The sequence below is a fragment of the Zootoca vivipara genome, chromosome 2 (assembly GCF_965207765.1).
Source record: "Zootoca vivipara chromosome 2, rZooViv2.hap1.1, whole genome shotgun sequence".
NCBI lineage: Eukaryota > Metazoa > Chordata > Lepidosauria > Squamata > Lacertidae > Zootoca > Zootoca vivipara.
Genome location: NC_142584.1, coordinates 109,953,192 through 110,092,374, shown reverse-complemented (window position 1 = coordinate 110,092,374; position 139,183 = coordinate 109,953,192). Strand labels below are relative to the sequence as shown.

Below are 139,183 nucleotides of genomic sequence, written 5' to 3'. Positions count from 1 at the left end.
CTTGTCCACCCCAACCCATCCCCCTCCCTCCGAGCCCAGGTCAGCCTTGCCCTGGTCTAACCGGCCCTGGGTTTGCTCCTCAGCCCATGGAGATCTTCGTGGATGACGAGACCAAGCTGACGCTGCATGGTCTGCAGCAGTACTATGTCAAACTGAAAGACAACGAGAAGAACCGCAAGCTCTTTGACCTGCTTGATGTGCTGGAGTTCAACCAGGTGCCTTCTGGAAGTAGACCCTGCCCCAGGGTCAGGGTTTCTTGATGTGGGAGGGACCAGAACTTGAAATGTCCAGTCCACCTTTAAAGATAAGAGGGTTGGCATGGTAGAATGTGGGGAGCCTGCTTCTGATCCTTGTTGTGGCGAGATGCTTGATCCGAGTCCCACAGGCTAAAATTAAAGCTTAAAAGTTGGCCCACATGACGACCACAAAGCGACCCGCCTTGGGGATAACCTGATGGTGGAGAAGTTGGGTTCTGCCTTCATGGCTTCATATGAGTGCAGGCTCCATGCCCACTCCGACCATTTTCAAGAGGGGACTTGGCAGGAGGCCTGCGCTAAACATAACGAACCGAGATCCCTTTGCTATCAAGGGGTAGCTGTGAATAGGTGTGGGATTGACGCTTCACTTTCCCATCTAGGTGGTGATCTTCGTGAAGTCCGTGCAGCGCTGCATCGCGTTGGCTCAGCTGCTAGTGGAGCAGAACTTCCCGGCCATCGCCATCCACAGGGGTATGCCCCAGGAAGAGAGGTGAGAAGGACACAGAACGGGGTTGCGGGTTGAGATGCAGGTGGCTCATTTGCTGTGATGAGTTTGCTTCAGACTAGAGTCTCTGACTCTTTCGGTGATGCTTTTCTAAGCTCTGAGCAATGGTCACTATGCTACGTTGCTGAGACATAGATAAAAGTTCTTCCTCTTGTAGTTTGTTTGCAGGAGATGATATTTAACGAGTGGGGTCCGGGACAAGAAAACGCTATTAATGTGAAACATTTTCTTGCGCTTGACATTTTGGAGCTGGGAGACCAATCCTTACAGTTAGCAGGATCCTAGTAGGGGTCAACATGAGCTTAAACGCCTAGTCATGGAAGGGGTTAGGGGGCAACACTTTTCATAGGCTGATTAGGAGCTGAAAGTCTAGTTCAGGGGTCCCCAAACTAAGGCCCGGGGGCCGGATGCGGCTCAATCACCTAAATCCGGCCCGCAGACGGTCCGGGAATCAGCATGTTTTTACATGAGTAGAATGCTTCCTTTTATTTAAAATGCATCTCTGGGTTATTTGTGGGGCCTGCCTGGTGTTTTTACATGAGTAGAATGTGTCCTTTTATTTAAAATGCATCTCTGGGTTATTTGTGGGGCATAGGAATTCATTCATATTTTTTTCAAAATATAGTCCGGCCCCCCACAAGGTCTGAGGGACAGTGGACCGGCCCCCTGCTGAAAAAGTTTGCTGACCCCTGGTCTAGTTCATAACCAGGGAATGTGAGCCTTGTAAGGGCAGTCACGTCTGGTGGGTTAAAACACAAGCTGTGTGGGAGTTGTGTTTTCTGTACAGTGGTTGTCTTACTCCTTGGTTGGCTTCCTCCTCTCAGTCATTCCAGAAGGCAGGACTGTTTACATTCACCAAGCTGCGAGTTCTCTATGAGAGAGCACCCGCCTTCAGTTGTTTGTCCTGCTTGCTCCAGGAGAGAGGTGGAAGCGTAGCTCATGTTTGGCCTAGGCCATTTGTGTCCTTTGTCTTGTTTTTCTGTTTTGCCTCCTATTTGAAAGGGTAGTTTTGTCTGGTAGGGTAGAAACAAAGGGGGGGAGTTGTCTTTCTGGTGTTCTACTAAGACAGGCATCCCCAAACTTCGGCCCTCCAGATGTTTTGGACTACAATTCCCATCAACCCTGACCACTGGTCCTGTTAGCTAGGGATCATGGGAGTTGTAGGCCAAAACATCTGGAGGGCCGCAGTTTGGGGATGCCTGTACTAAGAGGTGGGATTTGGGGGGGGGGCTAGAGATATTAATCACTTATTTTCTTGTCCTTGCAGGTTGTCTCGGTACCAGCAATTCAAAGATTTCCAGCGCCGTATCTTGGTGGCCACCAATCTCTTTGGTCGTGGCATGGACATTGAGCGGGTCAACATTGCTTTCAATTATGACATGCCAGAGGATTCTGACACCTATCTGCACCGGGTGAGTGTGGGGCTAGCGAGAAAGTAGATTCCAAACCTCAGCTTTGAGGCCCAAGTTTAAAAGGATAGGAAAGTCCAAGGTGGCGTTGCGCTGATGAGTTTGCTCAGACTAGAGTCTCTGACTTGTCTTGATGTCTCTTCAAGCCCTGAGCAACACATGTGGCAAAGGTGGGTTTTTACGTGCCCCTTGCTTTCAAGTACTTGACCTTGGAGAGAACAGCCTCCTTTTTGGGAAGTACTGGGAAATACTTCCACAAGCACTTGGGCCCATCTTCTCCTTTGTGGGTTCCGCAGGTGGCTCGTGCTGGGCGCTTTGGCACAAAGGGTCTGGCGATAACTTTTGTGTCGGATGAGAATGATGCGAAGATCCTGAATGAAGTGCAGGACCGCTTTGAAGTGAACATCAGTGAGCTTCCTGATGAGATTGACATCTCTTCCTACAGTAAGTACAGCGTGAGACCTTGGATGGAGCTTGTTATTGGAAACCAAGCAGGAGATTTGGGACCTGAAGGGGAGGTATACGTTGACTGAATATTGGGAAGCTGCGCTATGCCATTGGTCCATTTAGCTTAGTATTGTCCACACCTATTGGCTGCATTTTTTAGGCAGAGGCCATTTCCAGCCATATGAGATATGTTGGTGTACACACTTTTGAGCCTTTGAACCAGATGCTTTTATGTTCTACTGATTCTGAGGGCTGTCCACTTTAATCTAAATTTGAGGAATTGGATGAGCCGTGTGAGAGGGCAAGGAACACTTGGAGGAAAAAATCCCGTATGAACCGAGCTTCTGGAAGCCACTGTGAACAGACTGCTGGCTCAGTGGGAGTTGCTGTTTGCCATGTGGAATTGGGGAGGGAAGTACTTAGTTTGGTAATGGTGGACACTTTTCTACAGAAGACTGAAAGATGCTGGAAAGGTGGTTCAGAAAAATTAGAATTGAATGGGCAGCCTAAGCTTGTTTGCTGTGTTCTGCCTGACGTGTTTTTCGTTTCTTTCAGTTGAACAGACCCGATAAAGGGGGCTTTGCCTCTTTATGTTGCCCTTGGTTTAAATTCCTGGCCTCCTCCACTTCCCTGGAGCTTCACGTTTTTAATTTCATCTGATGGAGAATGAGGTGACCGACAAGTCTGGAACACTCAAACCACACCCCACTCCTGCGGCAGGGATAGAGGAGCATCTATCACTAGGCTATGCGAAGTGGAGTTGGGGCTGACATCAGCAGATATCCTGCACTCCCTCAGGGCAAAAGTCTCATTGCTCAACTTGGCACTCAGATGACAAAGAAGGTTCTGCTGCTGGAGCCTCCATATGAGACTTCATTTCAGATGGACTTCCACTGCCTGCCTGCCTGCCTGCCAACAAGATTTTGGGACTCCACCTATTGCTTTGCCCCCGTCCTTCCATCCTTACATCAATACTACCAGTGATCTGCCTCTGTGATGATGGGAAGTACAAAAGTGGAGTTTAGTTGGGGGTGCTCTGTGATACCTGACATTTAAAAGTACATTTTGTTTTATAGGGAGGGGGAAATTCCTTGGATGGGGAACTAAAAACACAAACATTTTTTTGTACGCCTGTTCATCATTTTTTAAAAGACTTTGTTTTCCGTATATATGTGTGTGTGTGTTATGTATGCCCTATCGCTTTTTAATTTTGTCTGCATGTTAAAATTAATCCCCTGTTAAAAGTTGATATTTCTTGGCAGGTAAACTAGTAGTGAAAGATTGATAATGTTTTAGTTGTGGCTTGTTCTCTCTTCCCCATCCCCCTTTGAGACCCTATTATTTTTTTGGGTAATAAAGGCGCCCAGCTCTTATGGGTGTTGAATTAAACTAGTCTTGTGAGTAACCTTTTGCTGGTGTGGCTTCATTCTTTAGGATAGGAGAATCTCTTGTATGGGGTGTGGTGCTTACTCTATGTGTGTGTGTGTGTGTGTGTGTGTGTGGAGAGAGAGAGCTGTTTTCTTGGAAAGATACACATGCACATTGGAGGTGTGAGAACCAGGCAGAGGGCCTTCTTGGTAGTGGTGCCCACCCTGTGGAATGCCCTCCCACCAAAGGTCAAAGAGAATAACAATTACCAGAAGGCATCTTAAGGCAGCCCTGTTTAGGGAAGCTTTTAATGTTTGACGGATTTCTGTATTTTAATGTTTTGTTGGAAGCCGCCCAGAGTGGCTGGGGGAACCCGGCCAGATGGGCGGGGTATAAATAATATATTATTATTATTATTATTATTAGAAATAATTTATAAAGTTCGCAGGACAGCTCACAGAACAATTCTAAAAATAAATATACCATACGGTAGTTTTCCGTGTATAACACACACACACACGGTGTATAAGACGCCCCTATTTTGGGGGGCTCCAAATTAAGAAAATTGGGGGGTGGAGATTGTTGTTGAGCTTTTTTGGGGGAGATTAGCCCAGAGTTAAACATTTAAAATAACAAACCCTTGTCTTATATATGGAAAAGTACAGCAAATGAAGCAGGACAAAATAGTAGGTTTTGTCTAATCAGTTGCTTAATACTCTGTGCTCTAAGCCCTGTGTGCTGAAAGCAAACTTAATTAGCACTAGATCGATCTTGCATTGTAAGCTCCCAAAAGCTAAGCTGGGCACAGAAGGGACAAAGGGCTTGCCCTCTAGCCCCCCACCCCACCTAGATTGAAATGTCAGTTACTGGTTGCCAGTGTCAACCAGTTTATTAGTGCTTAAATATATTCCCTGTTTTGCTTGCATTCAGGCTACCTGCATCTAATGGATCATAGCTACCTAAGAAAATAGAGACTAAAATGATAAGATTCATGCATTGCAGAGGGTTAAACTGGATGACGCTTGTGGTCGCTTCCAACTCTATAAGTATGCTTTTAAAAGATTGATTTAGTTTTATTTAGGGAAAATATCGTGCTGTTATTAGACGTACCAAATCCGTTTACAGTGGTACCTTGGGTTACAAACCTCGGGTTGTAGTACCTCGGGTTGAGAACTTTGCCCCAGGATGAGAACGGAAATCGCACGTTGGCGGCAGCGGGAGGCGCCGTTAGCAAAAGTGCGCCTCAGGATAAGAACGGTTTCAGCTTAAGTACGGACCTCCAGAACAAATTAAGTTCGTAACCCGAGGTACCACTGTACTGGAATACCTGTATATAGAAGTCTGAGATTGTCAAAAAATTAGTTATGGAAAGATGTATTCATAACTGCCAGCATAAGCCTGAAAGCATAGCATTTCAGCAGGTGTTTCAAGATTGCAACAGAAGACTTTAATTTCTGTTCACCTGCAGTGCTTTATTTTTACTTTCACAAACACTATAGATATGAAGCAAGGCTATTCAAATAGTGTTGCAGGTTGCCTGAAAGAAGAAATCTTAAGAAACTGTCGCCACTTGGGATTACTTTAATCCCCCCCCCCAAAGCTGGGAGCTTTCTAAGCGTGTTGTGTTGGTTTAAGTAACCAGAAGACCCTTCCTCAGCCTTGTTCCCTTCAGATGCTTTGGACTAAAACACTCAGTCCCAGCTAGCACAGCCCCCTGCCAAAAGTATAGCACATCCTTTACCAAGCATCAAGAACTGCCCTTGAGGAAAGACCAATTCTGTTGTTTCTATTGGCATAAGACTTATTTCTGAAACATGCCCTGGCCACAACATATCTTGGACACTTTTTGAGAACTTTCCCCCTTTTGTTTATTCTTTTATTCAAGTCCTCTCGCTCCCATTTTATTTTATTTTTCTTGCCGTTGCTACTTGCACCTAATAACTTGGGGGTACAAAGACTAGTATTACTATCAACCATGTAAATGATCTTGTTCCATTCCTTAAAACATCTGCTGGAAGTAACAGGATGCAACAATTTGTTTGTTTACTTGTTGCGTGTTATCCCAAGAACCTGAAAGCGACTTAACATGGAAATAATAATAATAATAATAATAATACTTTATTATTTATACCCCGCCCATCTGGCCGGGTCTCCCCAGCCACTCTGGGTGGCTTACAACAGAAAAATAAAACACAATCTATTAAACATTAAAAGCCTCCCTGAACAGGGCTGCCTTCAGATCTCTTCTAAAAGTCTTGTAGTTGTTTTCCTTTTTGACATCTGTTGGGAGGGCGTTCCACAGGGCAGGAGCCACCACTGAGAAGGCCCTCTGCCTAGATCCCTGCAACTTTGCTTCTCGCAACGAGGGAACCGCCAGAAGGCCCTCAGTGCTGGACCTCAGTGTCCGGGCAGAATGATGGAGGTGGAGACGCTCCTTCAGGTATACTGGACCGAGGCCATTTAGGGCTTTAAAGGTCAGCACCAACACTTTGAATTGTGCTCAGAAACGTACTGGGAGCCAATGTAGATCTTTCAAGACCGGTCTTATGGGGTCTCGGCGGCCGCTCGCAGTCACCAGTCTAGCTGCCGCATTCTGGATTAGTTGTAGTTTCCGAGTCACCTTCAAAGGTAGCCCCACGTAGAGCGCATTGCAGTAGTCCAAGCAGGAGATAACTAGAGCATGCACTAGAAATTGGGACAGCAGGTGCAATCATACAGTCATGGCTTAATTTTTATTTAATATGTGTTAAGGCTTCACATCCTAAATAAACATACTTAAAAAATTAAACGCTGGAAGGTAAACAATTGGTTAGATTCTCATGTCATTGGCTTAAACCGGGCATCCCCAAACTGCGGGCCTCCAGACGTTTTGGCCTACAACTCCCATGATCCCTAGCTAACAGGACCAGTGGTCGGGGAAGATGGGAATTGTAGTCCAAAACATCTGGAGGGCCGAAGTTTGGGGATGCCTGGCTTAAACGCTTCTACTTGATTCCTTCAGTTTCTAAAAGTTGCTGCAAAATTCCACTGACAACTAGCATCAAAAGGAAAGGGCGAGTATCCCAGATGGGTTTTCCTTCCAACCTCATTGTGTGTTGCTTGAAGTTAGCATATCACTGCTTTTATCCATTCCCCTACTACTGACTTGAGAATAGACGATTCTGCCCCTTTCCAAGCCATTACGGAGCAGACTCCACAGAAACAAATATATTCACCTAACATCTAATCCCCCAAACTGCTTCTTTCACACTTTGCCATTCTTGTTTCCTCCTCCAAGTGAGAACCTGAGGACCACTTTTGGCTATGGTCCTGCACAGTTTGAACAACCCCCATAGGAACTGCAAATCAGGTGTGTTTTTAAAGGGGATATTATTTGCTTGCTGAGCATAAAAGTCCCAGGGAGAATGGCCCCCTCTGGAATTTGCCAGAACTATCCAATGGCCAGTTCAGGCCTGCAGAGAAAGCTGCTAAAGGTTGTAATTATTACAGGGGTTTTTCTTAATTACAGTAACAGCTCTGCTTAGGCTGGGAAAGGCCTCAAGGTAGGCGGTTACCATAGCAACAGAATCACCCCCTCTTCCCTTCCCCAAAAATAGCATGCAGCAGTGACTGCAAGGCCCCCTATTCATTTCAATGCTGACCTAACAAGTGCCTGAAAAAGGCCACTGGGGTTATTAAAACAGCTCTTCGTGAGTTAATACCCTGAAATATCTTACTCGTCCCTTGTGACCCCACCCCCAGTTAAAACTATTTAATATCAAAAGGACACAATAATATGGCATCTCTGATCCCTGAGGGAAGAGAGATGGGATCCTGTAAAAACAATTCTTTGCAGCTCTAGTATCTGTTCATTGGGCTTCTGGGTTAACAGACTGAATTGGTAAAGGATATCCTTTTGATATTCCTACAGAGATGTGCTTTTAAGAATAAAGTCTTTTCTAGAGTCTTTCCCCTCCTTTTTTGCCCATTTGTCATCTTTTATTCAGCTATGTATGGCAACGTCCAATAGGTGGCTACCGAAAACACAAACGTGCGTTTTATTTATTTAAAAGATTTATACCCTGCTTCTCTGCCTCCTTGAAGAAGTTAGCAATCTGACATGCCTTTCTGATAAAATTAATAGACCATAAAGAAGACTCACACTGTAGAAAAGGATTAGCAGCTGCATTAAGGCAGAACTTGCCAGAAGCATGAGGAAATGCTTAAAAGGTACGATAAGAGTTCGTGGGTATTTTCTGGCCGGTTTTAGCAGAACCCAGCAGACGTTTTTATAAAATAAAATGGGTGCCATAAATCCTCAATAGGTGCCTGGGTATTTGTTTCAAAATGACTTCTTTCAAAATAAATAGGCTATTGTAAACGGCGCGTACTCAAAAGTCAATGCCACTATGCTTAGAACTGCAGCCTCCGAGTAATTAATATATGAGCAATTATGGCAGGGACAAGGGAACCCGCAACCCTCCAGATTTACTTCAAATCCCATCAATCTCAGCCAACGGGGCCAGACAATGCATTTTGGTACCTGAGGAGAACCTCAAAATGACACTCCCTCCCCACCAGAGAAGAAGGGGTGGGTGAAGAGCTAAATCAGGAACCAAGGGGGAAATAGTGATCTGCATTGGGATCTGCTGCCCCTGTGGATCCTGATGCCCGAGGCAGTCATCTCACCTTGCCTAATGGGTGGGCCAGGCCTGTCAGCCAGCATGGCTCAGCAACATCTGGAAGGCCAGGGGTTCATAATCTGTGCCTCAAATTGTAAGGTTTTAAGAGACAGAAGCAGCTCTTTTGGCATGGCAACTCTATTATCAGTCCAGCTTCTCCTCCTCCTAGGGGAACACATTACTTTTGGCTCTTAACCTTGCTATTTTTCTGGGGGGATGGACTCTTTTCACGACATAGGAAAAGGTCTGTTGGATCAGGCCAAAGGTTTACCTAGTCTAGCATTGTGTTCTCAAGGTAATCAGATGCCTAAAGGAAGACTGCAAGCTGGAACCAGAAAACAATGTGGGATAACCAGCCTCATACAGCCAACAATGCTTAAGTCTAATTAATGCATGAAGGGGTTAAGACCATAGAGTAAACTGTCCTGTCAGGCTTAGCTAGGTCACTCCCACTTGCCTTGGGAGGAAGGTAATGAAGACTATTGTTCACCTTCAATCTGCCAGGGAAGCTCAAACTCTGAGCATGTCTTAGCTAGTTACTGTGGCTCAGACCGCATGGCTCTTACAAGCCACTATTGAGTTCCTGTACCTCTAATTTAGGAACTTTCACCACTGTAATGTAATAAAAAAATTAAGGTTCATAAATGTACCAAGCAAACACATACAACTAGTCCTGAAACCATTTTGACTCTCCCAAACTGACCAAATGTTTCTCTGAAAGGAGGGAGGAAATGAAAAAACCTCCCCATTGTCCCTGTGCTCACAGATCCTGCCTTAAGGCCACATTTAAGGTGTGAATGGGGTGAGCCTGGGACCTGGGACCTGGATTCCGGAATTGAGTTCCTGGATTCCTGCCAACCTAGCAGTTTGAAAACATGTCAAAATGCAAGTAGATAAATAGGAACCGCTACAGCGGGAAGGTAAACGGTGTTTCCATGTGCTGCTCTGGTTTTCCAGACGTGGCTTTGTCATGCTGGCCACATGATCTGGAAGCTATACGCCGGCTCCCTCGACCAATAATGCGAGATGAGTGCGCAACTCCAGAGTCGGTCACGACTGGACCTAATGGTCAGGGGTCCCTTTACCTTTTTAATAAGAAAAGAGTGGCCAGGCCCCAGATAATGCAAGCAGGTAACCTGCCAGACAGGAGATTTTTTTTTAAAGGAGATAAAAAACACACTCAGGATTCTGTATTAGACGGCACCCTGTGATGTATGTATGATGTTTCTGGGGGTGGTCTGGAGTTTGAGGGTGGGCAATTTGAAAATTCTACATAAGGGCAGGCACACATTGTTCTGGGTCCTCCTCTTTTCTCATGCCTGTGAGGGAGCACCCTGTTGCAACAGTTCAATAAAGATCAGGCTTACTAGCTGCTTTGCTTGCTTCTCAATATTCTCTGGTTGGCCTCTGTTATTTCTCCTACCGATGGAGAACCTACAATTGACTCTATAAGGGTAGATTTTGTTTACAACGGAAACTAATCCAAGCTTTAGTTTTATTGTTTTGTATTTTTATTTTGTATCTGAAGTGCCCCGACATCTACAGATAACGGGTGGTATACCAATTTAAGAAATAATAAAGACTTCTACTGCCATGGTCCTGGCTCTTTCTTAGAACCCAGGAGTCCTGACTCCCACCGGCTCCTTCCTAAAACTTACGAGCTTCCGTTCTTGCTTCCCTCCCCCTCAACCCAGCTGCATTACTACTACCGTACTACAGCCTAATCCCGTGGTTCCACAATGGGGGGCAATTTGATTTTTAAGGGGGGGGCAATTTGAGAACGAGTTATTAACAGTAAACGGCCTTTTAGGCTTCCTCCAAGTGAGCAGGAGTTTGCTTTTTGAATAACAAGAATTATATGTCAAGGGGGGGGGATCAGGATTTTAGAGATGCTTAGGTGGGGCATGGCTAAAAACGGGTTGGGAACCCCAGGCCTAATCCTTTTGAAACCTGAAACTTTTGTTTTTTGGAGGATAACTGTAATTTCAACCCCCCCCCCCCACTTCACACTGTTGCAACCTGCCTCTGGGACTTGATGTTGCATTGACTAAGAAGTGTGCATGCACACGAAAGCTCACACCAATGACAAACTTAGTTGGTCTCTAAGGTGCTACTGGAAGGAATTTTTTTTAGCAATGAATGAAACCGTAATGATCCTCGCGCCCTCGCAGCGCACCCAGGAGTCCGAGCTGCGCCAGCTCCCAGCCCCTTCCGCTCCCTCTGACACCCAGTCCGCCCTTCCAGTTCTCCCACTTCCTCCACCCACCAGGTAGTCCCTCCTTCCCAGTTGCACGATGACCCCTCCCTAGAGGCTCCTCCCGCCTTTGGGGTGGCGCTTCTCCTAATCCAGTCCTACCAGAAAATCCCAAGGAAGAGACTTCCCCCCCCCGTCCCCGCGTCTCCTTCCCCCTCCTTCTCCATCTAGGGCTGGGCTAGTCTCTCCCCTTCCTTCTCTCCCTTTGCTCGACGGGGCAAAAGATCCTCCGGAAAGTCCCTCTTTTGCTGGAGTTTGGACACACACACACACATATATATTAAAGAAACAAGGTAGGCGACATTGAAAAGGAGAGCATTGCTACCTTCTAGGGGAGGTGGAGGAAAGGAATGAAATCAAATCGCCCCACTCTTCCTCCTTGCAAGATAAAAAGCTGAGATCGGAAGGGAAGGAGAAAGAAATCCGTGGGGAGGGGAGGGGGGGAAAGTTGCTCCGGAGGCATCTCTTCTCTGGCTCTCACCCGGTACGTGCTAAACGGAGGGGAGGTGGAGGGGGGGGCGCGTGTTGCAGCGCTGCGGTCTCCGGCAAGCGGGTGGTGGATATTCCTGGAGGAGTTTATTTTTTGGGGGGGGGGTGATCGGGAGAAACTGCCCTAATTAGGATCGTTGGGTGCAGTCGCTTAGGGAGGGGGGGTGTACAAATTCTCGGGGGAGGGAGGAATCTTTGAGCTAAAGGAGCAGCTCTTGCCGGGGGGGTGGTGGTTGCTGTGTGTGTGTGTGTGTGTGTGTGTGTGTGTCTGCATCGACTAGGATTCAGGTGAGGGTTTGCCAGGATTCTTTAATTTAGAAAGGGTGGGTGGGGGGTGGTATTTTGTGCAATAAAGGCCTAAGAAGGTAGTTCCCTCCACCGGGAAGCCTATAAATAGACCAGATGTTGGTTGACAACCCCTAACCCCCGCCCCATACACACGCACCACACACACGCGGTTTGAAACATTGCAGAGTTAAATGTGTTGTGAGAGATATCTTGCTTACTTGACATGCCTTATATAAATCCCAAGTATCCTTATTGCACAACACTGCAGAGGATAGCCCTACACACAGACACACACAGACACACACAGACACACACACACTGATTGTTTTAAGAACTTAAAAGCAGTCGATACAGGGCGCTTCTATAAAGAGGCTATTATGCTATAAATGTACACATGTTGAGGCACCTTTTCCAATTAGTCCCGCAAAAGTCATGCTTGCTGCGCACTCCAGAGCTGCAGAGAGCAAATGACATATAACGCCAGAAATATTCCCCACCATGAGAATCCCGCTCTTAATAACCTACAGCTCCTTAGGCGCAATCCCCCTTAAGCCGAATAAAACATTGCTGGTCGGAATGGGATCTCCCACCCAGAGCATATGGCACCATAATTACACCTAGACCAGACTCCCAGCCCAATCTGAAAGTGGCTCGCGAGGAATCCCAAGTGCATGCTCGCTTCCTGTCTCACACAAATATTACCAGCAGAAGGTGCAGCCTTGCCATTTCATTAACACACAGAGACACATAGAATCATAGAGTTGGAAGAGACCACAAGGGCCATCCAGTCCAACCCCCTGCCAAGCAGGAAACACCATCAAAGCATTCTTGACATATGGCTGTCAAGCCTCTGCTTAAAGACCTCCAAAGGAGGAGACTCCACCACACTCCTTGGCAGCAAATTCCACTGCCGAACAGCTCTTACTGTCAGGAAGTTCTTCCTAATGTTTAGGTGGAATCTTCTTTCTTGAAGTTTGAATCCATTGCTCCGTGTCTGCTTCTCTGGAGCAGCATAAAACAACCTTTCTCCCTCCTCTATATGACATCCTTTTATGGCTATCATATCACCCCTTAACCTTCTCTTCTCCAGGCTAAACATACCCAGCTCCCTAAGCCGTTCCTCATAAGGCATCGTTTCCAGGCCTTTGACCATTTTGGTTGCCCTCTTCTGGACACATTCCAGCTTGTCAGTATCCTTCTTGAACTGTGGTGCCCAGAACTGGACACAGTACTCCAGGTGAGGTCTGACCAGAGCAGAATACAGACCTCACCTGGAGTACATGTTTTGAGATAGGCTGTTTCTGCATATACATGTGGCTGCATGCAAAAGGTTTGATTCGTCAAGCGGTTACTCTTCCCATTGCCTGAAGTATTTGTGGTTGTGGGTGGTTGTGAAGCCATTTGTCGGTTTTATGATTGTTTCATTCATTCTCATTTTCTGCAAAGGGTTGTTGTGTCCCTTGCTAGCCCTATCCGGAGCAGGTCAATTGAAATCGGTGGTCCTACGTTTAGCCACGACCATACATTTCAGTAGTTCTAACTCTTGACTTGGGCTAGAGGGGCCGCAACCCTATTAACATATGTAAAATCAGTGTACGTAATGGCCAACTGAGATAAAAGATGAACGAGCAGAGTCAACAGCCATGATAATAAGCAGAATACAGGAGAAAATCAAGGCTTTCAAAAGTCCTTTTTTGAAGAAAGAAAGCTGCTGTGCTGCATAATCTGACATGGGTGGCTAGAAAATCTGGCTGTGCGTAAAAGTCATGCCCTTTATCTCAACCTCAAGCACGAGTTGTGGTTATTCAGTGGTGAACAGAAAAGCACTCTGAACATGTTCAGAGGCTTTCTCTTTCATTGGTAGCACTTCTGAGGTGCTCTGGGACACTCTTTGTAGTGGCGAACTTTGTGGCCGAGTCTCCCTATTCTCTGGGCGGCTTCCAACAGAAGATTAAAACACAATAATCTACTAAACATTAAAAGTCTCCCTGAACAGGGTGAACCAGTCGGGCTCCCCTAAATCCACCTCTGACCCCTAGTTTCATACAAGCTGTTGGATAATAGGAAACTTAGAGTGGTATATATGTTCTCTCCTTCCCCCTCAAACAGGTAATGCAGGGGTAGCTGATGTGTTTGCCTCTTGATGCTGTTGAACTCCAGCTCCCATCATCCCTTTCTGTGGACCACTCTGCCTGGGGCTGATGGGAGTTGTGGTCCAACTATACCTATCTGGAGGGCCGCCATGTTTGTTTATGCACTAAGGGGGAGCCTTCCCCAGACTGGTTCCTTCCAAGTGTTTTGGACTACAACTCCCATCAGCCCCAGCCAGCGCCAGGTTGGGGAAGTCACTTTCCTGAGAGTTTAAATGAGGTTTTTGTTCGTCTTGAGGGCTCCTCGTTGGCATATTTCCCCCTACAGCAGCAGAAATGCATAGATGATGATAGAAACAGGTTTCGGCTTGGTGTTGCAAAATATCTTATCTATTTACGCCATGCAGGTCTTGTTTTGTGGCTACAGATGGTGGATATCCATCTGCTTATTTTCAGCTAATTGCACATTTTGGGTTCATGCCATACAAAAGAGATTATTGGGGTTGAGGTGGGGGAGAGAGAGAGCAGAGAGAAACTAAGATAGGTCAACTAAGATAGGGGAAATAAAAATTCTGGAGGTATAAAACCCCTTTTCAGAGTTTTGCAATTAAATTCCAAAGCAATCAAGGGATTGGGGGTGACTGATTGAATGCATTTGTATTCTGAGACAGAGAGAGAGATTAGGGTCAGTGTATACAAGCAGCAGATTCAAGTGATGTAAAGGGATTTTCGTTTTGTTTTTTTGGAGCCTACCACTGCAGGAAATTAGGTCTGAGTGCTTCCCCACCAGAAAATCCTCATGTTAGATGGACAAATACAGAGAAGGCGAGCTTGAACTGTTTCCCAACATGCTGCTTTTTTCATGTAGGAACACGCACGCACTGCATTCAGGATCTGTCCCTCCTACATAGCTGTCAAGTTCTCCCTTTTTTAAAGGGAAATTCCCTCATACTGAATAGGCTTCATTGCGAGAAAAGGGAGGCACATGAAGAAGGGCCTCGAATGATGAATGGGGAGAGTCTGGGTTGTTTCATATGGTCCTTGAGGCATTGTGGTTCTGTTTTAAGGTTTTATAGGTCAAAACCAGCACTTGAAATGGGGTCGGTAAAGGTAAAGGTAAAGGGACCCCTGACTGTTAAGTCCAGTCGTGGATGACTCTGGGGTTGCGGCGCTCATCTCGCTTTACTGGCCGAGGGAGCTGGCGTTTTTCTGCAGACCGCTTCTGGGTCATGTGGCCAGCATGACTAAACTGCTTCTGGCGAACCATAGCAGCGCACGGAAATGCCATTTACCTTCCCGCTGGAATGGTACCTATTTATCTACTTGCACTTTGACATGCTTTCGAACTGCTAGGTTGGCAGGAGCAGGGACCACAGGGGAGGTCCTTCTCAGAGTTCCACCACCAAGTAAAGCCTTCTCAGAAGTAGACACCCATATTCAGAATTACCTCCTCTCTAAAGTATGTCTGGTTCTGATACTGCTTGAGATACACTTCTCTGTTGAGGCCTTTGGGAGGTCTTGAGCAGTATGCTGGTCATGCTGTTTTTTATTGCTTGCCGTTGAATTGCATTCTTTTAAAGTCTTAGCTGCTGTTTTATTATTTGTATTCAACACTTTGTTTTGTGATTTGTGTAGCCTGGGACCCTGTGGTAAAACCTGATCAATGAAATAATAATTTTATTATTGGATAAAATCAGTATTGAGAATTGAGAACACGTGATCAGTGGTTTGTTTTTTTCCTCCCAGAGAAACGACCAGGGAACATAGTGTGGTATTCAGCTATGTTTCACTTAGTTTTACTCATCGTAGACCTATTGAAGTGAATGGCTCTAACTTACTCATGTTATTTTCAGTGTCTCTACACTGAGTAAAACTTAGTTGACAATAACTCTCAGCTAATATCAGGACCATTTTTCAAGATAAGAAGTAGGTTCAATCAGAAATATGAAAGTGTTCCTTTTGTAATCTCAGTAGGTACCCGATATGAAAACCCTATTTATTTAAGGGAAGCAAAACAGAATTTAAACATTACCCTTCCAACAATTTCTGCAGCTGTGAGAGCCAGCTCTTTGCCTACAACCTGCCTCCCCTTAACTCCCATCCTGTCCAACTTGCAGTCAGTTCGCGGACTGAAAATGTCTTGCTTTGTTTCATAGGGGAGGCTGTTCTGGAGCGAAAGATCCCATCATTGATTTGAGGCAGCATGATGCGAGACTTTGGAGCCCCTGAACTAATAAGAAGCTGAGATTTTTTTTTATTTTGGGAGGCACAAATACACCCTTTGGGAAACCGGGAACTGAACCCACCATGCTCATTTGGGGAAATGGACCTGCATGCTCCAAGATTTTGCCAGGAGTGTTGAAAAAAATCAGTGTGATGTGGCAGGAAGCTCAACTTCCCCCAGTGTGAACAAACGGTTCTCCAACATACGTATTTCCTTGGACAGAGAAGATTCATGTTCTCGGCAGCGAGCATCTAGGACAGCTCCAAGCCCGGAAGTGCCAAGATTTATGGGTAACCCACAATTGTGGTTTCTTTGAAGACTGAGCCACCAGCCGTGGCATCTGAAGCTGCAGAAACCAAGCAGATGCGAGCAGGAGGAGCAGAACATGCCATGCTAGGCCGTATTCTTTGTGGCAGGGAGTTGATCTTCGAGAGCCTTGGGTCCCAAGTAAACTTTGGTTGCTCTGGGTGTATAGCTCCCACACCTGCCCTTTAGTTATTATATTATAATAATATATCTATATTATTGTGCATCCTCTCCTTGTGCCATGTTCCTCAGCAGAGCCAAGTCATGGCTCCCTGGGCTGCCTTGGCGACGAGGAAAGGCGAAGGACGTGAGAAAGGAAGAGGAAGAATTGCTGGAGGAATGCACGGCGCCCCCGAAACCAAGGTGGTGGAGCGGCCGGCGCCTCTTGGGAGCCATTGGTTGGGGCCAAAGTTCCACTACTGGAGAGCGCTCCCTATTGGCCGGGATACCTCAGTATCTCTCCCCGCCGAAAGCATCTGTGGAATCGCCAGAGCACTTGCAGATCTGCTTCAACTTCGCCCGCCACCTCTTTGACCTGTGCGTGGTGACTTTGCTCTGTGCCTCATCCCCGGCCTTCCGGCTGGTTTTGGATATCCTGGGATTTGGGGGGCCCCTTAAGGTCTGGCTCCACGGCCTTGCCTGCTTCTTAGTCACCGCTTACGGGATGTACTTGGCCCTGTGGCTGGTGCAGGAGTACCTCGTTCAGTTTGCCTGCCTCTACGGCTTCCTGCAGACCCTGGTTTTGTGCGTCAGTATTCAGGCTGGCGGGCCTGAGCCCCCAGAGGAGAAAGAGCCCATCGGCCCCGACCCAGCCGAGGAAGAGGAACTGTCAGCAGCCGGCACAGGCAAGCAGTTGCCGCCGCTATAAGGAGGAAGACTGTGTTGGCCCGCCTCCTGTGGCTGTTCGGGGTAGAAATGGGCGAAGGAAGCCAAAGAGCGCGGCCGATGTGGTCCCCATTTAGGATGGTTGGACAGACATGCACAAAAGGGGGGGGTAGAGAGTGTTGTGCAGCATGTGTATGTTTGCAAGAACATATGTATGTGTGTATGTCGTCCCCCCCCCCTTTGCAGGTGGTTCCAATGCCCATTTGTGAATGGCTTTGGGGGGAGCAAAGGGAGGGAAATACATCACAGCTATTACCACTTAGAGGGGCCTTGGAGAAATTATGGGGCACGAGGGTGGGGAGAGTTGGGTGCACGCCACATCCAAACTAGTCTGGACCTGGTTTTCCTGTCTTGCCTGCCCCCAGTGGATCTTGGGAACTAGATTGGCGGGAAGGTGAGGGGACTCGAGGGTTCATTGACGGGGAACTATTTGACCACTGAAGAATGGACAGGCCTCTGTAGAGCATGTTTGGCTGGCAGTTTTGAAGAAGCGTTGAGGGGGTCCCCGCACATACCCAGTTCCTATAATCTGCAAAGACTGGTGATTTCATCAGTCAGTGGGTCCTCTTTTAACGTTTTAGCAGAGGTGTCCCTAGACCCAGTGTGAGTTGTCTAGAATGGACACTGGGAGCTGTGCTTTGATCTTGGACAGCAAGCAAGTGCGGCGTTCTTCTCTGGTGGCCTAGCAGGTGAGGACGAGGGGCTGCCCTTTGGACAATCACGTTTGGAAGGTGGAAGGGAGAGGGCAGGGGAAATAATCTGGGAACAGCCAGTAGATGCCACATTGCATCTCCTTGCCCCCTTCTCAGGCTGGGGCGAGTGGGTACTAGGGTACAGTGCGATGGAGAACATCCTATCTTAACTGGGACCAAAGAGTGGATTTATCGGAGGATAGGGTGGGGTGGGTTTGAGAACTAAGGGTCAGATCCTATGAGAGAGACCTATTGTACCTGTACAAGAGGATTCAAAGGAGCCAGTGGGAGGACGGGTTTGGCAAGAAGTGTCCTAATTGGTATGACATCTAATCTAGGGGAGGAAGATTCCAGGAAGTCATGAAAGCCTCCCACAACTTAGAGCAGGGGTACCCATCATGCCACCTTCCAGAGATGGTTGGACTACACTTCCCATCATCCCTGGTTATTGGCTGGGCTTTCCAGGGCTGATGGGAGTTTGAGTTCAGGAACTTCTGGAGGGCACTATCAGGAAATATGTAAAACTACTGAGGAGGAATCTGGATGGGGTGGACTACTGAGGACTCCCTGTTAGAAAGGGATTGCCTCTCCCTAGCTTCTTCTGAAGGGGCAGGGTGGCTGTTTAGAAAGTTGACCTTCCCCTCCATCCCAAACCTCAGGGATAAGCAGTTCTGAGCCTAGAATTTCAGCTTAGATCCCACCTGCTCCTCACCAGCATCTAGAACTTTTTCCAGCAGCAGGAGAGTCTAGCTCTTTGCCCTGTTTTCTTGATACTCACCCCAACCAACTTCAGCAATGTTGAGATTTTATGCTACCAGATCAGCTTGCAGTGTGGGCAACATGTTGCCCAAAGGATCTGTTTGTGATTGAGAGAGCATCTCAGCACACCTCTCAGCGGCCCAGGTGTGCTTGAGCCGTGCAGGGATACAAATGTCTACCTTTTACCACACACCTGCACCTGAGGTGTGCCCTATTGCCTCGCAATACAGCCCATTGGGGTCGGACATATAGTGGGTCCATATTGTTGTGTTTTTTTAAATTCAGTCCAGAATGCCACAAGCCAGTCTAAAACGAAACCCACCAGCATAAACATCCTTCCTTAGCACAAAGTCTTACAGAATTCTTCCCCTTGTGCTGTTTGTGCGCCTGGTTGTTGTTAGACTACAACTCCCATCGTCCCTGACTATGTGACCTGGGAATGATAGGAACTGTAGTCCAGCAATATCTGGAGGGCCACAGGTTCCCCATCCTTGTAGGCCAAAGCCATCCTTCCACCCACTGAAATGTCACTAACGGTTATTCCTAGAAGAGAGGCTAGAGAACGGACTTGTGCGGCTGGATCTAGAGAGCTCTCCACACCCCAGAAGCAGGCAGAACAGGTTTTCTGACACTTGTACAAATGATTAGGAACCTATCTTGTTTTTGCTCAAGAAAACATTTTGAAATGACTGAGTCTTATAATGAAGGGCCAAAGGAAGCAAGCACCTTTCTCTCTCCCCTCCCCAATGCTCCAGTTAAAATGAGTTCCAGGTGAGTCCCAAAAACATTTGAAGGCAGAACTCCCATGGCAAACCTATCTTTGAATGTGAATTTGTGGGAACTTTCTTGGGGAAAGGCAGGTAGGAGAAAGGTGGGCATTAACCCTTCTTGTATCTGTTGATTTCCCACTACAATTGCAACCCCCCAAACTTCATTCTTTCCTCAACCAAACTGAGCTCGGGTCAGGGGGGAGTTTGGGGTGATAAGGATTTCGTGAGGGCGTTTTTGAGTACGAGCAACTCGAGGAAGAGTTAAGGCCTTCCACCTGCCTGCCAACCCTCCCCTGAAAGTGTCCTGTCTGTACACGTGCCAAAAGGAATAATTAAAATTTTTTCACATAATGTGACGTTCCACCCTCTTAGTAGTGACTGACTTATTATGTTGGTTTCGATGCAACGCAGTGCTCTTAAAAAAACAAACAAACTCGCCGTCTCGCTTACTGGGATAACCAGAGTGCTTATTTGGGAAACCTAGTAATTCCTCAGCAGATTTATATTGCGTACAAATGGATCTCAAGATGGCAGGTACTGAGGGGTGTGAGTGGCGTCACACATACTAGCCAGTAGCCGCCTGCGATGTTCCTGTACCATCGCATCGCTGGCTGTGCTATTCTGTGTTGGAGGGAGGGAGACGCTAGAATTTTAATAGGCTGCATCCTGAGGCAGCAATGTTATGAAAACTCTGTGAGGAGTTTGCCAGTGAAGGGAAGATCAAGAGAGAAAAAAGAGTAACTGTGTGTGCAGGAAGGTGGGTGCCCCTATGTCTCCCACAAAACGGTACATCTCTGCAACCCCTTGAGAGCCAAAATATACCTCTTCCCTGTCCTGTTTGGTCATGCACCACTCTAGATGTTCCCCGGTGCCTGAGAAACTGTGTTGCTGTTTGTGATTTTGGAAGCATAGTGGTTATTTTCTTCATTGGGGTGGGGTGGGGTGGGGGACCAAATTACCCTGTTTTACTTGGGAACGCATTGGATGTGTATAGAGGGTGGCTGCAGGCAGGAGAGCTGCATAAACTAACCTGTGTATCTATATCCTGACTGCTGTTTTTAACAGTTTAAAACACTGTTGATTTGGATTCGTTTATTTTTCCAACCTGTGTTAATATATCTATATATCTATATATTTAAATAAAAGGGAGACTTCAAAGAACAAGTGGAGGCTCTGCCGTTCTCAGTTGCAACCAGAGTAAGGTTACCAGACGTCCCCGTTTCCTGGGGACTAGTCCCTGGATTTACAAACAAGCCCCCATACAAAATCCATTGAAGTTGAAAAGTGGCCCCAGATTCATTGGGAAAAAAATCTGGTAACCTTAAACCAGAGCGACCTACGGTTGTGCATGTTGCTAGTTCTCATGGCAACTGGATGAAGCCTGGACAGCAAGCAGGCAGTTTTTACTGGATGGGAGGGAAGAAAGGGCTTCATAATTCCTCTGGAGTCTGCCAGTGCCCTTTGGCAAATACCCCCTGCGCTTTGGGTCCCTGCCTTCGCCCCCCCCTCCTGCTTTCAGCTGGGCTTGCTTTCACTTTTCATAGCTCAGCTGGGAGGCAAAATGATGTACAGCAGGGCCCGCAGACTTCATTCATTAACACAGTGTGTGTATGTGTATTTGTGGTGGAACGTGGGAGGCAGCTCGTACATCATGTGAAACATTCATATCGATTTTTAAATTGCATTTTTATTGCTTCTTTTATTTTCCTATTTTGTATTTTATTGTATGGAATTGTATGCAATAAAATACTATAGCAGGGCGGCGGGGGTGAACATATTTTCAGCCAAATTCCTTTGTTGGGAAACTTCCAGGGACCATGCTAGTAGTGGGTGGGGCCAGAGACAAAAAACTGGGAGGCGCAACTGATGTGACTAATCACACAATCATAGAGCTGGAAGGAACCACAAGGATCATCTAGTCCAACCTCCTGCCCTACATGGGGGCTCGAACCCATGACCCTGAGATTAAGTCTCATGCTCTGTCAACTGAGCTATCCTTCACTGTTTGGTGCCGTTTGCTGTATTCCAGCCATACAAAAGTTGGGTTTCTATCCATATACGGTGGTACCTCGGTTTGCGACCGCCTCGGGGAGCGACCACTTCGGTTTCCGACCACTGCGGACCCGGAAGTGTTTACCGAGGTACCACTGTATACACACACACACACACACACACACACACACACACACACACACAAGCACATGTCTCCATACAAGCAAGAGGCATTACCGCAGTTCAGGGACACATTCCAGCCAGGCAAAAGCACTTGAGGAGGTGTGTGTTCTGAGGAGAATCCCAAAGGCCAGACACAGAGACCTGGAAGTCCACTTTTGGCTCAAAGGAATTTTATTCAACACCACAGGACATGTAAAACCACCCGTTCCTCCGGTGAGTGAGGCAAACGAACTTCTGTGTACGGTTAAGTCCTGCCGCAGTGGGTCCAAAGCTGGTGTAAAAACAAGAAAGGAAGGAATGAGGAGGGTTGATACTGGAAGAATCTGAGGTTTCGTATTTCATTGGTTTCGTGAGCAACTGGGGAACTGGATCTGGTAAGTAGAGAATAGAAAGCAAAAATTGCCTCTTGGCGACTCCCGGCGTCTCTTGCGAAATCAGGAGTGCCCTGGAGGTTTGTTATACAATCCTTTTTCTCCTGGGCTTTGTATGCAAATCTCCCCTCCTCTGCCTTTTCCAACCTAACAATGGTACAGCGTTAAACGTGTACAGACACAAATGTTTTGAGGCTCATCTGGTGGCCATCGATTGCTTCATCCTTCACGAATTCATCTCATCCTCTTTTGCAACCACCCCAGTCGCTGCTCATCATCACTACTTCCTGTGGGAGCGAAATGCACCGTTCGTGCAAAAGCCCTCTCTTTTGCCTGAAGCTTGCAAGATTCAGCTTCAGTGGATGAGCCCAGGTTCCGGCAGCATTGAGAGAAGGAGAAGAACCGTTCTGCTCCCGTGCTCTTCATAATTTTCCACACTTCTACAGACTGAGCTCTGGCCCTTTCTCTAAGGCCCTCTTGGTTTCCCCTCCTGCATGAGCTTGAGACTGTGACCCAGAGAACAACACACCCTGGAGAAGAATGCACAATGCAAGCCTGCATTCCAGGGGCAGGCTGATATTGCTGAGCCACAGACGTTTGCCTGCAAGCTGGGGAAGGGCTGTAGCTCAGTGCAGTTGCCCTGCATGCAGAAGGTCCCAGGTTCAACCCCCAGCATCCCCAGGCCAGGGCTAGGATTGTCTCCTGCCTGAAACCTTGGAAAGCCACAGCCAGCCAGTGAGTTAGCTTGGGCGGTTGTCTGACTCCGAATGAGGCAGCTTCCTATTGGGTGGCATTGAACTAAGTTCCACTCAAGAGTAGTGCCAGTAAATAATAATAATAATTTATGATTTATACCCTGCCCATCTGGCTGGGTTTCCCCAGCCACTCTGGGCGGCTTCCAACAGAAATATTAGAATACACTAATTTTTTTAAGAGGACCCAGGTGGCGCTGTGAGTTAAACCACAGTGTCTAGGGCTTGCTGATCAGAAGGTCGGCGGTTCGAATCCCTGCAACGGGGTGAGCTCCTGTTGTCCGGTCCCAGCTCCTGCCCACCCAGCAGTTCGAAAGCACATCAAAGTGCAAGCAGATAAATAGGGACCGCTCCGGCGGGAAGGTAAACGGAGTTTCTGTGTGCTGCTCTGGTTCGCTAGAAGCAGCTTTGTCATGCTGGCCACATGACCCGGAAGCTGTCTGCAGACAAACGCTGGCTCCCTCGGCCGATAGAGCGAGATGAGCGCCGCAACCCCAGAGTCGGACACGACTGGACCCTTTACCTTTACCTAATTTCTTAAAGATTAAAAGCTTCCCTAAACAGGGCTGCCTTCAGATGTCCTCTAAAAGTCTGGTAGTTATTTTTCTTTTTGACATCTGGTGGGAGGGCGTTCCACAGGGCGGGTGCCACTACCAAGAAGGCCCTCTGCCTGGTTCCCTGTAACTTGGCTTCTCACAGTGAGGGAACCGCCAGAAGGCCCTCGGCGCTGAACCTCAGTGTCCGGGCCGAGCGATGGAGGTGAAGACACTCCTTCAGGTGTTCTGGACTGAGGCCGTTTAAGGCTTTAAAGGTCAGCACCAACACCAAATTAACGAACGTGAGCAAACCAGGTCTCCTAATTCCAACGGGTCTATTCTGCGTAAAACATAGTTGAAGACCACGTTTTGTTTTATAGAATTGTAGAACTGGGAGGGACACACCTACCCAGGGTCGTCTAGTCCAGACTTCCTCAAACTCTGCCCTCCAGGTGTTTTGAGGCTACAATTCCCATCATCCCTGACCACTGGTCCTGCTAGCTAGGGATCATGGGAGTTGTAGGCCAAAAACACCTGGAGGGCCAAGTTTGAGGAAGACTGGTCTAGTCCAACCCCCCCCCCCCCGCAATGCAGGAATCTCAGCTGAAGCATCCATGGCAGGGGGCCATCCAACCTCTGTGGAAAAATATGCAAGGAAGGAGAGTCCACAACCTCCTGAGGGAGACTGTTCCACTGCTGAACTATTCTTGCTGTCAAAGGTTTTTCCGTATGTTTAGTCGGAATCTCCTTTCTTGTCACTTGAAGCCATTGGTTCAAGTCCTGCTCTCCAGAGAAGGAGAAAACATGCTTGTTTCCAATGGCTTTCTTTCTGAGGTGCCCTTGGCTGCCTCCAGATTTGATGGGGTCTTGGTCAAAGTGCTCCCTGGGGAGCCCCCTCAGCATGACCAAGTTGTGTACAGTACTGTAACTTGGAGGTGCTCTGAGACGCTGCCATTTTGGTTTCCCACAATGCCCTTGCTGTGTCATTTTGGGGAATTTAAATGGCAGGCAGTCTCAGCTGCTGGTTGCTGCTAGGCAAAGGCCATTTTAAATTCCTCCCCTCCCCAGTAAATGTTTATTCTTTTCTCAGATTTCTTTTATCAACAAACATAGTTTACATTATATACAGCAGGTAGGTAGCCGTGTTGGTCTGACGTAGTCGAAACAAAATAAAAATATAAAAATAAAATGCTGCTGGAAGGATTTTTTAAATGATATACAGCAGAAGGCTTTGTCAAGCTTTGACTCCCCCCTCCCTTAAGCAGGTAATTTATTTCACTTTACTCACGCATTTTACAATGTTTCGATACTAAATGCTAACTCAATACTAAATACTATATCAATACTAAATCAATATTGTAGGATAAGATAAATTCTATTTATAAAGATGGGAAGACTCATCGTTGCCAACAATGGAGGAATGGTCATTGAAATTATCAGACTTAGCTGAGATGGCGAAATTGATACGTTTAATCAGAGTAAAGCCGTCGTTAACATTTACTAAAGATTGGAAACCTCTCACACACTTTTTGTGTGAAAAAGAAATACAGCCGTACCTTGGAAGTCGAACGGACTTCCGGATTGGAACTTCCGGCGTTGGACGTTCAGGTTCCAAAGAATGTTTGCAAACCGGAACACTCACTTCCGGGTTTGCAGCGTTTGGGAGCCAAAACGTTTGAGTAGCAAGGCGTTCAACTTTCGAGGTACGACTGTAATGACATTTGGGTTTGAAGGCCAAAGAGAATGTTGGCTTATAAAAAGTAGATCTGCTGAGTGTTATATTGGAACAGATTAGTTGAATATTCATAGAATCATAGAATCATAGAATCATAGAGTTGGAAGAGACCACAAGGGCCATCCAGTCCAACCCCCTGCCTATTGTTTATAGATAGCTGACAGATGAAGAACCAGAAGTGGTTTAGTTTCTTAACATTATTTATTCATTTTATCTCTCTCTCTCTTGTTTAATCCTTCTCTTTCTCGTTCTTTCTTTCTTTTTCGCTTCTTTTCCTCTGGATCCATATAGTGGTGCCTCGCTAGACGAATTTAATTCATTCCACAGGTCTTTTCTTATAATGAAAAATTCGTCTAGCGAATCCCGTAGGAATGCATTCAATTTTTTAAATTATTTTTTTGCCCATAGAAACACATTAATTGAATTTCAATGCATTCCTATAGGAAACCGTGATTCGCTAGACGAATTTTTCATGAAACGAATTCGTCTAGCGAGGCAACCTCCGCTAGAAAAAACCTTTCGTTAAACGAAAATTTTGTTAAGCAGGGTATTCGTTAAGCGAGGCACCACTGTATTTTAATTTTACCTAGATCAACATATTAGTTTGGCCAAAAAATATATTTGATAATCATCTTTATAAAATCTAATAAAATTTATTCCCCCCCCCAAAAAAAGTGAGCTAGAAGCCAACCCTGATCTATAGGATCAGGGACATTTCTTTACTATTAAGCACCCTAAGGTTTGACTCTTAGCATAGGGAGATTGTGATTTTAGAGTGGTAGGGAAGTTATATATGTATATTTGGGTTGGGGACAGGATGGCTTATCTTACCCAAGGAGTTCGAGGTCAAGATGCTTGGAATTCACAGGCACCTGAAAGAGAGAATGAGAGAAGGCCAATGATTATTATTACACAAACGTTTGCAAAGTTTGTTGTGACTCTGGTCTTTGGAATCCAGAAGTGAATTTTGAGTCTGCAGGGCAGAAAAAGGGATGGGAATGTGAAGTTGTTTTCATAGTCGGGTGTGTCATGGACAAGAAATGTTGCTCAGATGTTGTAGCTGAGCTATAATGTCAAGATACCGCTTTGCTTAGGGCAAGTGTGGGGTAAACAATCTTGATTTTGGGGTCGAAACAAACAAACAAAAAAATTCCTTCCAGTAGCACCTTAGAGACCAACTAAGTTTGTCATAGGTATGAGCTTTCGTGTGCATGCACACTTCATCAGAAACAGCCTCTGTAGAAAGGAGCAGTCACATCTGACTAAGGTTGACTAGGTGCCTTACGTTGCAAAGGACAGTCCTCCATCGGAAGAGCTCTCCAGTCCAAATCCAGCTTGGAGGTGCAGAAGAAAGAAACATGGGGAGGGGACTTTGAAGTTACCCATCGGCTGTTACCACCTGGGCAACAGACTGAGTGGTCTTCCCCACCGTGGTGAGAGACATGTTGTAAAAAGAGGTAAAGAGACCCCTGACCGTTAGGTCCAGTCGTGGACGACTCTGGTATTGCAGCGATCATCTCACTTTACTGGCCGAGGGAGCCAGCGTACAGCTTCCGGGTCATGTGGCCAGCATGACTAAGCCGCTTCTGGTGAACCAGAGCAGCGTATGGAAACGCCGTTTACCTTCCCGCCAGAGCAGTACCTATTTATCTACTTGCACTTTGATGTCCTTTCAAACTGCTAGGTGGGCAGGAGCTGGAACCGAACAACGGGAGCTCACCCCGTCATGGGGATTCGAACCGCTGACCTTCTGATCGGCAAGCCCTAGGCTCAGTGGTTTAACCCACAGTGCCAGTAAAGACATGGTGAGAGACATGTTGTACAGTACTGCTATCTAAATCCTAATAATTATTTCCAAGTTCCTAACAATTATTTCCATATTCAGTGGTACCTTGGTTCTCAAATGCCTTGGTACTCAAACGCCTTGGTTCTCAAACGCCGAAAACCCGGAAGTAAGTGTTCCGGTTTCCGAACATTTTCCAGAAGCCGAACGTCCAATGCGGTTGTTGGCTATTGTTTCCAGGGCGCCTGCACCAATCAGAAGCTGCGCCTTGGTTTTCAAACATTTCGGAAGTCAAACCGACTTCCGGAACGGATTAAGTCTGATGTTTTGTTTTTGCTATTTATTTTGTGTTTTTTTCTTTTTGAGGCTTTTCCGGTTAATTTGTTTTTGCGTCTGTGTGGAGCCCAGTTCAGCTACTGATTGATTCTGTGACTGCGGAAATGGATAAAAGCCCCCCGCCCAAACCATGACTATCAATTAATTTTAATTTTTATCATCTACAATACATTTATTATTGCTTTCATTTTATGGATCAATGCTTTTGTTAGATAGTAAAATTCATGTTAAATTGCTGTTTTTTGGGGGGTTGTTTTTTAAAGCCTGGAACGGATTAATCCATTTTGCATTGCTTTCTATGGGAAAGCATGCCTTGGTTTATGAACGCTATGGTTTTGGAACAGACTTCCAGAACGGATTAAGTTTGAGAACCAAGGTACCACTGTATAAGCGAACCTATCTGTGTTTTCTTTTGTCCTCTTTTTGGGGTGGCCACCCTCCATCTGAGAGATGCTAAAAGCAGAAAAGCTGCAACAACATGTAGAGCACCACCCAGTTCACTAGTAATACCTACCTTGGGTTCTGGGTATAAGCAGGAATTCGTTCATGTCAAGGCAGGAAGCTTTGCCTTTGAAATCAGAAATACAGCCCTCAGCAGGGTGGAGGACTCGGGCTGGGGAGAGAGGACAAGGCCAGCTCAGATGCAAGGACATTTCGATTCCAAGATTTGTTACCCTAACCCAGCCAAGCTCCCCAGTTCAGACATCTATGGATGAAGGACTCACAATACAGAAGAATCCTCTGGTAGTCTCGGTCTGTTTCCTGGACAATGATGGAGTCGGGGCACTTGCCAGAGAACAGCTCTGTTCTCATGTGAGGGCGGCCTGGAGCAGGGGAGTTGGAGAGAAAAAACATGCAAATACCATAAGTCAAGAGAGATGGGAGCTGCAGGCCGAGGCTGCAGGCTGATGCGCATATTTCCATGGTGCAGCGTTCCCAGGACTGTACCCCTTCAGAACGCGGGTGAGAAAAATAAGCCATTTGCTCAAGTTGAGGTACATACCAAACAAATTCAATCAACTGAATGCAGAGGTAAATTGAGGGCTCTCATCAATATCCTGGAAGCCCAACTCACATTGAGATAGTTCACTTTGCAGGGAGGCAGAGCATGCAGACAGTGAAGCAGGACTGGTCAGTCTGGCTGCGCACCGTAGTTCCCTGTGGATAACTGGGGCACATAGCCAAAGGCAGCAGGATTTAATGCCACCCCAGTCCTAGTAGGGCTATACAAATACGGAGAACCTTGGGCTCAGGGTTCAAACATGTTATTGGGCTACACCAGGCACCCCCAAACTTTGGCCCTCCAGATGTTTTGGACTACAATTCCCATCTTCCCCAACCACTGGTCCCGTTAGCTAGGAATCATGGGAGTTGTAGGCCAAAACATCTGGAGGGCCGCAGTTTGGGGATGCCTGGGCTACGCCCAGCGTTCCGAACTCCCATTGTTCTAAGTGCATTTTGTGATGGGGAATTTCATTAGTGCTAGCAGTTTCTGAGCTCTGGGTGCGGTACTTCTTCACCTATTAAAACTGCAGAGTGGAAGGAAAGGAGGACCTTTTCCTGCCTCCCCACTTCCAGCTACTCTCTGAAGACTGGAGAAGAGACCCTCTTAAGAATACAGTGGTGCCTCGACTTACGAATTTAATCCGTTCCGAAGGCACCTTCATAGGTCGAAAAATTTGTAAGTCGAAAAGCACCATTGGAAACGCGATTTCCCATAGGAATGCATTGGAAAAGGGAAAATTCGTAAGTCGAAGCAACCCCATCTAAAAATTTGTAAGTTGAAAAAACCCTATCTAAAACCGCCGCGGTTTCCGTTCGGATGTCGAGAAGTTCGTAAGCATGCGACCATTTGCCCCATTCGTAAGTCGAAAAATTCAGTTGTCGAGTCGTTCGTAAGTTGAAGTACCACTGTATTAGGGGGGTTGGGCAGGGGAAGGACTAGACCATGTGAAAAATGAATAGAATATTTGAGCTGCAGTTCACTCATTTTCAGCTTTGTATTCTTGTTATAAAAAAAGTGTGCCTAGACATTCCGTTGTGGCGCACATAACCTAGGTTTAAGGTGCCGTTTAGTGCCTAGCTTTCATACCTCATTTACTAACACTGGCTATAGGGATGCAGGTGGCGCTGTGGGTTAAACCACTGAACCTAGGGCTTGCCAATCAGAAGGTTGGCGGTTCGAATCCCTGCAACGAGGTGAGCTCCTGTTGCTCGGTCCCAGCTCCTGCCAACCTAGCAGTTCAAAAGCACGTCAAAGTGCAAGTAGATAAATAGGTACCGCTCCGGTGGGAAGGTAAACAGCGTTTCCGTGCACTGCTCTAGTTCGCCAGAAGCGGCTTTGTCGTGCTGGCCACATGACCTGGAAGCTGTATGCCGGCTCCCTCAGCCAATAATGCGAGATGAGCGCCGCAACCCCAGAGTTGGTCACGACTGGACCTAATGGTCAGGGGTCCCTTTACCTTTTTAACAGTAGCTATACCATGATATTTTTCTGAACTAGGGCTGACCCGAGACATTTTGCTGCAGGAGAAGGACAAGATGATTCTCTCCTCCCATTTCCAAACAGAGGAGCCGGCTGGACTTGCAGATTAATCTTAGGTCAACACGGGCAGTGTCTTCAGCTGCTCCTGAGGCATGCAGTAGGCAGGCCACATGACACTCGCAGTCCTGCCCCCTAAACACCTTGCTGCTGCTTCTCCCTGCCCGCAAGGCTCCTCCGTCTGCCTGCTGATAGGGCCAGTCCTGTTCTGAGCTCAGCTTTGAGAGTGGGCTTATCAAAAGAGCCATTAGAAAAGGAAGCTCTGCCTTACCTTCTGTAGCCAGATCAGCACTCTGCTCCTTAAGTAAGTAAATCCATGATCTGGGAACACATTGGCCTGTCTTCCTGAGAGAGAGAGAGAGAGAGAGAGAAAGAAAAAGAAAGAAAGAAAGAAAGAAAGAAAGAAAGAAAGAAAGAAAGAAAGAAAGAAAGAAAGAAAGAAAGAAAGAGAAAAGATGAATGGATGGATGGATGGCTAAACAGCCAAATGTAATGGATTCTTTGAGGTAGGTTTGGTAAGGCAGGGAGGCAGTCAGAGACAACTGAGAGGCCTCGGGGGGACGGGACCTCTTAACATGTTACCTCTTAATTTATTTTTAAATCCTGCATATTTTTCAATATCACTCCAGCTGACATAACAATACACTCAATTAAAAACAAGGATCTCTCATAGCTACTACATGCATCTTTGGCAAAGTACCAATCTAGATTTTTCCTTGAAAAAAAGAGTGATTTGGAGAGCAGAAATCAAATGGGAGATGCATGTCCAGAAAAGACAGGCGATGAGCCAACAACAGCAAGGCCAGGCATCTCCACAGTAGCAGTGGGGCCTTGGCAAATGCCCAATGATGCCAACTCCTGGTGCTGGTTCTGCCATTGTAAGCACCAGTAGATGGACTTGGCATTTGTTGGTGTGACCTCCTCCCAGTATTTTTCTGCAAGGACTGGGGGTGTCTACTGTTATTTAAAAAAAATAGGGTGCACACAAATTGGGGAAACACACTCCACAGAAAACCAATCTGTTGCCCTTCAAAATTTAGGAAATATCCCCTGAGAAAATTACACTTCATTGGAGTTCATTTCAGCCATCCCGAAGCCATTTCCTCTCATCTTGGAAAACCTTTCCCAATATTTTCTTTCACTTGCAGATCCTGCAAATCGGTCTGGCGATTATTTGTTAAAGGCAAAGCAGACCTGTCAAAAGAGAATCTGTTGTGTATCAGTAGGTGTTTACCATTTGGGAGGAATGGCCCTGACTAAGCCAGGAAACAACAGCCAGCAAACATTATCAGGTACCTTGACAGACAGGAGATGAGCTACACACTCAAATTTCTGTAGTAGACCCACCTCTTTCTGTGATGTTTGTGTGACGCTTTTGGGTGGTCTTTGGATAAGGGGTTGGGCAATTTCTAAAGCCTTAAAAAGTTCTTGCACATCTTACCGTTATTCTGGGCCCTTGCCTCTTTTGCAAAATGGGGGGGGATGGGACACTTTTGCAACAGAAAAATAAATATCTTCCTTGCTCAGACTGGTTCCTGCTTCCATCCATTTCTCTCTGACTGATAATGGACTTAGGGGACACTGAATCCTTTATGGAGAGTTGTGAAAACCAACCCCAATTTTTTCTACAACACTACCAGCCTGGGGGATCCTCTCCTACCAAATCTCCGAACTCCCCCTCCCCTGAAGGTACCCACAGAGCAGGTGGGGAGTCCTACGTAGAGAATGCCATTTGGATCTTTTGCCTTGCTGAAACATCCTGAGTCCTGTGCTCTGCACATGCTCGAGAAACACTCTTCTTTGTTATTTCCCCACACCGGCCTTAGAGAGCCTTTGCTCAGTCTTGGTTCCCTGGGAAGGGAGTGTGCTTTGGCCAAAGGAAAAAGGAACTCACAGTCGGATGGCAGCCTCCAGTTGCAACCGCTCTGGGCTGCTGCTTTGTGTCATCTTGAAGAGGCTGCTGTCAGTGCTGGCAAACGTCGCCAGTGAGGAAGGTGATGCCGCAGCGGCTGCGATGAAGAACCACCTGCCGATATACTGCAAAGGGGAGAACTTGAGTCACGCCTGGGGACCAAGCAGGGCTGGCACACCCATGAGGCAAGGCGAGGCAGCCGCCTCAGGCGGCAGGATCCACAGGGGCAGCAGATACAGCCTCCAAGGAATGGGTCACCTGCTTCTTCTGCAGTGACATGACCTTTCATTCTCACTTCAACCATCGGATAAGGTTGATTTGATTCCCACACTTTGTTTTCAGTGTAGATCTTTACTTCCCCCTTGTTCCCAAAGTAGAAATTAATTTATCCCTAGTTCCTGGATGTAGACCTTCTTCCCTGGCTGCGGGTGGGGGCACATTTTGTGGTTCGCCTCGGATGCCAAAATGCAAACTGCATGTTACATGCAAAAAGGGTGTCTTTTAACTTTGGCGGCTCTTTCGCAAGGTGTTCCCAACCTTCTTGGGCCCAGGGCACATTTCGAAACCTGATAATGTATAACGGGCACCACAAAATACCCATTTCACAGAAGGAGAAAATGGTGATGCTAAGAACCCCCACCTACAAAGGGTCATGGCCACGGTTAGTCCTACTCAGAGGAGAGCCATTAAAATAGGGTTGCCATATTTCAAAAAGTGAAAATCTGGACACAAAAGTTGTTGAGCTTCCCTCCAATGACATTTTAAGCTAATTTCTTAACAGGAAATTTGGCAAAAAAAAAAATCAACACTTCTGACATGGGTTGTCATACGCTGGGTTCTTCCTGAACATTTACCGATTTTCGGAAATTCCGTCTGGACAAATCTCAGATATCTGCATGCACACGGAAGCTCATACCAATGACAAACTTACAGGTGAAACTCGGGAAATTAGAATATCGTCGGAAAGTGCATTTATTTCAGTAATGTAACTTAAAAGGTGAAACCAATATATGAGATAGATGCATGACATGCAAAGCAAGATATGTCAAGCCTTTATTTGTTGTAATTGTAATTATTTGTCGTTAGGCGGGTCAGTTATAAATGGAATGTAATTAATGAAATGTAATAGCGATGTTTATTTTTGTATTATTGTAACTATTTGTTTTATTACTGTGGAATTTCCAAAAGAAAGCACCTGTAAAAATTAAAATAATAATAAAAAATAATAAGTTGCATTACTGAAATAAATGCACTTTTCGACAATATTCTAATTTTCCGAGTTTCACCTGTAGTTGGTCTCCAAGGTACTACCGGAAGGATTTTTTTTAATTTAATTTTTTAAATTTTAAATTTTGTTTTGACTACGGCAGACCAACATGGCTACCTACCTGTAATTAAAATTAATGGCTATGCCTAACTTAGGCACATTAATTTCAATGGGTCTACTCTGAGTAATAGTTGGCTATACAGTAAATCATAAATGCAGGAAATACCCACTTTGCAAACAAACCCCCAAAGCCCCCCCCCAAAAAACCTGATTAAAATAATAAAAAAGCAGAAGGACAGGGGGTGGAATTAAACATGACACTCATTGATGTATGTGTGTACAGATGTATGTGTGTACAGAGGTCTGCTTGCACAATGAGACTTTCTCCCCTTTTTCACCTCTTGTGAGATCCCTGAACCCAGTGGCAGGTCTCAACTTTCAGCAGCAATGCCTAAATTCACCACACACACACACACCCTGCCTCTTGCCTTCCATCCTACACAATAGTTGTGTTCCCCTGAGGCTCCACGACACCAGCACGACCAAAGCTGTTGCACTCCCTTAAATCCACCTCTCATTAACCTCCTCTGGGTTTCCCTGAGGGGCAGGAGTTGTGCCCTGCTTGCGTGCTTTCCAGGTGGCACCAATGAGAAACAAGAAAGCACAGACTAGATCAGGGAGCGGGATCCTGCGTGCCTCTCCAGATGTAGCTGGACTACAGCTCCCATCATCCCTCACCATTGGCCTTGCTGGCTGGGGCTGATGGGAGTTGGAAGTCGGAACAGCATCCGGAAGGCCACAGTTTCCCCATCCCTTGACTAGATGTATCTTTTATCTGTTCTAGCGTGCTTTCCCTCAGGTTCTTAATTTTCATTTGTACACTTTGCTTTCATTGTTAAAAAAAAAATGCAATTGCTACAGTGGTACCTTGGTTCTCAAACGTAATCCATTCCAGAAGTCCATTCAACTCCTGAAACATTCGAAAACCAAAGTGCAGCTTCCGATTGGCGTAGGAGCCCCAGAAACAATAGCTGACAGCTGCACCAGACCTTCAGCTTCTGGAAAACGTTTGAAAACCGGAACATTAACACTTCCGGGTTTTCAGCGTTCGGGAACCGAAATGTTCGAGTACCAAGGCATTCGAGAACCAAGATTCCACTGTGATGGAATGTGCATTTTGTCTCCCAACCCCCCAAATGCTTCAAGGATTCTACCCGTCAACCCCAGCTGCCCTCCATCGGCTTCAACTACCTGATCGCGGTTCAGCTCGCTGGCATGCAGCTTCGTGGGACCCTCACACAAGGAGAGAGCGTCCACAAGGACCCCGTAGAGGTAGAAGAGATAGCACCACAGACCCTCCATTGCGGGAATGGCAGGCAACTCACTTGGAGAAATCCACCACTTCTGCGCGGAACATCCTGGGAGGCTCACCTTTGCCCCCTGCCTGTTAAATGTTTAGCTCTCTGGGGTCTAGAGTCCAGCCTGGGCTGCCCTGTGCCTCACAGCAGAGGGAGGGATTGAAATCCAGAAAGACCCTACCAAGCATAACTGGGGGGCCCTGAGAGCAAACAAAGGAAGCAGTGTTTATGATGATGGGGATGTTATTGCGGGAAAACAGAGATAATCATTACCCGATGGAGTGCCTCTTCCCATATCTCCCTTTGTGCGGTCCCAACAGCAGGGTTGGCCTGTTACAGGGTGAAGCAAGAGAAGGTCTTCTTTGTTGCAGCCCCCCATTTGTGGAACTCCCTCTTTTCCTGACTTTTTTTTTTTAGATGGAAGCTTAAGCACATATTTTCACATCGCAGTTTGGGAATAGGTCTGTAAGTGGGCAGGGGAATTCAAACACTCACTGCTGATTTCTTGTCTTGGTTCGACGATGATTAATTCATTGTTTCATTGTTTTATACTCTGTTCACTACTCTGAAGAGTAGTCTATAATTATAAGCAAGTAAGCGCATATTTGATATCAAATAGGGATTTCCTCTAGATTAGTTTGGCCACTCCAGTGACCCTGTTAAATTCCATTGATTTGGAAGGGGGGTTGGTTTTCTGCTGCTGTGTGCGGTTCGATCCACAAATATAGTTACTGTAATATCAGGTGCATTTTTTTAAAAAAGACAATTTATTAAATTTTCCAATTAAACACATTTAAACAAAAACAAAACAAACAACAACAAACACAACATCACATAATAAACATACTAGACACATTTTATTTAATAAACATACTAGACAATTTTATTTGCTCTGCCAAGCTTTGACTTCCCTCCCTCCCCCCAGTCGTTTTTTTTTGTCCATTCCTGTCTTGCAGATTCTTCATTCCTTCTATCTAAAGTCAATTCATAGGATTTATTTCAGTCCTGCAAGTGTCTTTAAACTTCTACAATTCTTCTCCATATAGTCCACAAATTTACTCCAGTGCTTTTGGAACTTTGACTCTCCCTGGTTTCGGATCCTGCTAGTCAGTCTTGCTAATTCCACATAGTCCATCATTTTTGCCTGCCACTCTTCAATCATCGGTAACTCCTGAGTTTTCCATTTTTGGGCTAACAAAGTCCTAGCCGCGGTTGTCGCATACATAAATAATACTTGATCTTCTTTCACTATCTCCTGTCCTATAAGTCCTAATAGAAAAGCTTCAGGTTTTTTTGGGACAGGTGTATTTAAGAATCTTTTTCAAATCGTTATATATCATTTCCCAAAATCTTTAAATTTTTTCGCACGTCCACAACATATGATAAAATTCACCATCCTTCTCTTTACATTTCCAGCATTTTTTACTACTCATCCTAAACCATATCAGGTGCATTTTAGCCTCTTGTCTCCCCCTGCCTGCCTGCTCAGTTTCTGAGCTCATGAATCCTCTGCCTCCCAAGCACCCTTGTCCTTCTGCTCTCTCTTTTTTGCCAGCCGTACAGTATAATATGCCCTGAGGGTTCCTGTGCATTAAGCACAATGAGCGATGAGACCAACAAATGTGAATAATGTAACGGACTCCAAAGAACAAACTTGTAAAAAATGACAATGAACAGTAACACTGCAGAACAACCAGCTATAGATCCTTTTCGACCTTGCATCTTTTTCAAATATGTCCTAGTTAGTCCTAAGTTCCCGAGAAATGTTTTCCAAACAGTCTTCTTTGGGGGATGTGTCCAAATAATTCCTCATGTGCATCGGTGGCTGGTAAGAATTCTAGTTACAGGTAGGTAGCCGTGTTGGTCTGACGTAGTATCTGAAGAAGTGTGCATGCACACGAAAGCTCATACCAATGGCAAACTTAGTTGGTCTCTAAGGTGCTACTGGAAGGATTTTTTTTTATTTGGTAAGAATTCTGTTAGCTAAGCAATTTTCTCTCTGGAAAGTTTAAAAACTCCTCCTGATTGTTAATAATGGGGCAGCCAGGTACACTTCATTAGAAAGGGTATTCCACAAATAGGGAAAGGTCACCATCAACCGGGAATATATATGGTCCTATTGGAGATATATTGTTCTGCAACACAAAGCTTGCCCAAAATATTATGCTGCCTGAGGCAAAGGACAAGACGATGCCTGTCCTTTCATGTACAAAGTAAGAAACATGGCAACATCCTCCACAGCACTTGAGGGTAGCAGACAAGCTTAGCGCAGGCTACGTTACACATACTGTACAGATGTATTGCAACATCCAGCTGCTCCCTGCATCTGCCACCTCAGGGCCTAATGAGTTTCAGGCTGTATACTGAGGGTACATATTGATTCAGTGTATCATGGCATGAGAACAGCTCAGCCAATGGCAAGGGTGGGTGGATTTAAAATGTGATTGACAGGCAACACCCACGCCTTGCTTTGGGAAACAGTGTAGACTGGATGCAAAGGCAAAAACTGTGGCAGTGATTTGGAGAGAATATGGGCTGTGCCCCATAAATTATCAATTCTTGTTAGTTTATCCAAATTGATTTATATAGGTTTCAACCCATGTACCGTACATTTCAAATCTGAGTACACCAAGTGTTGAGGTCAAGCCTTATTAACACCCACACCCACCCACACCATGTTTACAGCCACAAACCTTGCTCCATTTTTCAGTGATTAAGAGTAGAAAGTGGCTAAGAGCTGCCTAATAATAATAATAATAATAATAATAATAATAATTATTCCTGTATTAGTTGCCTAAGGGAGGTAAGTTTCTAGATGACTTAGGAAGTTTATGCAAAACTTTTTTTTAGGCTTCAAGATGTTTCACGTACATTACATTGTAATTCTTACCACAACCCTGTAAGATAGATATTTTTTTTCTGCATATGGCAAATGGGGTGCTTGAGTTAGTGGCAGAGGTGTAATGGAAACTGAGGGGGAAACTGTAAATCAGATCCCATCATTACATGCATACATAATAGACATCCTAATGTAACACAACTGGGAGAAATACCAGTGCAACTTTTCATAGCATTCAAATGCGGAGAACCTCACTTGTTGAAAACAGCTGTTGAAGCATGCATGGGGGAAGGAAGAGATAGGTGTTTTTGCAATATGAATTATTCAAAGAAAGAAAGAAAAAGTAGTTTTTATTTTTAACCAAAAGTCCTATTTAGGGACACTGCCTCAGGCTGGGTGGGGATCCCTATACTTTTAAAAGTTTTATTTATTTAATTAAAACAGTTTTAGTGACGGTGACAACTAAATCAGTTTCAAATTTGCAATACGGCTATTAAAAACAAGACACGCCACAACTAGCCTACTGAAGGCACAGATACTGTCAGAAGATTCACACAAAAGCCTAGGCTAACCAGGTCATCAGCAAACTTTATCCTAGAGGGGAGTTCCAAAACTGGGGCACCACCACCGAGAAGCCCCCCCCCTTGCCTCTGATAAAGATAATGCCTCCAAGAGAGCCTCCCCTAAATACATCCATCTTATCCCAATGAAAAAGGATATTGGTGCTTTCCATTGGTTATGGGATAATATGCAAGGACTGCCTGTGTGTGCGTCCCATATTTTGGACTTCTTGCATTACATTCACACACAAGAGAATTCCAACCATGTCTAGGCAGAAGTACAGGTGAAACTCGGAAAATTAGAATATCGTCGGAAAGTGCATTTATTTCAGTAACGCAACATAAAAGGTGAAACCAATATATGAGATAGATGCATGACATGCAAAGTGAAATAATAGCAAGATGTGTAAAGCCTTTATTTGTTGTAATTGTAATTATTTGTCCTTACACGGGTCAATTATAAATGGAATGTAATTAATGAAGTGTAATAGCGATGTTTATTTTTGTATTATTGTAGCTATTTGTTTTATTACTGTGGAATTTCCAAAAGAAAGCATTTGTAAAAATTAAAAGAAAAATAAATAATAATAAGTTGCATTACTGAAATAAACTGAAATAATAATAAGTTGCATTACTGAAATAAATGCACTTTTCGACGATATTATAATTTTCCGAGTTTCACCTGTAATTCCCAAGTGGATTTAACGAGGCTTGCTCCGAGGTAAATGGGATTTTGTTCAGGTCGGATACTGTTGCTAGGAAACAGGGTAAACAAAAATGGCGGCGACAGGATTGGTTTTCGGGTTACAAGGGGAGCATGCCCTAAACAAACATGGCGGACAACGCAGCTTCCCGTGATTGTAACCAACATGGCGGGAAAACTGGCTTCACCACAGGGTGTTTGTCCTGCGCCAACTTCAAACCGCGCAGCGCGCTTCACTTCCTTTTATTCCTTTCTCGGCCAGGCGCTTGATGAAGCGGAAACTGCGTCACAAGGGTAACGTACTGTGGTCATGAGAACAGGGCGTAGGCGTGAGGTTATTAAGCTCCTCCCACTTCGCTCTTTTAAGCATTTCTTTAGGGGAGCAATAAAGCCTTCGTTCAGATACGGGGAATTGTTTTAAAGCACATCCCGACCCAAATTATGGAATGAGGGAACCAGAACCGTGAAGGCTGTCATGGAGACCACTTGCAAGTAAAGCAGGCACTCTCTATAGTCAGCTATACGCCGGGAACGGAAGAGCAAGACGTAAATAGTCCCGGCGGGCCGCTCGCGCATGCGTTGTAGCGAGTAGCCGGGGAACGCGACGGCGCAGGAAGGAGACACTCCAGGCGCGAAGCCGGCGGCGGTTTCGTTACCAACGGCCGCTTCAGAGCTTTGTAGACCCGGAGGGTGCGGGGGAGGCAGAAAGGAGTTTCGTGAGAAGGAACAAGAAGCGGGAAGATTCCGGTAATCCCGTAGACCCCCCCTCCTTTCCCTTTGGTCGCCGAGGGAAGCGGAAGTGCCGCCATCTTGGGAGAGAGGCAAGTGAGTTGCGTAGAGCTAGAAACATATAGAGCTATATAGAAGCTGCGGCACAAAGCCTTCGCGTAACGGCATTGCTTAGCCACTCGGCATCTCTCTTCTGACGGAGCCTGTATCGTTATCATTTGCGTTGGACGTTAAGAGTGAAAAGCCGGCTCATTAATTTAGAGACGATCGTGGTGGGCGGTCTTCATTCCCCCCATTACTATCTCTATGGTGCGTCAGTGGATCGACTTCTTGACAGTCGTTTGTTTGACCGGAAGTGTCCTTGCATTTGAGCGGAAGTAGGATTTTTGTGCTGGAATTGGCTCCCTCTCGGACGTGAAGCGGAAAGGACGGAGGGCAGGTTTGAAAAATCAATCTGTGGTTCAGCGTATTAAGAGGGGAGCGAGGAGAAGGAGGAGGAAAAAGAAGGGAGGGTGTTTCTGCTTCCTATGGCTGGCAAGCTCTGGGTGGTGGCACGAGGATAATAATAATAATTTATTTATACCCCGCCCATCTGGCTGGGTTTCCTCAGCCACTCTGGGCGGCTTCCAACAGAATATTAAAATACAACAATCTATTCAACATTAAAAGCTTTCCTAAACAGGGATCCCTTCAGATGTCTTCTAAAAGTCTGGTAGTTGTTTTTCTCTTTGACATCTGGTGGGAGGGTGTTCCACAGGGCGGGTGCCACTACTGAGAAGGCCCTCTGCCTGGTTCTGTTTGGCTTCGGCACTGGACCTCAGTGTCCGGGCAGATTGATGTGGGTGGAGACGCTCCTTCAGGTATACTGGACCGAGGCTGTTTAGGGCTTTAAAGGTCAGCACCAGCACTTTGAATTGTGCTCAGAAATGTACTGGGAGCCAATGTAGGTCTTTCAAGACCGGTGTTATGTGGTCTCAGCAGCCGCTCCCAGTCACCAGTCTAGCTGCTGCATTCTGAACTAGTTGTAGTTTCCGGGTCACCTTCAAAGGTAGCCCCACATAGAGCGCATTGCAGTAGTCCAAGCGAGAGATGACTAGGGCATGCACCACTCTGGCGAGACAGTCCGCGGGCAGGTAGGGTCTCAGCCTGCGTACCAGATGGAGCTGATAAACAGCTGCCCTGGGTACAGAATTGACCTGCGCCTCCATGGACAGCTGTGAGTCCAAAATGAGGGGTTCTGCTGCTGTGAGGTTTTCCCAGTAAGTGGCTGGATCACATGCTCTGCTCTTGCTTTCCTTTCCTAATCGTGGTATCAGTCGGTGGCGTTCCAGGTTCCCTTTGTAAAGTGCCTTGTACGTGCCACAGCCCAGCACCTTTTGAAAGAAGGTGGCTAGATAGGGTTTGGCTCCCCAGCTAGTGGTTACAAGAACTCTGTAACTTTTAGGAGCAAAGACTGCCAGGTTTCATGAGCCTGAAAGCAAATAAAAGTTGATGGTAAGCATATAGGGGTGAGCAAGTACCCAATACTTTGTAAGTTAGCAGTTTTGTTATCCATCTTTGGTTTGGGGTGTTGGATAAAATTAAGTTCCTAAATTAAACTTCTACTGTTTATAAAATGCTGTTTTAAGGCATGTTACTTATCTTTAACCCCAGTTACTTAGATTGTGAGCCTATTGACAACAAAAACATCTCTCTTGGAAAGCTTGCTGTAACATGCTCTGAGTTCACATGATAGAATATGCATAAGTCTGATAAATAAAACAGCTCAGGGAGGTAGAGATGAAGTGAGGAAAGGTCATAGTTCTTTTTCCAGGATCTCAGGATAAGTTAACAGACTGCGACTTGCACTATTATTATTACAGTGGTACCTTGGTTTGTATACGTCTTGGTTTGTATACGTTTTGGATTACAAACATGTCAAACCCGGAAGTGCGTGTCCCGGTTTGCAACCTTTTTTTGGATTACAACCCTTTTTTTTTTAAATTATGAACACTTTTTTGGGATTACCTGCCTTTCACCATGAGGTCCCAATTTAAAAAATACGTTAAAACAGTTAATACAGATTACAATCATGAGAATAAGGTCGGTCCTAAAATATTTATCTTAGGTTCACATAAGGCTATGCACATAATACTGTGCAATGATCTTCATGGCTGTTGTTGTTGTTGTTGTTGTTTAGTCGTTTAGTCGTGTCCGACTCTTCGTGACCCCATGGACCATAGCACGCCAGGCACTCCTGTCTTGCACTGCCTCCCGCAGTTGTCAAACTCATGTTCGTAGCTTCGAGAACACTGTCAAACCATCTCGTCCTCTGTCGTCCCCTTCTCCTGGTGCCCTCAATCTTTCCCAACATCAGGGTCGTTTCCAAGGAGTCTTCTCTTCTCATGAGGTGGCCAAAGTATTGGAACCTCAGCTTCATGATCTGTCCTTCCAGTGAGCACTCAGGGCTGATTTCCTTCAGAATTGATAGGTTTGATCTTCTTGCAGTCCATGGGACTCTCAAGAGTCTCCTCCAGCACCATAATTCAAAAGCATCAATTCTTCGACGATCAGCCTTCTTTATGGTCCAGCTTTCACTTCCATACATCACTACTGGGAAAACCATAGCTTTAACTATACGGACCTTTGTAGGCAAGGTGATGTCTCTGCTTTTTAAGATGCTGTCTAGGTTTGTCATTACTTTCCTCCCAAGAAGCAGGCGTCTTTTAATTTCGTGACTGCTGTCACCTTCTGCAGTGATCAAGGAGCCCAAGAAAGTAAAATCTCTCACTGCCTCCATTTCTTCCCCTTCTATTTGCCAGGAGGTGATGGGACCAGTGGCCATGATCTTGGTTTTTTTGATGTTGAGCTTCAGACCATATTTTGCGCTCTCCTCTTTCACCCTCATTAAAAGGTTCTTTAAGGTTGTGTCATCTGCATATCTGAGGTTGTTGATATTTCTTCCGGCAATCTTAATTCTGGCTTGGGATTCATCTAGTCCAGCCTTTCGCATGATGAATTCTGCATATAAGTTAAATAAGCAGGGAGACAATATACAACCTTGTCGTACTCCTTTCCCAATTTTGAACCAATCAGTTGTTCCATATCCAGTTCTAACTGTAGCTTCTTGTCCCACATAGAGATTTCTCAGGAGACAGATGAGGTGATCAGGCACTCCCATTTCTTTAAGAACTTGCCATCGTTTGCTGTGGTTGACACAGTCAAAGGCTTTTGCATAGTCAATGAAGCAGAAGTAGACGTTTTTCTGGAACTCTCTAGCTTTCTCCACAATCCAGCGCATGTTTGCTATTTGGTCTCTGGTTCCTCTGCCCCTTCGAAATCCAGCTTGCACTTCTGGGAGTTCTCGGTCCACATACAGTGGAACCTCAGTTTATGAACACCTCGGTTTATGAACGCTGCAGACCCATCTGGAACGGATTAATTCATTTTCCATTACTTTCAATGGGAAAGTTTGCTTCAGTTTATGAACGCTTCAGTTTATGAACAGACTTCCGGAACCAATTACACCCATGCTTCAGTTTATGAACGCTTCAGTTTAAGTACTCCGCGGACCCGTATGGAACGGATTAATCCACTTTCCATTACTTTCAATGGGAAAGTTTGCTTCAGTTTATGAACGCTTACTCTGCAGACCGTCTGGAACGGATTAATTCACTTTCCATTACTTTCAATGGGAAAGTTCGCTTCAGTTTATGAACGCTTCAGTTTATGAACAGACTTTCGGAACCAATTGTGTTCATAAACCGAGGTACCACTGTACTGCCTAAGCCTGCCTTGTAGAATTTTAAGCATAACCTTGCTAGCGTGTGAAATGAGTGCAATTGTGCGGTAGTTGGAGCATTCTTTGGCACTGCCCTTCTTTGGAATTGGGATGTAGACTGATCTTTTCCAATCCTCTGGCCATTGCTGAGTTTTCCAAACTTGCTGGCATATTGGGTGTAGCACCTTAATAGCATCATCTTTTAAAATTTTAAATAGTTCAGCTGGAATATCATCACTTCCACTGGCCTTGTTATTAGCAGTGCTTTCTAAGGCCCATTTGACCTCACTCTCCAAGATGTCTGGCTCAAGGTCAGCAACCACACTACCTGGGGTGTATGAGACCTCCATATCTTTCTGGTATAATTCCTCTGTGTATTCTTGCCACCTCTTCTTGATGTCTTCTGCTTCTGTTAGGTCCTTACCACTTTTGTCCTTTATTATGGTAATCTTTGTACGAAATGTTCCGTTCATATCTCCATGGCTGAGCAGGGATTTAAACCTAATCGTTCCTGGAAGAGGGATTGTTGCTTGTGAGATGCTTTATAAATGGTACAGAAAGGCTAAAGGAGCCTGAGTGGTCTTTCTGGGACACACACGACATTATCAGTCTTTGGAAACCTAGGGTTAGCACCATGTTAGGCAGAACCAAGGTTGAACACCCCCAATCCTAGTCATGTTAATACAGCAGTAAGGCCATCAATGTACTTCCAAACAAATGTGCTTAGTTGCAGTCTACATTTGCTGTTTTGTTTTTTATCATGGTCTATGGGTTTCTTACGCTTCCTCATAGGAATTCATAACATTTCTTGTTTCTTTGGATGAAGGACGGTATAGAAATTTTATAAATATGTAAAAAGTTAGAATTTCTTCCAGGTCACCAGACAAGGAACCAAATTGATTTGTTCTTTCTTTTAGGTCACAAATGTCTAACATACTCATATGTAGACTGGTGGGTTGTTAAGCATTGTGGACTCCTGTAAAGCTTGTACAGGTGTTAGTGGTATCCCCTGCCTCCTGAAAAGAGAGATGTACTTTCAGCACCGTCTTGTACATGTTAACACAGTGGAACCTAGTGCAGGAGGGTTAGAAACACACTGCAACTTTTGAGGGACATTTCTACCTTTTCAGTCCCAAGGCATGCAATAAAACAGGCTTCCTCAACCTCGGCCTTCCAGATGTTTTCAGACTACAATTCCCATGATCCCTGACCACTGGTCCTGCTAGTTAGGGATCATGGGAGTTGTAGGCAAAAAACATCTGGAGGGCCGAGGTTGAGGAAGCCTGCAATAAAACCTGAGAGTGGTTAATGCTTGTCCAGCTTGGAATTTTGCACTTTATACTTTGTATGTCGTTCCACGTGCTATTGTTGCAAAGAATGCAAGTGATGATAATGTTTTGGTAGACATGGAAACAAAATACTTAGAATGCAGAGTGCACATACCTTTTATTAAGCCAGTCAAGACATATGTATCAGTAATAAGTAAGCCAGTAGGGGTGAGCGGTGTCACAAAAGGAAGGGGAAAGGCAACAGAACATACAGATTCATTGTGGTATAAGCATTAGTGGACTAGAGCCCCGTTAATCAGATGCATGAAGGGTTATCCTTGAAAAGGAGGCATACATGGGTGTATAGCCAGAAGTATTTGGTCTGACATTTTGTGTGTGTGTGTGTGTGTGTGCAAAGTTCAAATGTAGCACAAAGTAGAGCAAGTAGAGCTTTGCTTAGAAATGTCAGAGGCTCTACTTCTTGCAATCTGCCAGTAAAGGGTATGCTATGTATGTGACAAAATGACATTTGTCCATTGGGTCTCAAACTCCCCACCCCATGGGCCACTTGAAAATTGCTGAGGGTCTTGATGGACCGCTTAATGGTTGTAGCAGTTGCAATACACTGCTAGATGCTGAGAGATTTTTAATCATATTTTTATTGCTTCTTTTATTTACATTGTCTTACAATTTGAAATCACTTTAGTTTCCTTTTTTTACATATAAACTATACTACTGCACGTACTTAAAGCTGTACTCTTTAATGTTATATAGCCAGCATTGTTCTGTGTGGATATTTTTGTATATTACATTTAAAAAACACACCCAACAGCTGAAGATCTATTTGAGAAAGCAGACTTAGGGTCTATTTTGTTTCTGATGCCTTCACAATTGTACTTCTTTGGTTACAATTGCCAAGAATCAGATTGGTATATTTCCCCTTCTTGCAGGAGTAGCTAAGGAAGAATTTGAGGCGGCGTCATGTCGGAGCCAGAGAACCTCGAGGTGATGGTTAAAACCTTGGACTCTCAGACAAGGACTTTCACAGTGGAAGAAGAGGTGAGAAGCCCATAGCTGGGGCTGCAGCCAGAAGGTGGGAGGGTAGCGAGGGGTAACTATTAAGGTGCTCTGGTGTAACTGTGGCAGGACATCTGAAGGGCTCATGCCTTGGAGGAACAACTGAGGATCCCTAGGCCCAGTTGCTGACCCAGAAGTGGCAGGAGCTGGTAGGTGGAAAAACACTAGCCGGGAGGCCTCTGGAGAATTAAAAGAGGGGTGTAGGTATTCTGGCATTGTCACAACACATGTAGTGTGGTGAACAATCCTGTCTTGATTCAATCCACAAGCGATGGCATCAAACTTTTTTTAAATTAATTTTTAGCGACCCATTTCACATTGCATTCTTCCTTTCCAGAATGGCCATCTTAAGCTCAGTTCCAGAGTGTCCCGGGTAGTTTTTAATCCTGTGATAGGGCCATATCCAATGCCACAGCACTGCTGGTGCAACTGGTATCCATGAGTACAGCAGAAGTTCTTCTGCTGTCTCCTCCAGCCCCTCGCACATCTTCATAATCAGCTGTGGGGGGCGGGGGTATCCTCTGCAGCAGATTTTTGGGGGGTGTGCATATAGGGGAGAACAAGCACAAGTCCTGTTGCTCCTGTGGAACTCTACTGGTATGGCATTGGATCATTTAGGGTAGTTGGATAGGGTTTTTTTTTTGCCACTGTCACTCATGTAGTGACAGTGTGCTAGTACTGTACAGAAGTTGTATACTCCCTGGAGGGTTTGTTATTTATTTGACTAATATTGACATGGAGCAGAGGCCAAGGACTGATGAGCAGTGGGGGGGGGGAGGGTTGCCCTGCTACATCTTCTCAGTGCGATTGTTTCTGCTTTGTAGATCACAGTGAAAGAGTTTAAGGAGCACATTGCAGGTTCAGTCAGCATCCCCTCGGAAAAGCAGCGCCTCATCTATCAAGGGAGAGTCCTTCAGGATGACAAGAAGTTGAAAGAATACAGTGAGTGGAAATTCCAGTGGGGGTTTGAGGGGGGAGGGGCCTGAGGAGCTCTTGCCTGGGGCGGGGAGGGGGGCATGGATAAAAGGTTAAGTTGTGAGGGACACCGAAAAGTGCTGGTTCCTGCCGTCCCTCCCCAGAAAAGGCCCTTGAGCAAGCTTAGCATTGAATAGGAACATTGTATAATTTCCTTGTTCCATAATTACTTCGGAGGGCTCTCATAATTGCTGGCTGATCTAGTGTGTGCTACTGTTAGTCACGCTGTGTGCAACAGAGCCCCAAAATTTAAAAAGAAACACATGTAAAACTGCCTGAGGAGGCTGTGATTTTTAAACAGCGAAGGAGGTGCTTACCATAGCTGTTTTCTCTCTCAATGCCTGCTCCAGTGCTTTGTTGTTGCTGTTGTTTTGCCCAGCAGGGTTCCATGCATGTTTTAATCTTCGTAAACATGCATCTGAGATCCATTGCGGGCCTGGATGAGGGCAGAACAGTCTGAGAGTAGATAATGTCAAGCAGAAAACGACCGGCGGGGAGAGGGTTAGGCATCCTCTCTGCCACTTCTCTGCTTAAAATACATCCAGTGAAAGTTATTTTCATTTAAAAAAAGGAAACTGTCTGGGCTTTTCCTATGTACATTTTCCCGTAACGTGCATCTTTACCCCTAAAGAGAGCTGCTTCTCAAAGAGTGTAGTACAGTGTGCCCATCAAAGGCCCATGCTGATATCCTTGTCGAAACCCAAGACCCGCTCTTTGACTCCTCAGCTTTGGAAGGTTGCCGGGAGGATAAAAGGTGAGTGCCCTTTTGACGAAACCTTCACGCTTGTCCTCTCTTCCATGCCAGATGTCGGGGGCAAAGTCATCCACCTGGTGGAGCGTGCGCCTCCTCAGACACAGTCGCCCTCCTTGGGGGGCCCTTCTGGAGCCGGCTCATCCTCCGTCCCTCACAACGGATCAGGCCCCCGGGTGACAGGCCCAACTGTGCACGACCGCAATGCCAACAGCTACGTCATGGTGGGAACCTTCAACTTACCAGTAAGCATTATGGACCCGCAGCCACCCACGCAAGTGAGTTTTAGCCAGAGGGTGCTGCACTGCAGGGGAAGGGGGAGTGTCGTGCCTCCCCATAATGCTTTTAGTGCTTTCCACCCCCAAACAATAAAAAGGGGAGGAAATTGCTGGTGTTGGTGCTATGTGGAGAGGGGGGCATTTACGGTGGTAGGGGCTTAGTGGCTGGGTGCTCTTGCATGCAGTCAGTGGCAGAGGGCGCTATTCTGTACCTGAGCTGTCTTTCTTAACCCCAGATACTTCGTGATTCTGCTTGGTCCTCTTGCCCTTTTGCAAGCAGCTGATGAGGGAGGGGGCAAGGGACAGGATCAGCAAGGGAACCGCTTAGAGTAGCCACGGCAGCATTTTCTCCTGCTGCTTGGGAGAGACCTCTAAAGGTCTGGTATTCGGAATGAGAAGCAGCAACCTTACCTATACGTCTCTACAGGGTCTCATCGGGGACAAATTCCTGTCTGGCTTTGCACCTTTCATTGTATTCCCACAGCAGCTGACTTGTTGGGTTGTGTGGGCAGCATGCATGACCTTAGCCGGACTTGCAGGAGCCGTAGGGAGGGTGGTGGTTCTGGGCAATAGTGACAGGATAGTGGCCACCCATGAAGCAAGGCAAGGGCCACTTCTGAAATTACGCATGCTTGTTAATGCACTTCTGACGGTGGTGTGCTGGCCGGCTGGCAAATGAGGTCTTTCAAAATGATTTATTCGCTCCACCACATAACTTGGATCGGTGCCTCATAGCATAGTCCTAAGCTTCAGAAACACTCCCTTTTGAGGCTTACTTCCAGCCCAAGGGCATGCCTGCCCACCTTTGAAAACACACGTGTGTGTGTGTGCGCGCACACACACACACACACAGGGATGAACCAGTTTGGGTCAGGCTTGCATCTGCTTCCCTCTGAACGTCTTTGTGCAGCTTGGGATAATGCTGCAGCTTGCATAACCTGTGAACCCACAAGAGCCCACAGAATGCAGATCATGTGCTTTTGCCCCCAGGCTTCAGCTTCCTAAGAACCCCTGTTTCCTTCTTAACAAAACACACCTTTCTAGCCCTTAGGGCTGTGACAGCTAAGCTTAAAAGTGCCTGATGAGAAGCCAAGGGACAGCTGAATCAGATGGTCAGTTTGCAGGCAGGTTTTTGGTGTGTTCTCCATACCTCAGTGCTGGTTCCCGTGACTAGCAAAGAAAGTCATGATTTCCAATGCCTGCCTTCTGTGGTGCAGAGTCTGGATTGCCTGGGCAGAGCACTTATTTTATCACAAGGAGACTTGGAAGTAATGTTTGAATATGGTTTAACAGTGTGTCTTGACCATGTTTGTCTCGTGAAAAATCAGACTCCAGTCTCAGTGCAGCCAGTACTATGGGACAGTATCTTGCAAGTGCTGTGTAATGTCAGAAGAGACCCTGGGGGGTGGGGTGGAAGCCATGGTTTGATGGTGGTATTGTTTTCTCCTGGATTTCCTTGCCTTTCTTTCTGCTCCATTTTGTTATTTCTCTCTTCTCTTCCATCCTCTTCCCCCCCTCCTCTATTTTTTGTTTGTTTCTTTAATTTCCTCCCCCTCTGTCTTTTCCTTTTCTCTCCCCCAACCCCGCTTCCCAAAGAGCGATGGATCGTCTGTGGATGTTCATATAAATATGGACCAGGCTCCCATACAGGTACAAGTGGGGTGGGAAGACTGGGATTTACTGACTTGAGGTTGTACATATTCTGTCCGGGGTGTGTGTGTGTGTGTGTGTGTGTGTACGTGCGTGTTAGCGTAACAACAATGATTTATTTCAGTAGCATCTTGGTGATGTTTGATTTTTTTAGGGGCGGGGGTAACTTTCCATGAAGGGAACTGCTGGTGATTTAAATTGATCTTTCCATTTTAAAAACTAATTTGGGTGCCTTCCCAAAAATTTTGGGAGTCCTAAATTGTTGTTCAGGTTTACACTTTGACTGTTGGTGTGATAGTTGACAGCCAGCCTCTTATTTCACCGTAGTCAAATATTATGATTTCAAGACTGCCCTTGTGTTAGTGGCGAGCTACCTTTTTATATTATCACATTGTACAGATCTAGACATCGCTGCCCTAGGTGGCCAGGCTGAGGGCAAAGGTGCCAGGCACCAGTCCAGGCTTTGCACAAAGATAGGCTTTGCTGGGGGCACTTGGTTCTAAACTTCTTCTTTTTTTGTGAAGACTTCTTTCCCATTGAAACATTGGAACTCTGGACGTGGTCTGGGGCTTATCCTTAGATGCCAGAATTTTTATGAACAGAGGATGTCACCTCTACTCGGCATCTCACAAGAGCCCAGCAGGACTTCAGAGCTGGTTCCCTTGTGAGCATGACTCCTGCTAAATTCATGTTTGAAATCTGTGGTTCTTACTTCACTAGTCATGTGACAGTCTGGGGCTTCCTCCATCAGGGATATTTTCCTGTGTGAAGGCCATTCAGCTGCCTGGCTCCCACCATCTCTTTTTGGTAGATGTTTCCACTGGTAGCACATCTGAAGAATGGTGTCTGAAATCTGTGGGTTCAGTGTTCTAGGCAGCCCGTTTGCAGTGACTCCCAGGAGAATCGCAAAATGAACCTCCGAGGGTGTTTTAAGTCTTTAAATATTGCTGTTACCAAAACAACAACAACCCCTGCCTAAAATCTGCATAATGCTACTGAAACTATTCGGTGCCTGTCGCTGTCGTTCAGACCATGAAGTTAAAACTGCAACAAAAAGAAACAAAGCAGGAATGGTCATGAATTGCTTCCGTGTTGAAGAAAACACATTTCAGGTGCCTGTTGAAAGAAAAGAAGATAAAGCTCATTTATATGCTTCCTAAAGGGTTGTCAGAAGGAGAAGCTGGTTAGATGTCTCTAGGGGAAGGATTTCAAAGGGTCAGCATCACAACTGAGAAAGCGCTGGCCTTTCCACTTCCCATGACATTGCTAGCAATGTTGCCTATCCTTGAAGTTAGACTTGGCAGTTGCTGGCACAAGAATGAGCTGACAGGTAGAGCATCTCCTTGGCATGCAGAACTTTCCAGTTTCATGGCACCACGTGTTAGAACAGAGCTGGGAAGCTGGTGGCCTTCCAGGTGTTGTTGAACCCCAGCTCCATTAGCCCCAACCTGCCTGTCCAATGGTCAGGGGGTGAGAGGAGCTGTGGTGCAGTAACACTGGAGGGCCAGTGTGAAAGACGCTCTTGCTGACACAAAGGAGATTTGCTGCCGGTTAGACTGGACAATATTGGGCTCGGTTGGGGCCTGGCATAAGACACCTCTCTCTGTGTTCTGTGAAGGGGATCTTTGAGGGTCTGGGGTTCAGGAGGGTGGCAGGTTGGGGAAAACAGGGTGTAGGTTGGGTGAATCCTATCTGAGTACTGGTGGAGGACTGCAAACATTCTGGGTCTTGAACCCTGTTTTGGTCTGGCCCTCTGAGTTCACCCCCCCCTTTTTTGCTTTGAGCAGAAGATGGAAAAGGAGTTGCATGATTTTAGTCTTAAATGAGCCCATTTTCCTTTATGGCATTATCTCTGTAAGGGGGCTGGAGGGGGATTGTGGTTCTGATTCAGAGAAGGGGGAGAAGGGGGACTCTGGCAAGGTGAGCCCCTTTGTTTGATTGGGGTCCCCTCTCCTCTCCTCTCGTTCCAGAGCGAGCCTCGAGTCCGCCTTGTTATGGCTCAGCATATGCTACGGGACGTCCAGGGCATTCTGAACCGACTAGAGGTGAGCCGGCCTTTGAAATTTTTTTTTGGGGGGGAGGGTGTGTGTGCAGACAGGAATATACCAGTGGCCTGTTAAAGCTTGAGGGAAGGGGCAGTTGTTAATCTACTTATGTTATTATTATGCTGTCTGTTGTTATGTTTTTTTATTATTGTGCTCTGTAATGTGTTTTTAATGTTGTACACCTCCCTGGGATCTTTTGACAACGGGCAGTACAGTCATACCTCGGTTTAAGTACGCTTCGATTTGAGTACTTTCAGTTTAAGTACTCCACAGACCCGTCTGGAATGGGTTAATCCACTTTCCATTACTTTCAATGGGAAAGTTCGCTTCTGGTTAAGTACGCTTCAGGTTAAGTACGGACTTCCAGAACCAATTACACTCATACTTCGGGTTAAGTACGCTTCAGGTTGAGTACTCCGTGGACCCGTCTGGAACGGATTAATCCACTTTCAATGGGAAAGTTCACTTCAGGTTAAGTACACTTCAGTTTAAGTACTCCGCGGACCCGTCAGGAACGGATGAATCCACTTTCCATTACTTTCAATGGGAAAGTTCGCTTCAGGTTAAGTTCAGACTTCCGGAACCAATTGTGTACTTAAACCAAGGTACCACTGTATATAAATTGAATTAATAAGAATAGTGGCAACAACTTAGAATTGGGGCAGGGACACCTCCTTCTGGGCTTCAGCCGCCACGTGCTCCTCCTTTCCTTAGGGCCGCACCAACGGCCAAGTTGCATCGGGACCCGAGGAGACTGCATCTGCCAGCCCCACCGAACGGGAGCCCATGGAGGGAGCTGAGTCTGAGCCTCCCAGTGAACCCACACCAGCTGAGGAAACGCCCCCACCAGGGGCCGAGCCGCCCCCTACTGCTGAGGCTGCTGCGCCCAAGTGAGCAGCTGGCATACTGGGCAGGGAGGGCAAATGGGGTCCTGGCTGGCTTCTGTGGCCTGACATTCAAAGGGGGGAACTGCTGTGTGGTGGTGGAGGGGTCACCAAAACAAGAGGGTGGGCTGGTGCAAAGGGGTCACAAAAGGGAGGAGGAGGAGGGTGGAGTGGAGTAGATGGGTGAGCTCAGAAGGGAGGCCTTGTTGTTCTGCCAGATCATCATCATCATCATCGAGGAGGCCTAAGCATCATCTGAGCACCCTTTCTCTCTACCCCACAGCCACCCGTCCCCAGGCGAATACGTGGAGGTCTTAGGGGAGCTCCGCGGGGTGGAGAGCAGGCTCCAGCCTTTCCTCCAGAGATACGAGGAGATCCTTGGAACGGCCAGCACTGCAGACTACAACAATAATGTAAGGGCGAACTCGGAGGTGTGCGTCGTGGCATCCCAGACCAGGGAGCAGTGATCGGAATCTTGTTCTGTTTTCATGTGGGGGGTTGGGTATGTCCTCTCCCCCTCCCAATGTTTTCTTTTCTATGCAGTGTGTTACTCATACGACAAATGCTGGGACTCAAACCTGTCTGGGGATCTGTGTTTGGGAGCTGCTCGTCTTCCAAATCCTGACCGGTGGAGGCTGCTGGTGGTTGCTTGTTGAGAAATGTTAGGGTGTTTTGTATGTTTCTGGGCTTGAACCCAGAGGAAGTTCTGGGGCTGAATTTTGGCAAGTGTTTGGCCCACTCGTCCCCTATCCCGGTGGTTGAGACTGTCTTTCTACTACCTCTTGCGTTTGGCAGACGGAGGGCCGTGAAGAGGACCAGCGCACTATCAACCTGGTGGGGGAGTCTCTGCGCCTCCTGGGGAACACCTTTGTGGCGCTCTCTGACCTGCGCTGCAACCTCTCCTGCAGCGCCCCCCGTCACCTCCACGTGGTGCGGCCCATGTCCCACTACACGGCCCCCATGGTGCTGCAGCAGGCTGCCATTCCAATCCAGGTGAGTGCCCAGCTTGTGGATGGGCTGTTGGTGGTGGTGGCGCTTCTGCCTTCCCTGGTTGAGGCGTCGACTGCAGGCTGGCCAGCTCAGCGAGGCAGAGCGGAAAGGAGCAGCAGGGCCCGCGGCCTGATCTCTCACTCTCTCTTCCAGATCAACGTTGGAACCACAGTCACTATGACAGGCAACGGGGCTCGTGGGGCTCCCGCCGGCTCAGAAGGCTCCTCTGCTTCCCCGGCTGCCCCCGCCACCCAGCCCCGCACTTCCAGCCCCGTCGAGGGCGGGCAGCCATCCGAAGGGCCGCCCCCTTCGTCTTCCCCGGTGGTCACCCCGACTCAGACTCAGGCCTCCCAGACAGGCCACCCCCGCGTGATCCGCATCTCTCACCAGACGGTTGAGCCGGTGGTCATGATGCACATGAACATACAGGGTAAGCACCGCCCAGGTTCCTTCTTGGGGAGCCTACAGGGGAGAGAGAGACCGATTGTAGGGCCCTGGAGCAGGGCGGGGGGCAAAGAGCCTTTATTTTCTGAGGGATGCTGGCTCCCTTCTGGTGTTGGCTTATCAGGTCCTTTGTAGAAGGGTGCCCAGGGCCTTGCAGTGTAGTGGTCTGGCTAGGGGGGGGGGGTTTAGGCCAAGAGGTCTCTGTTTGGCTGAGTTCTGCGTAGGTAGCAAGGAGGGAAAGAACCCAGGAGAAAAGGGGGAGCAGGAGAAGAAAGTGGGGACTCAAGGGGGAGCGATGCTGCAGATCTCTCCTAGCAAAGCCAACACACACAGATAACATAGGTTTGTTCTGAGCAGTTTCTGCATGTAGGATCCTGCGCAGTTCAGTTTCTCTGGGAGGATGCAGGGGAGCCTGTGACACTTGTTGTCATTTTAAGTTCTGCTTGCCTTTCTCGTCCTTCAAGACTCCGGTTCCCCGATGGGTGGGAGTGGCTCAGCTGGAGTGCCACCCACAGGACCTGCCGGACCCGCTGGGCACCCCCAAGGAATGGGTAAGGAGGGAGAATGAAGGCTGGGGTGGGGGGTGGGGAGAGGGGTTTGTATGAGATTGCGCATCTTGACTGTGGGCTGTTGGTTGAGCCTGCCTTGTGTTTTTTGTGTTGTCTCCCTCCCCCTCCCCACCAGGTGGTGCTGCTCACATGCCGCTCCCCAGCCTCCCGCCAGAGTTTATGCAGGCTGTTGCCCATCAGATAACCCAGCAGGCTATGGCAGCAGCCGCATCAGCGGCGACAGGTAACAGCACGGGAGGGCGCTGAAACATAGCAGAGGATACTGTTTTGCGGGTGGGAACGGTTGATGTCTTTCCCTCCCCTTCTGTGGTGTTGCCAGTACGCAGGAAGCTGCCTTAGGCTGAACCAGATCGCTGTTCCATCGAAGCCATTGTTGCCTATACTTGAGTGGCAGCAGCTCTAGGGCCCGGATTTTGAACGGGACGGACTTCTACCTGCCTTTTCCTGTTCCCTAGGCCAGCAGGTCCCTAGTTTCCAGTCGGCTCCGACGCGTGTCGTGATCGCCAGGCCCTCTGCTCCGTCTGTGCGGCCCACACACCCTGGGTCACCCCAGGCACCGGGACAAGGGGTGAGGACTAGGGCGGAGGGAGCATCTTTTCCGAGAGGGGATCGCTGTTCCCCGTCGGCCGTTTTCTACCGAATCTCTTTCTCTCTTGCAGGGTCCTGGCGTTGGGGGGAATGCTTCCTTGGCTCAGATGATCAGCGGGCTGGTGGGGCAGCTCCTCATGCAGCCGGTGATAGTTGGTAGGTGGCGAGAGGCAGAGAGAAGGGGGGGTGGGGAAGTGTGGGTGACGTTTTCGCAGTGTTTGGAATGGAAACGTGGGTGGGTCGTCGTGCAGTGATCACTAAATGGGAGTTGGACCTCATCAGTACATAACTCTTCTTCTGGAATAGTTAATGGCATAGGGGATTGTGTGTGACACAGAGAGAATGAGAGAGAGAGAGAGGGCAGGGTGCTGACTTTGTCCATGCAAACAGTGCTATTTTGTTATTTTCATTGTGCAATCCTATATTAGGATTTCAAACTCTTTCAGACTGTTCATTGGTGGCAACAATAAATACATCTATTCATAAAAAACAACATGCAAACAGTGATTTCAATATGTGCTGGTAATTGCAAATATCCGACCAAAGAGTAATAGCCAAGGAGCTTGTGTTCTTCAGGTTATGAAAATTTTAATTCCAAAACAAGAAAAGCTGAATTCTGCAACCTGTATAAATTCTGCAATTCAGACACTTCCATAATTCTGTTTTGCTGGTAATTGGGAGGAGAGCAAAAAAGAGAACTGTTATCTCAAGGGTGTTGGAAAGGATGAGTGTTTTGCTAGTTAATTTTCCCCACAGGTTTCTGCCCAAATGCCTTTTCCAAAGCCTTACTTGTGGTTTTTTTTTTTTTTTTTTACAAACTGATTAGAAAACAGTGTCTGTAGCAGAAAAATCTGATAGGGAGTGCCCCACCTCCAGTTCACGTAAGCCCTATTCAGCTCCTCTGGTTTCCATGATTAGGCAAGGTTTCCTACACACTTCTAAGCATAGCTTTGCATTCTTCTTTTTTAAGAAAAGGAAATGGGGGTTCTGCAGACGAGTAGACGTTCCCTGCTTGTTCTCTGTTCCTGAAGAATTGTAGCATAAGAGCAGCCTTGGCACTCGTGAATCCTGGCTGTTTCTGCAGTGAGATGGTGTGGCCTCTGTAGGCATACCCACATGGGTTTGGCTTCCCTCCACCCTGTTTTGGAAAACAGATAGAGAACTCCAACTATGGTTGGTCCAGGGAAGCCGGCTGGAAGGAAACCTTTAAAATCAGGAGTTTGTGATGGATCTGTTTTTGTTTGTTTGTTTTTTGAGATGAAGCAGCTGGTCAGGAGACACCCTGTCCCAGGCTCTACTTGGGGGTGGGCACCCAGCAGTGGTCAGTGACTACCTGGGAAGGAATCTCCCTCTTTCTCAAATGTTCCCATGCCCTTGCCTGGTCACTGACGTAGCAGACCTCTTCGTTTTTCCTTCCTAGCTCAGGGCAGCGGGACTTCACCTTCTTCTTCTTCGCCCTCCTCCTCCTCCAACTCTTCCTCTGTCAGCGCCCAAGCCACCTTCAGCACCAGCAATTCTGCCTCCCCTCCCACAGCCTCGGCCAGCGCCGGCACCACCAACACTGCCACCACTGCCGCAGGGGGCAGCTCTGCTGGTGCCCCAGGAGGGCCCATCCCCTCCGGCCAACCCCCGACGGCCGCCGCCACGGAGCTCCAGTTCTCTCAGCTGCTGGGGAACATCCTGGGGGCAGCCGGCTCCAGCATGGCTGGCGTGGCCGGCCTGGGTTCCCCCACCATCACCGTGGCAATGCCTGGCGTCCCGGCTTTCCTGCAAGGCATGACAGACTTCCTCCAGGTAAGCTTGGTTCCAGCCTCACTTCATTCCCCGGAGTGGCGGTTTCAGCAGAGGTTGGTGGCAGCAGATCAGCCCCTCTTCCATCCTTCCTCTCAGGGGAGGAAGGGTCTGCTGGCATACTTTCAGGAGATCCTAGGTTTTGGGTGTTCTGTCTGTTGAATCCATATATCGCTCCCCGCTAGAAGAAGCCTTGAATCAATTCACAACCACAATAAAAGTGTGTGGCATTTTAAAATGGAGCCAAACTCAGTCCTTCTGCACAAAAATCTGCTCCAAGTTACCCCCGACGCCCATTTAAGCTGTGTAATTTAGAGGAGCAAAATCATAGAATTGGAAGGAACCCCACGGTTCATCTAGTCCAACCCCCTGCAGTGCAGGAATCTCAGCTAAAGCATCCAGGACAGATGGCCATCCAACCTCTGCTTAAAAACCTCCAAGGAAGGAGAGCCCACCACTGTTCCAGTGTCGAACAGCTCTTGCTGTCAGAAATTTTCTCCTGATGTTTAGTCGGAATCTCCTTTCTTGTCACTTGAAGCCATTGGTTCGAGTCTTACCCTTCAGAGCAGGAGAAAACAAGCTTGCTCCCTCTTCCATGTGACAGCCCTTGAGATACTTGAAGATGGCTATCGTATCTCCTTTAACGGCTGGCTATCCAAAGCCCTTGCTGATGTGCTTTGGGTCACCCAGAGACCTGCCGTCTTTTGGCCCCAGCCCTGCCTTCACTTTGACCTGCACCTGCTGGCCTGAAAGCCTTTGCATGTGTTCCCCCAGCACCCTTGTGGCCTCACTTCCCCCCCTCTCCTCCTCTCCGCAGGCGACACAGATGGGGGCGGCTCCTCCCCACCCTCCGGAGCAGGCCCCGCCTCCCCCGCAGCCAGAGGCCTCCCCGCCTCCTCCTCCTCCCCCGCCCACGGCTCCCCAGAGTGGCATGGAGCCGCCTTTCGGGGGCGGGAGCAGCAATATCCGTGGTGGCACCTCGGCAGACGCCCTGCCACCCGAATTCTTCACCAGCGTGGTGCAAGGGGTGCTGTCGTCCATGATGGGGTCGCTCAGTGCGCAGCAGGGCAGTACCGAGAGCATCGCGGACTTCATCCAGCGCCTGAGTGGCACCAGCAACATCTTTGAGCCAGGCACAGAAGGGGCCCTGGGTAAGGAAGGTCTTGGATGTGCCCCCCTTGCATGGTTGGGGGGGGGGCCTGCCGGTTAATAATAATAATAATAAATTATTATTTATATCTCACCCATCTGGCTGGGTTTCCCCAGACACTCTGGGCGGCTCCCAACAGAATATTAAAAACACGATAAAACTTCAAACATTAAAAACTTCCCTAAACAGGGCTGCCTTCAGATGTCTTCTAAAAGTCAGATAGTTGTTTATTTCCTTGACATCTGCTGGGAGAGCGTTCCATAGGGCGGGCTCCACTACCGAGAAGGCCCTCTGCCTGGTTCCCTGTAGCTTGGCTTCTCGCAGTGAGGCAACCGCCAGAAGGCCCTCGGCACTGGACCTCAGTGTCCGGACTGAACGATGGGGGTGGAGACGCTCCTTCAGGTATACTGGGCCGAGGCCATTTAGGGCTTTAAAGGTCAGCATCAACACTTTGAATTGTGCTCAGAAACCTTCTGGTTTGGAGAAGGTTGCCTTCTGCCTCCTGACTAATTCAAAGACTCCTCCTGTTTTCTGGGTGCCCCAGTTGGTAGAGGCAGACTAGCCCTTTTTATCTCTCCAGTCACTACCCTCTCTAGAATCCCTTGCAAACCTTGGTCCTCCTTTTTCTTGGATGTCTGTCGCCCACAACTTCCCACAGTCTGGACCAGCGTTTCCCAAACCTGGGTTTCTAACTGTTATTGGACTACAATTCCCATCATCTCCGACCACTGGTCTTGCTCGCTTTGAGCCTTTGAGCCCTGGCTCTGCCACCGTTGCCCTAGGTGGAGGGGGGGATTCCTTTTCCAGCTTCACTTCCTCTCTGTTGCTCTGCATGGCAGCTCCGCTTCATCCTGAGGCAAAGAGATAATTGCTTGCCTTAGGCTGATTGAGAACAAGCTCATGGCTGAAATGGGACAAGCTGAGTTGCAGCTCTGCCTCTTGGCCACTCTTCTGCCTGAGCTCCATGCCAGCAATGTCCCATAGAGGCGTCTTTCGCCTGAGGGACGGCCTCTCTCACCTGACATTGCTCCCTTCCCTCCAGCCAGGCAGAAGTGCCGTGAGGCTCTTTCTCCTTGGGGAAATCCCAGGGCAGGGCAAGGGAGTAGTTGAGACCTGCTTCCGTTCTCTTTCTCCTGGCATTTCTAGCTGTTGCTGCTGCCTCCCTACATCCCTTTTGAGTTGAGCAGAGGGTCAGCTTGCAAGGTTTGTGTCCTTCCCTTCTAGGCTTCTTTGGAGATCTGCTCTCCCTCATCTGCCAGAACTTCTCCATGGTCGACATGGTGATGCTGCTGCACGGGCAGTTCCAGCCGCTCCAGCGGATCCAGCCCCAGCTCAGCCGCTTCTTCCGGGAGGAGTACCTGCATGGCCAGGAGCCCACCGAGCGCAACGTTCGGGTGAGTGGACCCGGCCCTAGTACCAAGCGCAAACTCCCCCTCCCTCCCCCCACTCCATTCCTGTGGTGCTTGCTAACAGTTTCCCCTCTCTTCCGGCTTTTCCAGATGGCCACATACAATTTGATCAACGGCTTGGAGGAGTACATTCGCGAGAGTTTTGTAAGTTCCACTTCCTCCTGTGCAGCGAGGTGTTTGTGGGCTGCGGAGACTTTGGGCAGGATTTAGATGGGCCCAGGCATCTTCCTCTGGCACCTCATTGGTCACTAAAATGGTTGGATGGTTCCCGGGATGGCATTTGTATTTCTCTCATATATATATATGATTTTCAAAAATATAAACGTACAACAAAAAACAATTCAGCATCCAAATATTGAGATTGCTCTGAATCTCCTGGCTTCGCCCCATCCCTTCCATGAGTCCTAATGGTAATATTTCCAACTGCATATCAATACTTATCCAAATTTTTATCCTTCTAAATTATCCATAACTTTCCGTTACATTCCAAGCGTGGTTAAAATTCGGCCAGTGTTTTAACCTGCTTACAATGGTCTCGTAAATAAATTATAAACTTTTCCCATTCTTTTTCAAAAGTTACTGTATTCGTTATTTATGAGCTTCCCAGTTAACTTTGCCATTTCAGCATAGTCCCACCAACTCGGTTTGCCATTCTTCTCTGGTCGGGGCTGTCTCTTCCTTCCATCTCTGGGCTAGTAGTATCCCTGCGGCTGTTGTCGCATAAATGAACAGTATTTTCTGGTCCTTTGGTATCTCGGTACCCATAATTCCTAATAAAAAAGCTGCTGGGTTGTTTTTTTAAAAACAAAAGTTATTTTAAACATTTATTTCATTTCATTATAAATCATCTCCCAGAAATTTGAAATTACTTTACATATCCACCACATACGATAAAAGGTTCCTTCTTTTTCTTTACATTTCCAGCATTTGTATTTCTTACCATCACAGGGCCTTCAAAATTTTGCCTCCTCCTCCATGGGAAGGAGTCATCCTACCCTCCAGATCTTCCCTGCCTCTGATGGGTTAGGTTGGGTCTTCTGTGGGGAAAACCAAACCAAACTTTGCCTCAAGTTTTGCTAGGTATTCCTTGTCTGTCTCTTTGACCATAGTGTTGATTCCTGCTGCTTTTGTGTGGCGTTGCCCCAGACCTGCACCGGGTGGATGGACAAGAGAGGGGATCGTTCCAATTGGCAAGCTGAAATTCTTGCACTGGTGCAGGTTTTCCCAAACTTGGGTCTCCAGCTGTTTTTGGAGTACAACTCCTATCCTCCTTAGCTAGCAGGACCAGTGGTCGGGGATGATGGGAATTGTAGTCCAAAAACAGCTGGAGACCCCCAGTTTGAGAGAGACCCTGCATTAACAGAACGATTGTCAAAGCGGGAGATTGATTTCCTCCCCGAGGTTTTTGTTTTTGGTTAATAGTTTGATCTGAAAATGTCTAGCCTCCACAATGGTAGGCAGCCAACATGTGACAAGAACGTCTCTGTGTGTCTATGGATGCAGGCAAAAATGCTCTTTGAGCTGGCTTCTTGCTGCCCTAAAGCTATATAACCCCGACTTCCCCTGGTGTCTGATGCCTCCTATCCCCCCCCCCCAGGCCTCCGTCCGAGTCCAAGATGGCGTTGACATCACCCGCACCAACCTGGAGTTCCTGCAGGAACAATTCAACCGCATTGCCATGCACATCCTCCACTGCGCTGGTAAGGGAGTGGGATGAGTTCAGGGAGCTTTCCGGAGGGGACTGCCTCTCCTCCTGGTCCCCCCCCCTCCAGCATCCATCTCCTATCTCCTTCCAGATAATACCTTTGGTTATCGGCTGCTGGAGCTGTGCAACCAGGGCCTGTTCGAGTGCCTGGCGCTGAACCTCTACTGCTTGCGCGGGGAGGAGGGAGCCCTGACTGCTGTCATCAACGACCGCATTGTGAGTGATGAGTTGTGCTCTGCTGACGTTCCTCCCCCTTCTTTAGGGGATGTAGGACTGATGCAGGGCAGTGGGGGAGGTACTAGAGCCAACTGAAGAGTTGCGAGAAAAGGAAGCCCAGCGTCGGAATCGCATGGGCAGAGCTGCGTGCTGGAAGTCCCGTTTGGAATTCTGCAAATGTAAATTAATATGGATGTGCCCAGGGGTGAGACGATTGAAATAGGGCGTGGGAAACATTGTCAAGCAACTAGGCTTCCACACTGTGCTCCTGGCGAATGAAGGCCCTATAAAGTCCTTCACTGTTCAAAGTGTGTCTGCTTCACCCTTCTTAACATCTGCCCAATGATAATGATCTCCTTAAAAATGGTGCAGAAAAATTGGAGAACGAAACTGATTGAATGAAGTATGGAAGTCAACCATCCCAATTTATCTTGTGGCCTGGCAGGCAGCTGCTGAACAGTGTCTCCCCAGTATGCTTTGTAACTGAGTGGGGATTATAGGTAACAATCCCAGTCTCCCCAGTCAGAGTCTAGCACACTCTGTTCTGTATTGCACTGGGCCTCAGCTAATGCAGTATCAGAGTTGTGTTGGTCATGAAGCACATTAGGAAAGCAAACGGAAGATCTCAGCTGGTCTCCCACTTTCTTCAGCCCTGAGGACTAGCAACTTAACTCTTTTCGTTGAAACAGATAACTTTGTGAGTCGTATGTTGCCAACTCACTTAACTTGTCCCAAAGGACTTGTTGCCCCGGCTAACTTCGAGGTTGCGTCAGTGAATCGGAAGACACTTTCTCGTTCACTGCTGGCTGCTGCCTTGGAATGGGAGTTTGTGGTCCTGACAGCCTTTGTCTCTTTCTCTTTCTTGGCCCGCCTGGGCGGCAGAGGCGGATGTCAGCAGACATGAACCCCTCCTTGGTGAGCTGGCTCACCACCATGATGAGCATGCGGCTGCAGGTGATCCTGGAGCACATGCCCGTCACAGAGGATCAAATACTACAGTATGTCCGCAGGATGGGCGACCCCCCACAGGTAAAAACTTCTGAAATCGGATAGAGAAGGAGGGGCGGAATCAGGCGCTAAATCCTAGTTTCCTGTGCCTTTTGGGAGGTTCCTCTGTTGTGGAGACGACGCTGGTTCAGGTCTCCGAATGTTGAGCCTTTTGGCCCATAACCCCGTAGTGTCCCGCAATCCACAATTTCAGTTGCAGTGAGGACATTGCAGTTACGGGGCATAATGTCTGGCACAGCCAAGACATTCCATGCAAAACTCAAGGAGAGAGCAGTTGTGGGGTGCTGCTTTCAGTCTCTCTTGCCTTCATGATTCCTTTGGCTAAGATTTGGTAGGGCCACCAGGAGCCAGATCAGGTTGTTTTGTGGACCACATCCTGCTGGGACTTGTTTGTTGGGAGATCAAAGGGGAGGCGTGTGGGGAGACCGTGACTCTATTGTGGGTGCTGGGTAATGCCACCAAGGCCTCTCAATGCTCTCTCTTCTTCCATCCTCTCAGCCTGTACCAGAAGAGCCGATGGAGCTTCAGGCTGCAGAGCAGCCTTCCGAAACCCTGCAGGTACGGAGTAGGAGCCAGGAGCCCCTGGCCTGTGTCTAGCAGGCTTCTTTGAATGTGTCAGGGTGCTGTGGAGCTGGGAGAGGTTATGGTTCTGAAGGTCTTCTGGCGTCCCTCACTGTGAGAAGTGAGGTTACAGGGAGCCAGGCAGAGGGCCTTCTCGGTGGTGGCCCCGCCCTGTGGAACGCCCTCAAGGAGACTTTTAGAAGACATCTGAAGGCAGCCCTGTACAGGGAAGTTCTTAATAGTTTATGTTTTACAGTGGTACCTCTACTTACGAATGTTTCTACTTACGAATGGAGCTCCGTCCGCCACCTTGGATGCGGTTTAGATAGGATTTTTTTCTACTTACGAATTTTTAGATAGGGTTGCTTCGACTTACAAATTTTTTCTCCCAATGCATTCCTATGGGATTCGACTTACAATTTTTTTCTACTTACGAATGTGCGTTCGGAACGCATTAAATTCGTAGGTAGAGGTACCACTGTATTGTGCCTTTACATTTTGCTGCTGCCTAGAGTGGCTGGGGAAAACCAGTTGGATGGGCAGCATATAAATAAAATACAAAGCCCTTAGCATGCGCTGCTGCCAGTGATCCTTGTAAGAACCCTGAGAGGTAGATGAGAAGTGTTCCCATATAGCAGATGGAAGGACTGAGACTGCCTCCCCCTCCCCCAACCTTCTAGGCTCAGCGTGTGTGTCTGAACCAGAGGCTTGTCCCTTCACAACTTGCTGGTATATGGGGGGAAACTTTTATTGATTATGAAGCTGCCCCTACCCAGTGCTGTCCATTGTCTGACTTTGGGACCAAGCCCCTTTTCCGCCTGCAACACCGGGGATATGTGCTTGGCAGACGGCCCCGCTCTCATTCTCTCCTCTTTCCTTGCAGCGAGACAGCACCGCATCTCCGGCCCCGGCCACAACGGCTGAGGAGGCCATGCCCCAGCAGCACGGGGAGCCGGAGCACGAGGAGCCGCAGCAAGGGGAGCCGCCTGCCCCCGACGCAGAGCCCTGGGCAGCTGCCGTGCCCCCTGTGAGTGGTCTGGGGCGGAAGTGGGCGGCGACCAGGGGGAGGGCGGGGAGAAAGAACTCTGGAGTTGCTAATGGGTCCCCCCCAATGCTTTCCTCTTCCCTCCTCCTCGTCTGCAAGGAGTGGGTGCCCATCATCCGGGAGGACATCCAGAGCCAGCGCAAGCTGAAGCAGCAGCCCCCCCTCAGCGACGCCTACCTGAGCGGCATGCCGGCCAAGCGGCGCAAGGTGAGAGGGCCCTTCTGCCCCAGGGAGGATTCGCTTCGCTCTGGTTGCTTCAGCATCTTTTGGAAGCGCAGAATCTTAAACTTGTCCCTACCCTCTCTTGGAAGACTATGCAGGGGGATGGTCCCCAGCTCCTTCTGTCCGAGGCAGTCAACAAAGCGGCCAAAGTAGCAGGCGTGAAACCTCTGACAAGCGCCGAGAGCCTGAGCAGAGACCTGGCAGAGCCAGCGCTGCAGGAAGGCTACCGACAGCAGGTGAGGACGGGGGTGAGGCCTTAGTTTTTGCTTGTTACCCCAATGGGGGCTGTATGGCACCTGTCTTTTCAGGTGATTTGGAGCAGCCGGACTCCTGCCCCTCACTCTCCTTTTTCTTCTCTTTTAGCTGAAATCTGATTTGCAGAAGCGGCTGCAAGCTGATCCCAGCTTCACCCCACAGAGGTTCCCTAACGCCCAGCAAGCCTTTGTGGCTGAGGACTTGTAGTGGTCACTGCCCCCAAACCCTCCTGGATAGGGAGACCCACTCTCTGGGGCTCACCTCTTTGTCCTTTTCTGTGCACGATGCAGACAGCCACTCCCTTCTCAGGCCAAATATTTAAGTTCCTTCCCAACTTACTTCCCCCTTCCCAGCCCCGTCTTCTGGTTGCTGTGACCTTTCTCCCCCAGCGGAGTGTTCGAGTTGCTGCTGAATCAGTAAATAAAGCCACTTGTCCAGGGACTGGTGGTGCTTGTGTGTTTTCAAAATGCTCTTTGGGCTGGTGGGATATTGAGTTGCTTCGTGGCCCGGCGACTGCAGCCAAGTGCATTGATCCGCATTAAAGGATGAATTGATCCAAACCGGCAATTTAAGTTGCTAAGGAAAAGGCCAAATCTTTACCATTGATATCGCTTCCTCAACAGCCGGGTTAATATACAAGTAAAACCAACTAGAGGTTTATATATATATATATATATATATATATATATATATATATATATATATATATATATATATATATATATATATATATATATACATATAAACCCCCACTCTATTTGGTTCTTAACAACCAAACCTTACATCTCATATATGTATTGTGTATATATATTTACATGCTTTCCCTTTAAAAAAAACCAAAAACCCTAGAAAGGGAATCACTTTACAATATTCCCAAATAGATGCTTCCTTGTAACTATCACCTATGGCAGTTTGTAAGGTTCACAAATTGATGGACTTGTATGTGACTCCCCTTGCATTCTCCCATGTAGGAGTCCATACAATTGTCCTTTCTTGTTCTTTCTGCTCCACTTGGCCCAGTGCTACTTACCCTCCCTCAAAAAAAAGCAAAAAAAAATTCTTTTTAGGTGGAATATAAATATTCCTGAGTGAAGTTGTCAGATTGGTTATGATACAGAAAAGCTTTTACACCTCAACACGGATTCAGGTGAAAGATAAAACTTGTAGGGCTTGAACACGTCATGACTAAGGCTGTGGGGCATAATAATAATAATAAATTATTATTTATTATTATTATTAATAATAATATTATTGGTTTCCCCAGCCACTCTGGGCGGCTTCCAACAGAAATATTAGAATACACTAATTTCTTAAGCTTCCCTAAACAGGGCTGCCTTCAGATGTCCTCTAAAAGTCTGGTACAGTGGAACCTTGGTTTATGAACACCTTGGTTTACGAACGCCGCGGACCCATCTGGAACGGATTAATTCACTTTCCATTACTTTCAATGGGAAAGTTAGCTTCAGTTTATGAACAGACTTCCGGAACCAATTACACCCATGTTTCGGGTTAAGTACGCTTCAGGTTGAGTACTCTGCGGACCCGCCTGGAACAGATTAATCCACTTTCCATTACTTTCAATGGGGAAGTTCGCTTCAGTTTATGAACGCTTCAGTTTATGAACAGACTTCCAGAACCAATTGTGGTCATAAACCAAGGTACCACTGTAGTTGTTTTTCTCTTTGACATCTGGTGGGAGGGTGTTCCACACGGCGGGTGCCACTACCAAGAAGGCCCTCTGTCTAGTTCCCTGCAACTTGCCTTCTCGCAATGAGGGAACCGCCAGAAGGCCCTCGGAGCTGGACCTCGGTGTCCGGGCAGAACGATGGAGGTGGAGACGCTCCTTCAGGTATGCTGGACCGAGGCCGTTTAGGGCTTCAAAGGTCAGCACCAACACATTGAATTGTGCTCGGAAACGTACTGGGAGCCAGTGTAGGTCTTTCAAGACCGGTGTTACGTGGTCTCGGCAGCCGCTCCCCGTCACCAGTCTAGCTGCCGCATTCTGGATTAATTGTAGTTTCTGGGTCACCTTCAAAGGTAGCCCCACGTAGAGCGCATTGCAGTAGTCCAAGCGAGGATGACTAGGGCATGCACCACTCTGGCAAGACAGTCTACAGGCAGGTAGAGTCTCAGCCTGCGTACCAGATGGAGCTGGTAGACAGCTGCCCTGGACACAGAATTGACCTGCGCCTCCATAGGCAGCTGTGAGTCCAAAATGACTCCCAGGCTGCACACCTGGTCCTTCAGGGGCAGTTACCCCATTCAGGACCAGGGAGTCCTCCACGCCCGCCCGCCTCCTGTCCCCCACAAACAGTACTTCTGTCTTGTCAGGATTCAACCTCAATCTGTTAGCTGCCATCCAGCCTCCAACCGTATAGCGGTTACTGTGTTGGACTGCGGTAGGAAAGATTAGGGTTCGCATCCCTACTGAGCCACCATGCGTCCCGTTACCGTCTCTCACATACCCTGTCTCAGGGTGAGGAGAGAGCCATGTATGTCACCCTCAGCTCCTTGGGAGAAAGGTGGGATATAAATAAGTAAAATTAGTAAGCTTTGGCATGCTGGCTGCTGCCAGAGGATAATTGTTGCATTTCTATGCTGGGGGTGGGCGGGCACCTCTTCCCTTTGCACCCCACCTGTGCCAAACTTCTGATGATACTGGGGTATATTTTTTAAAAAAAATATTTACAGCAAAGTATTATGTTGAACTTGTTTTTGTGCCTCAGTTTTGTGCGTGGTCTAAACGTGGCAATGAGGAATGGAGGAGAAATTGTAAGAACTCAAGAAGAGCCTGCTGGAATAGGCCCATCTGGTTCAGTTAGAGGTTTTTAAAGAAAAGCCGCCTCCAAGCAGATAATATTAACATGTGTATGAGGGGAAAGTATGGATAAAAGTGGTATATGTGAAAAATAGCACATAAAAAAGGGAAACTTACATGCACACATTTTTGTATTGGAGAAAATGCATACAAGAACGTATTGGGGGGGGGAAATCTGCATAAAAATGCTGCCAAATTTTTATAAAGACCTCTTTTTTTTTTAAAAAAAAGCTAGCAGCGAACTGATGCCGAAATGTGAAAAACAGGCCACAAGACTGGATTTTCTTCAACCAACAATCCCTGCAGTTTCCTTCTCTTTGGGAATAGATTAAATGCTTATTAGATGTTGAATGTTGTTGCCCAGTACAGCCGATTCCACCAACCAATGTAGGCCATCTGTCAATTGGTCACTTATTGCCCATGACCCAAAGGAAGTGTCTTCCTTTAGTAGGCGTGGCTGGAGAATGTGCCTGCAACTGACATTCAGTCCAGCTGCTCCTGTTCTTCCCCTTCTCTGTTGTAGAGGCATGGTCCTGCTGCTTGAAATTTCCTACAGCCGCTGTCAGGCATGGGGAAGTGGGTGGGTGTGGTTTGTCTGAAGAGCCCTGCTCTTCTCTAGTGGCTGGTATTGAGACATTTGGTTGTTGCAATTTCGATTCCCCCCCTGCCACCAGAAGAGATTGGGAGAATGGAAGCGCTCAAGGAGCAGAGCTGCCTTACAAGGGGTGGTAAGCAGTTTCTATATAACCTTTCGTGCCTCTGATAATATGGAAGCAGTCACTACCAGCACTTTGCCAAGACAATATTTTTCACAAAGGGCACCTGTAATTTCTAAAATCACCATGATGCAGAGAACTAATTCTTTCCCCTGACAATGCTTCATTTTCCATGGAGGGAAGTTTTCGCACGCTGAGGAAGTCAGCAGGTAAGATGACAATTCAAAAAACCCACAGTCTGACTTTTTATTTTATTGGTTTTTTTAAACAACTTTTTTGGTTTTATTTATTAAACAAACCAGCTCGACCACCTTTTTAAAAACTCAATGCTTCCTATTTCAAACTCGGAGGAGCAAATAGGAGAGGAGACAGGCTCCCAGTCTCACCTCCCCCCACCCCCATAAATAGAAGAGGGAAGAGGAGAGACCCCCCCGACACGTTCATATTTATATATATTTACACTCCAAACCTCAGAGCTGCTCCCCCCTCAGATCAAAGGGCAACAGAGCCCCCTACCAGAAAAATAAACTCAGGTGAAAACCAAAGGAAATAAGCAAAAATACATTCAGCTGGGAGCCTCCCCAAATCCTGATCCTTGCCCCCCTCCCAAAATACACTCTGAGCACCCACTAAGTGTCTAACACCCCTACTCCAAGGGGCAAATTCCAGTGTCACCCCCCCATACAAACAGAAAAGGAGTTTAAGGAGACTCCCCGTATTCAGGATACACCAAAGAGGGGGGGAGGAGGAACAAACCCCTGCAAACAGCCCTCCCGCGATCTTGGGGAGGAGAGGGGGAAGGAAGTTAACAGAATCAAAAAGGGGCGGGTTCAGCATCCTGGGCTAGTGGTGGCCGGAGAGACTGGGGTCTTGCTTGTCAGTGTGGGAGCGCATGTCTGGCTCAAGGCGGCGGGCTGGCGTTCCGTCGCGAGGTGGAGCGGCTCGCTCCCAAGAGCGGGGATTCCAGCGAAGGACGTCCGACTGGGAAGCCCGAGGGGAAGGAGAACACACACACACAGCAGATGAGAGGAGGAATGTCGCTGCGTTCCTGTAACCCCCACCCTAATAATCCCAGAGTTGCCTTAAAAAGCGGGCTCCGTTTATCAATCCCTATCCCATCTTCTGTTCACACGGCAAGTCCCACAAGGCAGCCTCACCTGCTGGTAGACCTCAAAGCGCTGGGCACGGAAGATACCACCGTAGGCAGAACCAGGGGACTTCAGCCTGGCACCAAAGCCTCCAGAGAAAGGCCTGAGGGGAGAGAAAACGTCTCTGTGATGAGGCAGCCAAAGGTGCTATTTCACTTCTCTCTTGCTGCTCAGGAACCATCTTCCAACACTACTTTTAATGGAAACAATGCTTCTGAGAACTTGCACACACACAAAAAGGCACTAGTAACAGGAAGATGCTTTAGGGCAGGCATCCCCAAACTTCGGCCCTCCAGATGTTTTGGACTACAATTCCCATCTTCCCCGACCACTGGTCCTCTTAGCTAGGGATCATGGGAGTTGTAGGCCAAAACATCTGGAGGGCCGCAGTTTGGGAATGCCTGCTTTAGGGAAAGGCCTTTCTTATGCTTCCTGGCTGACTCAAGGCATTGTGGCCAGCGGGTCCACTCCACCAAATGTGAGATGGGTCCAGTCGTCCTTTTTTTGAGTCTGCTAAATGGCGCCAGCACCCCAGGCAGCATCGGGGTGGGGGAGTCTGAGAACTGGAGACCCTCCAGTCTGTTTCCAGGACATTTCCTCCGTCCCCAAAGCTCGCTCTGCCCCACAAAGAACACTCACCTGCCCCCAGAGGGGGGCCGGGCCCCTGGAGACCCCAGGCCATTGAGTTTCCTGTAATCTTGTAGCGGCTTCATTTCCAGAGCGTGGAGCTGGCGGGGAGGAAAAAAATCCTACATCAGAACCAGTGGGTGGGGAGGCCTTTCACATGGAGCAGAATCCAGCCCGCCAGCCCTCTTCTTTACCTCGCTACGGCCCACTCCGCCGTGAGGAAAGGCTCGCACGGCTGGAGAGACGAGGCGCCCAGCTAGCTGCCCGGGCGGCCGCAGAGCCTGGGTGGCCACGGACACCAGGGGCATGGGGGGAGGCGGCGGCTGTGGAGGGGCAGGGGCAGAAGGTGGCGCTTGCTGCAAGGAGCCAAAGTTCACCACAGGGGGCAGCTGGGGCGGCTCCACCATGGGCAAAAGGACCTGGGGCAGGACAGAGAGAAAGATAGGGGCGGCATTACAATCCTGGGACAGTTTCGGTCCAAGAGCTGGGCTGAAAGAGATGGTGCTTCGCTCACCTGCTGGCCAGGGCCTGGGGCAGTCAGGAAGTTGCTCTGGCTACCTTGCCCCAGGGTGGCTGGGTAGAACTCAGAGGGGGATGCAAGTTCTTGGCGCACCTGCAGGGGAGAAGGAACACGATGATGGCAACTCCCAACACAGTCCATTTCTTGAAGGACCAGAGGAGGCGGCCTGCTTAGATTGCATCAAAGGTTTCTGAACCCAAGATCATCATCAGAGCCCTCCTGGATCAGTTCCAAGAGCCAATGGCTCTAGGAAACCTACAAGCAGGGTGTCAGAGGCTAGCAGGCAGCAAATCACAGAGAGTGATTTTTATTAGAACAACAGGATCTGTTCAGGAGTGCCAGGCCTAGTGAGCACAGCAACTCTCTTCAATAAGTCTTGCTCCTAGAAGGCAGTCATGGAGACTATAGGTCCCTGCCTTCCCACAGCTCCCTAAGTGTCCTCTTTCCCTGGGTCCTTCCCCAAGCAATCTGAAACTACGTCGACACATCTGCTTCTGCTCCTCCCTCTTCATACCACTTCTGATTCTGGGAGACCAAGGGGGAGGGGAGCTTGTTGTAGCAGGATGGGAAGATCCCTCTCTGCCTCTCCTGCTTGGGTTCTAGACCTCTCTGCACCAACGATTCTCTCTGCTCCCTGTTACCTCTTCAACTTCCAACACCTCCTCTTCCCAGTCTTCGCCCTCCGACCACTCATTGTTGTCCCACCACCACTCCCCGAGCTCTGAGCCTTCTTCCTTTGGGGGTCCCCCAGCTGGTGCCTCCCACCATTCCTCTGCGTCCAACCAGTCTGTGACAAAGGACCTAAGGGCAGGAATGTTCTCCTGTTCGTGATCCGCAGCAACCGGTATTTAGAAGCGTGCGGCCCACGATCCTCACTAACTGGCAACACTCCTCACATCTGTGCTCTGGAGCTGAAGAGCAAGGACTCAAGCCAACTGAAAAGAAAGCTTGGCTCCTAGGCACAAAGTTACTTGCCTATGAAGAGTAGCTGCCCACTATTTATAGGCGCAGCATGAGAGAAGAGCTCCTGGCTTCCTAAAACAAGACACCCCCCCCTCCCTCAATTCCCCATTGCCCTGCTCTCTCTCCCAGCTCCCATCCATTTGTGCCACATCATAAACTCTTCCTCTCCAACCTGCCTCCAGAAATCCGGGTTTTCTCTGCACCCCCAATTCCCAGAAGACCTGCCCTTCAGTTAAATCACCCACCACAACGCCTAGTACCTGAAGCAGGGCTTGCTCTGGAGCCAGCTGGCTGCTGCAGAAGGCTGAGCTGTAGATGAAGGAAGGAGGGGGAGCCTGGTACAGCAAGCCTGTGGCTGGCAGCTTGGGAAGCTCCGCCGCCTGCAGGGCCGATATCTCCACGTACTGCCCCTTGAGGGCCACCCCCGAAAGCAAGGCGGAGCTGGGCAAGACAGCGCCCGTGGCCGTCTGACCAGGAGAAGTGGGGGCTGGGCTGGGCTGGAGATACAGGTGCTGGGACCTAGCGAGTGAAGGAAGCAAGTCAGTCAGAATCCAACCCCTGCAACGCAGGATTCGCTGCTAAAGAATCCTTGACAGGTGGCCATCCAACCTCTGCTTAAAAACCTCCAAGGAAGGAGAGTCCACCTCTTGTGGGAGTCTGTTCCACTGTCAAACAACTCCCACTGCCAAAAAGTTCTTCCTGTGATGTTTAGTCGGAATCTCCCTTTCCTGTAACTTGAATCCATTGGTTCGGGTCCCACCCCCTGGAGCAGCAGAAAACGAGCTTGCTTCATGTTGCACGTGGCGGCCCGCACGAAGATGGGTACAATATCACCTTTGTGGACCGGACTCAAGTGCTTCTCACAAAAGGCAGGGCGGGAACACATACCATGCTGCAAAGGCTCTGCAGTGTCTCCCTGCCACAAGGGGAGCTCAGAGCCCCATATGCCCCCCTGCCCTTACCTGTAGGAGTGCAGAGAAGGGGTGCTCGGACGGTAGCTGCTGCCCCCACTCGCGCCATGAAGCTGGGACTCCAGCTGGGCAGTTTGGACCTGCAGAAAGAGGATGCAAGGAACCTTTCAGAGGAGGTGGGATAGCTAAAACCATACCTCCTGAGCTGTGCCAGAGGCCCCACAGCAACACAGGAGGCGCCCCTCCTCTGCCCAATCTGCCAAGGTAGGTACCTGGTTCCCGTAAAACAGCTCCGGGTACAGCCGCTGGCCCTGGCCCCGCTCACCTGCAGGGAGGAAGAAGCACAGTCAACCACTGCTCTGGCTGGGAGCCGCACAATGTGAGCTCTTCCCTGTCCGTTCCAAGTGCCCCTCCATACCTGAGAACACGGAAGTGTCTGCTGGGAGGCTGTGCAGGCAAGATGCTGGGGCTACAGGGAATGGCCGGGCCTCGCAGCCGCGACCAGGAGGCGCCTCGGGGGAAGCTCGGTGGCTGGGAGGTGCCGGCGGAAGCAGCTCCCACTCTCTGGGGGCAGAGGTCAGCTGCGGAGAGGGAGGAGGCAGGGGAGTCATTGGAGGCAACCAAGCTCTAGGCTTCCTTTCTAAACGGACCAAATGTTTCATTCCCTCGTACAGATTTAAACTCTACCTTGCCATGTGCAAAAATATACTAATAGAGAAATCATATTAAAAGTTCAATCCCCTGGACCGCAGAAGCAAACTGAAATGACAATAAATCTGACAAAATATATTCCGTATCACCCAGGTCTAACAGCTGCATTTTAAACCTGCTGAGGTTTTGGGGAAAACTTGCAGACACACACAACAGGTTGCAAAAATCATGCCCCAATATTGCTTGTACATCAGTATCTTTTTCTGATTTTATCTTCCATGGAATATGTGGTTTAAAAAGGTACATGTTGTAACCCGCCCCAACACCTTAGGGGGAGGGGAATATTACTAATATGCAATGGATGGGCAGCAACAGCGAAGGGGAAGAGAGATGTCCCTGCTCTCATCCAGGAATCTGACCAAGACTGGCCTTTCAAAAGAGAAGCCAGTTTTTTTGCATCTTGATCCAAGAGACTACTGAGGGGCAGCCCCTACATGCAGAAACTACAACAGGCCCCACAGATGGAATGCAAGGTCACCCACTGCTCAGTTGGCAAAGCCAAGCTCTTTTGCAGCCCTCCAAGCTGAACTCAAAGGGGGAGGGAGAGAGAAGAGGGAGCCCCAAATCAGCACTGGAACATCCCCCCCACTTACCCCCTCGGCAAGTCCCTGGTGCAGCTCTTCTTTATCTGGCTTCGGCCCTTCATTCACCATGAAGCGAAGGTCAGCATCCTGAAGGGGGCAAAAACCAGGGGGGAGGGGGTTGGAATCCGAGTCTGGGACTTGTACGAGAAGAGACTGCAAAACACATGCGTCTTGCCCCTCTCCTGCTGAGCGCAGGAAGAAAGCCAGGCCTTGGCACTTACCTTATCGCTAGCACCAAACTGGATGGGTGGGCAGGCCCCGGGGGACTCGAGCTGGGGGTTTGGCTCGGACGTCATCGCACCCAGACCCTCTGCACTGTTGTCTTTTGCTTTCTCCACTCGCTGGGAACGCTCTGTGCCAATAGCACCAGGGGGAGGGTGGTCCCGGGGCAGCGGCTCAGGGGAGCTGCTCACCTGTCGCAGGAGGAGGAGGAGGGGTGGTGGTGAAACTCATGGGCCCTTTGAGACCATGGGGATGGCAAACAGTTTAGCCTGAGGGCAGTATCCAGGCTCACTTTCCAGCGATTTCTTGGGGGGGGGGGGTTGAGGGGGAACTGCTGCTATTACTTCACATTTATTTAGCACCAACTGATGCTTGCAGCTGAAGTGAAAGCACTTAAAAAACAAACAAACATATTTATGAGTGCAATGGTATGTAAAGGGGAGAATTTATGCCTGGTAGTATTTTCAAAATCAGTGCAGGATTTCAGGGGGTGGAAGCTTACATTCTTTGCCTGGATTACTGCCATTTCCCCAAGATTAGGAGAAAATGTGAAAATGATTTATGTATAATGGAATTCAATCTGGTGAAGAGCCTGGGCTAATTTTACTTGGATAAAATTTTAAGCGCAGAGACCTGCACGTCCTTCAATTACGCTACCCCCTCCTGAATATGCTTTCAGATAGAGGAATAGAAGTTGCCTGAAAGAATCCCAAAGCAAAAAGAACCTGGGATGCATTGTCCATGTTAGCTACATATGCACCCCACACTAAGATTCCTTGAAACCACCAACATGTGGTTCTAGCAAGAAGAGGGCAGGGGGGAAGCTGTTCTGGAAAAGTGGAGCAGGATGCAGCTGTTGTGGCTGTAAAGGGGCAATGCTTTCTTTGCTGCCAAAAGGATCTTTGGAAGGTTGGAGTCCTCCTAACAGCTTTGCAATTCTCACAGATCCCCATTTGTAATGCCGAACCGAGGCAGAGGACCAAGTCCTAACTGGAGCAAAAATGACAAGAAGAGCTCAAGAGAGAAATGAGGTGGTTGAGTCAGGAGAAGAGGTGATTTCAGAAGCCCAATCAGGATGGCAGAATCAACTGTGGGATTCATGGGAAGGGCAATGGAAGAGCCAAAAGAGGACACGCCATTCAGTGCAACACACACACCAGAAACCTTTGGGAGAGCTGTTTCAGTAAAACAGGGTGGGGTGGAACCAATCCAGTAAAGGAAACCATTAAGGCAGTGGTGGCCAAACCCTGCCCCCCAGATATTTTGGGACTACAATTCCCATCATCCCTGACCACTGGTTCTGTTAGCTAGGGATGATGGGAGTTGCAGTCCCAAAACATCTGGAGCACTGAGTTTGGCCACCACTGCATTAAGGAAACCAATGCAGCTGCATGCGCTATAGCAGTGCTGACTGAAGATGTGGCGACACCCCAGAGTTACTTTTGTACCTTCTTCTCCTTCAGCAGACTGGAGTCTCTGGCTAGCGGGGGCCGCCTCCTCTGCTCTTTTGGCTCTGCTCCCTCCGGTCCGGCTGCAGCGGCAGCGGCATCCTCGGTACTTTTGCCGATGGCTCCGCTGCGCTTGGCCCCAGCATCTGGTGTGGCCTTCAGACCCCCGTCGGGAGAGCTGCGCTGGCTGCAGGTGGCCGAGGAGACCTGTGAGTCGCTGCTGAGGTCCACTCCACTGTCAGACAGGCTCATCTGGGCAAGGGGCAAAGCAGAGTCAGCAAACAGGGTTAGGGGGACAGAAAAGCTCCTTCATCGGCAAAGTCTGGCTCCGCCCTGGAAAGGGATCCTCTGCAGAGCATGCACCGGAACCATCCCATCTCAGCGGACCTCACCTCTGTACTAGCAACCTCTTCAAAGGCATTCAGAGGGTCGATCCAGGGCTCCACAGAGGCAGGGCGGTAGCTCTTTCGGGAGGAGTCTGGTGAAACAAAACACAGGGGCACCTCTGAACCAGCAATGTTTGCTTTCTCGTCCCTGACCCCAAGAGCTGCTCCCTCTCGCTGCCAGTTCCGATTGCCCAGCCTGCCCCAGGAGCATGGCCTTTCCTTCTTCTCCACATGCTTGCAATAACTCACTGGAATTCAGCTGGTTCCAGATCTGTGGGGCGAGCCCCTCAGACACCGGAACGCTCCTGCTGCGAGGTTCGCCGGGGGTCTCCTCTTTGGGGGCCGAGAAGCCAGGGCCACTGGGGAAGGGAATGGGTTCCTGAGAGAGACAGGGGACAGACACATACATGAGACCTTGGGAAGCCGGGAAGCCTTCTGCTTCATGCCACGCGATTACATAAAAAGAGAAAATCGCTCACCTGCTGGAGCAGGTCTTGCTTCCGGGGCCTTTCCCGGCGCTTTGCAGAAAAGCCACCCAATGCACTGGACTCCTTCACTGGGGCACTGCTAGAGAGAAGCAGCTGGTTCTTGTCCAGGAAGCAAGAGTCTGAATTGGGCGGGATGGAAAAAACAGCAAAATGGGATTGCAGTGGGGAAGGAGCAGGCATAAAAAATGAAAAAAAAAATGGGGGCGTCTTAACACGGATACATCTCCCCCCCATTTTCTTTAATCGGAGTCCCCCAAAATAGATGGAAAGATACAGTAAGTGATCGCCAAGAATGAATTTAGTCTCTTCCAAGACAAAGAAATCCAGTTCCCCTGGTTACTAAGCACAGACTCTGCCCATTACCTGCGCTGCCACTGTTCCTACTCTCGAAGCGTCGCAGTGGGAGGGCAGAGGAGTTGCTGCCTCCAGGCCCCAGGAAGGGAGGCTGGGCAGGGCCAGGGGAGGCTGGCTTTGTGTGGCGGCTGCCCAGTTCAGCCAGAGCCTGCTGGATGCCAGCTGGGTCGCTGTGGATGACGCGGTCCAAACGATACACTGTGCTGGTGGTGGGGGCTGGGGGAAGGCTCAGGCCTGGAGAGTGGTCATCGGTGTTCCGGCTAGAGGAGGAGGAGGAAGCAGGAAATATTATGGCAGCAGACTGGGGGTTTCCTTGGCTGGTTCTCCCACCCTCTCCATCAACAAGTCATCTTCAAAATTCCCACTTTTTGACAATGGCCATTTCTCTTACATAATTTATGTAGGATTGCCCTGTCTTCTGTCTGTTCCCAACTTCCCACGGTCAACCTACAGATTCCTTCCTCTGTTTTTTACTCCAGGGCATGTATGTGCACACTAAGGGGGCTGAGGATTCGTTAACTTTTGGGGCCAAATGACAGTGGTGCATAACGTTCCACAAATATGCTTTAAAAGGATACTGCCGGAGAAGGGAAACAAGGGACACAATTCTCACAAGTTTTTGCATGCACAGAATGAGGCCCGCTCACATGTTGGGACACCCCAACCCCTAAATCTGCTCTGGGGGTTTGGAGGGACAGGAAAGTGAGGCAGAGGAACATCACATTGCACAGGTGGACTTTTGTTGGGTGAAATAATACCGTGTTTCCCACATTTTAAGACACCGTCTTATAATGATTTTACTCAAGAAAATAAGCCTATGGCTTATTTTCGGGGGGTGTCTTAGTGGTTCCTGCCTCCTCCTGCCGCGGCCGGCGTTGCTGCTGCTGGGCTGGCAGCACCCTGCGAAGTCAGGAGAAGCCAGCCAGACCGCTGGGGGGTTTAGAAAAAACGTCCGGAGCGCGTCCCAATGGCAGTGCTCCTCCTCACCTAATGGCAGTGCTCCTCATGTGCCGCAAAAGCCACTAAACAACTGGGGGGGGGGGTAGAAAGGCAGCCGGAGCGCAGCCCGATAGCAGCGCTCCTCACGCACCACAAAAAGGACACAGAAAGCTGCCGGACAGGGGGCTAAAAAGCAGTGAAGCAACGGCCACAGCTTTAAATGGCTCGCAACGCCCCCCTTGCCGTCGCTAGGGCTGCCGAGGCTGGATCGTGCCTTTCATCCCGCTCTCTGCAGCTGCCGGTTGCGGTGGCGGGCGGCAGACAAAAAAAAAAAGAGGCCAGGCTGCTGCGCTCCGCCCAGCGCTGCAGGGCGCTCCGAGCGCTTGGCGCTGCGGAGCGCTCCTCTTTGCAGCTGCCGGTTGCGGTGGCGGGCGGCAGACAAAAAAAAAAAAAAAAGAGGCCAGGCTGCTGCGCTCCGCCCAGCGCTGCAGGGCGCTCCGAGCGCTTGGCGCTGCGGAGCGCTCCTCTTTGCAGCTGCCGGTTCCGGTGGCGGGGCGGCAGGCAAAAAAGAAAAAAAAGAGGCCAGGCCGCTGCGCTCCGCCTGGCGCTGCGGAGCGCTCCGCTCTGCAGCCGCCAGTTCCGGTAGCGGGGCGGCAGGCTGCCTCGGGCAGGGAAAAAAAGAGAAGCTAGGCTGCTGGCTCGGGCGCGCGGAGCACCCCGAGCCTCTGAGAGCCAGCAGGACGAGGAGGAGGCTTGCCGGGTCGTCACCCAGCAGCGCGCGCGGAGCGCCCCGAGCCTCCGGCAGCCAGCAGCAGCAACAACAATCCCAGAGGCTCGGGGCGCTCCGCGCGCGCTGCTGGGCGACGACCCGGCAAGCCTCCTCCTCGTTCTGCTGGCTCTCAGAGGCTCGGGGTGCTCCGCGCACACTGCTGGATGCCGACCTGGCAAGCCGCCTCCTGCTCTTGCCGGCTCCCAGAGGCTCGGGGCACTGCACCATGCCTCAGCCCCCACAGCACTGAGCGCGCCTCCTTCGCCTCCTCTTCCCTCAGCGGTCTCGCTCCTCGGAGGTATGGCTTATTTTCGGGGTATGGCTTGTATTTCCTGAACGCTTAAAATCCTGCTATGGCTTATATAATGACTACGTCTTAAAATAGGGGAAACACGGTACCTCACATAGCACTTTGCCAAATGCCACCTGTGTTTCCTTTTCTATCTTATTTCTCTTTACCTCTCCGCCATTCCAGTTTTCCCTACCAATTCTCTGCCCCCCCAATACACACCTTCAGTTTTTTGGGCTTTCTCTTCCGAGTACTTACCTGCGATTCTTGGGAGAGGGCCAGCTCCTCTTGTCCCCTCCACTGCGCCCACCACCACTCCCTCCGCGGCCAGCCTTGCCTCCTCCCCCTGGGCCGGGGTTGGATCGTCGGTTCTGCCGGTCCATGCCAGGCCTCTGGCTGGAGAAGCTGCGTTTGGACATCTCCTTCCTCTGGGCTAAGCTGAGCTCGTTGTTTGAGGGCCGCCCACCGACCGAAGGCGCCCCAGAGCAGCCACCTTTGAGGAAGGCGGTGGGGGGAGGCCCGCCAGGCGCCGGTTCCTTCTCCCCGCCGCCCCGGCGCTCCGTGAAGTCGCTGCTCTCCGAAGCCGTCTCCCACTCCTCATTCGCCTGGTCCGAGTTCTGGTTGGACAAGTCAGGAGATTTTGTGCCAGCCACGCGCCGGGCAGCCGATTCCTCGGGGAGCGGGGCGGCAGGCGCTGGGGAGAAGGGTTGGCCAGCCCTCTGCTCGCCGTTGAGTCGGGCTGCGTTCTCACGCTCCTGCTTCAGCCTCCGGAACCGGGGCGGCTTGTCCTGCTGCTGCGAACGGCCATGGCGCCGGCGCCGTGGTGGCCGGTCAAAGCCACGGTCCGAGCCAGGGCCAAGAGGTGGTGGAGGTGGCTGCTGCTTTAAGGGGGCCTGGAAACCACCGGATTCTTCTGGGGCCATTGTTGCAGGGCCTGACGGCGCCTTCTCTTTGCCCGATGGCTCCAGAACTGCCTCTTGCTGCTTCTCGGGCTTCTTATTGGGCTGGGGCTTGGAAGGAGGGCTCCACCCCCCAGGGGGCGCACGGCCACCACCTCGGCCCCGGCGTGAGGGAACGCCACGAGGGGTGAAGACACGCCCACCACGGGTGCCAAGGTCTGAGAGGCGCGGAGGCAGCTTGTCGGCAAAGCGAGGCAAGCCAGGGTGCTGTGAGGAGGGGGCCATGGCAGAAGTCAGAGGAGGGGCCCGGCTGCGATGGCTGGGGGCTGGCTCCTTGGTCACCTCCTTGTCAGAGTGGGCCACGTCACTGGCGCTCTCGTGTGTCTCGCTGCCTGTCTCAGAGCCCCGCTGGCGCCGCCGCTTCGGTATCTCTTCGTACTCTGAGCCTTCGCTGCGTGTCTCGCTGGCATTGCGTGGGCGGAAGGTGGAGCCTGGCCCAGCTGCTTTGCCCACGCCATCATCCAGCCGGTAGAAGGGTTCGCGGTAGCTGCGGAACTCCCGGCTTCTCCCGCGCCCCCCTCTCCCACGCCCGCTATAGGCACCCCGGAAACCTCGCCCTCGGGCAAAGTACTCTCCTCGGCCCCTGGCCCGCCCCCGGCCGGTGTAGCCGCCACGCTCGTACGGGGGCTCCCGCTGGCGCCGACGGCTTGGCGACAGTGTGCCATGCTGCTGCTCTTTGGGTGGCATCACTGTTCCGCCATTCACCACCGGCTTGGCCTTGTTCTCCTTGCCCGGTTTCGGAGACTCTTTAGGGAGCTCGGGTTTGCTGCCCGCTGTCTCGGCCCCCTCTTTGGCCTTCCCAGCAGAACGCATCTCCTCGCTTTCGTCTTTTGCCTCCTTAGGGGGTGGCGGCGGCTTCTTGATGGGCCCGGCTCGCCGTGGGGCCTTGTCCCCGGAAATCTCCTCAATCCTCCGGCTGCTGCCAGGACGGGGGCCCCAGCGCGTCTCCGTCTTGGACTCACGCCGCGGCTGCTTGTGGAATTCATGCTGCTGCCGCGCCGGCTTCTCCATTCGCCGCAGGACCTCCTCTTTGACCAGAGGCTCCTCCTTGGGCTGTTCTGAGGGAGGCTTCTTAGCCACCACTGGTCGAATGACGGGAGACTCAACCGTCTTGATCTCTTCTGGGGGTTCACGATGCAGCAGCTGGGGCTCCTCCTCGCTCTTGCGGGGCATCTGGACCGGTGGTTCAGGGCGTCCATTTCTGCTCACCTCTGTGGGTGCCGTCAGAGCCATTGTGGCCTGCCAAGGGGGACCTGCTCGTGGTGGCTCATCCACTGGGAAGCGGTGCATTGGGGCAGGGTTGCCGTTTTCGGAAAAACCAGGGTAGTTCCCCATGTAGGGCTGGGGAGTGATGGCCTCACGCAGGCGAACCGGAGGGGTCTCACTCCTAAAGGAAGGAGAGCAAGGATGATTGAAAGATCCTTTATTCTGGGGTCATCCGCTGACGACCCCAAGCAGTGTCAGCTGTCACTCCAAACTGCAACCAAGTGGCAGGAGAGCCTCCACCGCTAGCCTCTTAGGATAGAACACAAGACCATGGGCCCATCCCACTGTCCTTACTGCAGTCAAGAAACTGTAAGGCCCTCAACTCCATGACTTGCTATGTGGTTCCAATAACAAAAAGACCTTCAAAACAAACATGGGACAACCTCAGCCTCCTCCCGCTGGGAGATCTTGCTCCCGCCCAACCCAACAGACTCCCTCCAGACGTTCGCTCACCGTAAGCCCTTCTCTTCCTCTTCCTGCTGCCGAAGGGATGCCGTTTGAGACCTCGAGTCTGCACCGGAAGGGGCATTGGTGAAGACATCTCCGGCCCAGGCCAGCTTGGGATCAACCGGCGGAGTGCCACGCTCTCGGAGGATTGGAGGATGGCGCTCAAACTGCTCTGAACTGGAGCCCCCACTGTCTGATCGCTCACGGGGCAGGAGACCTGAGTGGTGAACAGAAGACACACCCGTTGCAAGTCAGGCCTACTGGGTCCGACAGTCTTCTAAAAGGCTGCCTGCTCAACTGCTTTGACGAGCCTGGACTTCCTTTTCTTCAGATCTACTTACCGGAAGGATGGACCCCAGGGGGGTAGAAGTCTATGGGGGGCCGCCCTTGCATCACACGTGGGTCCATGTAAGGCGGAATCATCATCCAGCGAGGATCAAAGTTCATCTGCGGCATCGGGGGCGGCCTTCCAATGGAGCCGGGGTACATGCCTTTGGGCGGGGCCTGCTGCGCTGGAGGCGGGGCTGGGGGTTGCTGCTGCCCTGCCGGCCCAGGCTGAGCATGGACGTTGCCCGAGGGGCCCATGGCTGCCAGAGGAGCCCCTGTTGCCTGCTGCTGGGAAGAGGAAGCCATCGGGGGCTGGACTTGGCTGTGTTGTTGTTGCTGCTGCTGTTGCTGCTGTTGCTGCTGCTGCTGCCATTGCTGCTGCTGCTTCAGTAACTGCTCCTGAAAAGGGGGTTGGTGGGCAAAGAGGAGAGAGGGCTCTTTCAGTGACCTCAACAGCACCCTAGTGAGATACCCCCCACTTCCTGCGATGCATGTGTCTCTAGATGGAGAAGTTATGAGTTGCTCAGGTAGCTGCGAGGACATCAAGGGGTGTCAGAGACTCTAGTCTAAAGACTCATCACTGCAACGGAACCTCAGCCAAGTTGCTTCCTTATCTCGGTCCCACCCCAACTGACTCCTCCCCTGTTAGGAACAAGTGCCCAGCCCAGGCGCCTGCCTCCACCCCTTGTACCTGCTGCTGCCGTTGGAATCGTGGAGGCAATGACTTCTGGTACTTGGAATAGCTGAGGGTCTGAGCCGGAGGCGGCTGGCGTGCCTGAAGGACCGTCTCAGCTTTGGGCTCCACCTTGGCCGGAGCGGGAGCGGCTGGGAGAGCAGGACCAGGCAAGGTGGGGGGCTCTTCCCGCATTTCGGGGACTTCCTTGGGAGGCGGAGCCACAGCGGGCTCAGCTGTAGTAGACATGCACAAGACACACACAAAAGAAAGGCGGGCTTTGTGAGGCAACAGGTGGACTCTGGGTTCAACCTTGCCAATCTCTGGATCTCCCCATTTCTGGCCTGGCCTATGGTCAGGGATGATGGCAGTTCAGAGTCTAGCATCGCACGAGGGGCCAACAGATTCCCCAAAGGCCTGTATGCATCACCCACCAAATCAGCAGGCAAGACGGCATGCTCCACGGGCCTTATTACCAGGGACATGGTATGCTGCCTTTGGGCCACCAGACTCACTCCCAGCTGAAATCTTGGGAGAGCTGCTGCCAATACAGTCCTGAACTAGGTGGACCCAGTGGTAAGAACTCAGGAGGAAGACGACGACACAGCTTCCTGTGTCCCTATGACTCAAATGACAGCAACATCACCTGACAGCTTGCCATGTGCGTAATGGCTGCTGCAACACACAGCACTGCGCTCCTTCGGGTAACGTAGAAATTCAATAAATAAATAAAATGGGAGATTTGTACCATCGGCCAAGAATCATTTGGCCACGAGAAACACAATGTGGCACGTGGGCAGGCAGGTCAGGCCAAGTATGCCCAGTCCCTACTGCCTTCCTGTTTTCCTTTTGTTGCACGCTTTGGGCTTTCCCCCTGTCATTTCTTGTCGTTTTATTGTACTTTTCAATCAGATGACTTTTCATTTTGGCTGCCAACTACCTTAGACTCTCTCTCTCTCTCTCTATAAATATATATATAAATGTAAAAAGGACATGTGGGTGTGTTTCCACTTTTCACCAAAACCGCTTGACCGATTGAGGTGAAATTTTGACACATCACATCCAAATGTCCGAAGGATATAGGAAAGTTTGCTAAGACAGATGTCACACCTCCGTCAGGTAAACCCCCCCAAAAACCCGTTCCAGAACGCACCACTCAGCCAAAAGTGCATGCTGGGAAAAGAACCAGCGCCCTATAGCAGCGGCTACACTGGTACCGCACCAATAAAACTTCCCTCTCAACAGCACCTTGGCTCCCGTTTACATACTAGGCCTTTACAGACTAGGCCAAATTGAGGTACTGAATTGCCTGGGTGGGGGTTGGGGGAGGAGGAGACAGGATAGGTCGGGATACGGTGGGACGAGTCACAGGGATGAGCCAGGGGGTGGAGGGAGAAGGGGGTGTGATACTTCATGGGTCGGGACAGAGAGGGGGGAATCACAGGGATAAGCTGGGGGGGGGAGGGGGGAAATCACAGGGATAAGCCGGGGGTGGGGATACGTCATGGATTGGCACAAGTGGGGGAAATTACAGGGATGAGCCACAGCAACGCATGGCAGGGCCAGCTAGCGTATCTATATAAGAACACCAAAAATAAAAGTCAAGTTTACCAGGGCCCGGGGAGTGCCAGCTGCTGCTGCTCACGACAGCACTGTGAGGTTGGCTGGCCAGCACAGGCTCCTCTTTCTCCCTCTTCTCCTCGGGGGCGACTGGGGCAGCCGGTGGGTTGGGGGGCACAGGGGTGGGAGCTGGAGGAGGAGGGGGAGGAGGAGGGGGAGCAGCCACAATGACGGGAGGCGGTGGCTCCTTGGGAGGCTCAGGCTTCAAGCGCTTGTCAGGAGCTCCAAACTTCTCATCCAGGCGCTTGAGCTTCTCGGCGCAAGCCGCCCGTCGCTCCTCTTGCATACGCCGCTCCTCCTCTTCCCGCCGGCGTCTGGCCCGCTCCACCGCGGCAGAGATCTCTGAAGAGGACTGCTTCCGCCGTTGGCGCCAAGCTTCATCTTCGTCTTCTGGGGGGAGTGGCCGCAGTGAGCGGTCCTGGATAGCCAAGAGAGAGAGAAGCCCTCGCTCAAAGCTGTTCCACTGAAAGGAAACCTGAGCTGGAAGTTCAACTCCCAAAGACCCTCGAGGAGACAAGAGTTTGTCCCTGCTCACACCCGTGTTCCCTCACTAAGGAGCCCAAAGGCCAAAATTCAAGTATTGAAACATCCGCATGGAAGCTGCTCTGTCCCCTCACTGCTTCACCCCTTCCAATAACTCAGCATGGAAGTTCTAGTTAAAGCTGAGATAGAGTGGGCTAATGCCAAGTGCCACCCAAATGCCTATTTTATTTTAGCCAAAAAGCAGAGAGAGCATAAATCAAAACAACGATGCCAATGTGCGTTGTTCTGGCTAAGGATGTTTTCCATTTTTACAAGGACATTCGTTTCACTGGTTTACCTGGAAACCCAATGCAATCTAATGTGGAGACCTGGGCCTGGGTTCTCCAGACTTTGGCCCACCTGAATAGCAGCTGCCAACCGCAGGTGATCTCAAGCAGGATTTGCAGCCTGCAGAAACTCACCGGGAAGTCGTTGGGTTGCCCCCAGTTGCCCCGGTTGGGGGGTGGTGGTGGCGGAGGCGGCGGTGCTCGGACTGCAGCAGCAGCAGCAGGTGGCGGTGGTGGTTCTTTGCCACCTTCTGGGGGACGTGCGTTTTCGACCCAGGCTGCTTTGACGAGGGGTTGATCCTCTTTTGGAGTTCCAGCCTTCTTGGTGTCTGTGCCCGACGACTGGCTTTCCGGGCCGGAAGCCTCATCATTGCTTGGGGACAGAGGTGAAGAGAGAGGTGTCAAATGGGGCCATTTAGATCCTGCACCCTCTGCTCAGAGCTGGCAGGGGGCAGGGAGCGAGCATGCACAGGTATTCTTGTGATGTAGCTGCAGCCAGGCAAGAATGACTTTTCTGTAAGATGATCCCATGTGGCTCAGGGCTGCAGCTCAGCAACAGGCACCGGGGTGTGTGTGTGTGTGTGTGTGTGTGTGTGTGTGTGTGTGTGTCACCCGTCTCACAAAACCAACATGCTTTGTGCCAGCTGCATGGGATTAGACTTGGTTATTGGCCTTAGCACCGCCTAATCTTACCGGTTCTCAGTGGTTTCTTCATCAGACTCTTTCCCATCCTCTTCATCGCTGAATTTCAGCTTCTCAGTGTAGTCCACTTCTTCATGGGCTCCTGTGGGAGACAAATAGGATGTCTTTCGATTGACAGATCCAATAACAAGAAACCCTTTCAAGAGTCCCGGCTCCTGTGGGTAGCCGAGGTCCAGCTCTGTGGTTAGGCTCTTCCATTACCTGCCCAGCCTTCATCATTCTCCTGGTCCAGCTCATCAAACTCTTTCAGGTCATCCTGCTTGAGGACGGGGGGCCGGCTCACAGGCTCTGACACACGAGCTGCAGGCTGCGAAGGGCGGGGTCCTGGAAGCCGCTGGAACCTGGAGATGACAGGACGATGGAGATCAACAGAAACGTCGCACCTCTGACTTTCCTTGCTGCTGATCTAAATAAGAATGTTGCTCTAACCCCAGCAGTGCAGTGCAGTGCAGCACTCCAAGTGCTGAAGGACCAAAACTCCCATCATTCCTCAACACCAGTCATGCCAGGAAATGCTGGAGAGCTACAGATTCCCTGCCCCTGCACTAAGGGGACCAAAGGATCAAGTACTATGAATAAGTATCTTCCTTCCTTTGTGCCTCCCTCTCTAGGCCATATTTGTATCCCATGCTGCAGAGAAACAGAGACAGTCTTGCATTCTACTGATTCAATGTCAGCTTCTGTTGGTGCGACAGGAAACCTATAGAGGAATTCTCTTCCTTGTGTGAGCATGGTGGGAGCAGAGAAGGGAAAGGTGCCCCTCTATATCCATCACTATCTCACAGATGCCACTTCCTTCTCCCTCCAATTTCTGATTGATCTGCTAGGCCTAAAGAGACTCCAACCACATGCCTTCCCTTCGTTGTCCACCTGTTCAATTACAAGCTTAGTTCTCGAACCTTTTGGCTCACAAATGCTGCAAATCTGGAAGTGAGCGTTCCAGTCTGTGAAATATTTTTGGAAGCTGAACATCTGATGGGGCTTCCGCAGCTTCCTGCAGCCAATCAGAAGCCACGTTTTGGTTTCCGAACATTTTGGAAGTCGAACGGACTTCCGAAATGGATTCTGTTTGACTTCCAAGGTACGACTGTACAAGGAACCCAAAACATCTGGCTCCAGATATGCAGAGTTGACCGCAATCTCCTGCAGTTCCCCATGCTTGCTCCTGTTCCTGGTCCTCTATATACTTTCCCCTTCTGCCACAAAGATCACTTGCCATTATCACGTTTTTTAAAACTAAAAAAACCCTTACCTCTGCGCCTCTGGTGTGGGGTAGCGGTAAGGTCCCTGCGGCCCATATGGAGGCGGGAACGGGAGGTACGGGGGATACATCTGAGATGGGGTAGGGGAGAAATTGGTTACTGGATGGTCTCCTCTCTCTTCAGTTTCCCCTGCCCTCAAACAAGGAAGCAGGTGGCCAAAGTCACTTGGCACCTCCTCTTCTGCAATATACTTACAAATGGCGGCATCATCCCCCGGTAGGGAGGGAACTGAGGCGGGACGTTGGGCTGCAGGCCAACCCCAGCCCGTCCGTCCTCGGGCACCAGCTCCCCGTCAGTGCCCCGCCCACCTCCATCCCGCCAACTGGTAGCGTCTGCAAGAGATTGGGCGGAAGAGGAGTTATGAACATAAGATGTGTCTTGCCGGGGTAGGCCAGTGGCCCATCTGGTCCAGCATCCTGCCCTTACAGAGGCCAACCAGATAATATAACACCCATGGAAATCCTGAAAGCAGAAACTAGGTGCAACACCTCCCCCCCACTAGCAATTCCCAGCAACTGGCATTCAGAGGCACACTGCCTACAACAGAGGAGTCTACATGTAGACATCGTGGCTAGTAGTCTTGACCCCCACCCATTTTAAACTATGTGATACATGAAGAGGGGCTTTGTTTTGTCTGTCCTCCCCCTTCAGCTTCATTAGATGTCCCCAAGCGAAGGAGGAGAAAATCTTCTGGCAATGGTTGATAATGGCAATGCTCTCCCCACCCCAAGCTTGCTCTGGGGCCCAGAAGCAACAGGCACTTGAGCAAAACCACTCACTCTGGGGGCGGAGGTTTGGTCCGGGCCCATACGACGCATCGGTAGTGTCCTTTTCTTTGCCAGCTTTGTCCTGGTCGCCAGCCGCCTGCAGGGTCGGAAATTCCTCGCGAGAGAATCGCGACAGTAGGCTTGATCCCTTTCCACCTTGACATCAGAGAAAGAAAGCCCAGGTGGGTCCTTTACAAGTGTCCCTGACACATCTGGGGCGATGGCAGCACACCAGAGTGTTGAGCACCAGGGGTTGAGCCTTTTTGCTGGTGGCCCCATATCTCTGGAATACCCTTCTCCAGGGAAATACATGTGTGGCTTTCTCTGCTGGTCTTTCCAAGAAGTGTGATGTTGCAATGTTTTAGGAGGGGCAGCAAAAAATATAGATGCCATTATGAATTTTTAATTAATAAAATAAATGGTGATGGGAGCTGAAACATACTGATTCTCATCTCTCCAAAAGTCTCGAGGTCCTAGCTTCACACAAAATTAGCTGGAAGGCAGCTTACCATCTCCTTGCGCTCCATGGGTAACGCTGGCCTGTGCCCAGGACTTTGCCCCGCTTGCTACTGTAGGGGGATTCTGGAATAAGAAGAAGGGTGGGAAGTCAAAATGGACTGACCTTCCTGCCAGCTTCCTTTGGTCAAGCGATCTCCAAAACTGACACAATCTAAAGGTTCACGTTGATTCATTAAGAAAACCCCCCCACAAATCTCACGTTTGAATCAACCCAAGGATGGCTCAAATGCCTTTCGAATAAGGGCAGCCAACACAGGGCCCTCCAGAATGTCTTATCATCCTGAACTATTTACAATGATGGCTAGGGCTGATGGGAACTGGAGCCAAACACCATCTGGGGGCACACTGACTTCTCCTGTTCTAGAAAGTAGCAAGGCTGGGGCAGCCCTGCCCCTTGCTGTGCAGTTGTTCACATGGGTTTTGTTTTGATATAGCACTAGACTATGGTTTAAAGCAGGGTTGGGGAGGCCTCTGGGCTGGATCAGTCCTGTCTGCTCTGACTCAACTGAAGTCTGGTTTCATCTGGCCTGCAGTGATGCAGCCACGCTACAAGAAGAGAAGAGTCTGGCAGGCATGCACACGCACAAGCCCTGAGGCCAAGCCATGTCTCAGTGGCTGGGTCTCTAAGCTGACTAGCAAAAGTGCCTGGTCTCCCTCTCCCCAAGAGAAAGCAGGACAAGGCAGACAGCAATCAGGGAAAGAAGCAGAGTTTCCCAACCCCTGGATTAATGAGCAGGCCTTGGACTCATGTGCAACCTTCTCCTCTTCTATTGTGCCCACAACCGAGGCTAGAAGCTTTAGTTATACACAGTTACCCACTATGCCCAAACCCAGACAAACTCTGGTTAGTCTTAGCAATGTTTTAGGGAAGGCAAGGCAACTTCAAACAGTCTTATGATTCTAGCTTGTTTTCATACGCCTCACTAAGCTTGAACACTCAACTGGAAGCTACCAAGTTCATGAAAGCTGTGCTGGAGGAGGAGAAGGAAGCACATGAGCCAGAGGCTTGGGCATGTAATGCTAATCCATAGCTTAACACAATGTCTGAGACAGTCACAGAGTGAGCAACAATAAAGTCCAACTTTCTGCAAAAGCTTTGATGCCAGAAAAAACAACAAAACAACAACAACAATGCAAAATCTGGACAGTCAGTTAGAACTATAGCGTATCCAGGCCAGAACCTGCAACTGTTTGCTCTGGAAGCAGGAGAAAGGCTGTCTCTAAGAGGAAAGTTGGGAGGTGCCTTTTAGCCAGTCCTGAAAGAGTCCTTCTGATAAGCTCCTGGTAGATGGAGGACTGCACCCATGCATGGACTGAATGGCAATTAAATAGGGAGAGAACTGGCGCTCCTGCTGGGGCCAAACAGAGGGGAGAAGGGACTGGAGCTAGGAAACCTTGGCTCTTTGTAGAAAAAGCATTAGGATCTGTTAGGCTGGAAGCTGATACAGACAACTGTCCAGAAGAGGAGAGCTTCTGATTGGGAGCCTGAAGCACCCCAGTTCTTGCCCTGGATTTACCTCGGGGGCTGTTGGGGGTCGTTTCGGTGGGTTTGAGGCAGACGTCTGTGAAGCCGGCGGCGACTGCGATTCCGGCGGCTGAGCTGGCGAGGCATCGGTACTGGAGACAAAAGGAAGGAAGACGCCCGTTGAAGGAAAGGTTGGTGGAGAATGTGCCTTCTTCCCCACCACCCGGAAAAGCAGTGCCTGTGCCCCTCTGGCTCCCTCTTACCTCTTTGGGTCTGGCTGTTCCTGCTTGCTTGCCCATCCTGTCCCGTCTTTCGGCACTAGTGAGACGTTGGGGTCATTGCCTTTGTTCTCCGCTTTTAAGCTTGGCAGGTTTGCAGGGGGTGGCATGCGCCGGGCAATGGCAACTTTACCGAGACTCTGCAAGCCATGGCGGGGAGTAACTGTAGGGGAAGGAGGAGGCAGGGTTAGGCACAGTCCTTGGGACCCTCTTGAAAGCTCCGCCCTCTCCCACCTCCCCCAGCAAAGCTTCCCTTACCGACCCCACGTACTGCTGCAACTACAAAGAGCTTTCATGCCAAGTCCCAAATTGGTAGTTTCAGATGAACTCAAGGAGGGAGCAGCTGCTCAGGGCGCTGCGAGTGCCATCAAGGGGGCATCAGAGACTAAGCACGTTCATCATGGCAACCGCCTCCTCCTTTGAGAATAGCACTCAGAAGCAAATACTTGCCCTCCCCACCAAACACAGGTCATTTTACCTGTGGGTTTCTGTGTTTCTAAGGATTTGCCCTTGTATGTATCAAACAGGTTGAGCGACGAATACTTTTTTCCATCCTTCCCCTTTGCTGTTTGCCCCAAACGATCTGACATTGCGCTGTAAGGTCATTGAGTACGATGGTTCCTCCTGGCTCCCTGCGAAACGTGCCACTGTTGGGAAGAGGTTTGGGGAGAATGAGAGGGCGGAAGCTCAATAGTCCCAACTCCATCCTTCCCCATCGATCGACAGCCACTTCTTTTAATAGCCAAGTGACAAGCTCTTTCCTGCACAGACCCTACACATTATCCAGAGCAAGCATGGAGAGAGGCACTTCTATTTCAGAGCAGTCCATTCAAGTGGAGTAGAGATATCTCCTATGGCTACAAAGAGGAGCTTCTAGGCTGGACAGAAAAGAGCATCCAGGCTGGACAGAGATCAACTGGGCAGGGTGACCACTCCTCCCCGATCTCTTTTGCACTGTTTTAGATTGGTAGCCTAAAGGCACAGAAAGATTTACTAGTGATCATTGTGAGTCACCTGGGAACCTTTTCCAGGTGAAAAGGAGAGTGGAAGTACTTTAAATAAATACTTCCCTGGGTCAAACATTCCATGAAGCCAGGAATGTCTTCAAGAGGGCAACATCCCACTTTCAACTGCAACACCTGACAGCAAACACAGGATGGGGCTCCATGTTCCCAAGTTTTACAGGAGCTCAGGTAACCCCTCCCCATTTACTTATTTTCAGGTATTTCAAAACTCCCTTTCAAGTCTAGAGTCTCCCGAAGACAACAGACAACAATTTACTACCCCACTTAAAAGGTTTTGTTTTTAAAAAGCCACAGCCCTGCCCTCCACATATCATGTTAAAACAACCAGTTCAAAATACACAGCTACAGAAAAATGTAATTTCAAACGTAACTAAGCCCAGAAAACCTAAGATAAAGACAATGAAAAACCACCAGCAGCATATACAATACCACCTTTGAGTTAAAAACCAGAGAAGAGATACATTTTCAGACATCTGTCTCTTGGGAGGGAATTCTTACAAGGTAGGAGCCACCACTGAGAAGGCCTTCCTCTCTCTAGCACAGGGTCCCCAAACTAAGGCCCGGGGGCCGGATGCGGCCCAATCACCTTCTAAATCCGGCCCCCGGGCGGTCCAGGAATCAGCATGTTTTTACATGAGTAGAATGTGTCTTTTTATTTAAAATGCATCTCTAAGTTATTTGTGGGGTATAGGAATTCATTCATATTTTTTTCCAAAATATAGTCCGGCCCCCCACAAGGTCTAAGGCAGTGTTTCTCAACCTTTTTTGGGCCAAGGCACACTTGTTCCATGAAAAAAATCACGAGGCACACCACCATTAAAAAAGTTAAAAAAATTAACTCTGTGCCGCCCTATATTGACTATATAATTATGACTGTAAGAAACACTTGCCAATTGCTGTGTTGGTTGCAATCTCCTGTAATAAGGCTTCACCAGCCGCTGATTTCTCTGCCAGCACAATCCTTTGCTTAGCAAGTTTCAGGTTGAGCTCATCCAGCCAGCTTCTTTAAGTTTGTCTAAATTTTGCCGCCGGCCGGCTTCCTTTCCGCCAGGCACGTGATGTGCCGCGGAACAGCGGTTGAGAAAACGCTGGTCTAAGGGACAGTGGACCCGGCCCACTGCTGAAAAGGTTTGCTGACCCCTGCTCTAGCACCTGCTAGCTTAAGTCACCCTGGGAGGCAGGCCAATGAGAAGGACCTTCAAAGCTTATTGAAGAACAGCTTGCTCCCTTCTCAAAATCACATTTAAAAGCTAAAGGAACTGTTGCTATCAACTTTGTTTAAATTCACCGAGCTATCCCCTTGGGTTCCAATTAAAAAGCCAAGTACTATTCAACCTCTTGAATACCGACGACACATATTTGCATAACATTGCTGGCGACAAACTAATCACAGTTGTTAAATCTATGTTTCATAACTGTTACGGTAACTAACTTCTTCTTTTTGCAATTGACCCAAGTCTCTTTCCATTACAGTTCATTACAGAAGCGGCTTAGTCATGCTGGCCACATGACCCGGAAGCTGTACGCTGGCTCCCTCGGCCAGTAAAGCGAGATGAGCTCTGCAACCGCAGAGTCGTCCGCGACTGGACCTAACGGTCAGGGGTCCCTTTTACCTTTTAGGACTCTGAACAGGGGTCAGGAGAGAGAACAGTGATTCTATCCTATCACACTTTAGCCTACATAGAATATTTGTAATGTTGCCTCAGAAGTGAAATATTTCGCCTATGCTGTCTCAATGCCCTTATGTTCAGCTTGTGGGCTTCCTAAACACACCTGGTTGGTCACTGAGGCAAACAGGATGCTGGACTAGGGCTGTTCCTATGTTAATGAATGGAGAAACAGGCATTGATTCACTGCTTTTGTTAAGAGGGCCATGTACTGAGTTTAAAAAAACAAACCCAAAAGCCTAAAATTTTAAAAAATGCCATTTTCAGGGTTCTTTTTTTTTAAGCGGCAAACTAGAATCTTTTTAAAAATAACAATACACAGTGCTGTACTTTAAAAACTTATTTTCCCACATCCCCCAAATGGTAACAAATCATTTTAAGCAATACAAGATCAGTAGTTTTCAGTTGCTGGTGGCTTCTTTTAGGAACATGCCCTTAGTTTGCTCTTCGGAGTGAAGTTGAGAGGAATTGACAAATGAACTGCATGCAAGATCTCAGTGACGGGTGCAAGGTTGGGGGGCAAACGAGGACAGGAGCTTGTCTGGGACATTGAAAGGCTTCGACTTTCACCAGGAAGAAGGCAGCAATAAAACCAGTCCCACAACAACTCTTTATGGTGGAACACACACTTTGCAAGGACAACGGAAAAAGGGCAAGGAAGAAGTTGGGAGTAATGAAGCTGCCTGATTTAGTGTCAAACTGTTAATCCAGTTGGCCTAGTACACATACTGTGACCTGCAACAACCTTCCCAGCCTACCTAAGCTGAATCCAGTCTTAACAAGGAATCATAGAATGGAGAGTTCGACCAACGGCCTGCAATGCAGGAATCTCAACTAGATTATACATGGCAGATCACAGCTAACGAATCCCTGACACTCAGCCATCCAACCTCTGATTAAAAACCTCCAAGGAAGGAGAGTCTGCCACCTTCTGAGGGAGTCTGTTCCGCTGACAAGCAGTTTTTACTGTCAGAAAGTTCTTCCTGATGTGTAGTTGGAATCTCCTTGAAGCCACTGTTGGGATCCTACCCTCCAGAGCAGAATAAAACAAGCTTCTACCATCCTCCATGTGACAGCCCTTTAGATATTTGAAGATGGCTATCATATCTCCTCTCAGTCTCCTCTCTTCCAGGCTAAACACACCCAACACCCTCAATCGTTCCTCACAAGGTTCAGTTTCCAGACCTTTAATCATCTTGGTTGCCGTCCTCTGCACGTGCTCCAGCTTGTCAACATCCTTCTTAAAGTGTGGTACCCAGAACTGAACACAGTACTCCAGGTGTGGTTTGATCAAGGCAGAATAGAGCAGAAGCTGCCTTCTACAGTGGGCTTATCCACACTTACCTTTCCCCCGTTCTTTCCAGGCACAGGTCTGTGCTTAAAAACTCTATGTCTGAGCGCTGGGATTTACTGTTATTTTTTTGGCCCGGAGCATTCTACTGTACATAAAAACCTGTTCTTTAGTGCTCAATCAGAGCAAATGTAAATTTGGGTTTTCCATGGATTGCAGTTTGCTCCGATTGAGCTTTAAAGAGCAGGTTTTCGAGGGGGAAAACTCTGGTGGCGAAGTGCTCAGACCTAGAGCTTTAAAGTGCAGACCGTGCCTGAAATTTAAGTGTGGCTAAGTCCAGAGTCAAGCCATTATGGTTCTCCAGCCCTTCATTGTCTACTCTGCCTAACAGCAGGCAGCTCTATCACAGCCCTGAGATGATTTAACGGGAGATGCCAGGCTTGAGCAGGGGACCTTTGGCATGACAGGGAGGGCTGGGGAGACTGAGGGGAAGGAGAATTTGGGATGATACAGAAGCAAGGGCAAGTGAGAGAGGGAGCTGGTGCGAACACAGGGGTGGTGTGTGTGTGTGTGTGTGTGTGTATCCTTTCAGTTCTTTACAACAAATCAACAAGGTTTGAGATGAGTTGTTCCATTAAGCTGCAGCTCCATCTCCTTCGAAAGGCATCAGAAACAAACCACAGGAAGCCATGTTCTTTCAGCCTCTAATGTTTAAATCAGATTTCATAGTTTGCAAGGCCAGAATGTCTACCCTGACAACAGAACAAATAGCTGATCCAATCAAGGTAACCCCTCCAGAGATGACCAAGTTCTTCAATAAGTCCTTGATGGGAAAGATCCCCACATCCTTCATAAGCTGCACAATGACACCATTAGAAAACTATGTCCAAATTTAAATGATTGACTGTGGGGCGGGGGTAAGCAACTGCTAACCCACAAAGCCATTATTCTTCAGTTACTTGAGCTAATCCTGCATTTACAACGGAGTGTGGTCTGGCAGCCTTTTGGAACTGCATGTATTTTTGGCCCACTGCCCTTCCTTTTGCATGACATGCCATCATATGAGCGATGTCGTAGCTGCACCAAGTGGGTGGGGAAATATTCATGACGGATCTGTTCACCCTGAGCTGTTCAAACAAATGGAAATATTGTTGGCAACCAAGTGGCACAATTTACTGTATTGTGCATTGTTGCGTTTGTAGTTTATATGTGTGCGTTTTAGCTACAAAGTGCTGCCCTGATTTTGTGAAGAGAGGTGAAAGATACCTGTAATTGGTCAGTCAGATTTTTCTTGATTAGAGCAAAAGGCCATAACCAGTATAGTATACAGTAGTCAAAATATTATAAAGACACCAAAGGGAGGTGCCCCCTTGATCCACCTTGGCTCTGGCAGGTTTTGGTTTAGCTTACCTTAGGAACCTGTGGATTCCTGTTTCCCTCTGTAAGATCAGGTCAGCGGATGACATTCCAGACCCAATAAATTATGGCCTTTAGAAAGTAATTTGTGGCCTCTAGACTTTGGAATTACTGGTTGACTTCCCTAATTTTTTTTTATTTTTATCTCTCTTCACTGGTTGATACTGCTGTGGCCTTTTAAAAAATAACAATAGTGCTTTGAAACTGGGATGTTGTGCATTTCTAGATCTGTGCTACATGAATCTGCTATTAAATGCCTTGAGGAACACTTAAGGTCAGGATGGTGTGATTTTTTAAATATTTTATTTTTCAACCAAATTGAAAATACATAAAGCTAGCTGGCAACTACCAGCTGCTAGTTTGGGCTTTGCTTACCTTTGCAACTGAACTGCCTGTTAAAGGGAGAGCAAACAAAACCACTCCCAAATAAAAAGCATAATTAATCAACATGGAAGCAGCTGCAGTCAGCGGCTGTAAGTGTAAGGTAGCCTCTGCTTCGCGTTCTGCTAATTCCAAATTTGTGTAATATTTTCTAGTGTGGCATAGGTAACAGGAATCCCATCTATGAACCCTAACCGCCATGATGGCAGAAACACATTAAACAACATTTGCAGGGTCTGCAAGCAAATGCCACATGGGCTTCTGTACCTGGGATTTAAAGGTTCTTATTCCTCCTTCCTGATCTCTAGTTCCAAGCTGCATGAAGCTTTGGGGGCCAAAACAATAAAAAACCTCTCAACTTCTATATAAACAAGTTATTAGATGGCTTGGCAGTTTGAAAGCATCCACTTGGCAGGACTATTTTGCCTTACACAACCCCTAGTCCAGGCTCCCCCAAACTAAGGCCCGTGGGCCGGATGCAGCCCGCGAAGCTCATTTATGTGGCCCCCGCTTTTACCAGTGCGGCAGCCCACTTCTATGTCGCCGGGAGCATTGGAAATAGCTTGTGCGCAAGCGTAATTTCCAGCGCACTTCCGGGCCAGAGGTGACCCATGCGCACAAGCTATTTCTGGTATTTCGGCAACCCGGAAGTGTGCCAGAAATCGCGTGTGCGCACGCGTATGGGCGCGTGCTCCGGCCCGCAGCGCGATCGGTGCTGGCAGCATCGGCCCTCGGCGAGGTAAGTTTGGGGACCCCTGCCCTAGTCCTTTACTCCAAATTCCCCTACAACGTCTATACTACTTGCCATATTGTGGCTGCTACTATTGTAGGAATAACTGCTTTTCACAAGAACTCAAACATCCCAGTAAGTAAACCATGCAAACGAGCGGAAGTCACCAATTTAGAGAAAGAACAATGGCTAATGTTCCACCCCGCTCTTATAACCCCATCACACTGTAGTGTGACCGAGGAACACACTACAGGAAGAATTTCATTGGCTGGGCCACAGAACTCTCCATCCCTCCCCAACAGTGTTAGAAACTAGCCAGGAGTGGGTCTAGCTGTGGCCACGTGGAGATCTCTGGGTCTCCAGTAGGTAACTGAGGAAAGCAAAATGTTGCTTAGAGAAGGATCTGAAATATTTTCCTCGAAGCTTGAATTTGTTTTATTCTGGAATGTTTTGTTTGATGCTGAATGTGTTATAAAACCACTTTGAGATTTGTTCTTTAAATATAAAGCGACATAGAAATGAAATTAATAAAAAAAACCACACAAAAAAGGCACTTAGACACCCCATTATGGTGACTCTAACCTAGATTTAAGGTGCCGTTTTGGCAATTAGCTTATATACCTGAGTGATTTTATTTAGCTTACATATCAAACACACAGAACTGCATGTTTTGAGTGTCAAAAGGTAGGCAGGAAAACAAATGCGCCATTGCAAAGGTTGGCAAAGATTTAAAATGTTGTAAGAAGAGCATTTGCATCTTGAAATGTGAAGTCATGCAAGCTACGGTTAACTCAAAATACAGTTTGTGTTGGGAATAAATTAACTTTTTTTTAAACTCAGCATTTCAACACCACCCTTACCTTGGAATTTTGGTTTGGCTGAAGTTAAGATGGCCTTGCCGGTGACTAGTTACGTATTAGCAATCAAAATCAGGGCTCAATTCTGAAAAGTTACATTTGAAAAGATGCAAAATTGCAATTGTCACAGAGGAAAACACACGACCCTAATCTTAATGTCACACCGCTGCCCATTTAACTCCTTGAAAACCTGGAGTCATGAAACATGCTTTACTGTATTAGAGTTTTGCAAACTTCTAAATGCCCTCCTCCCCAAACCAGCAAAAAACCACCCCATTTTCCCTCAAAAATTAGAAAATGAATTATTTGCTTTACAAATGATGAATTTTCTTAAAGACTAGGTGTTTGTATATTTAGCCCCCCTCCCCCCTACAATTTCTAAAACTGTAACAGGAAGACTTTTATGCAAGCCCATGAACAGTATCAGATTACAGTGGTACCTCTAGTTGTGGACACAATCTGTTCCAGGGTGCTCTTTGCACACTGAAGTCTGTAACCAGAGAGGTGCTTCTGCGCATGTGCAATAGAGCGCTTCTGCGCATGCGCAAACCACGCAGAACCTGGAAGTAAACACCTCCGGGTTTGCTGTGTTCTTAGAAAAAACACAACATGAAGCATTCGCAAGAAGAGGTATCGACTGTAGTGCAATTCCTGTACACTGAGGACAAGCAAGTCCTGAGTTATACACTGAGATTACAACTCTCAAATGCAAGAGCAAGATGCACTTCTGCTCTTGGAGGCCACACCCTTTGTCACAAGAAAAGGAAGGAGGATTCAATGCCCTCTCTGTCTGTGGCCTTCCTCTTGTTGGTGAATCTTCTTGACTAGGCTCCAAAGAACTAGGAATGGGAGGAAGTACAGGGAAATATAACTTTGCTGGCATCCAATTCACGCTGCTCCGCATCTGTTGGATCCATGATCCAAAGTCAGAATTGTTAAGTGAGGATAGCATTGCTCCTGCATTTGCCTCGATTACAAAACAAGCAGCATACTTAGGACTCGCGTGTTGGAAAGGTATTTTCAAACACTGCAGGTATTTGACCAAGGAATGCTGTCCGGGATTCTGCCAAGCATACCTCTTCTGCAACATGGTGGCAAGGTCTTTACACAATCCAACTCCCTTGCTTCTTATCCACTTCAGATTCACCCAACTTCTGCAGCATGTGAAAGAAACTGGTCTATTTTTGGAAGTACTCACACCAAATCAAGAAATAAACTGACATGTGAAAAGGGGAGAAGTTTGTTTCAATCTGGGCAAACCTTCAGTTTCTAGAACTGCACGAGAAATATGATGACAAATATGAAACAACAGAAACTGATAGTGCTAGCTTAGAAAAAGAGAATGATTAAATTTCATGTTGTGTTCATCTGAGTTTTGTTTTGCCTTCCTACTATTCTTATTTCTGCTTGACACTGTGGAAGACTGGAGAAGACATAATTTTCAGATTATTTGTTTTACTATAATGTTGGTTGCTTCGGGGTTTTGTGTGTGTTATGCCTTCTCCTCCCAAATTGGCAAAACCAAAGAGATGCTGGGTTTCTTACTGAACAGCAGCTTACAGCTCCATTTATGACCCCAAAACTTAAAATAAAATGTAATTTGTAATTACAGTGGTACCTTGGTTCTTGAATGGCTTGGCTCCCGAACAAATCGGCTCCCGAACACCGCGAACCAGGAAGTAAGTGTTCTGGTTTGCGAATGTTTTTTGGAAGCCGAACATCCGATGCGGCTTCCGATTTGAGAGCAGGAAGCTCCTGCAGCCAATTGAAAGCCGTGCCTTGGTTTTCGAACAGTTCCAGGAGTTGAACAGTCTCCCAGAACGGATTAAGTTTGACAACCAGGGTACCACTGTATTGTCAGAATGAACTACTTTTAACATACCACACATGATGCCAAACCAGGTTATACAAAATGCATTTTGTCTTCCACACCCAGCTGGCTTACTGTGTGGTCTCGTTCCTGGAGTAAAACGTGACTCTCACTGAGCATGCGAGTCAGGGATTTGATGTGTAGGGTGCAGGGGAGGAGCATGAGGTGATGGGAAGAAAACCAAGCCCTATGAGGAATGGTTAAGGGAGCTGGTTATGTTTAGCTCAGAAGAAGACTGAGAGGCGATAGAACAGGGTTGTTGCATGGGAGGATGGAGCAAGCTTTTCTGCTGCTCCAGAGGACCCAAACCAATGGATTCAAATTACAAGAAAGGAGATTCCAACTAAACATTAGGAAGAACCTTATGATGGTAAGAGCTGTTTGACAGTAGAACAGACTCCCACAGATGGTGGACTCTGCTTTGTTGGAGGTTTTTAAACATAGGTTGGGTGGCTTTTTCTCAGAGATTCTTTAGCTGCAATTCCTGCATTGCAGAGGGTTGGAAGAATGACCCTTAGGGTCCCTATACGGTTCTTTCAATATGTATAGGGTACATAATAAAGAAGCATGACACTTTTTCAATTTGTCCAAAAAATTCCCAGTCCCTTCACCCCAAAAATCTTTTTTTCTATGGTTTCTACATTTATAGAAATTTTACAACTCTAAACATATCAGTGGCTATTTGCAACTAAGATCTGTCCTAGTCTAGTACAGTGGAACCTCAGTTTATGAACACCTCGGTTTATGAATTTTCGGTTTATGAACGCCGTGGACCCATCTGGAACGGATTAATTCACTTTCCATTACTTTTAATGGGAAAGTTCGCTTCAGTTTATGAACGCTTCAGTTTATGAACAGACTTCCGGAACCAATTACACCCATGTTTCAGTTTATGAACGCTTCAGTTTAAGTACTCCGCGGACCCGTCTGGAACGGATTAATCCACTTTCCATTACTTTCAATGGGAAAGTTCGCTTCAGTTTATGAACGGTTCCTCCGCGGACCGTCTGGAACGGATTAATCCACTTTCCATTACTTTCAATGGGAAAGTTCGCTTCAGTTTATGAACACTTCAGTTTATGAACAGACTTCCGGAACCAATTGTGTTCATAAACCGAGGTACCACTGTACTAGGCCTGAAACTGTTCTAACCTGAGATACCACTTAGCTAATGGGGCCTCCTGCTGCCGCCACTGTGTAATTTCTGTTCTCATCCTTAGGTAAAGTTCTTAGCCCAAGGTACTACCTCCAGGTTAGCAGAGTCTGTAACCTGAAGTTTTTGAAACCCGAGGTACCACTGTAATCAGCTCTTTTGGTGAACCCCATTCATTTCCCTTGTTTATGAGAATAAGCTGAGTTGCGCACTTCCTCCTCCTATTACTGCACATGTGAGGGGAGAAGCTTCTAGGCCTCGTTGATGGCAAACCAACACCAAACTATGGTTTGGTGGAATGTCAAAATACAGCTTGCAAACAGAATTACACATGCAATGGCCAATCAAAGGCGCTTTCAAAGTAACCATCTAGGTCTAACTAGCTTTTCCTTCATACAGCAAACAACAGGGTTTGGACCAATTCAGTGTATTACAACCCAAGTAGACACATCAGCTGCTTTTATGGTCTATGAGGAGGTAACTCAGTTTCAGAAAGTTTTAAAAGCCTATCAAAAGCTTGGCATGTAGTCCATGAAGAACCAACTCAACCTCTTTATCATAGAACTTTGTTGTTGTTTAGTCGTGTCCGACTCTTCGTGACCCCATGGACCAGAGCACGCCAGGCACTCCTGTCTTCCACCGCCTCCCGCAGTTTGGTCAGACTCATGTTGGTAGATTCGAGAACACTGTCCAACCATCTTGTCCTCTGTCGGCCCCTTCTCCTTGTGCCCTCAATCTTTCCCAACATCATAGAACTTAGGGGACATATAAGCATAGAATTGTAGAGTTGGAATTCACTGGTGCATTAACCTATGAGCCATCTGCTCTATTAACAATAAGCCTTAATGCTGCTGGGTTTTAATTGTGTTATCATCTTTTTGCCAATCACAGCAAGAAAAAGCTGTTGGCATGGGCACATTACAGCATGAAAGCTGTAATAGCTTATAGAAACCACAAACTGAAGGAACAAATATTTGAACTTCACAACCACATTTCTCAGAGAAAGAGCTAGCTCCCATGAATTTATGGGAAAACTCATGAAGATGTATTGTATGGTAATGCTACTCAAACACACCACCCAAACCATGTGGTATTACACTACACTTAAGGTAAGGGGACCCCTGACCATTAGGTCCAGTCGTGACCGACTCTGGGGTTGCGCGCTCATCTCGCATTATTGGCCGAGGGAGCCGGCGTATAGCTTCCAGGTCATGTGGCCAGCATGACAAAGCTGCTTCTGGCAAACCAGAGCAGCACATGGAAACGCCGTTTACCTTCCCGCTGTAGCGGTTCCTATTTATCTACTTGCATTTTGACGTGCTTTCGAACTGCTAGGTTGGCAGGAGCTGGGACCGAGCAACAGGAGCTCACCCCGGCACAGGGATTCGAACCGCCGACCTTCTGATCAGCAAGCCCTAGGCTCAGTGGTTTAACCACAGCGCCACCTGGGTCCCTACACTACACTTAAGGAGCTCCTAAAGTAAAGGTAAAGGTACCCGTGGCCATTAGGTCCAGTCGCGGACGACTCTGGGGTTGCGGCGCTCATCTCGCTCTATAAGCTGAGGGAGCCGGCGTTTGTCCGCACACAGCTTCCAGGTCATGTGGCCAGCATGACTAAGCCGTTTCTGGCGAACCAGAGCAGCGCACGGAAACGCCGTTTACCTTCCCACCGGAGCGGTACCTATTTATCTACTTGCACTTGACGTGCTTTCAAACTGCTAGGTGGGCAGGAGCTGGGACTGAACAATGGGAGCTCACCCCGTCGCAGGGATTCGAACCGCCGCCCTTCCGATCGGCAAGCCCTAGGCTCAGTGGTTTAGACCACAGTGCCACCCGTGTCCCTGTTAAGCACTCCCTACACCTACCCAATACTGCAGGGTACAAAGGGAAGGGCGAGTGGGTCCAACACACACTCAGCTTCCTGGACACTAGATACCAAAACTACCATCAAAAAGTGAATTCTGCACCTAATGGCACTGACGACCAATGTTTTACCTACACACATCAAAACCACCACCCCACCCCAAATATAACCAAAAAAATACTTTGTAGGACAGCAAACATTATCAAGTCAGTTTGCAAACGAAAATTAACACCAAGACTACTGATGGATTATATCTTTTGACTCATCATTTTTACAGAATGAGTAATATTTGCTATGATGTGCACCTCTTGCTTTTTATGTGTCAATCCTAAAAATGTAACTCAGCTACAGGAAAAGTGGAGGGGGAGTCTTTGACACATTGTGTTAATAGATATACTGAGGAATACATTTAAGATTCCAGTGGCGGTTAATCCATTATCAGGCACATGTCACAGTTAAAGCCTCCTAACATCTAAATCATAATTATACTTAATTACAAGCCCTATCTGTAAAGTATCATCTTGAAAGAATAAAGGCTCGGAAGAGCACTGTACTATCATCAGACTACTGGGGGCACTATCAATAATGACTGCTATACTGGTCACCTATCATATTCATTTACAAACTGACCGTACTGAGAAATCTCCCCTTCCACAATTTAATGTTTTATTTAAAGATGACAAAGTGAATATCAAAGATGCTTCATAAAAAAAACCATCAAAATTTGGGTGTAAAACAAATTGAAAATTTTAATCAAACATCATGCAATGTTTAAAGTCAATTTATGCCAACCGATGCTGTAAAAAGATGTTCTGGCCATAATTCAATTATGTGTACACAGCCTGTCAGGCAATTAGCAATCACACTCCATCAAGAATTCAGGGAAGAGGGAGGCTCTAAAGGTAGCCCTCCTCCAGCTTCATCTGTCAAAACAGCTATTCAGCATTATTGTCCAATACCCAACCATAGTTGGATTAGGCCTGGGACCACTTGCACAGGACCCATATGCAGGTGCCTATTAGATGGATCAGGGCAATTGTGTTTGCAAATGACTTACATATATAAAAATCAAAAATGTATGAATTTGTATGAGCATATTACCAGATAAAGTATCCAATGCTGCACATCTATTAAGAACATTTGGACCACTTCACTTGCCTTATGCTAAAAAGCAGAGGATTCCAACCATAGATAGGATAGGTTACTACTGTTCTGTTATCAGATTTAAGATAATCATGAATTGATGTTATTTTAGTAGGATTTTCTTTTAATGAATTGTTCTGCATTGCTTTTTGAAGAGACATTTAGTATAACACCACCGCCCTCTTTGTACTTTCACTACATAATGCATAGTTAAGATGTCCAATTCCCTCAGCACTGCACAACCAGGTATAATGGCACCTGATCAAAAACAAGCCAATAGCAGTTTTAAAAATAGCACACCCTACTAGTTGCAGCTGATTTATTTATTTATTTTAATTTAATTTATACAGTCTTTCTGGACTCTAGATTGCCAACCCCATTCTGCTAGGATTGCATCCCATCCTTCTGAGCATTGGCCATTCTTTTAATGTAAATACACACGTTTAAAACGAGTTTGTACATCCACACATTTAATAATTCAAGCGATTAAAACCCCAATTTAAGGATTTTTAAAACTGGCAGATGCGAGGAAAAAGGAATAAACACACTCCTCCCCACACGCACAAACCCCCCCCTCAAAGCCACCCAAAAACTGAATCAGCAACCATTAATTATTAATACAGTATATTCAATTTATCTGCAGAATCCCAAAGCTGCATTAGAGAGGAATAGCTTTCGAAAGTCAGAGAAGACACTCCTAGTTTGAAACCATGTTAACAAGAAAAAACACTATGTGCTCAATTAGCAAACATAAATCTGAAATTAGGAGTAATCACCAAGAAAAATAACAACCCCCCCCTGATTCCATCACCAGAACAGGGAAGCGCCAGATGAGACAGTCCTCTTCTAACAACCATTTTATAAAAAGGGTGGTTCTGAATCAAGCAGGGAAACAAATAGGCATCACTTCAGCAACCTCTCCCTTGCATTTAGCACCCCAAAATGAACATGGAAAAACTGGGATCCAAGCCTATGGGAGAACAGAAGGGGCGGGGGGGGGGGAGGACACACTCACTCTTCCTCACAACCAGCACCAGCAACCCTGTAAATCTGCATGAAAGGGCTTAATATTTAGGACACAGTCGAACAGCAAATTTGCTTGTCTTGAAATGCGAAACCTGGCAATTAGATTTCATTTCTAACTCTTTCCTCAGAATCGCCATGCTCTCTTTTTTTGTGCACGGTAAACCTGGCAAGGACCCAGTTAACACTCATCAAAAAGCTGCCTTGGCTTTGGCTACCTAATTTTTTCTTTTTTTGGGGGGGGGTGTTGTACCTTTGAGTGGGAGGGGGGAAAGAGGACCCCCTTCTTGCTGCATAAACACACCCATTATTTTTAAAACCACCCCATTTTGAGACTTGTGGTTCTGAAATGAAAGGGAGCCATATTAGCTCACTTTTTTGTCACCATACACCCTTGCAAATCACTATCACCCCACCCTCTTGCCACAATGCTGGGAAATTTGAACTCCACTTTTAAGCTAAATTAATTCCGGCTGTTCTATTAAAAATACCAAAAAGGGAGGGGGGATATACACTACAAGAAGCCATTAATCTTTCCTAACCACACAAGCCATGGGGACTTCTCCTCCTCCAAATCCACTGTGTTTGAGCATGCTTGAAGAAACACAAGGCTTTAGATGAACAAGCCACTCTCCCTTTTCCCAAAGGCACACCCCTCATCTCAATACAGATAACATTTTCTATTTAAATAACACCCAACTACTGATATTGCCACTGTAGTCCTACCATGTCTAGATTTTCACCGACACCCCAAAACCATCATAAAAGCTGCCTGCTTAACAGGTTTTGTTTTTAAGTGCAGCTGCAATAAAATGGGTTTTATAACTCAAAGGTTTATCTCGCAATTAACATGGCTGTAACTTCACGACTACCTCAATATCACCCTTATTTAGGGTATCTTCTCAATCCCACGGGGTACTAGCGTAGGCAATGAAGACAATGATTTAGCTGCCCTCTTCAAATATTACTGCCGCTGCCTTAAACCATTTTTTTTAAAAAGGCCACACCTCCTGTCCCCTACTCCACCCCTCCCTTCCGACATTTGGATTTTTCCTTGGGGGGGGGGGAATCTTTTAATACATTACAGCAAACCTGAAGGCAGAGGTTGACTTAAATTAATGATATAGCTTATATACAACTGCAAACCTCAAGAGGCTTACAGTATCATGTTCTAAACACACACACACACGTTTCTATCAAACCACATCTCCCTTTCCTCCCCAAAATATTTGGATGCTTCTAATACTTTAAAGAAATTCCTATATATTATATAATTGGATTTCAACCAACTTCACCTCCTCATTCCAATAGTGCCACACATCTCAAATGTTGATACTATACTGTAGGTATGCTGGGGTAGAAAAGTATCCCCCCAACCACCCAGTGGCATTTTAGACCACAAAAAAATCAAATCCCTCCTTCCCAAACAGCAGTTTTATAGAAATACGAAAGATAGAGGGCGAAATGCAAAAGGGATAAAGGAATGGCCGGATTCAGCCTCAAATTTCTGCGTTCTCTCTCTCTCTCACACACAAAAACCAGCCCTTTATCCCTTGAAATATCAATTTAGATTTCATCATAGGTTCTAATGGGGAAATCTTTTAGAGGCATGAGAAAAAATGTGTGTGCTGTTGAGGAGGGAAAGAGGAAACGCCAATCACACTGGCACCCCAACACCCCCAAATACAGCCTCAATCTTTTAGACCACCCTAGAGATGGCTACTAGGTGATTATCTGGGCCTTATAATCCCCCCCGTATTAAAAAAGCCCCACCTGCTCCAGAACCATCTTGGCCCTTTGTATTTCTACACCTCACTCACGGCCCTCTTCAAATTTAAAATAAATCGCCCCCCACCCCACAAAAAACACCAGGTGTGTCGTGTAATGGAGGGGGGGTCACAACTGAACTCCACCTGAAGCCTCAAACCCCCAAAGGCCTGTTAGCGCTCCCTCGCCAATGGCACCCCCAACCCGCAGGTCCATCGTGAGAACAGCCAAGCCCGGGTTGCGGGTGGGTCCAAGGCGAGGGTCTCTCTTCCTGAGAGCACCCTCTTCTCTCTCCCCTTTGTAGGCGGCTCTACCCCGGGGGAGGGCAGCCATTGGAAGCCCGGCTGCCCTCCAGTGGGGCAAATACCCGCCAGGAGCCACAAGGGCAGCGCTTTGGGAAGGGCACGGCTGGCCATGGGGAGCGGTGAGAGAGGCCCGAGGGGCAGATGGAAGCGGATTCAGCTTCGGGGAGAGCGGCCGAGGAGGATGAAGTAAGGGACAAGATGGCGGAGGCCTGAGCGCTCTACCGGCTCGAGCCGACCTATCCTCTTTCCTCGCACCAGCGCCGCCCTGCGAGCGCTCAAGCGGAGGGTTACCGGGGGCGAACCAGGCCGATACCCACCTCGTCTGATCGGGCTCGGTCCGCTCTATCCGGATACGAGCTTCCCGGGGGCGGAAGGGAATTCTAGGCGGAGGATGGAGGCGGATTACGCTGTCCCCCCTCCCCCTTGCTTTGTAATTTGTCCAAGGCCCGATGTGGCAGCCTCGGCGTCTAAGCACCGACTAAACGGCCATCCGGGTCCCAGGCCCCGGCGGCGGCGGCAAAGCCACGCCCCCACACGCTGCGCGTGAGGCGGGGCTAAGGGGGCAAAACCCCGAAGGAAGGGAGTTCGAAAACAGAAAAGCGGGCGGGTGTTCCAGGGAGTTCAACGGGCAGGTGATGCAAAGGGAGGCTGGAGACTCGGCGTAATCCGTGCAATAGGGGGGCAGCTGCTGTTCTGTGGAATTGGCTTCTCTTTCCCTCCTTGCAAAGCAGAAAATGGTTGTATTTATTTAAATACTGTAAGGGCAATTGGAGGTTTGAATTTCAGCAATGTGTTGCAAAAGCAAACCGACTATAGGGGCAGTGATTCTGGATGCAATCTTAAATGGTGCCTAGGAGCTGGTTGAATAAATATGGGTGTGCAGTTTTAAGTGCGCAGAACGTTTCTTTTTTCACCAGGCCTTTGGTTCTTAATTATCTGCGGCCTCCTTGAGTGGGTGAGATGTTTTAATCCTGTTGTTGTTGTTTTTTTAGGATGATATTTCATATTTCCCCTTAGTTTTTTCTTTTACGCTATCTAGAATGTGTGTGTTATATATTGTATGTTGCTTTGAGATACCTTGGTGTTTTAAACAAGTGACCAATCAGTTTAACAAATAAAATATGTAAAAAGGTGAAAGATTTGCATGATCTGAGAAGCCAGAATTATTATTATTTTTTAAAATGTTCCAGGGTTTTCAAGAGCAGTTTTGGAGATGGCACAGGGTGCACGATGGGGGAGGAGAGGTGGGGGATTTAATCAAATTGTGCACTAGTCCCATTATTTATTAGAATCCTTCCAGAGATATGCCTGGGGTGGATAGGAGTTGTCTATTTGGAGGGCACCCAGTTGGCAAAGGCTGGTGCAATTTTCAGCCTAGGGCTATACCCAAGGGTGAGAAAGCTGTTGGCCTTCAGGAAGTCGTTGGGTTGCGGTTCCCATTCTCCCTGATGGGAAATGAAGTCCTACAAAACCTGGGAAAGTGGCACAGGAACCTCAATTGTGCTATGCACACAGTGGGAATAAGCTTCTGAGTAAACATGAACAAGACTACATTGCAAATTGGCATTACGATCAGCAGTCGTAACTGAGGAATTTAGTGTGTATATATATATTTTAATGGAGAGAGTAAAAAGTAGAACAACAAATACGACCTTACAGGGAAAATACCTTCTCCCCCACCCCACTGCGCAATGAGGCAGAGTTCTCCCGTGGGAGCACTCCAGAAATACTATTTCAAACGAACCCCTTATTCTAGGACATGTTCCAAAAGAAAGGCTCTCCTGTTTACGAAGAGCTCCAGTAACAGCTTGGAAGCTGGAGCCAACCATATAGTTAGGAGTATTTTTTAAGGAAGTTCTGCAATTATTTTTTTGGGCGGGGGTCCAGCTGGCTTCTCATCCTTCTCTTTGGCTTTTTCTTCATACATCAGAATTCTGCAGAAATAAGGAAATATGAATTCACAAGAGATGCTCCTTAAATCAGACAAGTGGCCATTTGATGAAATAAAACGAGCTCTGTTGGTCCATATAATCCCCTCCAAAACCCCCACCAGGTGTGTTGTGTAATGGGGGGTGTCACAAGTGAACTCCACCAGAGGATAATAGAATCTGAGGCTGGAAAATTGTTCTACATGGCATCTTCAGGGTCCACACAAGGCTGCTTTTCATATCTAATATGGGATTCTGCATATACAGCCATACCTCTGGTTACGTTCGCTGCGGGTTACGCACATCACGGGATACGAACACGCCGAACCTGGAAGTACCAGAACAGGTTACTTCTGGGTTCGGCGATTTGCGCATGTGCAGAAGAGCCAAATGATGTCACGCGTATGCGCAGAAGCGCTGAATCGTGCTGCGAGCATGTCAGATTCGGCACTTCAGGTTGCGCACTGCTCAGGTTGCGAACGGGCTCCGGTACGGATCCTGTTCGCATCCAGAGGTACCACTGTAAAAGGACTGCTAAAGTGGTCAGGCCAGGTCCTTTAAGTTAACGGCTCAAGCCAACTGTTAACTTTGGGCTTTATTATGTTAACTTTGGGCCAAATTGGGGACCAGAGAGACATAACACCGGTCCTGAAAGACCTACATTGGCTCCCAGTACATTTCCGAGCACAATTCAAAGTGTTGGTGCTGACCTTTAAAGCCCTAAACGGCCTCGGTCCAGTATACCTGAAGGAGCGTCTCCTCCCCCATCGTTGTGCCCGGACACTGAGGTCCAGTGCCGAGGGCCTTCTGGCGGTTCCCTCGCTACGAGAAGCTAAGTTACAGGGAACCAGGCAGAGGGTCTTCTCGGTAGTGGCACCCACCCTGTGGAATGCTCTCCCACCAGAGGTCAAAGAAAACAACAATTACCAGACCTTTAGAAGGCATCTTAAGGCAGCCCTGTTTAGGGAAGCTTTTAATGTTTGATGAATTTCTGTATTTTAATGTTTTGTTGGAAGCCGCCCAGAGTGGCCGGGAGAACCCGGCCAGATGGGCAGGGTATGTATAAATAAATAAATAAATAAATAAATAAATAAATAAATAAATAAATTATTATTATTATTATTATTATTATTATAGAGTTGGAAGAGACCACAAGGGGCATCCAGTCCAACCCCCTGCCACACCATCAAAGCATTATTGACATATGCCTGTCAAGCCTCTGCTTAAAGACCTCCAAAGAAGGAGACTCCACCACACTCCTTGGCAGCAAGTTCCACTGCTGAACAACATTGGAAGGTAGAAGTTGAACCTTGAACGAGATGCAAAAAATACAGCAGCAGGCTGGTAAGATGGTTGTATTAACATCGGTAGTGGGCCAGAGTCATCACTTAAATTCAGACAAAGGGTGGTTGTTGTTTTTTTAGCAAGCTGCATGTCTTAATTAGATTACCAATGCCAGGATTTTTATGTGGCAAACTGCCCTGAGACCTGCAGGTACAGGAGGGTATACAAATTAAATTTAATAATAATAATAATGGTGGTGGTGGTGTAAGGAAATCAAACCCAAGTTTTGTGTGGGCAAAAAATCCAATATCTTTGAGACTGGGCTGTGTGTTAATGGTACTTACATTTTAAGGATAGCTGATCGCTTGCCCAGCATCATACGGACAAAGTCCCGGTAGGAGATGGTTTCGCTCATACCTCCAGTCACCTCAGTGATCATCTTCTTTAGCTCCAGGTGGGTCTTGGCTGCGCCCAGTTTTTCTAGCATGCGCTTCAAGGCCATGATATCTTGGGGGAAGGGAGACAGCAAGCCTGTATAAAGCGGACTGCCATAGAGTGCGTTAAAATAATAATAATAATAATAATAATAATAATAATAATAATAATAATATTCTACCCGCTCCGTCTGGTACACAGGCTGAGACTCTACCTGCCCGCGGACTGTCTCGCCAGAGTGGTGTATGCTCTAGTTATCTCTCGCTTGGATTACTGCAATGCGCTCTATGTGACCCGGAAACTGCAACTAATCCAAAATGCGGCAGCTAGACTAGTGACTGGGAGCGGCCGCTGAGACCACATAACACCGGTCCTGAAAGACCTACATTGGTTCCCAGTACGTTTCCGAGCACAATTCAAAGTGTTGGTGCTGACCTTTAAAGCCCTAAATGGCCTCAAGGGCTCCAGTATACCTGAAGGAGCGTCTCCACCCCCATTGCTCTGTCCGGACACTGAGGCCCGGTGCCGAGGGCCTTCTGGTGGTTCCTTCACTACGAGAAGCCAAGCTACAGTGAACCAGGCAGAGGGCCTTCTCGGTAGTGGCACCTGCCCTGTGGAACGCCCTCCCACCAGATGTCAAAGAGAAAAACAACTACCAGACTTTTAGAAGACATCTGAAGGAAGCCCTGTTTAGGGAAGCTTTTAATGTTTAATAGATTATTTTATTATTATTATTATTATTATTATTACCCTGTCCACCTGGCTGGGTTTCTTCCAAGAAAAGATTAAAAATACATTAAAACATTAAAAATGCTGCAGATAAAGAAAATTAATGGTGCAGAAATTTGTGCATACGCAACTACGAAGCCATGCTATGAACACAATTCACCCACCTATATCTCCTTGTGCATTGAGATCAAAGTCCATGTATTTCTCTGGGTGGGGGAAAGAAAAGACAAAACGAACAGGTTAACGTAAGTGCTCAATAGCCGCCTTGCTAAATTGGACGCAAAGTCTTTCTAGTCCAAAATAACCCCCTCTCCAACTATGGCCAGCTACGTACCCCTATGAAGGTCACAAACAGGGTGCAATGAAAGGACTCTGTCTTCATGGCCGGTTCCCAGCATCTAGTACTACAAGGTATACTGCGACTAAATATGGAGGTTCTAGTCTTAGCTCTCCAAAAGCGGTTACTAGATATACCGGTATGCTCAACAGGCCTGCCTCATTCTTTTCTTTCTCTTTAAAAAGATAAATTTTATTTCATACAATTGATACACAAGCTACGTATTAAAAATCTCTTTTTTTAAAATATACCAACAATTGATTTCACAACTTATATAAAATCAAACCATTTTACTATTAGAGAACCAGAAAAAATATTAATAGGTATAAATGTAAGCAGGACTTAATAAAGTTGCAAGTTGTTTTAAACTTGCTTTTCAATATTGTGTTTTAATGTTGGAACCTGCCCTTGGACCTTAGTGTGAAGGTAAAATAATAATAATAATTAATAATAGCAATTAATGAAGGGTGCAGATACTTTGTCTGGTGTCAGACTTGTGCTTCTTTTTGTTTAAAGCTTTCTACTTTTCTTTAAATGTGTTGATTTCATTCCTTCATAACTACATATAATTAATTCCCTGCCCTGAAATTCCCAAAGCTTGTAATATGCAGGAATGAATTACCAGCTTCCACTTCCATAAGCCTCTCTCCTTCCTTGCATTGCTGCTACTTCAGTGTTTCTCAACCTTTTTTGGGCCATGGCACACTTGTTCCGTGAAAAAAATCACGAGGCACACCACCATTAAAAAAGTTTAAAAAATTAACTCTGTGCCGCCCTATATTATAATTATGACTGTAAGAAACACTTGCCAAATATTGCTTTCCGGCGGGTCAGTGTAGTGAATTGGCGGCCGCCAGGCTCGTTTGCACTGAGCTTTGGGAAAGAGGAGGAGAAATATTGCTTTCCGGCGGGTTAGTGATGTATATTGGCGGCCGCCAGGCACGTGACAATGCAAATCGCCCTTCTCGTCGCCGCACGTCGCGGCACACACACCAGCCAGCGTCTCGCGGCACACTAGTGTGCCGCGGGAACAGCGGTTAAGAAACGCTGTGCTACTTTAACAATGTTCAACTGTTCCCTTACCTTCCTTATCACATCTAATTTATTAGGCTACTGATCTTAACCCCCCCCCCACGCCCTTGCATAGTCATTGATGGATGCTATTGTTTATCAACTATGTATATTGTGATGGTTCACTTTAAATTTTTGATTATTCTGTTATAGGTATATTTAATAATCAGTTTTTGTGAAAGTTTCCCTAAACACAGAACTACATTTTCCAGAGTGGCTTATCAACCAATCCCACTTCCCAGGGAACTCTGGGAATTGTATCTCTGTGTGGAATAGCGCGCAGTTCCCAAACAATTCATGGCACCTTTAGCAAACTACCTTTCCCAGAATTCTTTGGGGGAAGCCATGAATTTTTAAAGCGATGTGACATTGCTTTACATGTACGGTGCAGATGTAAAGTACATACAGTGGAACCTCAGTTTTCGAACATAATCTGTTCCAGAAGACCGTTTGACTTCCGAAATGTTCGAAAACCGAAAATCAAAGGGCTGTCGGCAATTTCAGTGTGGGGGAAAGAGGAACACGTGTTATGTACTGAGCTGAATCCTAGAACAATAGGATCCAGAATCAGCAGTCTGATTGGTCCGCAGGAGCCACCCAATCCAACTCCAGGTGGAAGTGAATCAGCAATGTGATTGGCCTGCGGGAGCAGCCAATCAGGCTGCAGGCAGAAGTCAATCCACAACCTGATTGGCCCACAGGTGTAGCCCTGTAGTAGCCAATCACGCAAGGCCCATTGTGTAAATAATGTATATAAGCAGATGGTTTGGGGAAAAGAGCCATTCTTATTTTCTTCTCCTTGATGACTACGAGCTGAATAAGGAGCATGAAATTCACTCTCGACTACGAGTATATTTCTACACGCTTTGGAAGCCGTTCTGAAAAACATCCGAAAACCGGAACACACACTTCCGGGTTTTCGGCGTTCGGGAGCCGAAATGCTCAGCGACAGAACCGTTTGAGAACCGAGGTTTGACTGAAATGGAAGAAGGAAGTCTAAAATGGACCAGCCCCAACTGCCTCCAGGGAAGGAAAGCTCAACACTGCCTTACAAGGCGCTGAACAGTTCATATGATTGAGACATTAATTTCTCCTCTGGCTACAGTGATGCAGCTATTGCCAAAGTTTAGCCCCCTCCCCCGTCCAAAGCACCCCCAACTGACTCCTCTGAGAGTGCTAGGTGATGGGGGCTTGGGAATCGGCAAACAGGCCTGGGGTCTGCATTCCTTTTTTTAATTTTCTTTAAAAAATATTTCTTAGTTTGGGCAGCTGGCTGGGCAAGCACGCGGTTATGAAACGAACAAGCAAAACCAGTTTGACACCCAGATTTTGCATCCTTATTAAAAAATTTCTTGGTTCACAAAAGTATGTGTGTCGTCTCTCTCTTCAGGTTGTGTTTTCTGCAGATCAGTTACATTTGTTGTGAGACGTTGGGTGTTATAATATGCAGGAGGAGGAAAAAAGAAACCCAATGGCCATTGTGCGGTTTTGCATTTTGGGGTGGGGGGGTGGGGAGGGAAAAAACCTTGCTTAAATCATTCTGCTACCATGAAAACCATGCATTGCAGGTGTTTGGACTAGTTCGTTTATGTTGCCCCGTATTTACTTCGGAATAAGCACCACGTTGTCATAGAAAGGAATATTGGTTGGGTCCATGTTCGGAATAGGCCCATTAATATTAACAGACCTAAATTAGTCACGTCTATTAACATAAAATTATAGCCTTGCAGGATACCCCGGTGGTCATCTAGTCCAACCCCCTGTCCTGCAGGGAGTCTCCTCTGTACAGGGCTAGAATTAGACGTAGCTCAAAAGTATTTTTTCATTATCCATTTCTGCAACAAAATGGGGCTTATTCCTCCCCACCCCACACCGCCTCCTGTAACATCAAGTCCTCGATGGATGGCACTCACTCTTAAATATTGCTAATTTGTCAGGTAGGTCTTCGTCAGTGCTGTATTTGGGGTCATCCATAAATTCCTGTAGAAAGGCAAGGGGGAAATATTGATTAGGGTAGGAACAGATCCAGTAAGATTTTTTAAAAGGTAAAGGACCATACCCTCTAACTCCCGGTAGGAAAAAATCTGGGATCAGCAGCGATGCGGCACCGGAAGTCGCTTCTACGCATGTCTGGACATGTGTAGAAGCAACTTCCAGTGCCACTATGCCCGATTTCCGGTGCCCAGACATGGGCAGAGCGGCACCCGAAATCAGTTCTGCGCATATCCAGACATGCGCAGAAGGAGCCTCCCTGGCAGGTAGGAAATCCGGGGGATTTATGGGATTTTAATCTATTCGAGATAACAGTGGGAAACGGGTTTAAATCCGGGGGTTTCCCACGAAAAACGGGAGACTTGGCAGCTATGTAAAGGACCCCTGGACAGTTAAGTCCAGTCAAAGGCGACTATGGGGTTGAGGCTCTCATCTCGCTTTTCTGGCCGAGGGAGCCGGCGTTTGTCCACAGACAGCTTTCTGGGTCATGTGGCCAGCAGGACTAATCTGCCTCTGAAACACCATTTACCTTCCTGCAGCATCGGTACCTGTTTATCTACTTGCACTGGCGTGCTTTCAAACTGCTAGGTTGGCAGGAGCTGGGACCGAGCAACGGGAGCTCACTCCGTTGTGGGGAATCGAACTGCCGACCTTCCCAAGAGGCCCAGTAGTTCAGATCACAGCGCCACCCGCTCCCAGTGCCACCTAGTGACTAAAGTAGGTAATGTCACAATGCACACCAGCTGCCAGGGAAAAAGGAAGTCACCCCCTCAAGAGAGCAGGAGACAACAAGCCATCTTAGTGTGGGGGATGAACCTTAGAGAGCTGCTGCCAGTCAGTGCAGACCACCCTTTGTCCCCAGATGTTGTTGGCAATGTTAGAAATTCCCCAGGCGCGTTTTTGCAACTGGCTCGGGTCGGGTCCAGTTTGTGACCATGCGGAAATTTCTGGATGCCAGGCTTGCAACTGACCCTTCCACCTGGACGACTGACTTATTTAAGACTTTACCGCAGTGTAAGAGCTCAGCTTCCTCCTGGATTTAGTTTTGCACACTAGGCATACATGCTGTAAAGTTGACCCGTCAGTCAGCCTCGCTCCTCCCTTCATGTTTCAGATGGCTGTTTATTTCAGATAATTTAACAGGAAACCCGCCTTCTGTCAAGTCAGAGCGTTGTGTCCACCTAGCTTAGCATTGCTTGCACTGACTGGCAACAGTGGCTCTCTAGGGCATTGGAGGGGGATCTTTCTCAGTCCCACCTGATATGCCAGGCCTAGAACCACACACCTTTCCCGAGCGAAGCATGTATTCTGCCACTCAGCTGTGCCTTCCCCTCAACTTTAATGACCCCCTGCATGCCTTGCTTACATCCTTTTAATTTATTTGAGAGGATGGGGAAGCAAAAACATTTTTTTAAAGCAGCTGTAACACTGCTCTGGCAACTGGACCCTGCGGGTCCACGTGCAAATTACGGTGACGTCACATGTGCTAGCCAGTCAGTGCTATCCATAGTCGCCGTCTTCTACAAAGCTATGGAACCATTTGTCAAAGAGCTTGACTCTGGGGTGGGGAATCTCAGCCCTGGGCCCTGAACGCAACCCTCCAAGCCTCTTCATCTGGGCTCCAGGATTCTCCCCACACCACACCCACTCTCAAGTCACACCCCCTCTCCTAGTCCAATCCCCTTTGCTGACTCTGCCTTGCACCCTCATTGAGGGGTTTTTGTGTGTGGTTTGGCTGGAATGCATCCTTGGACTCTGATAATGTCTGTCTGTTTGCCTGGATGGGAGAAATTATATATAGGTAACAATGACATTGGGACGCGGGTGGCGCTGTGGGTTAAACCACAGAGCCTAGGGCTTGCTGATCAGAAGGTCGGCGGTTCGAATCCCAACGACAGGGTGAGCTCCCGTTGCTCGGTCCCTGCTCCTGCCAACCTAGCAGTTTGAAAGCATGTCAAAGTGCAAGTAGATAAATAGGTACCGCTCCGGCGGGAAGGTAAACGGCATTTCCATGCGCTGCTCTGGTTCACCAGAAGCAGCTTAGTCATGCTGGCCACATGACCCGGAAGCTGTCTGCAGACAAACGCCAGCTCCCTCGGCCAGTAAAGCGAGATGAGCGCCACAACCCCAGAGTCGTCTGCGACTGGACCTAATGGTCAGGGGTCCCTTTACCTTTACTTTAACAATGACATTGGTTGCTCCACCCACTTTTGCCTCTGGCCCCAGCCACCACTGGCATGCGGCCCTGCAGAAGTTTGTTCAGAAGGGAATGTGTCCCCCTGGCTTTAAACACCCCCCACCCCTGTTGGAGAAGATAAGGCACATGAACGGCTGTGTGCGGCGAAACAGCTTTCAGATTGGTTCCAGCCTCCTCTCTGGTACAGCTACCCTCACCCATAATGCTAAGAAACCGCCTTACCTTGTTGAGGGAGTCCAGGAATTCCTCCTGCTGGGCTTTTAACATTGCAAACGCTTTTCCTCCTAGGAGGTGGAGAAAAGGGTTAATTCATGTCCCGGTTTTCAGGCGTAAAAATGGTGCTCGGGGAATTTTTTTTCAGAATCGGCAAAATGTCAGAGATAACCTGGATGTATGGCAACACGATGGAAAAAAGCAGCAGAAACAGCCCATGAAACTTAAAATAACTATTCTTGGGGGAGGTTTCCGCCCCCAAAGCTCAACAATTTTGGTGCTTTCCTCAACAACTTTGCAGTTGTCAGGAGTGGACTCCCACAAGAGCGGGTAGGCTCTCGTCATAGCTGCCAAGTTTTCCCTTTTCTCGCGAGGAAGCCTATTCAGCATAAGGGAAAATCCCTTAAAAAAAGGGATAACTTGGCAGCTATGGAGGTTCTCCTTCCTTGGAGGTTTTTAAGCAGAGGTTGGATGGCCATCTGTCATGGATGCTTTAGCTGAGATTCCTGCATTGCAGGGGGATGGACTAGAGGACCCTTGGGTCCCTTCCAACTCTAAGATTCTATGATCTCCCTGAGTTTGCCCCAATATATATTTTTAATCAAACGTCCATCCCACCCTTCCTCCCCAAGGGGTCCAGGGAGCCAAACACTTCTGTGGTAAGAAATGAAATATAATCATAGAAACATATTGTTGTAGGGATGGGGTTGGTGGGGGGTGGCAGTGTGGAGGGTATCTGGGGGTCCCTTTCAGGTCTGTGATTCTGTATCTGGTGAGGTTTAGAACAGGCACCCCCAAACTTCGGCCCTCCAGATGTTTTGGACTACAATTCCCATCTTCCCTGACCACTGGTTCTGTTAGCTAGGGATCATGGGAGTTGTAGGCCAAAACATCTGGAGGGCCGAAGTTTGGGGATGCCTGGTTTAGAATCTATTATTATTATTATTATTATTATTATTATTATTATTATTATTATTATTACTAATTAGCTGCTGAACCAGTCAGAAGAGTGTCTGTAAGACAATGGCCTCACTGCCATTTCCATGTCTCTGTTGCCATAGAGCAGGCATCCCCAGACTGCGGCCCTCCAGATGTTTTGGCCTACAACTCCCATGATCTCTAGCTAACAGGACCAGTGGTCAGGGATGATGGGAATTGTAGTCCAAAACTTCTGGAGGGCTGATGTTTGGGGATGCCTGCCATAGAGGCAAATGTGGGCGGTGTCTTTTCCTATCTCCACCTGACTGGGTGCTACATTATCCTAGGATGGAGGAGAATAGGCTGGGCAGGGGAGAGACACTGTATGTGACTATTGGCTGATGCTGGAAGCTGGAGACAGAGAGGCTTGTCTTGCTCTGTACTGGACCCAAAGGCTTGGTGGTGGTGGGTCTCTCTTCGAACCTAATGGGGCAGCAGGAACTGTTGGCGTAGTCATGCCGTGAGCCTTTCCATCCTATGCTGAGGATGTAAATGAAACCATAAACCCAGAAGACGCTACACTCTCCATTGACCTTCATTCCAAGGGGACGCAGGTGGCGCTGTGGGTTAAACCACAGAGCCTAGGGTTAAACCGCAGAGCCTATCAGAAGGTTGGCGGTTCGAATCCCCACGACGGGGTGAGCTCCCTGCTCCTGCCAACCTAGCAGTTCGAAAGCATGTCAAAGTGCAAGTAGATAAATAGGTACTGCTCCGGCGGGAAGGTAAACGGCGTTTCCGTGTGCTGTTCTGGTTCACCAGAAGCGGATTTGTCATGCTGGCCACATGACCTGGAACAGGGGTCCCCAGACTACGGCCAAGGCGCTTTTATGCGGCCCCCGGGGCCCCCCTGCTGCCCGCTGCCGCCACCCGCTCTTACCGGCACGGTGCAGTGCGACTTCTGACTTCCGACCCGGAAAAGCGACGGAAATAGCTTGTGTACACGCGCAAGCGTCATTTCCGGTGTACTTCCGGGTCGGAGGAGGCTTCTGCACATGCACACAAGCTATTTCCGCCGCTTTCCAGGTTGGGAGTCTGACAGAAATAGTGTTTGCGCATGGGCGCACACAGCCGCTTGCTCCCGCGCCCCCGGGCCCCGCGCACACTCCCCCACCCTCTGGCCCACCACGCAATCGGCGCGGCGGGCATCCGGCCCGAAGTCGGGTAAGTTTGGGAACCCCTGACCTGGAAGCTGTACGCCGGCTCCCTCGGCCAATAATGCGAGTTGAGCGCCGCAACCCCAGAGTCGGTCACGACTGGACCTAATGGTCAGGGGTCCCCTTTACCTTTACCAAGGAAATTGAACACAGGGTAAGCACAGCCACCCCTGGAGTCTCTCGCCGCTTGGAGATTGGGGTACATGCCACAATATCTCAAACATTTGAAAACTGTTAAGAAGATCTAGAAACAATAAAGCATCTGAAGCAAATTTATGAACAGATGCAACAAAATCAGGCATCTGGATAGATCTTCTGAAACAGAAAAGTTTTCAGTGGACATCTAGAAGAGGACCAATCTCGCTATGGCTGTTGAACCCCTCTGGAGTCTCCCAGTTTCTGCCATTTCCTCTTTCAGACACAACTTCCTGACTTGCATGTGTGTTGGCGGTTATGTGTTTCAATTTCTGCCGACTGCTTTGCTTTTGGTTCGCAGTGTCGTTTGGCTAACCAAAGAGGAACTAGGCCAAATTTCCTGACTCGGTTTTTTGTTCCCTGCCTTCCCCCAATTGCAAAGGGGAAATGGGATGAGTAAACAGCAGCAGCAGTTACCAAATAGAGGCATCACAGCTGTGGTGGGGAAAGTGAGGGGGGGCATTTACAAAGCTGGGGGATGGGAGCACCGGTTTAGGGTACAATCTAAGGTAGGGATAGCCCACATGAGGACTCCAAATCCCATCACCCCCAACTGTTGGCCATGCTGGAGAAAATGCTTCGGGATGGGAGAAAGAGAAAGGGGAAAAATTACACTAAATGGAACTTCCCTCTGTTATAAGAATTTTAAGGTCATATGTTGTTGTTGTTTAGTCGTTTAGTCGTGTCTGACTCTTCGTGACCCCATGAACCAGAGCACGCCAGGCACTCCTGTCTTGCACTGCCTCCCGCAGTTTGGTCAAACTCATGTTCGTAGCTTCGAGAACACTGTCCAACCATCTCGTCCTCTGTCGTCCCCTTCTCCTTGTGCCCTCAATCTTTCCTAACATCAGGGTCTTTTCCAGGGAGTCCTCTCTTCTCATGAGGTGGCCAAAGTATTGGAGCCTCAGCCTCACGATCTGTCCTTCCAGTGAGCACTCAGGGCTGATTTCCCTAAGAATGGATAGGTTTGATCTTCTTGCAGCCCATGGGACTCTCAAGAGTCTCCTCCAACACCATAATTCAAAAGCATCAATTCTTCGGGGATCAGCCTTCTTTATGGTCCAGCTCTCACTTCCATACATCACTACTGGGAAAACCATAGCTTTAACTATACGGACTATACGGAGTTTTCTTGGCAGGGATACTGGAGTGGCTTGCCAGTTCCTTCTCCAGGTGGATCACGTTTAGTCAAAACTCTCCACTATGACCTGTCCATCTTGGGTGGCCCTACATGGCATAGCTCATAGCTTCTCTGAGTTATTCAAGCCCCTTCGCCACGACAAGGCATAGATCCATGAAGGGGTTAAGGTCATATATAAAATATTAAATGTTCATAACTGTAGAGTATATATAAACCACATGTCTGAAACCCCACAGATTAGGTCCTGAACAAACTGACCTCAAATATTTCTCTGCAAGGTCAAAGCGGGAAACCTCCCCATTGTATCTTTCCTCACAAATCCTGTCTTAAGGGCACATTCAAGATATGAACAGGGTGTGAGCTTGTGACCTGTGACCTAGATTCGGGAATTAAGTACAGTCATACCTCATGTTGCGTCTGCTGTGGGTTGCGTTTTTCCAGGTTATGAATGCGGCAGACCCGGAAGTGTTTACTTCCGGGTTTCACCGTGCGTGCATGCGCAGAAGCGCTCTATCACGCTTTCGCGCATGTGTAAAAGTGCCGCTCAGGTTGCGGACTTTTCGGTGTGCGAATGGTACCCCGGAATGGATCAGGTCCGCAACCTGAGGTTCCACTGTAGTTCTAATAACTAAAGCCAAAACCCAGATAATGCAAACAGGTACAGTGGTACCTCGGTTTAAGTACACGATTGGTTCCGGAAGTCTGTACTTAACCTGAAGCGTACTTAACCTGAAGCAAACTTTCCCATTGAAAGTAATGGAAAGTGGATTAATCCGTTCCAGACGGTCCGTGGAGTACTCAACCTGAAGCATACTTAAACCGCAGTATGAGTGCAATTGATTCTGGAAATCCGTACTTAACCTGAAGCGTACTTAACCTGAAGCAAACTTTCCCATTGAAAGTAATGGAAGGTGGATTAATCCGTTCCAGACGGGTCCGCGGAGTACTTAAACTGAAAGTACTCAAACTGAAGCGTACTTAAACTGAGGTATGACTGTAACTTGCCGGACAGGAGATAAACAACTCACTCAGATTTCTGTTGTAGACCACCTTTTCTGTGATATTGGTATTATGTATAGGGGTGTGTGTGTGTGTGCGTCGGTGTGTGTGTGTGTTGGTGTGTGTGTCGGGCTACACCCCTTCTGTGATGTATGTATGATGTTTCAGGGGGTGGACTTGGACTCCAGGGCGGGCAATTTAAAATGTCTATATAAGGAAGGGCACACCTTTGTTCTGGGTCCTCCTCTTTTCTCCTGCATGAGAGGGGAGCACCCTGTTGCAACAGTTAATAAAGATCAGGCTTACTATCTGCTTTGCTTCTCCATATTCTCTGGATGGCCTCTGTTATTTTCTCCTACCGATAGAGAACCTACAAAAGGACTCTGTATGGGCTCTTGGTTACCCCATAAGGGAAAAGGAGCAGTTTTTTTTCTTATATCGTCTCCCACAGTATTTTCTTTAGTCACACCTGCACCAGACATCTAAAGCATTTTTTTATACCTCTTTAGCAGTTATATGGGACACAGGTGGCGCTGTGGGTTAAACCACAGAGCCTAGGGCTTGCTGATCAGAAGGTCGGCAGTTCGAATCCCTGTGACGGGGTGAGCTCCCGTTGCTCGGTCCCAGCTCCTGCCAACCTAGCAGTTCGAAAGCACGTCAAAGTGCAAGCAGATAAATAGGTACAGCTACAGCGGGAAGGTAAACGGTGTTTCCGTGTGCTGCTCTGGTTCGCCAGAAGCGGCTTTGTCATGCTGGCCACATGACCTGGAAGATGTACGCCGGCTTCCTCGGCCAATAACGCGAGATGAGCATGCAACCCCAGAGTCGGTCACGACTGGACCTAATGGTCAGGGGTCCCTTTACCTTTACCTTAGCAGTTATACAGTAGCTCTCCTCACAAGGAATCCTGGGAATCATAGTCTAGGCCTCATGGAGTTACAAACTCCAGGACCCTTAATGAACTACAATTTCCAGGATTCTTTGCAGTGAGGCCTTATAAGTATGGCGTGAATGTGTCATGAGTTACAGTGAAGGGACAGGTCAGAATCCTGGGGTTTCATTGGCAACAGGAAAACAGGTGCCGAGTTTGCTGGTTCTTCTGAAGCTTGGAAACTGGCCATTGCCCACTTGCAGCTCCTTGGTTGGATGCCATATATTTATACATATGAGCGGAAGGAGACGCAGGTCCCACAATGCGGATTGGAGTTGTGGTGCTGAGGAGAGGAGGTTTAATCCAGCCACACTTTTTTTTTTAGTATAGATCCAGTATACCTGAAGGAGCGTCTCCACCCCCATCGTTCTGCCTGGACCCTGAGGTCCAGCGCCAAGGGACTTCTGGCGGTTCCCTCGCTGCGAGAAGCCAAGTTGCAGGGAAGCAGGCAGAGGGCCTTCTCAGTAGTGGCACCCGCCCTGTGGAACGCCCTCCCACCAGATGTCAAAGAGACTTTTAGAGGACATCTGAAGGCAGCCCTGTTTAGGGAGGCTTTTAATGTTTAATAGATTATTATATTTTAATGTTCTGTTGGATGCCGCCCAGAGTGGCTGGGAAAACCCAGCCAGATGGGCAGGATATAAAATTATTATTATTTTTAAAAATCTGAATTGTTTGCACTGGCTGCTCTTTTCTCAGCAGAGGGCTGTGTGCATGTAACAGTGGAACGGTCTCCCTCGGGAAGTTGTGGACTCTCCTTCCTTGGAGGTTTTTATGCAGAGGTTGGATGGCCATCTGTCATGGGTGATGGAGCAGAGATTGCACCAATCCTCATAACCCGCTTCCTTCCAATTAGAAAGTAGAAGCTGTGGATGAGCAGAGGTGTGTGCAGTTCGGGCAGCCCTTGCGCATGCGCAGATGACAACACACCCACAAGTGACAGCTTCAGTGCGTTGGAGTTCCGAGTAGGGAAACAAATGAGGCAATGGGACGACCGGGGGAAGACTTCCCCTCTGCACAGCAACGTAAGTTTCCGACTTGAAACATAGTAGGGAGGGGGAGAATTCAGAGCAGGAAAATGGCATGTGGGAAGGGTTTAAGCCAACCACCACCCCCAGTTGCTAGGACCCGATTAGGTTCCCACCTCAACTGCATTTGCCCTTTGAAAAATTAAATACTGGAGATTTGATTGTGACTATCTTGTCTAAAGCTATGGTTTTCCCAGTAGTGATGTATGGAAGTGAGAGCTGGACCATAAAGAAGGCTGATCGCCGAAGAATGGATGCTTTTGAATTATGGTGCTGGAGGAGACTCTTGAGAGTCCCATGGACTGCAAGAAGATCAAACCTATCCATTCTGAAGGAAATTAGCCCTGAGTGCTCACTGGAAGGACAGATCCTGAAGCTGAGGCTCCAATACTTTGGCCACCTCGTGAGAAGAGAAGACTCCCTGGAAAAGACCCTGATGTTGGGAAAGATGGAGGGCACAAGGAGAAGGGGACGACAGAGGACGAGATGGTTGGACAGTGTTATCGAAGCTATGAACATGAGTCTGAGCAAATTGCAGAAGGCAGTGCAAGACAGGAGTGCCTGGCGTGCTATGGTCCATGGAGTCACGAAGATTCGGACACGACTAAACGACTAAAACAACAACAACAACAATTTTGTCTAGTGCCAAGGAAAAAGAAAGTGCGAACAACTGTTGAAAATAATCCTCGACTGTCTTTCAGGGAGTGAATCCAGATTGAAACCAGTGGAAGATTTAAGGAGCCAAGTCACAAACCTGTTACAGTATCACCAATTACATGATAGGAAAAATGGGTTTCCAGACCAAATTTGAAAGAGATTTATTACAGAGTAAGGATAAACTATATTGTCTAAAATGTATATATTGTTATTGGAATGTACAAGGACAAGCTGGTAAAAGCTTCAATAATACACAGGGCAATGGACATAGGGCATAATATAGATCTAAACCTTTGGGAGAAACTTTGGAAGAATGATTTGAAATTTACTCAATGCTACACGCTGAAAGAGAATTACGTGAAAATGATTTATAGATGGTATTTAACCCTGAGCAGACTGGCTAAGAAATATAAAGTAGAATCAGATTTGTGTTGGAAATGTAAAGAAATGGAGGGGAGTTTTTTTCCATATGTGGTGGGCATGTAAAAAGGTTAAAGAATATTGGGAAATGATTTATAATGAGATAAAGAAATGTTTAAAACACCTTCCCCCAAAAGACTGGAGGCATTTTTGCTAGGATTCGTTCAGACAGAGGCTCCCAGGTTCCAGAAAAACCTATTTTTGTATGCAGCAATGGCGGCCTGAGTTTTGTTAGCCCAAAAGGTATTTATATTCCTCCAAGGATGTACCCAGTTCTCTCACCTCTCCCAGTTTTATTTTCACCACAACTCTGTGAGGACGCAGGTGGTGTTGGTCTGTCTCCCATTGTTTCCCAGCGTGATAGGGTAAGCCGGCCTTTGCCAACCTGGCGCCCTCATGATGTTTTGGACTACAACTCCCATCAGCCTCAGCCAGCTTAGCCAATGGTCCAGGGGCGATGTGAGTCGTATTATATGACGATGTGAGTCGTCTGGAGGGCACCAGGTTGATGAAGGCTGTTTACACACCATGCGTCTAAAGCACATTCCCACCCCCCTCCAAAGGATCCTGGGAACTGTAGCTCCGTGAAGGGTCAACAATAGTTCCCAGGATTCTTTGGGAGGGGTGGGAATGTGCTTTAAAGGTATAATGCAGCTGAAGGCTTGGCTGGACTGATGATGGGACTCGCCCATCGTACACTAAGCTGCTATCACGGCTCCCAAAAAGCCAAGCTGCTTTTTGTTTCCTTCTTATCTGTTTGTTGCCAACCCAGCCTGGCTCCCTGAGCCGCGATCTCCTTCGCAGGCTGCTGCCCCGCTCCTTCTTCCCGACGTATTTCCAGATTCTCTCTTGCCCTGCCTTGGGTGCCTCTGCTGGTTATATGGTCCTCTCTGCTTTACGTTTCCGAGCACAATTTAAAGTGTTGGTGTTGACCTTTAAAGCCCTAACTGGCCTCGGCCCAGTATACCTGAAGGAGCGTCTCCACCCCCATCGTTCTGCCCAGACACTGAGGTCCAGTGCCGAGGGCCTTGTGGCAGTTCCCTTGTTGCGAGAAGCCAAGTTGCAGGGAACCAGGCCAGGGGCGTACCCAGGATCAAAACTGGGGGGGGGAAGGGGACGGCCAAGGCACGGGAGGGGAGGGGCCACAAAGTGGGAATGTGGGCAGGACTACGATGCCTAGGTGAAACTGACTCCGGTCTCACCTAGGCGCCGCAAAGCTTTTTGCACTTGGAGGTGCCGGGGTTCCGCTGACAGCACACAGCCAGGGCGCTCGCTCTGGCCTGCCGGGCTGCCCCCGGTGCACTATGACCAGGACCCTGGCAGAGCGCGCCCTCCAGCTTCCCGTCGCGCTCTCTGGTTTCCCGCTGCGCTTGGCCTTGCTGGAGGGCTCAACAGGGAGCTGGAGGGAGGGCGCGGCGTGGTGGGCGGGAACACCGAACTCGCACTCTTCCGGGCTGTGCTCCGCCTCCAGCCACCAGCCCTGCTGGCAGCGCTGCTCTCGCCCACAGCTGCGCCGGCCCTGCTTCTAAGTGGGGGGGGCAGCTGCCCCCCGCCCCGCGCTGGGTATGCCCATGAACCAGAAGACATCTGACGGCAGCCCTGTTTAGGGAGGCTTTTAATCTTTAATCGATTATTTTATTCTTCTGTTGGAAGCTGCCCAGAGTGGCTGGGGAAACCCAGCCAGATGGGTGGGCTTTAAATAAATAAATAAATAAATAAATAAATAAATAATAATTATTATTATTAGTCGCTAACATTTCCTGCATCCAAACCTCTCTCTTTCTATACTAGTCTTCACCACAAGCCCCCATCCTCCTGCACCCTGGACAGTTACAATTTCTTTCCCGCCTCCCTTTCCGGACTAAGATGGTTTTCTCAGCAGCCGATACCTTGGGGGTCCATGGGTCTCCTCTTTGCCTTTTCCTCGGAGGGTTCCCCTTGGCTTCTTCTCTGGTTAGGCCTGCTGAACTGATGTCTCTCCTCGTCACCTGCTCCCTCCTGCTCTCTCTCTGCGTGCATGTAGATATTTCGGGCTATAATATATATGGGGAGGCAACTTCCTTTTTTGCTCTGAGAAACCACACAGCTCATTGACACTCGCACAGACCATGTGGAGAAGGAGGAGAGAGAGAGAGAGAGAGAGAGAGAGAGAGAGAGAGAGAGAGAGAGAGAGAGAGAGAGAGAGAGAGAGGAAGTTGCAGGCTGCCCTTCAGCAAAAGGAAGTTGGGGGCCAACAACACAGTCTGGGTGGGGGTTGGTCCTCGAGCGCCGTGTTGGCAACCTTTGCCGCTGTAGGTCTTCGGCTGCTTGCCTTTCGAGTTGCACGCCTGGCAGTTTGCACCTTTTGTGCCGCGCTGGTGTGGCTAGAGGTTGTCAGCGTGGTTCCCATGGGTGCAGTGACACCCTCTGCCCCCCCCGCTTCCTTGGTCACAAAGTGGGGCCGCCTTTTCCTCCCTTGAAAAGGACACACAGCTGGCAGAGGAAGTTAGAAGAGTGATGCTCTTTCCCACGTCTTCTTTCAGCTCCGTGTGCTTTTTTGTGTGTGTGGCTCAGGTTATTGCGTGGACAGGCAGAGCCCCCCACACCCCAGGCAACCCCTGAGTGGAATAATGACACAAGACAACTTGCTATGGGGTTAAAATTGGCCACAACTTTATTAAGATTCAGGTGTAGGGAGACCTTGGCTCAGGCATTGGGAGTTTATCCATCTTAGTGTTTTTAAGTGTCAGGTGTAACTTCAGCCTGAACGCAGCAGAGTTTGCGCAGGTTTTTCCAGAAGCTTCTGGCAGTAACTTAAATGACTAGACGTCTGGACGCAGAGTAAAACTATATACAGGATTTATTAGAATAAAAGAAATCCAGAGTTTCTATGTACAGCTTTAGAACTCAAAAACAAAGTAAAATAAATCCTTTCCTCTCTGTCTCTCTCTCAACCGATACAGCACCTCTCCTCCTACACTGACCACACTCACCACACCACGTACTGTGCTAGCTTTCTCTGATAACAGGTCTCAGTGCTGATATCAACCAATGAGAGCACAGTTACTATGGCAGAAGTAGACCTTGGCTTTCTGCCCAGTGTTAATTGCTTGTCCTAGAGTTGATTGTGTGAAGAAGCTATCTGATGGTTTCTCACGCTACTAATTTAGCAAAAACCCGAACAGTCTCAAGGATATCCAGCACCGTGGTTCAAAGATCCCTCCAGCGCCCCCCTCCCCGTTTCACCTTTTTACAGCAGGGAAGAGGCGGAGGCTCCGGGGCTCGCCCTCGGCGGCCAGCTGCCTCCCGGCAGCCCTCACGCACTGCAAGGGTTTGGCGAAGCACATGCACGTCGTGGTCGGCCTTGGTGCTTCGGCAGCTCCCGCCGAAGGGGAGATGGGAAAGGCAAGAGGCAGCCCTCCAGGCGGGCAACGCTCTGACAGGACAGAGGCTCCGGGCACCGCTCGGCATGGCGGAGGCGGGCAAGGGCGGCGAGCTGATGCGGGGAGGCACCGCGTCCGGCCTCCGCCTCTTCCGTGGTGCCCTCCAGAACTTGGTACCGTGGTTCCCGGCGCCACTAGCCTCTGTGGCTAAGACACGCCTGCGTTTATCCTTCCCAGTCCCCAGCCGGGGATCTGGGAGACTTCAGGGTTATCCAGAATGTGTGGGGATTGGGCTGGCTCTGGAGAACATATGTTCAAGCAGAGAGCCCCCCCCCCCGTTCGCCACCGCTGGAGGGGAGAGCAATGACAACCCTTTGGCATGTGGACAATGCCTCCCCCCAAGACCCCTTTAACGGGAACCCTGATATCGTCGCTGCAAAGGGGGCATGGACACCGCTCCAGCCCCCCCCCCCCAATTTAGGAAGATAGACTAGGATTCCGCCCAAGACCTGAAACCACCAAAGTATTGCTACGGGAAAGGCGAAATCTGCCAATGCAGGAAAATTCCTGTCCGGCCCTCCAACAGCGACCTTGACGTAGCAGCGCCTGCGTACCTGTGGAGAAGAGGTTACCCTGCGAAAGAACACTTAATTGAGGGAGTGGAGGGTGGGAGAAGCTCTGGACCCGCTTCCCAGGTAAGATTCACCTTCTGTCGTGTGGGCTGTATGGTCCCTCCCCTTACCTGGCCAATCCCCTGGCAACGCCTCCCCAGGTGGGTTTGGCTGATTGGCTGAGGTAGGCAGAGACCCCAGGTATCCAGCCTGGGGAAGGATGCCAGTCCGAACTACCAGGGGCCGCTCTGGGATCCAGGGGGCTGCGCACGACCGTGCAAAAGTCGCCCCCCATTTGATGTGGGGAGTGGTCATTTCTATCGGGTCTGACTTTCACCCAGATCCTTTGGGGAAAGGTGAGTATGTGCACAGGGAATCTCTTCACCATTCTGTCTCTCGGGTTGGACAGGGAGAGAAGCGGCCAGAGGGAATGGTGCTCGCGGCACCCTCAATGCCCCCGCAGCTCTTAAGGAGTTGGGGTGGGTGTCCCTAGATGGCACTGGACTTAGTTGCGCCTGTGTGAAGTCAAGAGGAACTTCCTGTTATCCAGAGCTGGTTCCAGGTTTGCGGGAGATTCTGGCCAAATTGCTCTCAATGCCTCCCACCCCAGGCCATTTATTTTTTAGTCGGTGGAGACAATATAAGCCGTAAATAGCTGCTGCACCAAGCACACACACACTCCTTTTGTGTGTCCTCCTTTAAGAGGGTGGCACCAGCGCATACAGTCTTCTTCAACCTGTGGACCTTCAGATATTTGCTGGACTACAGCTCCCATCCTCCCCAGCCAGCTTAGCCAATGGTCAGTGATGCTGGGAGTTGTAATCCTGCAACATCTGGAGGCCAAATGATTACACACAAACCCCCACTTGTAATGGGAACGCTTCATGTCATTGCAGACTCATGACACAGTCCTCTGGTCTCTGACTCCCTTTCAGTCATGTAGAAAGTGCCGCATTTAACTCAGCAGGAACTGGGAGCTGGGGGGGGGGAAGTGTCCTGGGCCAAGTGGAGCCATGTTACATTTACTGGTCAGTCAGTGACGGGGATGGGCAAACTCATCAGTTTCAGTTTCTCTCTGTTTCTCATATCTCCAGCCTTAACTTCCCCACGTTTTGTGAATTCCGTCTTAAAAATTCCTCGGGCAAATTTCTCATCATAGGCGTGCTTGTTTGCCATTTGGCCTGATGTACACATTTCCTCTTAATACCTACGTCTGCATTTTTTAAAGGCACCCTTTGCCCTAATGTTTTTGCTCAGCCAGAGCTAACATATTGCTCAGCCGGAGAGCGGCACTGCAAAATTTGGAGAAGTGTGTTTTCTGTTTGTGCATTGCTTTGGAAAGTGCAAGTTAGCCAGTCCCCCCCCCCCCCGGCTATCTCTTAGTCAGCGCCACCCTGTTAAGGATGCCAACCCAAGCCATGATGTATGTGCAGTGAAGGAGTATAGTCATACTTTGGATCTCAAACGCTTTGGCTCCCAAACAAATCGGCTCCTGAACAATCGAAGCCTGAGTGATCTGGTTTTCAAATGATTTTCGGAAGCCAAAAGTCTGGCGCAGCTTGTGCAGCTTCCGAATGGACTCCCAGAACTGTGGGATGTAATTCACTGGAGCAGTCAAGTACAACATTACCTGGGATGTTATCCCTGGCTGGAGAATCCTTCCTTGCATGTGACTAGTAGGTGGGCATGATCTTTCCAGACTTGGTAAAAGGCCAAGTCATGCAGCCATCTCCCTCTCTTCGATTTTCTTCTTCGTCCTGCGAATTTCCTGATTCACCTGGATGGTACTACTGGCTGCAGCCAGCAGTCCTCCAGGTTATCTCCCATAGGGGGTAAACCTGTCTGTACATGTTTGTAACTTTAAGCCTAAAGCCTGCCTTCAGGGATCACACTCTGCTCTGCCTGATCATGAGTAAAACTACTTTTTGTTACTTATGAATAAGACCAGGGGCGTAGCCAGGATCAAAATTAGGGGGGGCAAGGGGCGGGGCCAAGGCATGGGGGGAGGGGCCACAGTGGGGCAAGGAAAGCCATGGTCGTTCAGGGGCGAGGGGGTGCCAGGATCAGCCCAAAATCGGGCTGCTCCGACCCCCTCCTCCCCCTCCGCAACTGACAGGGGCGAGGGGGCGCCAGGATCAGCCCGAAATCGGGCTGATCCGACCCCCTCCTCCCCCTCCAGCCCCACAGCCAGCAAGGGAGAAGGGAGACGTCCCATCTAGCCGGCTCGCTGTGGGGCGGGTGGAGGGAAAGCCCCAGAGCCGCACAAAGCATTTGGCTGGCTTTCCCTCCACCCGCCCCACAGGCAGCCGGCTAGAAGGGACATCTCCCTTCTCCCTGGCTGGCTATGGGGCTGGCGGAGGGAAAGCCAGCCAAACGCTTTACGGGGCTCTGGGGCTTTCCCTCCACCCGCCCCACAGCCAGCCAGGGAGAAGGGAGACGGCAGGCAGCAGGGCAGGCTGGCCAGCGGCCCTGCTTCTAGGGGGGGAACTGCCCCCTCCTGCCCCCCTTGCCTACGCCCATGAATAAGACTGCTGTCTTTATTCTTTTAGGAGGGATCAAAGCGGTCTTACCAGGAATAATAGAACATATAATTGTTTATTGACTTAAGAGGCTCACACGAGTCTGCAACCAGTTTTCTGCTGCGTAAGAAGGGGAATGCACTCTGCTAAGCGAAGAAACTTGCTAGCGCAAGTTAGGAAGGATAATAATATTAATCAATATATCCTCTCCTGCCACCCTCAACATTCCCACAGGAACACATTCTGTTCGAGAACCAAGGTACGACTGTATTGGCATCAATAGGGTGATGTGGAGGATGGGCCCTGCCCTCAGCGCTGCCACCAACCCATTCCCCACGCCCTGAACTGGGAACCTCATTCAGCCTGAGGCCACGTTCCCTTCGGGACAACATTTGGGCTACATGCCGGTCACCTGAGGCCCAAGCACAAGAGCCGTCTCCCTGACTTTGGTTTCCAGCAACTGGCAGTGGTGGTGCAACATTGTGGCTAGAGGCCCTTTCTATCCTCCATTAATTTGCCTAACCCTCTTTTAAGTTGGTGGCTATCATTGCCTCCATTGTTGTTGTTTAGTCGTTTAGTCGTGTCCGACTCTTCGTGACCCCATGGACCAGAGCACGCCAGGCACGCCAGGCACTCCTGTCTTGCACTGCCTCCCGCAGTTTGGTCAAACTCATGTTCGTAGCTTCGAGAACACTGTCCAACCATCTCGTCCTCTGTCGCCCCCTTCTCCTTGTGCCCTCCATCTTTCCCAACATCAAGGTCTTTTCCAAGGATTCTTCTCTTCTCATGAGGTGGCCAAAGTATTGGAGCCTCAGCTTCACGATCTGTCCTTCCAGGGAGCACTCAGGGCTGATTTCCTTCAGAATGGATAGGTTTGTTCTTCTTGCAGTCCATGGGACTCTCAAGAGTCTCTTCCAGCACCATAATTCAAAAGCATCAATTCTTCAGCGATCAGCCTTCTTTATGGTCCAGCTCTCACTTCCATACATCACTACTGGGAAAACCATAGCTTTAACTATACGGACCTTTGTAGGCAATAAACTGGGAACAAGGGAGGCAATAAACTGGGAACGAGGTCCCAGTTTAACTGTACTGCATGAAAAAGCGCTTCCTTTCATCTGTCCTGAATCTCCCAACACTCAGCTTCAATGCATGACCATGAGTTCTAGGGTTACCAGAGAGGTTGAAAAACATTTCCCTGCCCACTTTCCCCATGCTATGAACTTTCATATTCTCACTTCTGCCCAGGGAGGCCCACCTGGCCACCAACATTGCCATTTGTTTCTGCATCGGGCAAAGATGATTCTGCTTCCCCAACTATTTGGGCAGCACCGACGAGACATTATTGTGAAATGTTTTTAATTCTTTGATTTTACTTTGGTTGCAAATTGCACTGGGACTCCCCCACCCCCTTTAGTGGGAAGCAATATTTAAAATTTAATAAACGTAGTGTAGTCAACACCATCAGCTCCAGTTAACATGAAAAGAAACTTTAAAAAAAGAAAAAAAGATTATGAATCTCTGAAGCTGCAGTCCTGAACGGTTGAGAAGCACCAGTGTGCGCTGTTCACCAGACCTCTGCATCCTCTCAAGCGTAGCTCACCAGCCCTGTGTTTTGGGCCTACCAAGTGATTTGAAGAGAGGGGAAGAATCAGGGAGAAATTCAAATTACCTAGTTAGCGGTCCCCGAAGCAACAGACAACTAAAATGCAGCTCTCTTTGAAGTTCACACTTCCCCAAATTTTGCGATGCAGTTCTCCTACCAAATAACATGCACAAAATTCCAAACATCAGGGTGCGGAAAGTGTGTGTTAAAATGCATATATTTGGGGGGGAATGCATCCTATTAGGGAAGGCTAGCTTGCAAAAAAAACCATGTACTGGAGGCAAAACTGCTTTCAAAAGACTGCATATTGGCAGATGCGCAGATTAAAATGCTGACTTGTAGACTCATCAGGAAATGTGGAGAACTGAACTGAAAACGAGAAAATGAGAAATGTGAAGCATGAAAATGAGAAGCTAAATTTACGTTCCTGGGGTTGCGACCATGTTTGGCAGGTCACCTGTGATTTTCAAAAAGATGGTTGGCCTTCAATAAGAGCAGCATTTCCCAACATGGGGATGTGGTTCTGAGGGGGAAAACAACAACTCTACCTGCTAACCCGAAAGTAGAAGCCTTAGTAATAACCCTCACAGTTAGGAAAAGTGAATTTCATCCTATTTTAACTTCAACCTGCATCAGGTTCACTACTGTTGAAATAAATAGACCTGTCTTAACCATGTTCACGTTCAGTTTCTGTTAATTGGTTCTCATGGGAAACTTACAGATTCTTGCTTCATACAATTAACTCAAGGCAGTGTCAATTTACTCTTGGCAGAAAGCCACGGTCTGCCTGGCCTGGAAACTACTCTCTGATTGGTTAACGACGAGCACTGAACTCTGTCATCTAGGAATGCTAGCACAGTTGTTTCTTGTTGGGTGTTAGTAGGAGTGCTGCGTGTGGTTGGAGAGAGAGAGAGAGAGAGAGAGAGAGAGAGAGAGAGAGAGAGAGAGAGAGAGAGAGAGAGAGAGAGAAATGATTTATTTTGCTTTGCTTTGTATGCAGAAACTCTGCTGGTTTTATTTTTTTTTAATAAATCCTGTAAATAGTTATTCTGCGTCTAGCCGACTAGTCATTTCCACCTCAACTAGCTTCTGCGCTGTGCAGGAATACTGCTACGTTTGGGCTAAAGCCACTAGAGCTGGGCCTGACACTTCAAAATTCTAAGAGTTCATTCATTTTTGTGGGTCTTCTCTGAGTAAAACTGAGTTGAATACTACCCAATCTTTTCAGAATAACCCCCAAGCCTTGGGAGGGAAAACCAACCACATTAAATACCGTAAGTGATAAATTGCTGCAATGGCACCCAAAAGCCCCCTGCTGCTTGACTGAGATTTCCCAAGCATGGCAATTTCAAGGTGCGCTGTTGCTAAATTGAACAGTGCAGCTTCTTTATGTAAAGTATATTCTGGTGAATCATTAAAAATGGAAAAGCATCGTAATGTTTGGTCTGGTTGAATTATGGGTTGTCTCATCACAATCCTGGTCTTGCATGAAGTCAGGGCGGGGTAGCAGAGCAAGGGAAGACACCCGAGACCACAACGCATACGTAGGCGAATGGCATACCTCAACGACTACGAATGCTAACCTTCCGGGCGCAACGGGAACTTAGAGGGGAGGGGTGTTATGTACTAACCTTGGATCCTTGAACAATAAGCAAGTAGGATCCTAGAATGCAACAACTGATTGGCTTGCAGGAGAAAACCAATCAGGCTCCAGGGGGGAAGCAGAATCAGCCAATCAGACGGGACTCATTGTGTAAATAATGTATATAAAAGCCTGAGGTTGGGGGGCGGCATTTTCATTCACTGTTTTACAAGCTGCAATAAAGAGCATGAAGTCACTACAGGACTCCGAGTATATTTCACTTATTTTCCTCTGCTCTTTCCAGGCATGGCCCATTATTTAAAGCTCCATGTCCAAGTGCCTCTGCCTTTTCTCTGGCGCTTTCCTCACGGAAACCCGTTCTTTAAAGCTCAATTTGAGCAAACATCAATCCATGGAAAACCTGAACTGACATTTGCTCTGATTCAGCTTTAAAGAGCGGGTTTTTGTGGGGAAAGATTGCCTGGAAAGAGTGGAGCAAAAGGTAAGGGTGGATAAGCCCCTAAAGTAAAGGCAGGTTGTGGCCGTGGCATGGGAGCAAAAAAGGTGAGACACTAAGAGGGGAAAAAATGGTGGTTTAAAACAATGGCAGATGTTTGAATAAAGCAGTGTTGGAGAAGAACTGGGAGGAAAAACCACAGTTTTAAGCAACAACAGAGATTTAAGCAAACTACTAGAGTCAAACCTCGGATCCCAAACGTCTCCGTCTTGGAACGTTTCCGTTCCCAAACACCCAAAACCCGAAAGTAAATGCTCCGGTTTTCTAGCGTTTTTTGAAAGCTGAACGTCCAACGCTGCTTCTGCTTGAGTACAGGAAGCTCCTGCTGCCAATTGGAAGCCACGTCTCGGTTGTCAAACATTTTGGAAGCTGAACGGGCTTCCAGAACGGATTATGTTTGACAACCGAGGTTGTCACTCTCCTGCCCTTTCATTGTTCCTCCCTTCTTGCTGTACTCAAACGTCTCTCTCTTCCTTTCCTCAGCTGCCTTGTGTGAGAGAGATGATGGATGCAGAGCCCTTAAATAGCCCACAGTACCTTCACGCAATGCATATTACTCCTGGTACTATGTATTGCCAATGGGATGCGGGTGGCGCTGTGGTCTAAACCACTATGCCTAGGGCTTGCCGATCAGAAGGTTGGCGGTTCGAATCCCCGCAACGGGGTGAGCTCCCTTTGCTCGGTCCCTGCTCCTGCCAACATAGCAGTTTGAAAGCACATCAAAGTGCAAGTAGATAAATAGGTACCACTCCAGAGGGAAGGGAAGGTAAACAGTGTTTCCGTGTGCTGCTCTGGTTCGCCAGAGGCGACTTAGTCATGCTGGCCACATGACCCAGAAGCTGTCTGCAGACAAACGCCGGCTCCCTCGGCCTATAGAGCGAGATGAGCACTGCAACCCCAGAGTCGTCCGTGACTGGACCTAACGGTCAGGGGTCCCTTTACCTTTACCTTACTATGTATTGCCTTCAACATGAAGTTCCAGATTCAATGCAGTCATTTAGAACAGGTATTTTATTAACAAGCAAACACCCATATATGTACAACATCCACCTGCCAAACTTAACCTTCTCTAAGCTGACCTGCTTGCTTGAGTCTGTTTGTCTCAAAGGCACAGTAGCGTTTATGATCGTGGTGTGTGTGTGTGCAAAGGGGTGGTGGTGGTTGCAGAATGGGAGGGGGGCAAGGATGGAAACGGGGGTAGTGTGTGTGCAAGGAAGAGCTGCAAAAAGCAAGGCAGAGAGGTGGGGGGAAAAGATAAAGGTGAAAATGGGGGGGGGTACAAAGGGGGTTGCAAAAGGGAGGGAGTAGGGGGCCTGGGAGTGTTGTCAGTTTACTAGGCTGCTGCAGGGTGCGTCTGTCTGCAGTCTACAGCTAAAGTATCTGTGTTTCCGTTTTCATCACTGATCAGAACCTCTGCGTAAGGAGTACAGCAATTGGACCTAAAAAGGAGAACACAGATATAATTGTGTCAAGAACATATTACAGATGCAATAAACAAAATCTGCCCTTATTCCCTTATGGGGTACTCAAGAGCTCTTGTAGAGTCCTTTGTAGGTTCTCCATCAGTAGGAGAAAACAACAGAGGCCAGCCAGAGAATATTGAGAAGCAAAGCAGCTAGGAAGCCTGATCTTTATCGAACTGTTGCAACAGGGTGCTCCCCTCTCATGCAGGAGAAAAGAGGAGGACCCAGAACAAAGGTGTGCCCGCCCTTATATAGACATTTTGAAATTCCCTGCCCTGGAGCTCAAGACCACCCCTCCATACATCATACATGATTTTTAAAGCTAGGTAACTTCCCTGAGCTGTCAAGTCGAAAGGATACATTTATGTATAATAGTTGTAACATCTTACAACTTTAAAGATATGCCCCCCCCCCGTAATTTCCATAACACAGAATACACCCACGATAAAACATTAGTTTGGAGCAGGGGCATCTGATTACTTTCATGATGACTTCTTTTGGTTTATTTATTTTTTACTGAACACTCTGTTCTTTCACTGGATTTTCATGTGAACCAGTCACAAGCTATTCTTACTGTTACCAGTGGGAATGGCTTCTATCCTGCAGAACCAGTTGGACACCCTTCTCTCTAGTCTTGGGTGGGAGGGAGTGAATGGGGGGGGAGAGGGAGTTTGAGTCCCCATTCTGTCCTCTGCCTAGACCATCACCATTTTTGGGGGGGGGGTTTGGACCCTTGTTTTTCAATCTACATCTGCAAATCTGCATTTAGCTTTAAAAGCACCCCCTCTCCCCAAAAAGCTTATTCAGTTTGCATGGGTTGGGAGGGAAATTTGTGATTGTGGGAGGAATGTGATAGCTGTATACACTCTGCGACTGTTTCTAGTGTGTGTTTATAGCAGGCATCCCCAAACTGCGGCCCTCCATATGTTTTGGCCTACAACTCCCATGATCCCTAGCTAAGAGGACCAGCGGTCGGGGAAGATGGGAATTGGAGTCCAAAACATCTGGAGGGCCGAAGTTTGGGGATGCCTGGTTTATAGCCTCTTCTCCTGCATGGAAGTGAATTGAGAGAAAGACAGAGAGGGAGAGAGAGATCCCTCTGTTTACTAGCATGGGGGCGGGGAAATAAGAGGTTGGAGCCCTGGAAACAACTGGAGGGAGAAAATCTCACCCCTCTCCCAATGAGCTTTGCGGATAACAGGACAATTCTTAATACAGTGGTACCTCGGGTTAAAAACACCTCAGGTTACAAACACTTCGGGTTACAGACTCCGCTAACCCAGAAGTAGTACCTCGAGTTGAGAACTTTACATAAGGATGAGAACAGAAATCGTGCGGCGGCAGTGTGGCGGCAGCAGGAGGCCCCATTAGCTAAAGTGGTACCTCAGGTTAAGAACTGGCCTCCGGAACGAATTACTGTAATTTCATAACCAGAGATACCACTGTATGCATCATTGCTGTTCAGTTTTTGCAAATTAAGCTCAAGAGGGCGATGTTGGACAGCTAGAGATCCGTTGCACTTCCTAGACATCTGACGACCTAAGGAAAAAACTGGGTATGTAGATTGTCTTCAGTGCTGATTTTGTTGCATTCACATATAATGGGAATCATGGCCAGTAGTTGTTCCTGTCATGGGTTGAAACTCTGGTAGCTTCCCATGAGAACAAACTGAGGCCGCTGGTTTGTTGTTTGCATCTGTCTGTCATGGGGACAACGGAAGAGTGTGCCTTCAGGGGTAAAGTCTATTATTATTATTATTATTATTATTATTATTATTATTATTATTATTATTATTCATTCATTGCTTTTTACAAAATATCCCAAAGCAACTTGGTAAAATGCAGAACAAGTTCTCCAAATGCTTAAAATCTGCAACAAAGAATAAACTCTGAGAATAATAAAAGTGAAAAAGAATGAATGGAATGAAGGCTCATCCACTCTTCTGTTTCTCCACAGAAAACCCGACTGACGTTTGTTCCGATTCAGCAGTAAAGAGTAGATTTTCCTGGGGGGAAGTGGGGGGATGGGACAGGACGAGAGAACAACCTCCCAGACTCGTGCCTAGAAATCATGGGGCAAGCCTTAAGTGTGGATGAGCCTTGAGTCACTCTCCACTAAAAAGCAAACACCAAATGAGGCCAGTTTCACACCACATCGTGCTTAAATTGAGATCCAAAAGCCTGTTTGTACCTGGCACCTAAAGGCTGGCAATGCTGGAGGCAGGTGACCTCTTCAGGGGAGGGCATTCCATTAGCAGGGAGTCAACACTTAAAAGGCCCTGTCTTTTCAGACACTGGCGCATAATTGGTTAAGGAGAGAACCTGATTATGGTCTGGAATGCTGGGACCTCAAATCCAGTTGTCTTCTGTCCCTGTTCCTCACCATCAGCCTTGGTAGTGTGAGGACCAGAGAATCAGTGCCTGGTCTCTAGGACCCTGCTCTAGGTGTGTGCTCTCTGACACTACATAAGCAGAAGAGCTTTTTCCACATAAAATGTTCTGCGAGTGGCAGGGCCGTTTTAAGCATATCTGGCACCCTGGTGCGAAGATCCCCGCCCGGCGCCCCCCCGCCCTGTTTCCCAGCGCGGCTGTCTGGCAGGCACAGCGTGGTGTCCCCCTGGCAGCCCAGCGCCCTGGCGTATTGCACCACCCAGCCTTGCCTTAGGGCCGGCCCTGGTAAGTGGCTTGCTTGGTTTTTTCTCTCTTCCTCTTCATTTGGGCGTTATCTGCGTAGGAAATAAATTGAAGGAATCCTCAGAGAACAGGGATGGGGCCTCCTCCTTCGATGCAAATTTGTAAAGGCTCGATAATCTAACATCAAAGTAAATCAGGATGAATGCTCCATGAACAGGTCATGAGGAGGAGCCCCGTGGACATACATACCGGTAGTGACAAATGACCTCTTTGCGGCCACCAGCCCCCCGTGGGTTGCAAGATAGTTGAGATCCCCCTGGAGTAGCGCGGACAGTGACAGCACTTTGAGCATCCTTAGCAGCAAAGCTCATGTACCAAAGGTGCTGAGAGCAGGTAGGTCTGTGCTGAATGCCGCCTGCACAAGGCATGGTAAAGTCTAGGAGGACATGGATTGGTGAGATCTGGTCTGTTTCCTGTTTGGGTGGAGAACATGCTGGTTGGTAAATACCAGTAGTACCTTGTTACAGGTACCGGTACCGTAGGTAGCCGTGCTGGTCTGACGTAGTCGAAAAAAAATAAAAAAAATCCTTCCAGTAGCACTTTAGAGACCAACTAAGTTTGTCATTGGTATGAGCTTTCGTGTGCATGCACACTTCTTGGTTTGCAAACGTTTTGGATTACAACCGTTTTGGATTACAACCACGCCAAACCCTGAAGTATATGTCCCTTTTTTGGATTACAACCCATTTTTTTGGGATTTCAACCAATTTTTTTTTGGAAGCCCCATTGGCGAAAGCGCTCCTTGGGTTACAACCTGTTTTGGTTTACAACTGGACCTCCGGAACCGATTATGGTTGTAAACCAAGGTATCATTGTATCCACCAGTAAATGCCACCATCAACTAGGCAGGTGCTTAATTTTATCCAGCATGATAGTCTCCAGATATTTTGGACTGCAGCTCCCATAACTCCTCACTATTGGCCATGCTGGCTGTGGCTGATGGGAATTGTAGACCACAACGTCAGAAGGGCACTACATTGGCTACCCTGAGCTGAAGACTCAGTCCATTTTCGTCCGTTTCACATGCTGTTCATTCATAAATCTGCCAAGCCCGATTTCCACACAAAGGATTTTCCAAACAACAATGAAAATTTGTGCTGAAATACATATATGTTCATCTACTGTATATTTTATCTCAATGCATTCATTTCTAAACATACCTCATCACCAAATATACATTAATCCACCTGCCCTGTGGAACGCCCTCCCAGCAGATGTCAAGGCAATAAGCAACTATTTTACTTTTAAAAGACAACTGAAGGCGGCCCTGTTTAGGGAAGTTTTTAATGTCTGGTGCTGTATTTTTTTTAATATTCAGTTGGAAGCTGCCCAGAGTGGCTGGGGTATAAAAAATAAATTTATTATTGTTGTTGTTGTTGTTGTTGTTGTTATTATTATTATTATTATTATTATTATTATTATTATTATTATTATTATTTCTGAGCCAAGAATTGTGTGATAGAGTTCAGATAAACCAGCACCATGAACAGATAACGTTAAAAATAAACTGATGACACAGTGATTAATGAAGTGTTCCTTCAGTTGGTATTCAGTATATGGATATATTAACAGTGGCCATGAAAAATCAATGTGGAGGGAAAACTCACCAGGGCAGTTTCAGGAACGACCATGATGGGCAGTTTCAAGTAGTTTTGAGCTGCCGAGCTTTGAGCTGTGAACGTTGCAGTGCTGAAAGAACATCCAGTGATTATGAACTGTGTATATCCCGGGGGGCGGGGGGGGGGAGGAGAGTATAGATGAGAAGGGACAGTCTAGCATCTACATTCCAGGGAACAGCTGAATGAAGCCCCTTGTGATCCACAGGTCAGTTTGGGAACCCCTGGTGTAGACAATATTCATCTAGATAAGGGTTGGAAAACCTTTTCTGGCTGGTGGGCCTTATCTCCCCACCCTGGTGGGCCAAATTGGACAGGTGGGTGGGGACTCCCACCTATCACTTGATGTAATTGTGCTGTTCAGACGGTGCTGTGCTTTGAAGCACCGATTGTTGGGACTTCA

General features: G+C 48.4%; 6 protein-coding genes, 1 long non-coding RNA gene and 2 other non-coding genes across 28 annotated transcripts in view; 5 read left to right on the top strand and 4 right to left on the bottom strand.

Moving 5' to 3' along the window:
* DDX39B (DExD-box helicase 39B) overlaps nucleotides 1-4,023 on the top strand; it is a 10,994-nt gene extending 6,971 nt beyond the window's left edge. For all 3 annotated transcript variants that reach the window (XM_035107149.3, XM_088663620.1, XM_088663621.1), the window contains exons 8-12: nucleotides 84-215; nucleotides 638-747; nucleotides 2,030-2,174; nucleotides 2,468-2,615; nucleotides 3,174-4,023. In XM_035107149.3, the coding sequence (XP_034963040.1) occupies nucleotides 84-215; nucleotides 638-747; nucleotides 2,030-2,174; nucleotides 2,468-2,615; nucleotides 3,174-3,190 (552 nt within the window). In that variant the 3' untranslated portion in view covers nucleotides 3,191-4,023. The remainder of the gene's footprint in view (nucleotides 1-83; nucleotides 216-637; nucleotides 748-2,029; nucleotides 2,175-2,467; nucleotides 2,616-3,173) is intronic.
* On the top strand, nucleotides 2,261-2,326 carry LOC118081637 (small nucleolar RNA SNORD52). The gene has a single exon (XR_004692104.1). It is a non-coding gene; the product is annotated as a small nucleolar RNA SNORD52 (small nucleolar RNA).
* Nucleotides 4,024-10,994: 6,971 nt separating the features above from the next.
* On the top strand, nucleotides 10,995-20,568 carry C2H6orf47 (chromosome 2 C6orf47 homolog). Its single transcript, XM_035107150.3, has 2 exons — nucleotides 10,995-11,194; nucleotides 15,925-20,568. Exon 2 carries the CDS (start codon nucleotides 16,540-16,542, stop codon nucleotides 17,164-17,166), a length of 627 nt encoding a protein of 208 aa, XP_034963041.2. The 5' UTR covers nucleotides 10,995-11,194; nucleotides 15,925-16,539; the 3' UTR covers nucleotides 17,167-20,568.
* A 1,164-nt stretch (nucleotides 20,569-21,732) lies between these two features.
* APOM (apolipoprotein M) lies at nucleotides 21,733-34,250 on the bottom strand. The gene is made up of 7 exons (XM_035107152.3): nucleotides 34,065-34,250; nucleotides 31,529-31,671; nucleotides 29,906-29,979; nucleotides 27,818-27,916; nucleotides 27,607-27,705; nucleotides 25,805-25,845; nucleotides 21,733-21,850 (listed from the first exon to the last, which is right to left on the bottom strand). The coding sequence occupies exons 1-6, from the start codon at nucleotides 34,173-34,175 to the stop codon at nucleotides 25,820-25,822; spliced, it is 552 nt and encodes a 183-aa protein (XP_034963043.1). The 5' UTR covers nucleotides 34,176-34,250; the 3' UTR covers nucleotides 21,733-21,850; nucleotides 25,805-25,819.
* A 4,390-nt stretch (nucleotides 34,251-38,640) lies between these two features.
* Nucleotides 38,641-64,084, top strand: BAG6 (BAG cochaperone 6). Of its 14 annotated transcripts, none has more exons than XM_035107153.3 (26): nucleotides 38,852-39,098; nucleotides 44,981-45,089; nucleotides 45,932-46,049; nucleotides 46,888-47,111; nucleotides 48,708-48,761; nucleotides 50,732-50,806; nucleotides 51,521-51,696; nucleotides 51,974-52,103; nucleotides 52,486-52,683; nucleotides 52,834-53,110; nucleotides 53,589-53,675; nucleotides 53,809-53,916; nucleotides 54,149-54,261; nucleotides 54,353-54,437; nucleotides 55,702-56,075; nucleotides 56,890-57,223; nucleotides 58,447-58,616; nucleotides 58,722-58,775; nucleotides 60,229-60,331; nucleotides 60,428-60,552; nucleotides 61,435-61,581; nucleotides 62,059-62,118; nucleotides 63,005-63,148; nucleotides 63,266-63,373; nucleotides 63,478-63,624; nucleotides 63,752-64,084. In XM_035107153.3, the coding sequence occupies exons 2-26, from the start codon at nucleotides 45,012-45,014 to the stop codon at nucleotides 63,848-63,850; spliced, it is 3,588 nt and encodes a 1,195-aa protein (XP_034963044.3). In that variant the 5' UTR covers nucleotides 38,852-39,098; nucleotides 44,981-45,011; the 3' UTR covers nucleotides 63,851-64,084. The 14 variants fall into 14 exon arrangements, with proteins under 14 accessions (XP_034963052.3, XP_034963044.3, XP_034963051.3 ...); XM_035107159.3 differs by having other exon boundaries at nucleotides 38,855-39,098; nucleotides 46,888-47,078; XM_035107156.3 differs by having other exon boundaries at nucleotides 38,894-39,094.
* A 3,325-nt stretch (nucleotides 64,085-67,409) lies between these two features.
* On the bottom strand, nucleotides 67,410-105,620 carry PRRC2A (proline rich coiled-coil 2A). Of its 4 annotated transcripts, none has more exons than XM_035107163.3 (32): nucleotides 105,440-105,620; nucleotides 89,109-89,277; nucleotides 88,616-88,793; nucleotides 88,405-88,504; nucleotides 86,878-86,950; nucleotides 86,381-86,524; nucleotides 85,797-85,933; nucleotides 85,592-85,671; nucleotides 84,541-84,680; nucleotides 84,331-84,421; nucleotides 83,773-84,010; nucleotides 82,820-83,246; nucleotides 81,227-81,444; nucleotides 80,550-80,934; nucleotides 80,215-80,425; nucleotides 77,795-79,882; nucleotides 75,549-75,799; nucleotides 75,177-75,304; nucleotides 74,947-75,076; nucleotides 74,704-74,789; nucleotides 74,312-74,563; nucleotides 72,863-73,054; nucleotides 72,651-72,728; nucleotides 71,765-71,927; nucleotides 71,619-71,671; nucleotides 71,398-71,486; nucleotides 70,696-70,954; nucleotides 69,467-69,565; nucleotides 69,147-69,371; nucleotides 68,965-69,053; nucleotides 68,335-68,428; nucleotides 67,410-68,158 (listed from the first exon to the last, which is right to left on the bottom strand). In XM_035107163.3, exons 2-32 carry the CDS (start codon nucleotides 89,218-89,220, stop codon nucleotides 68,021-68,023), a joined length of 6,948 nt encoding a protein of 2,315 aa, XP_034963054.3. In that variant the 5' UTR covers nucleotides 89,221-89,277; nucleotides 105,440-105,620; the 3' UTR covers nucleotides 67,410-68,020. The 4 variants fall into 4 exon arrangements, with proteins under 4 accessions (XP_034963054.3, XP_088519582.1, XP_088519581.1 ...); XM_088663456.1 differs by lacking the exon at nucleotides 105,440-105,620 and adding an exon at nucleotides 96,438-96,563; XM_088663455.1 differs by lacking the exon at nucleotides 105,440-105,620 and adding an exon at nucleotides 96,001-96,082.
* On the bottom strand, nucleotides 81,056-81,120 carry LOC118081636 (small nucleolar RNA SNORD52). The gene has a single exon (XR_004692103.1). It is a non-coding gene; the product is annotated as a small nucleolar RNA SNORD52 (small nucleolar RNA).
* Nucleotides 105,621-105,715: 95 nt separating the features above from the next.
* On the top strand, nucleotides 105,716-122,943 carry LOC118081048 (uncharacterized). The gene is made up of 4 exons (XR_015948514.1): nucleotides 105,716-106,077; nucleotides 108,188-108,394; nucleotides 121,563-121,731; nucleotides 121,935-122,943. It is a non-coding gene; the product is annotated as an uncharacterized LOC118081048 (long non-coding RNA).
* Nucleotides 106,722-124,856, bottom strand: AIF1 (allograft inflammatory factor 1). Of its 2 annotated transcripts, none has more exons than XM_035107172.3 (6): nucleotides 124,701-124,856; nucleotides 115,318-115,379; nucleotides 112,820-112,886; nucleotides 109,663-109,704; nucleotides 108,679-108,841; nucleotides 106,722-107,056 (listed from the first exon to the last, which is right to left on the bottom strand). In XM_035107172.3, the coding sequence occupies exons 1-6, from the start codon at nucleotides 124,828-124,830 to the stop codon at nucleotides 106,969-106,971; spliced, it is 552 nt and encodes a 183-aa protein (XP_034963063.3). In that variant the 5' UTR covers nucleotides 124,831-124,856; the 3' UTR covers nucleotides 106,722-106,968. The 2 variants fall into 2 exon arrangements, with proteins under 2 accessions (XP_034963063.3, XP_088519780.1); XM_088663654.1 differs by lacking the exon at nucleotides 124,701-124,856 and adding an exon at nucleotides 117,164-117,210.
* Between the last annotated feature and the right edge of the window lie 14,327 nt (nucleotides 124,857-139,183).

Excerpts from the sequence above, each read along its gene's own strand:
- PRRC2A (XM_035107163.3), bottom strand. The coding sequence starts at position 89,220 with ATGTCAGATCGTTTGGGGCAAACAGCAAAGGGGAAGGATGGAAAAAAG. Across the intron at positions 84,011-84,330 it reads GAAGAAACCACTGAGAACCG|CAATGATGAGGCTTCCGGCC; the intron begins GTAAGATTAGGC and ends TCTGTCCCCAAG. Across the intron at positions 74,564-74,703 it reads AAGAGGTTGCTAGTACAGAG|ATGAGCCTGTCTGACAGTGG; the intron begins GTGAGGTCCGCT and ends CCCCTTGCCCAG.
- APOM (XM_035107152.3), bottom strand. The coding sequence starts at position 34,175 with ATGGAGGGTCTGTGGTGCTATCTCTTCTACCTCTACGGGGTCCTTGTG. Across the intron at positions 29,980-31,528 it reads CTGGAGGCTGCCATCCGACT|GAAGACAGGCCAATGTGTTC; the intron begins GTGAGTTCCTTT and ends TCTCTCTCTCAG. Across the intron at positions 25,846-27,606 it reads GCTTATACCCAGAACCCAAG|GTGCCTGTGAATTCCAAGCA; the intron begins GTAGGTATTACT and ends TCTCTCTTTCAG.
- BAG6 (XM_035107153.3), top strand. The coding sequence starts at position 45,012 with ATGTCGGAGCCAGAGAACCTCGAGGTGATGGTTAAAACCTTGGACTCT. Across the intron at positions 54,262-54,352 it reads CCCAGGCACCGGGACAAGGG|GGTCCTGGCGTTGGGGGGAA; the intron begins GTGAGGACTAGG and ends TCTCTCTTGCAG. Across the intron at positions 58,617-58,721 it reads CCACCGAGCGCAACGTTCGG|ATGGCCACATACAATTTGAT; the intron begins GTGAGTGGACCC and ends CGGCTTTTCCAG.
- AIF1 (XM_035107172.3), bottom strand. The coding sequence starts at position 124,830 with ATGCACGCAGAGAGAGAGCAGGAGGGAGCAGGTGACGAGGAGAGACAT. Across the intron at positions 112,887-115,317 it reads TCCTGGACTCCCTCAACAAG|GAATTTATGGATGACCCCAA; the intron begins GTAAGGCGGTTT and ends GCCTTTCTACAG. Across the intron at positions 109,705-112,819 it reads CAAATTAGCAATATTTAAGA|AGAAATACATGGACTTTGAT; the intron begins GTGAGTGCCATC and ends TCCCCCACCCAG.
- C2H6orf47 (XM_035107150.3), top strand. The coding sequence starts at position 16,540 with ATGTTCCTCAGCAGAGCCAAGTCATGGCTCCCTGGGCTGCCTTGGCGA.